Genomic DNA, 121,896 nt, shown 5'->3' with positions numbered 1-121,896 from the left:
TTTAAGAGCAGTTGGAGGCCACGGAAGGAGTGCTGTATGGCATTGAAGCTCGTTTGGAGGTTTGATAGCACAGTGTCCAATGACCATCGGGTACTTGGTCACCTCCCTAACCAAGGCCATTCTCCCCCGATAGCTTAGTTTGGCCGGGCAGCCAGCTCCAGGAAGAGCCTTGGTGGTTCCAAACTTCTTCCATTTAAGAATAATGGAGGCCACTGTGCTCTTGGGGACCTTCAAAGCTGCAGAATTTGATTGGTAACCTTCCCCAAATCTGTGCATCAACACAATCCTGTCTCGGAGCTCTACGGACAAATCCTTCGACCTCATGAATTGGTTTTTACTTTGACATGCACTGTCAACTGTGGGAACTTATATAGTATCTTTCCAAATCATGTCCAATCAATTGAATTTACAACAGGTAGATTTCAATCAAGTTGTAGAAATCTCAAGGATGATCAAAGGCAAACAGGATGCACCTGAGCTCAATTTCAAGTCTCATAGCAAAGGGTCTGAATACTTACGTAAATATAGTATGTTTTAAAAAAAAGTTTTTATAAATGTGCAAACATTTATAAAAACCTGTTTTTGCTTTGTCATCAAGTATTGTGTGTAAATTGATTTAATCAATCTTCGAATAAGGCTGTAATGTAACAAAATGTGGAAAAAGGGGAATCTGAATACTTTCCGAATGCACTTTTCACTAGAATGCCCAATCAGGTTCATATAATCTCAGACATAAATTATAGCAGTTTAAGACCATCCATTGAACATATTATATGCCAGTGAAACTGAATTACATGCACTTGGAAATGGTATAATTCTGATGGAGGTGCATATGTTTGCATATGTTTTCATCTTGTGAAGGCTGTCTGAATTCTGGCAAAGAGTATGTTCTTTTATCTCAGCATGTCGACAGATTCTCCCTTCTCACAGTTTTTGTGTTTGCTTCGAAATGTTGATACTGGGAACTGTTATCAGAAGAAACTGTGTAACCCAGCGTTTATAGCAGCTAGGAAATACATTGCCATTAATTGGAAGGTTGGTTATCACTAGATTTGTTTTCTTACAAGATTAAGGGTATTGGGGGTATACCTTTCATAAGGTCTGGATGCCTATATGGAATACTGTACGAGTCTGTATGATAACATGCCCATGTCAGGGGAGATACTTATTTAGGCAATCCCTAGTTGCTGGGTCTACGCGGTCCTGGTCATGGGGGTCTGCCATCCTGGGGGTTGTCACTCTGGCCTTGGCCTAACACATCCAAAACCAATAATGAAATGTTTCACTAAGATCCTAAAGCTGAGTGGGGTGTATTGGGGCGCTACAGGGCCATGAACTCCTAGGGGCAGGACGGGGTGACCCAGCTATTTTCTGTGCAAGTAAAAATAGCTCTACAGTACTATTAGGCCCATGATATGAATTATATGGAGGGTGTACTGTTTCTGTGTGTTAATGTGTAGGTGTGTGTGTACTCATTCAACTTTTGTTTTCCAAACCTTTCCCTTGAGACAACAAAAAAAGAAAATGGGAAGGAAGTAGTGTTGGGGGGGTTGACTTCTTGTCCAGACTGGTAGGGGTTGGGCGTACAGGCGGTTTGTGCTAGCTGGGCGGTCTGGCTGAAATTTGATATAGAGGATGTCTTTATAAAGACAATCAAAAGTGATGTCTTTGTACTTTATTTGTAGGAGCTGTTCATTTGTTAGGCTGTGGGATAAAAGTGCAACACAACATTGCTTATTGAATTATCATTGACGTAGTTCAGTCTTACGGAAAAATAATCTATCATCTCTTTCCTAGCTTGATGACTCTGGGCATTTTTGCTTACTTTGTTATTGTTTTAAATAGAGACGGTTAGAATGACCATGGGTCAATTGCAGGAAATGTTTAAGATAACCCCAAAAATGGGAGGACCCCAAACCCCCCACCAAGTTATGTTCCCTCCACTTCTAAAACCAAAGTTCTGCCCGTGTATCAGTATCAATGCAATTTCAATGTACATTTCCATAAGAGTTGAAAAGAAACACAGTACTGTAGGAATACTCTCACGCTGCAAGTCAGGCCTAGTTTATATTTTTTTTGCCCTTTTTCCCCAGAATTTCGTGGTATTCAATTAGTTACTGTAGTTACAGTCTTGTCTCATCGCTGCAACTCCCCTATGGACTCGGGAGAGGTGAAGGTCGAGAGCCATGTGTCCTCCTAAACACAACCCTGCCATGCCGCACTGCTTCTTGACACACTGCTCGCTTAACCAGCCGCACCAACATGTCAGAGGAAACACTGTCCAACTGATGACCAGCGTCAGCTTGCAGGCACCCGGCCCGCCACAAGGGGTCGCTAGAACACAATGAGACAAGGACATCCCTGTCGGCCAAACCCTCAACAGAACCCGGATGACCCTGGAGCAATTGTGTGCCACCTCATGGTTCTCCCGGTCATGGCCGGCGGCTGTGACACAGCCTGGGATCAAATCCGAGGCTGTAGTGATGCCTCAGCACCGCAATGCAGTGCCTTAGACCGCTGTGCCACTCAGGAGGCCTAGTCAGGCCTAATTTATGTAACTTCAATGGACATACAACTTCACCTTTATATTTTAAATTCTACATTTTGATGGGAGATCTAGTACAGTAACAGTAATTTCTACATTACATAAATAAAAGCAGCAGTGTACGCAAAGTGTTACAGTAGACACCCTACCAACTAGGACTAAACACCTCCCTCTGCAAATGGATCCTGGACTTCCAGGTGTTAAGGGTAGGCAACAACACATCTGTCACCAGTGGCGATTTTAGCATGTAAATCTTGGTGGGGCAGGCCTGCAAAGTCACTACACAACACTAAACAATACATGAATTGCACTATACCGGTGACAAACGTTGCCCACCAACTGTTAGGACCTACATAAAGCTGTCCCAACATCTTACCACTGCTACACCTGGTTATCAGCGGAGTCTTGTTTGGCAGCGAAACAGTTCTTTCAGCCTCATTTACTGCCTTTAAAAAAAAACATAGCTGATGTGGCTGACTTGCATAAACAAATGTGGTTTCTGCTGACAATTGAAATGTACGAACTATGGCATAAGTGGACGACAAGCGGATAGGAGGCAATACAACATTTTGATTAAGACATTAATTGTTGTTTAGCACTTTTGAAATGTACAGCGGCAAAATTCAGAACATAGGCCATTCTTACAGTGTTCTCCCAGTACACCAAGTCAGAACCATAGGATAAATAAAGGGGGCACATAAGCAGACAATGAAATCTCTTACTATATCCGATGATTACATTTCTCTAAAACAGGTTATAGGCTACAAGTACACCACCAAGTCAGATTAGTAGGCAAAATTAAGAGGGGTAAATAGACCAAATTATTAGGGTGAGGCAAATGGGCTACTAACATCTTACTACACAACATACACTTAGTATTAATTTCTTAGCTACAGTACACATCTCCCTGGCATATTACATCATTTATGCAGCAGCATACAATACATTTTTGGACTCACCTTGTTGTGCTGTGCTCACTTGAACAGGAAGGCGGTCCTTTGAGGGCAAATTGTGTCAAAGTCTGGAATTCTCTGGATTTCATGGTGTTTTCAAAACAACTGGGAACTCAGTTGAATCATGATGACGTCATTGATCTTCAGGTCATAGCTCTAGAAAGAGACCGGATTTACAATTCCGGGTTTGAATACCGTTCAAAATATATTTTCCCCAGTCAGCTTGTTTATTCCCGACTTCAGTGAGTGAGTTCGAGACAACTGGGAAGTCAAGTTAAGTTGTTTTGAGCGGGGCACAAATCATGCTTCATTGAGAGCATGGCTAACATTGAATGTTGATTATTTTAAACTTGGAAAAGGGCCCCTTAACTCCAGATTTGGGACCTCACAATAGCAGGCTAGTGATTGCTTTGCAATGCTTGCAGTTAGCCACGGTCACTGATTCCTTCCAAACCCCTCGTTGTTGAATTTGCGATTTCCAACTTGTGTAATGTTTATACCCAATGGTTGATGAGCACCAATACGTTTTCTCTTCTATATTTTCTCTTCATATGACAAGGATTAAAAAGGATTTGCCAGTAGATTGTCGACTTGATTCATGATGACTGCTAGCTAAGATTTTGAAAATATGATGTTGACATGATCAGTCCAAATCAAATATACTGTAAATATGTGGTTTTCAACGTAATTTAATCTATGGCCAATGACCTTGAGCCTTCTTGGATGTGCACTTCTAATGTAACTATTGCAGCACCCAAGGGGGTAGAATTTACCCTGCCCATGAGTGACAGAACACTGAGCCAATCACGACACAACGCTCCATATTTTCTGCTGGCTTGCCCCACCACCACAGAAAGCACTGAGCTAGGCTTAAACATCTGCATTTTGGAGCTGCCTTACTCAAGAAAACAAAGAGACCATCTTTGTATGCGGCTTTATTAACTTAATGAGCTATATATATATATAATTATTTTTTTTTACATTGTTTGCAAACGAATGTGACACAGATTAATGCCAAAATAACATGCAAGCCCCTGTGGGCTCTGCCCCACCTGCCTGAATGACGGGTCGCCACTGTCTGTCACGCTGATCCTCAACACTGGGGCCCCTCAGAGATGCGTGCTTAGTCCCCTCCTGTACTCCCTGTTCACCCACGACTGCGTGGCCAAGCACACCTCCAACACCACCCTTAAGTTAGCTGATGAGACAATAGTGGTAGGCCTGATCACCGACAACGATGAGACAGCCTATAGGGAGGAGGTCAGAGACCTGGCAGTGTGATGCCAGGACAACAGCCTCTCCCTCAATGTGAGCAAGACAAAGGAGCTGATCATGGACTATAAGAACATCAACGGGGCTGAAGTGGAGCGGGTCGAGAGTTTCAAGTTCCTTGGTTTCCACATCACCAACAAACCATCATGGTCCAAACACACCAAGACAGTTGCGGGCATGACACCTATTCCCCCCTCAGGAGACTGAAAAGATTTGTCATGGGTTCCCAGATCCTCAAAAAGTTATTCAGCTCCACCATCGAGATCATTCTGACTGGTTGTCTCACCGCCTGGTATGGCAACAGCTCGGCATCTGACCGCAAGGCGCTACAGAGGGTAGTGCGTACAGCCCAGTGCATCACTGGGGCCAAGCTTCCTGACATCCAGGACTTATATACTAGGCAGTGTCAGAGGAAGGTCCAAGAAATTGCCAAAGACTCCAGCCACCCAAGTCACAGACTGTTCTCTCTACTACTGCACAGCAAGCAGTACCAGAGCGCCAAATCTATGACCAAAACGCTCATTAACTGCTTCTACCCCTAAGCCATAAAGCTGCTGAACAATTAATCAAATTGCCACCCGGACAATTTACATTTGGGAGAGGGTTGTTGTGTCGTCAGTGCACAGACATCTTGTTCCTACAGGAGCGTGTAATCATCGTCACCTATCGCAACAGATACTATAGGTCCAACTAACAGACAGGTCTACTCCAAGCCAATGGAAATGCATACGTAAGGGCCAGGATATGAACCCGGGTCTACCATGGGAGAAACCAACGTCTTGACCATTAGACCAAGAGGAATTTCCCTAATGGCCTGAGGGTCGACACCGACTCCGAAGTCGCAGGCGGGGCTACCCATCACGTGACCATGAACGATTCATGTCCACTACACATACAGTAATTGACATTGATGGACAGCCAGAAGCAAGTAGCCGAACAGATCGGTAACTTCTGAAGTCATCTTGTGTCACTCCTGAAGTGTAATACGGTCAACCATCTTAGCCAAAAATACTGCATACTCGCCTGAGCAATGTCTTTGTACAAAACATCAAATTCGAATAGAGGGATTTAACAACATAAATCATATTTGGTTTCATGGCAGTTCTACAGCCTGCTTCTGAGGTATTTCCTGATCCTGTCCTTTTTGTATTGAATAACAGTAAGTGACTGAGATCGTGTGTTGCCATAGACACTCATGCACTGTGATGCAGAGCACTGAAACCCATTAAAGGAAACAGAAGCCTATAATTCCATTAAAAAGCTAAAAGGTCATGGATCATTTATGTGATACTGTAGGTTAGGAAATGGACATGTCCTTTTCCCCCCTGAGTCTGTGTGTGTGTCTGGAATGCATGTTTTTCCTTAGGAAGGCTTAAATGTTCTGGGTCTCGGGTAGCTAGCTAATGAAAGGATTCATATGAAAGAGCTGGTCCCAGACTCCAAGTGGACCATCATTTCCCATGCTGCTGTTTAGCTAAGGAGTACAGTACACAACAGTACTTTAGCCTTCACCCGTTCACCGCCCCAATGCCAAAATATGATTTAAAGACTGGCTTGGAAGGCGCCACACAGACTGAGACTACAGTAATTAAAGAAGAGGTCAAATACATACAACTATAAATTGAATGTTATTATTACACAATCGTCTGATAGAAAAAATGTAATGCAAACTTGGAATCCTTGGTATTGTTTTGCGGGGAAAAAAGAGACGGGGTAGAGGGGGGGGCGGGGTAGATAGAGGAGGAGGCATAGCCAGAAAGAGGAGGCGAAGACAAGAGGGGGAGAGATGGAGAGAGAGAGAGAATAGGGAGGAGGGAAAGTGCAGAAGAGGGAATTAAAATGAAATCGAATGAAAAGTGGTGTTTGGAAGGTGGAGCTGCTGATGAGATTAGAATGAGCTGGTCACCGAAACAAAGAGACAGCACCAGGGAGCTAGGGCTCAGTAGTGGCTCAGCTCTGTCTGACCAGAGCCTCCTGCCACACAGATGTCAGGGAATAATGGGCTTTGCATGCATGAACCCAACAGCCCAAATCCTGCAGTGGGAAGACCGTTTCTACGCCCACAAAATTCACACAAGAATACACACAATAACATAGAGGGAAGTTTCTCAATCTTAAAATCACATGCCTCTTCAGTTAAAAATGCCATCGTTCACCAAATCTTAGTTTGATTCAGATTCCCCTTAAGACTGCATTTCCACTTTCCCAGAATGAAACTCCATTGAGATTAACCTGAATCTCTGAGAACTGCTAATAAGGCATTTCTACAGCATCTCAGTGGGTAAAACTGAACTCAGTATTGAATTAAATAGGGATGTGGTGTTCTTCTGTGGGTAAATTAAACACTGCTTTCCATCAAGCACAAATCTGCAATATTCTTTGATTTATCCATGATAGTAATCATCTCCAGCTGTGTTTGCCGTTTAAGGACAACTACTGTACTTTAAAATGTCATAGAGCTTAGTGTTTGCCTCTGTTGGTGGAAAATTATTTTTTGGGGGTAGAGGTTCATCCAACAATGCAGTTTCTCCTCTGGAAAAATGTGTAATGTACCCCAAAATGATTATTAGGTACTAGCAATAAACATCACTTGTAGCCCAACTGATGCAGCAAAGTGCAAATAAATAGGCTGAAGCATGGGGTTGCCTATTGGGCTAATCATTAGTCAGATCCCAAATGTTCTTTTAATTATTTATTATCCTATTGATGAATTTTACATTGCATATAAACAGTGAGGGTAACTCACCAAACAGGGTAAGACTGCCTGTACTTCTGTACAGAAATCACTTAATGTCAACATTCTTCTCCCCCTCCCCACAACACAGTCCCTAGTGTCACTACTCTTACTCAAATAAAAACAATCTTACTCGTCATTTTTTAAGTCTCTTCCCAAATATTGCCGTTTTACCCCAAGTTACCTACAACTGACCCATGTTACATTTAGCCCCTCCCCCCTCTTCATTCACGGTGAATTGTGGAGCAGTAACGTGACATTGATGGACAGACAGAAACAAGTAGCCTAACAGATCGGTTACTTCTTAAGTCATCTTGTGCTATAAACTCTGGGTTTAAAATGGTGCTGTTCGCACATATTTTAGGAGTTGAGAAATAAATAAAGTAGGTTGTGGAAAGTTGGGATTCCCCCTCTAACAAAAGGCCAATATAACTGCTTGTCATAATGCATGTTTCCCTCCCCATGAGACACTTGAATGCTCCACAAGAGGAATAGTTCACTCCCACAAAACAAGTTATGTAAATAGGTGAACTATTCCAGTGGTAATCAAAGTTGGGGTCGCGACCCCTACTGGGGTCTGCAGTGGGGTCGCCAAATAAATTTTTGTAACCAAAAAAAAAATAAGAGTACAGATTATTATATGGGACAATAAAATATTTGAGAAAGATAATCTAAAACAATACTATTGAGTAAATGTATGGCTTTATTTTCTTAAATGAACCAATATATTTAGCATTCAATTCATTACTTTATTTATGTAAAAAAAAAAAATCTATATTTACAGTTTAAAGGTTGTGTCATTAGATTTGAGACGGGCTTGTGAGAATTGGCGGGAAGAAATATGGGGAAAATGGGGTTCTCGCTGAATTTGTTTTTGAAGACAACTGTGGTAATTTGTTACTCGTTTTGTTTTCAGAGGGGGAAAAATGTGGACTGCTCTAGCATCTTCAAAGTGTGCTTCGGCAGAAATATTTTTCCAAGTTACATATTTATTTGCCGTGACTAATGATTTTGCCGTGGCGCAACTATGTTGTAAGGAATATCCGCTTGGAAGCCATAGGAACTGTACAACCACACTTTGGCTCTGCTCTCTGGATACTTGGTTCTCTGCTGTTTGCCACCAATGGTTAAAGACCACAGCTTGAAAATAAAAAATAAAAAAAATCACATGACTTTTTGAAACTGTATTCCAAGACCAGTCAGGCAGGCTTCTCTATAACAAAGCACAATTGCACAAGCTTCCTACAGCACTAAAAATAAGACGCCACACACACAACAGATAAAACACCAAATTACAAGCTTGCATATTTATTGCACTACTTCTAAAATTGCCAAAGTAAAGTACATGGGATACTGTAAGTTAAGCGCATCGTTATAATCATTTTTCCAAAGCTGGCATACTGTATATATATATTTTTTCAACCTTAGTGGTAAATACTGAATACCTCACGCAACACATCCTGCCTACGCTATTCACTTTGCTATGTACAAAACCGCATTCATATTAAGTAGTCTATGTCGAAAGAATTGCAAGAGGATATATATATATTTTTTTTTCCACAAAACAAAAACCACAATGACGAAAAGAGAGCACGCAATTAACAAGACCAGAACATGCTGGTTCAATAGGTCCCAATATCGAGGGAGAATGGAAGACAAAAGAAAACTAGTGGGCTTTCAAGTTGGTTATTATTATATTAATTAGAATATTTAACAATATAAAAAAGGGAAGCAAAAACAAAACTGCAAATACCGACACAACTTTGATGTTTTAAATCTCTAGCTAGGGTGGCAGATAGCCTAGTGGTTAAGAGCATTGGGCCAGTAACTGAAAGGTTGCTGGTTTGAATCCCCGAGACAACTGGTAGAAAAATCTGTCAATGTGCCCTTGAGCAAGGCCCTTAACCATTGTTGTCAATTTTTTTTTGCTAAAATGTTTTAAAAACTTTGGGGTTTTAGTTGTTTAATATAAAGGTTCAGTCAACAATTCATTTACTAAATAATTCAAAGACAATGAAAAATATATATATTTTTAAAACGGAGATCACTTTATAATACATGTGTGCCCTGAAAATGGTTTTCTAAAACAAGATTATATGCATCATGTGATTCCAGACTCATGTTAACTAACATTATATAATCACACATGACTCACTATAGCATTAAGTCATATCCAGCTGGTGAAGAAAAGTTGAAACCCTGAACCCAAACCCTAACAGGCTGGGCCTTGACACACATTAAAGTGTGTGTGTTCATTTTATAATTTAACTATCAAGTTCTCTCAAGTGCCATTTTCTAAAAATAACCTTTACCTTTCAGTGTTTACTTATGCTAACCAACTTGAAGCGGATATCTGACATTAACATTCTGTGGCGTCTTCTATACGTGACAATTTCATTACTCACAAGTGTGCAAAAATCGCTTAGGAGATCTGTTAAACAAACACGTTAGGGGAAAAATGCACTCTTGGTTTCAAGATTGTCTGTCAATCAGAACATAAACAAAAAAAATGTAAACATTCTCTAAAAAAAAAGTGACTTGTGCTGGGTACTACTGGATACAACGTATCCCTTTGATTGCACATCTCAGTTTTAAAGGGTAACTAGTGTTAACGATTGCAGTTTTGTGATTGCTCCGATCAACATGGTGTATCCTCATAAATATTCTCACCTAACCCCCCCCCCCCCTTTAGTAAAACATTACCATGAAAGAAGTTGATATTTTCCTTAAGTCCAATGAGAAAGCCGCACAGAAAACGACAAGGGAAAAAAAACAAAGCCAATCCAGACCGAGTTACAACAACCAGACGTCAAAGAACCAACCCCTTCCTTTAATCAGAACATGAAAGTAAAAAATAAAAACCCATCTCAGCTACCTTTCCAAGGAGCAGATTAAAGTCCAAAATAGCACCAATCATCAGTGTCTCAGTTCCGTGGCAGCATCTCACTCACTTACCACAAGGAAACAATGCATTTCTACTATAGCTACTTCTATACATCACAGCGTACATGACGGTGTCTACACATGGTTTTATACTAGTTTGCAACGTAAACATTCGAAACTTAAAATACTACATAAAAAATAAAACAAAAACATTTCAAAACAAAAAAAAGAATGAACTACCAAGCATTTAGTAATCTAAAATGGAAAAAAAGGGGGGGGGGACTCTTAGCCTCAGTAAATACTTTAGTGTATGTAAGTATTTGAGTTTTGAGAATGAGCAGAGGATTTTTGAGAGCTGAAGGTTGTGAATCACCTGAAGAGCTGAAGGATTAGGACTATTAGAGGTAAAATACCGAACCCGATGTTTGAATGGTTATGCGTCGAGGTGGAACCACTCCCTTTCAAGATTTAAACTCTGAATTGTTTCGAAAAAGACTCTTAAAAAAACAATGTTACCGTTAGTCTACACCTGTAGTTCATGAAGCATGTCACAAATAAACATTTGATTAGATTTTTTTAAGTGTGTTTGTACAGACAATGATATAAGTAGTCTAGGCCTAACTACACACGGTGTTAAGCAGAGATCAATGCTGATGAGTGTGTGAGGTGAACAGAGCAGATAGAACTGAATGAGTGTTAAAACATGCGTGGAGGATCCAGCAGCTGTTTCAACGGTGTTCTGTGGAAAAGTGGATGACATGCTGCTGTCTGTCAGTTACTGTACTTAGCCCTCCCAAAAAAAGGGGCCACCGGTAGAGTTTGAAAACGCAGATGTTGGGCCTCTGCTCGCCTGGTTCCAAATCGGTTTGTGCCATCTTGCCGATGTCACGGAAGACGGCACAAACAGATCTCGGAACCAGGCTAGGTCTCAGATGTAGGAGACTCTGCTCAAGTCGGCCAGGTATCGGTGTTATTACATTCCTGAGTCTTTTCCTCTCCTTCCCGAAATACAAAACATATCATCAAGGCTTAGAGTCCCTTACAGGCTACTGTATATCGAACATGTTAATAAATCACAGATAAGAGAGAGAAGGTATGAAACTTCAGAGTCATCATGATCTCATCTATACCCCCACACACCAACAAAAAAAATAAAAAATATTAAACTAAAATATACAGATTTCATTTTTCCATTTGCTCTTTAGGGTGACAGTGTGGTGTTTCTTCCAGGAAGGAAGGGAAGGAATGGTGAGCCGTTTCGTTGCTGATCCCCTTTTGTCTGACTGGCAGTGACTTGCAGTCTTCTCTAAGAAAGGCAAATGTTAATTCAATGTTTTAGACATGATATATTGACTGCACATGTGAATACTGTATGTTGAGACTTGCCAAAAGACATATTCAAGAAGCATCTGTAAATGCAGCTAAAATGTAAGTAGAGATTTGGAGTCAGACAACACAATACTAAGAAACCTTAACCATAATTTAGCCTAGAGCAGGTTTCTCAGCATGTACAGTTAAAGTTGGAATTTTACATACACCAAATACATTTAAAAACTCAGTTTTTCACAATTCCTGACATTTAATCATAGTAAAAAAATACCGTTATAGGTCAGTTAGGCTCACCACTTTATTTTAAGAATGTGAAATGTCAGAATAAAAGGAGAGAATTATTTATTTCAGCTTTAATTTCTTTCATCACATTCCCAGGGGGTCAGAAGTTCACATCCAAATACTAATTGATTGTTAGCATTGCCTTTAACGTGTCAGGTAGCCTTCCACAAGCTTCCCACAATAAGTTGGGTGAATTTTGGCCCATTCCTCCTGACAGAGCTGGTGTAACTGAGTCAGCTTTGTAGGCCTCCTTGCTCGCACACGCTTTTTCTGTTCTAGCCACACATTTTCTTTAGGATTAAGGTCAGGGCTTTGTGTTGGCCACTCCAATACCTTGACTTTGTTGTTCTTAAGGCATTTTGCCACAACTTTGGAAGTATGCTTGGGGTTATTGTCCATTTGTAAGACCCATTTGCGACCAAGCTTTAACTTCCTGACTGATGTCTTGAGATGTTGCTACAATATATCCACATAATTTTCCTGCTTCATGATGCCATCTATTTTGTGAAGTACACCAGTCCCTCCTGCAGCAAAGCACCCCCACAAGATGATGCTGCCACCCCCGTGCTTCACGGTTGGGATGGTGTTCTTCGACTTACAAGCCTCCCCCTTTTCTTCCAAACATAACAATGGTCATTATGGCCGACCCGTTCTATTTTTGTTTCATCAGACCAGAGGACATTTCTCCAAAAAGTACAATCTTTGTACCCATTTGCAGTTGCAAACCGTAGTTTGGCTTTTTTATGGCGGTTTTGGAGCAGTGGCTTCTTCCTTGCTGAGCGGCTTTTCAGGTTATGTCGATATAGGACTCGTTTTACTGCGGATTTAGATACTTTTGTACCCGTTTCCTCCAGCATCTTCACAAGGTCCATTGCTGTTGTTCTGGGATTGATTTGCACATTTGGCACCAAAGTTCATCTCGAGGAGACTGAATGCATCTCCTTCCTGAGCGGTCTGACGGCTGCGTGGTCCCATGTGTTTATACCTGCATACTATTGTACAGATGAAGGTGGTACCTTCAGGCGTTTGGAAATTGCTCCCAAGGATGAACCAGACTTGTGGAGGTCTACATTTTTTTCCCCTGAGGTCTTGGCTGATTTCTTTTGATTTTCCCATGATGCACTGAGTTTGAAGGTAGGCCTTGAAATACATCCACAGGTACACCTCCAATTGACTCGAATGATGTCAATTAGCAAATCAGAAGCTTCTAAAGCCAACACTTAATTTTTTGGAATTTTCCAAAGTAGTTTGAAGGCACAGTCAACTTAGTGTATGTAAACACCTAACCAACTGGAATTGTGATAGTGTGAATACATAAGTGATATATACGTGAAATAATCTGTCTGTAAACAATTGTTGGAAAAATTGCTTGTGTCATGCACAATGTGGATGTCCTAACCGATAGGCAAAAATATACTTTGTTAAGACATTTGTGGAGTGGTTGAAAAACAAGTTAATGGACTACAACCTAAGTGTATGTAAACTTCCGACTTCAACTGTATGTCAGCAGCTATTATTAGCTTATGACATCTTTACAGACCAATAAACACTACAGTAGCCCTGCACTGTCATTCATTCATTAAGGGACTTGGCTGTCTGACATAATTATGACGCCGAAGTTCTTACCTCAGAGGATTCATCATAGCCTGTGTTCATTTCAGTTTGAGGGTTAAGGTGATACCTAAGACCAAGAGAGACAAGCATGAAATACAACTGTTTGATGAATAACAGGAGTTAGTCTGTATTACAGTACAGAAAGTAGGCCAGGCCACCTGTTTAAAGCATAAAGACTGTCCTTTCCACTTCCCTGACTGCAGCTTGAAACGCATCCAGGACGCACCAGTCAAACGAGGTCAAATTTACCCCCAGCGTCAGTCCACCGTACTGAGCCTGACTCAAACCCACTTGACCCCTACAGGCAGCTTTGAGCTAGCAGAGACTTACAGGATACAGACAGTGTCCTGCTTGAGACACTGCCCTACAGAGTCTGTAGACACAGCTCCAGCCCATTGACCTATAAGCCCAGTCCTGCTCCACTAGCACAACAGCCGAGAAGAAGGGAGGTTAGCCTAGCCAGATATTGTAGCAAGCTGAGCAGCCTAGAAGGATCTTAGAAGTATATAGACAGGAACAGCTCTTTTGCTCCAGTCCTGTACTACATCACGGGAGGGAGGGAGGGAGAGAGGGAGGGAGGGAGGGAGGGAGGGAGGGAGGGAGGTAGCCTAGCGAGCAGCCTTGCAGGGTCAGTGCTGCATCAGAGCCTGGGATTTACATTAGCCAGAGCACTGTTCAATGCTGAGCAGCAGTGACAATACTGTACCGGCTAAAGCTGTGATTGGAATACAGCTGACGGTATACTGCTGCTGCACACTCTGATTGGATAAGGGAAGGCACACTGGTATCATTACAGCATCTACATTGGTGCTGGTTTAGTGTGATGCTGTGATTTGGTTATAGGTTCCTTCCGCAATTGGTTAGATTAGGAAATGATGTGACCGTTATAAAACTTGGCATGGATTATTTAAGATATGGCCAATACTCCTCCCTTTAGACACAGATACTTTTCTCAATGTTATAATGTGTGATTAAACATAGCTACATAACCTGCAACATATATCAAAGCAATATCCTAATAGCTATGTGACAAAATGCATATTTTAAATATGAAAATCAGCTTGGTTGGAATGTGTAATTTAGCAGGGCTGCATCAAATCTTACCTTGATTATCTGCCAAATCACCTTTGCTACTGCATGCATAGCCTGGCAGCTGGGCAAGTGTGTGACTCTAAGAGATTTAACAAAAATATTTAAAAAATAATGCATTTTTCCTTTTAAATGAGCCCGGGCGGATTGGCTATCTTTAGTTGGGTTGGCTGGTGAAAATTGAGGAAAAAAAATAAAGATTGAAAAAGATTGCATGGCCGGTGATCCTTGGGCGTATTTAGATTTTTGAGCAATTTCTCTGTTATGCTAATCGATAAACAGTTGGCTTGTGCTTGAAAGATTGTTTATGAGACTTGTGCTAAATTTTCTATAATGCCTGCTACAAAAAGTTGGTTATTAGTAGTGGATGTGCATGGTTCTGGTTACATTTGTAACAAAAAGCGCATTTTCATAGACAGAAAAAGCAGGTTAAACAATGTTTTTATAAAATAAATAATTTGTGAGTTTTACGTTTGAAGGCTTATATTTAACCTAGCTGTAATTTTACACGCCCTGAATTATAACTGGATTATTCCCAACTGTTTGATATGCAGTGTATTGACCTTTACTTGTGCAACAATGCTTAGACAGAAAGTTAATCGCCCCCAAAAGCACGTAGATAAGACTCGAAGGCCATATCGCCCAGCCCTACATAGGGCTATAGGTCTAATTGGTAGTAGCCTACAACTGCAACGTTTATTTTAGGACATTAAATGTACTGCTGGATGAATACATGGCTACTAGCAGTGGGTATTATATTTAGAGTTAGAAATCTATTGAGAGAAATGTCAACGTGTTCCTACTTCATATTCATCATCTCCAGCACATCACCCAACATCTCTATGTTTTGTAGTAAAAAGGAGAGAGGAAATACGTTTCCCAATGACATCATCAGTGTGTATCATGTGATTTTAACCAATGAGTCGGCATTGCCTACTAATTGTCTGGTATTTGGCTGATGTCACCCGAAACACTTTTCTTCCTCTATCCTTTTTATGTTGGGGAGGTGCTGGAGATGATGAATAGGAAGGTGAACATTTTTGCTAATTTCCTTTTATGTCGACAAGACAGGCAGGGTTTCTGTTAGTTAAATATGGAGCCAGACATTTGACCCGCAGCATTTTAATTCACTTGGCATTTGAGAAATGCATTGGGTGCGTAAACTGATTAAGGTATCCACCCACTGTGCTCAGAATGATAGAAACCACATTTAGATTATGGTTATTCATATGAACATGCAAGTCGAGGTTGTAACGATGTGTGGTACTTCTTACCAAATTCTGATGCCAATTTAAGATTTTTTAATAACTGTCCACATTTACTTTTCCCCCAGCCAACAAGAAGAGTAATCAACAGCAAAATCACTAGCCTATGTCGATCTACTTTCCACCATATTAGACAAGTTGACCTATTATATTGGTCAGTTTATCGCGAAAGAACTAGACTATTCCAAACAGACGTTGGGACAGCTGTGGGACGATAGATCCCAAATTCATACAACCAGTAGGCCTAGACAATATACAACAAACATGAAAATAATGAGTCTGATGCAACAGATCAAAACGTTAAACTTAAAATGTTTAACTCATTTCTTCATATTATAAGCGCAGCAGGAAAACACCTTTGTTAAATGCGCACCACACTTGCAAGCGGTTTTATGTTGACAGGGATGAAAATATCTGTTAAGACATTTAGAAAGTGGGGAGATCTAATATACAAAAACTAGCATGGGTTGCTATATGACTAGGATTGTGCCTTTGGCTACTGGACAATGAAAGAAAGTTTATATAAAATAATTGCCTCCATGGATATGGTCTGATTTTGGCTAGGCTACTTTGAAACAAGGTAAGACATGCCTCATAATATGTAGTAAAATGTTCAGGTTTCAAACAATTAAGTATATGTTTTCAAAATGCATACTGCCTCCAGCTCATTGCAAAGTGGTGTGTGAGTCGCTGATGAAGCCTGCCTTTTGTTGCTTATGCATTCGCTGTTTGGGATGCTGTTGCAGATTTTTCGCTTAAAGGCTCTGTACGCATGTGATAAATAAGATACATAATGAATATACTGTATATACACACACACACAACAATTTAATTCCACTAAATTATGCAAATTAACCCATTGACCGATAAGCATTACCAGTCAAATGTATTTCCATCGACTGGTATTTCCATCAATGAATAGGCTAAAAAGTATTATTTTGCTATGGAATTGTTTCTTCTCCAGGGACAATTGGCCGGCGCCAATTTTATTTTGCGTATTTTCTATTTATTTATTTTAATCTGCCAAACGCCGCCTATTACCAGTTAACAAAACCCTGAGACTGAGAACAAGAAAAAGCAGTGTGTGATGAGACAGACAACACACCAGGGTGACAAACAAAATGGCCAGAACAGAGTTACAGTCACAGCGCTAAGCTGTATCTCTAGTAGTGTGTTTACATTTATTTTAAACATGAGCTGGTTGAATGAAAACGAGGACCACGTCTCGCCAGTCACTGGTACCGAAATGGTTGAGAAACGCGGCACTGTAGTGCCGATGTTGTGTCAGCACTAATGTCTGTGCCTAAGTAGGGTGTGTATGGGGCTTGAGTTGGCAGCGCGCACAGTGATGTGGATAAAATGTCAGGGCCGAATTCTTGTCCCAGTCTGCTACTCAGGGCACTGCAGATATAATTTTTTTTAAAGTGTAATTCATGCATGCAGTCAATGACAGTCAGTGTACATAAAATAAGCCGCATCTCAATGCACAGTAATGTGCCATGCAGTCAGAGCTTATCAAATGTATTTGTGCAGCAAGCAGACAAAGCATGACTCCATCCGTCTTTGTGTCTAAATATAGATCCACGCAATCCCCGAATTAGCAGCTGCCTAGATACCAAATGAAAATAGCAATGCTGCTGCGTAAACGTAACACATGCTGGATTCTATGGGTTGAAAGCATCATATAAAGACCTCATATTAAACTCTGGACATCGAAGCCAGTTTCATTGCTTATTTATCTCCACCACCAATCAGGTGGGCGCAATTCATTAGCAGATAGAACAGAAAACCATCAGGCTCCGAAACTCGTAGGACAAGAGAGGAATAACCCTGGTCTAAAGGATAGTTTGCATCAAGCAAATTGCAGTGGTATTACTAGCCTCTCAAAACACAGGGGTTACTATAGTGTAGCTAATGTTAGCTTGCTAGTTTAGCACACCGTCTACGGCTGATAGCGGTCGCTCGCGCTGTATGACAGTGCAGCACAAATTCCATGCCAGTTTGGCAACTCGCTAGTTAACCCACATAGTTAGAGTCGCTAACTAACATAGAACAGACCATTATAATTCGATGTCGCTACTTACGGACTGAACCCCGATCCGCTAGCAAATTCTCGTTCGCTAGCCAGCTAGCGGGGTCTGGGCTAGCTCGCGCTGCTGAAGTTCCAATTTTACTGCAACCGTGCTGCATTCGCGTAGGTATAAAATCACATGCAAACTTGCGGGGAGAGAACCCCATACAAGCCTACCTTAACCAGACTGCCACAGTCTTTAATTAGCCACCTAAATATATTGTATAAAAATTAGCTAATCCTGACGGTTGAGTGCCCGGGGCTAGGCCCCCCATTACAGCCAGACAGCCTGTCCGCGGTAACTCAAGGTCCCCCTCTGTCTAGGAGCCAGTTTCTCCAATCAGAGCGAAGGCTAGCGGAGCCAACCTCTAAACATTGAGGGGATTCAATTATTTGGCCCGTGTTACTCCGGTGGGAGGAGTTTGCGATGGGTGAAAAGTGATTGCATTCGTTATGGAACTGGGCTTCCTCCCGGGCTTAAGCCATAGTTACACGTGGTCTGTAGTTGTAAGGACATGTGGATGTACTGCCAAACTCTCTAAAACAACGTTGCAGGCGGCTTATGGTAGAGAAAGGAACATTCAATTCTCTGGCAACAGCTCTGGTGGACATTCCTGCAGTCAGCATGCCAATTGCACACTCCCTCTAAACTTAAGACATCGGTGGCATTGTCCTGTGTGACAAAACTGCACATTTTAAAGTGGCCTTGTATTGTCCCCAGCACAAGGTTTACCTGTGTAATGATCATGCTGTTTAATCAGCTTCTTGATATGTCACACCTGTTAGGTGGATGGATTATCTTGGCAAAGGAGAAAGGCTCACTAACAGGGATGTATGCAACTTTGTGCACAAGAACAATATGCTTTTTATTTACTTTCACTGCTATGCGGATGACACACAGCTGTACATTTCAATGAAACATGGTGAAGCCCCAAAATTGCCCTCGCTAGAAGCATGTGTTTCAGACATAAGGAAGTGGATGGCTGCAAACTTTCTACTATTAAACTCGGACAAAACAGAGATGCTTGTTCTAGGTCCCAAGAAACAAAGAGATATTCTGTTGAATCTGACAATTAATCTTAATGGTTGTACAGTCGTCTCAAATAAAACTGTGAAGGACCTCGGCGTTACTCTGGACCCTGATCTCTCTTTTGAAGAACATATCAAGACCATTTCGAGGACAGCTTTTTCCATCTACGTAACATTGCAAAAATCAGAAACTTTCTGTCCAAAAATGATGCAGAAAAATTAATCCATGCTTTTGTCACTTCTAGGTTAGACTACTGCAATGCTCTATTTTCCGGCTACCCGGATAAAGCACTAAATAAACTTCAGTTAGTGCTAAATACGGCTGCTAGAATCCTGACTAGAACCAAAAAATTTGATCATATTACTCCAGTGCTAGCCTCTCTACACTGGCTTCCTGTCAAAGCAAGGGCTGATTTCAAGGTTTTACTGCTAACCTACAAAGCATTACATGGGCTTGCTCCTACCTACCTCTCTGATTTGGTCCTGCCGTACATACCTACACGTACGCTACGGTCACAAGACGCAGGCCTCCTAATTGTCCCTAGAATTTCTAAGCAAACAGCTGGAGGCAGGGCTTTCTCCTATAGAGCTCCATTTTTATGGAACGGTCTGCCTACCCATGTCAGAGACGCAAACTCGGTCTCAACCTTTAAGTCTTTACTGAAGACTCATCTCTTCAGTGGGTCATATGATTGAGTGTAGTCTGGCCCAGGAGTGGGAAGGTGAACGGAAAGGCTCTGGAGCAACGAACCGCCCTTGCTGTCTCTGCCTGGCCGGTTCCCCTCTTTCCACTGGGATTCTCTGCCTCTAACCCTGTTACGGGGCTGAGTCACTGGCTTGCTGGGGCTCTCTCGTGCCGTCCCTGGGGGGTGCGTCACCTGGGTGGGTTGATTCACTGTTGTGGTCGGCCTGTCTGGGTTGCCCCCCCCTTGGGTTGTACCGTGGCGGAGATCTTTGTGGGCTATACTCGGCCTTGTCTCAGGATGGTAAGTTGGTGGTTGAAGATATCCCTCTAGTGGTGTGGGGGCTGTGCTTTGGCAAAGTGGGTGGGGTTATATCCTTCCTGTTTGGCCCTGTCCGGGGTGTCCTCGGATGGGGCCACAGTGTCTCCTGACCCCTCCTGTCTCAGCCTCCAGTATTTATGCTGCAGTAGTTTATGTGTCGGGGGCTAGGGTCAGTTTGTTATATCTGGAGTACTTCTCCTGTCCTATTCGGTGTCCTGTGTGAATCTAAGTGTGCGTTCTCTAATTCTCTCCTTCTCTCTTTCTTTCTCTCTCTCGGAGGACCTGAGCCCTAGGACCATGCCCCAGGACTACCTGACATGATGACTCCTTGCTGTCCCCAGTCCACCTGGCCATGCTGCTGCTCCAGTTTCAACTGGCCTGGGCCCTAGGACCATGTCCCAGGACTACCTGACATGAGGACTCCTTGCTGTCCCCAGTCCACCTGGCCATGCTCCTGCTCCAGTTTCAACTGTTCTGCCTTACTATTATTCAACCATGCTGGTCATTTATGAACATTTGAACATCTTGGCCACGTTCTGTTATAATCTCCACCCGGCACAGCCAAAAGAGGACTGGCCACCCCACATATGCTCTCTCTAATTCTCTCTTTCTTTCTCTCTCTCGGAGGACCTGAGCCCTAGGACAGTGCCCCAGGACTACCTGACATGATGGCTCCTTGCTGTCCCCATTCCACCTGACTGCTGCTGCTCCAGTTTCAACTGTTCTGCCTTATTATTATTCGACCATGCTGGTCATTTATGAACATTTGAACATCTTGGTCATGTTCTGTTATAATCTCTACCCGGCACAGCCAGAAGAGGACTGGCCACCCCACATAGCCCGGTTCCTCTCTAGGTTTCTTCCTAGGTTTTGGCCTTTCTAGGGAGTTTTTCCTAGCCACCGTGCTTTTACACCTGCATTGTTTGCTGTTTGGGGTTTTAGGCTGGGTTTCTGTACAGCACTTTGAGATATCAGCTGATGTACGAAGGGCTATATAAATAAATTTGATTTGATTTGATTTGATTTATGTGTATGGACATTTTCTGGGATCATTTCATTTTAGCTCATGAAACATGGGACCAACACTTTACATGTTGGGTTTATATTTTTGTTCAGTGTATTTTATGGAAAAGTGGTGCATGTTTCTGAACAATACAATGCACCATGCTGCCTTGCTGACAACATGACCGAGTGGCACAGAATACTCTTCGATTTGAGAAGGGCACTCCAGGAGTCGCTCGCTCCTCCCTCACTGCTTTTGGCCGTTATGCCACAGGCCATAGACCGGTGCACCGCGGTTCAGTTTAATCGAACTCACTCAGTAGGTGCAACTCGATCTCGTTTGCAGCACATATGATACCTGCATGCAATGGGTGGTGGCTGCAGATAACACTGATCTGGTTTCCCTTAAACATCCACTATCAGAGGAAGCTCTACGACTTCTTACATGCAGGATAATGCAGTAGTTTGGGGGTGCAGGGGGAAAAAAAATGCCTGCACTGAAGAGGTCTATATTTGTCTCCTAATACAGGGCTAGTAAAGGCCCATTGCACTACTTTTGTTAATGCATTTAAACTAAAACGTATTTGAGTGTTTACCGGCATTTGTAACTTCAGTCTAATAATTATCTGTACAAAAGTTAATCTGGTAATACTTGTGGAATTAAAAAATACATGCTTGATATGTTTTCCAGTTTCTTGAAATACTTTGCTAATGCACTTATTTCTATGTGAACTTAAATCGTCTCTTCATTCCTTTTTAGTTGACACTTATCCAGAGTATCTTACATTAGGGAGTGCATACATTTTCATAGTACTGGTCCCCTGTGGGAATCAAACATACTTTTCTCTCGTGTTATTTGATCAAGACAAATATGACATTTTAAGTGGATGTTTTGTGTCTTTGCCCATTACTTTGCACCTTTTGATGTAATTGTTTTGAGGACAGGGTTTTGTACTTTCTGGATTCCATTAGAATGGCAATCAAAGAAAAACAACCAACTCATACTATTCCAACTACTGAATCCTGCAAATTATACAACTACCATTCCTGCCAAAGCAGAGATTATGGTATTATTTTTTTGCCTGTGCTACTGACGTCTATATTGTTCCGTTAATACTAGTAAAGGCTCACAGTACAACTTTAATTTCAATTTTTGTATTTTTTTCTCTTCTGATTTTTCAGAGGGTGCCACAGCACCCTCAGCTTTCTGCTGCTATGGGATACATAATTTCCATATTCCCTATATTTGGACTTAATTGGCTCCTGGGTGGGTGTAATGGACACAATTTGCCATTTTACAATTGCTTGTTCATAATCAGAGACAGTGATGAGTTTATACTGTCTAAAATCATTGATTGGCAAGTGATGCACAGTAGAAGAGGTTGGTGGGAGGAGCTATAAGAGGACAAACTCATTGTAATGGCTGGATTGGAATCAATGGAATGGTACCAAACAGATGGAAACAACACATTTCACTCTGTTCCATTGATTCCATTCCAGCCATAACAATGAGCCCGTCCTCCTATATCTCCTCCCACCAGCCTTTTCTGATGCAATGTTTTCATTTTTTTTTTTTATCTAGGCAGGATGGAAACGGTTGGAAACCCCCTGATTAATTCAATAGCAGTCTATAAAAGTGAATGGCCCTATCCGTCTTCAATATGGACCAACAGAAGGCGGGGCACTGCCTGTGAGAGGGTGGAATATTTATGTAGTGAGGTCACCTAGCAACCCCTACGATCTCCCTGCCTCTCTATGCTGCTTTGGGAATGAAACATCTGCACGTTCCTCCCCCATCCCCCTTATGCACACACAGCAACAAAAATATGTTTCCATTGCACTTTAAAGGCTTTTGAGATGTGCTCTCTTGATTTCTGTTGAGCCTAACTAAGATATCTGAACAATGTGTTTTTTAATAACTTTGTTACAGATTTCTTATGTTGCCATAAGGTTCTGCTGCATAGCTGGTCTGCAAAAAACAGTCATAATTGTGCAGCTAGACTGCCTCCTGCTGGTCAACTGACAGAAGACCAATGTCAAAACAGAGCACTACATTCTCACTTTCAAGTCGGCTTCGGCAAAGCCACCTCTCCCTATGAGCTGAGCGTAGGGCCCCTTGGCCGCTAGGGGACCCAGACCAAAAAACCTCAGGAACCCAGTCAGGTTCTTAAAGTACTGCTGAGAATTAGAAAAGTAGAAAACACAAGGTGCAATTAAAAAATGTGGTAGTACATAACCATAAGCAGTTTCCCACTTGTCAGTCACTCAATTAGCCCATGTCAGCTAACACTTCTTAAATTGGTAGGTAATCATAACAAAATTATCATCCAGACCGCAGGGCATATGCTCAGGGGGACTTAACTCCCCATCGATTATTATCCACTCTCACACTGATATCATATGAATTTGGCATAAATCAAGGGCACCTGAGTGGCGCAGCGATCTAAGGCACTGCATCTCAGTGCTAGAGGCGTCACTACAGACCCTGGTTCGATCCTGGGCTGTATCACAACCAGCTGTGATCGGGCGTCCCATAAGTCGCCGCACAATTGGCCCAGCGTCGTCCGGGTTAGGGGAGGGTTTGGCCGGGGTAGGCCATCATTGTAAAATAACAATTTGTTCTTAACTGAAAAATTACCCACTGCCAAGTGGAGGCACTAAAACCTTTTTTCCTTCAAGGTGGGCAGCTAAATCTCACTTAAGGCCCTTAAAAAGGCGACAAGGCCTACTTATCAAATGTTATTTTCTCATCTGTTATCGCAACACAAGAAACAAAGTAGACGTTAACGTATAAAACTTTATTCACATATTTTACATGAGCTACAGAACAGCTATGTTAGTTTGAACCAACAGTGGCTGCAGAACATAATCAATAATTGAGAACTGAAATTGGACTCATGATCTGTGCACTGTTTCTGTGAGTTTGTCACTGTACATGGATTAAACTAGATGATTCTGTTCCAGCGCCATTTGAAATTATATTTCCTGTATCTTCAGGGAGCATGAAATAAAGAGACATTGCTGTGCTGTCCCTCAAGCTGCAAAGCTGGGTCTTGTTCATGCATGAAGAGTGAAAAACCAAAGTAAATGTTAAGGATACATACCCCTCCAATATATCAGATCTAAATTATAATAAACATATATACACACAATGCTCATGTTTAGACAATGGCTACCTATGTAAACAATATTTCAAATAAGAACACAAATTTGAATGTGAAAGTCCCTGTAGTAGAGTGAGTTGACACTGATTTCAAGTATTCTCCTTCTTGCAGATAGAGGGAAATTATCATGAATGTCTGGCTTGTTGTGGTTTGAAAAAATGTAAACCAAATAAATATAAATATGTTATTAGAATGAATAGATTACTCAATAGGCTAGATGATATGATAGGGGTAAAATAGCCAAATAAACGTAATCATTCAATATAGGAAAGTAGCTTAAAGGCGTGCCAGTTTGGTCCCCCCCAAAATTTGAAGAGGAATTATCCCTAGTTTGGTTTCACTGTTGCCATCTTGTGGCCAAATCTGTTCGCTGCAAGCATGAAACCTTGTTCGCATAAACACAAGCAAGCAGAAACATAATTTCAGTGGTAAATACAAAAACATGTTTTCTTAAGTATTTAACATTTTGTTCTCCAGTTTGATTCAAACAAAGAGTCAGAGTGCCTTTTTGATCTCCTTTCCCTTCCTCCGTCTCTCATCCCTCATTCTCCTCGACCTCGGTGAAGATGTCACTGAAGAAGTACTGGGACACGTTGATGGGTTCCTCGTCTGCTGAACCGCTGTCCACACAGGGAGACGCACTGGGCTGGGCGGCTGGCACCTGAGAGGACTGGTGGAGAGAGATGGGGAGGGGGAGAGAGAGGGACAGGATATAATACAAGATCATACCCACAACAGTAGGTTTTTTGCAAAGTTCATAGGTAAAATACTGTATCACCAGATGTTGTCCATCTCTTTACCTCAGTAGCTGTAGTACACAGGGAAGTACTGGGCTCTGGGTTTGAGTGTAAGGCCAGGGCATCAGAGGGTTTTTCCTGAGTCACCCTGGTGGAAAAATCTGGCTTAGTGGTGGTTCTGGTGGCTCTAGTGGGGGTGGTGGTGTAATGCATTATGGAAGGTGAAGGCATGGTTCTGGTTGTGGTGGAAGGTTCAGGAGCAGCCCGTTTCCCCCCTGGGCGGGTGGTGTTGACCTGGGGCCTCCGAGCGGCTGCTCTGGTACCTCGGGGGGGAACAGCTACAGGGGAGGCGTTCTTATTGGACATGAAAGACAGGAATCCTCTGGGTCTCCTACCAGGCCTGTAGGGGGAAGGAACATACAAAAGATTTAAAATCAATAATTATTAACACTCCTAATCAATCGAATCAATGGAAGACAATCGAATGTGTCCTGTCAATTAACTATAATACAACAGCAGGTCCTTTGAGCTACTAACGACTTAATCTTTAATTGAGGAGTTCATAACTAATAGATAGAGAGTGACAGGTATAAGAACGAATGCATTTCAGACAAATCACCTGCTCAAGGGGCCACTCATAGCCAGCGGTGTAATTTGACGGGCAGCCTGAGACTCCGCCCCTGAACTATTGTCCTCCCCTCCAGTCGGCGTGTGCTCGGTCTCTGTACGATCGAAACAGCCCACACTCCCCTGCTGTGATGCAGTTCCCGTGACGGTGGGGCCTGGCTGGGCCAGGGGACTGGAGGCAGTGAGGTGGTAAGTGTCTAGGGTGGTAGTGGTCAAAGAGGGTGTCTGGTCTGGGGTAATGGGTGACACAGCCTCCTTGGCAGGGGCCGAACAACTGGTCTGTTCCCTTACTGCAGTGTTAGGTCTCACCTGCAGTTTGTCTACTTCGCACAAGCAGAGACAGAATTATATTAGGAGAATTTTACACAATAAAATGGATGGACGGATGAATGAACGGAATCGAATGAATGAACGAACAAACAGACGATGGAGAGTAAGTGTTCTACACATTGTATGAGATGCACTACGGTGTACTCTGTGCCCACCTCTCCTGGCTCTCTCTGGCGCTTTCCTCTTCTTAGGAGGATGCGTGTCCTCACTCACCGCATCAGCCATGGAGTCTTCTGAGGGTTTGGCCGAGGCACACACACCTACTGGACCCGCCGTGGAGCCAGACTCCACTTCCTTGATACTGGTGTATGAGGGTTGAGGAAGGACCTCATCCACTGACATAGGCTCAGGGACTTCACAAAGGACACCAGCATTCCCTTTCTCCAAACCACCTCCGGGGGCAACAATATCACTGCTGAAGGAGAGGAGAAGGATATGTAAGGTGAAGGGACAGAGTGCACAAAAGAGGGACGAAAGAGAGAAAGAATGAGGGGGAGAGAGGAGATTTTCTCATTTGGGAGAAAAATTGCATTTGGGGGGGTGGGGACTGAGTGGAAAAGGGGTTAGTGATGACTGACAGGCACTAACCTCTGCTGCAGTTGAGTGCCTGCGTCTGGTAGAAAAAGGAAAGGCTCAGAGAGGGTCTGGGATGTGCAGCCACTCTCCTCCCCTGCGGGGAGCACTGGGATTTCAGTCAGGGAGAGGATGAATATAGGCTCATCCGGGTCTGACTGGGTCTGGTCCAACGGAGCAGTCGACACAGACGTTTCTGAGTGCTGTATGAAGACAGCATCACATTGTTGCGAGAAAAAGCTTCCCTCCGTAAAGACAGACATATCGCCCTGTGAATATAAACGTCGGACACACACAGATGAGACGCATATCTTAGGAGCACATTTCTACACGCAACCAGACATCTTCGGGTAGGAATACAATGAATTACCTGGGTAGAATCAATAACGTCAGTAAGAGAGATGACTTGGTGAATCTGTTCCATTTCCTCCTATGAATACAAACAAACACCACACACACAGATCAGAGACTTTAAAAACACACTGGGGTAATGCAACCGGCTAAACCAATAGCTGACATTTATAATAGCCTTACCTGGGTCGTGTCGATGATGTCACAAAGGGGGGAGACTTGGTGGATCTGTTGTATTTCCATGGGAACCTCATCAGCTTCCTCTGGTGTCTGGACTTCAGTGCTTGGCCTGCTTTCTGGTACCTGGACTGCAGAGCGCGTAGCGGCTCTGGCGGTGAGACCCAAGTTGGGTTTGGGTTTAGGTAAACGGGCCCTCCTGGTTGGGGGACCTGTCTGTTTGGGCTGTTCCGAGTCTGATGTCGCTGACTGGGACCCTCCAGCACTGAAGGAAGATGAACTATTTTCCTTAGGGCCATCGTGACCTTTCACCTCTTCTGATGACCTCAGAGGTGACTCTGGGACTATGGGTCTGAGTGTAACTGGACCTGGCTGCTCAAGGCTTGAGGTGGGCTGTGGTTGTGAGAGTATGGTGGTATTCTGTGTGGATTGTTGTTTTGAGAGTGTGTTTGTGCTGGAATTTAGTGTGGGCTGGGGTGGTTCTGACTGTGTGGTGGTATTCAATGCAGGCTGTGGTTTTGAATGCACTCCTCTGGTTCTCTGAATGGGCTGTGGTTCTGAGAGTGTGGTGGTAGTCTGTGGTGGTTCTGACAGTGTGGTGGTAGTCTGTGGTGGTTCTGACAGTGTAGTGGTAGTCTGTGGTGGTTCTGACAGTGTAGTGGTCGTCTGTTTGGGTTGTGTGGTCCTGGCAGCCCGTCCCAGATTGGGTTTGACCTTAGGGAAGTGGCTCCTCCTGCTCTGTGAGGTTGTCTGTTGCTCTGAGCTCTCTGACACTTCAGAACCTGATTCCACCTGAGAGACGTGTCCAATATCAGTCCCCTCCCTCTGTCTGAGAGGCCCCTCTATGGGTGGATGAGGGATGACTTGGTGAATCTGTTGTATTTCCTCCTATGAATAAAATCATACACACCCTTTACAAACACACTGTGGTAATGCAACTGCAACACAATCAGACATCTTTGTTAAACACATTAATTTGTAAATAGCACTTAGGCTAAACCAATAGCTGATATTTATAATAGCCTTACCTGGGTCGTATCGATGATGTCACAAAGGGGGAAGACTTGGTGGATCTGTTGTATTTCAATGGGAACCTCATCAGCTTCCTCTGGTGTCTGGACTTCAGGGCTTGGCCTGCTTTCTGGTACCTGGACTGCAGAGCGTGTAGCGGCTTTGGCGGTGCAACCCAAGTTGGGTTTGGGTTTAGGTAAACGGGCCCTACGGGTTAGAGGACCTGTCTGTTTGGGCTGGTCTGAGTCTGATGTCCCTGACTGGGACCCTCCAACACTGAGGGAAGAGGAAGTATTTCCCTTACGGCCATCGTGACCTTTTACCTCTTCTGATGACGTCAGAGGGGACTCTGGGACTATGGGTCTGAGTGTAACTGGACCTGGCTGCTCAAGGCTTGAGGTGGGCTGTGGTTGTGAGAGTATGGTGGTATTCTGTGTGGATTGTTGTTTTGAGAGTGTGTTTGTGGTGGAATTTAGTGTGGGCTGGGGTGGTTCTGACTGTGTGGTGGTATTCAATGTAGGCTGTGGTTTTGAATGCGCTACTCTGGTTCTCTGACTGGGCTGTGGTCCTGAGTGTGGGATAATATTTGTGGTGGGCTGGTGCTTGGAGTGTGTGGTGGTGGTTTGTGATTTTGAGTGTGTGGTAGTTCTCTGTTTGGGCTGCGTTTCTGACTCTGTGTTAATACTCTCAGTAGGCAGTGGTGGCTCTATGGTGATAATCATGGAAGGCTGTGGTTCTGAGGTTGTGGTGATATTCAGCATAGGCTCAAGTGGTGGTTCTGACAGTGTGGTGGTAGTCTGTGGTGGTTCTGACAGTGTGGTGGTAGTCTGTGGTGGTTCTGACAGTGTGGTGGTAGTCTGTGGTGGTTCTGACAGTGTGGTGGTAGTCTGTTTGGGTTGTGTGGTCCTGGCAGCCCGTCCCAGATTGGGTTTGACCTTAGGGAAGTGGCTCCTCCTGCTCTGTGAGGTTGTCTGTTGCTCTGAGCTCTCTGACACTTCAGAACCTGATTCCACCTGAGAGGCGTGTCCAATATCAGTCCCCTCCCTCTGTCTGAGAGGCCCCTCTATGGGTGGATGAGGGATGACTTGGTGAATCTGTTGCATTTCCTCCTATGAATAAAATCACACACACACACACACACACACACACACACACACACGTAATTCAACTGTAACACAAATCAGACATATTTGTTGGAACACATTAAATTATAAATAGCATTTAGGCTAAACCAATAGCTGATATTTATAAAAGCCTTACCTGGGTCGTATCGATGATGTCAGAAAGGGGGACGACTTGGTGGATCTGCTGTATTTCCATGGGAACCTCATCAGCTTCCTCTGGTGTCTGGACTTTAGGGCAGGGTCCAGTATCTAGTCTCTGGACCTCAGATTTGGGTCTGGAAGCCACATCTGGCGCCTGGACTGCAGAGCATGTTGCGGCTTTGGCGGTGCAACCCAAGTTGGGTTTGGGTTTAGGTAAACGGGCCCTGCGGGTTGGGGGACCTGTCTGTTTGGGCTGGTCTGAGTCTGATGTCCCTGACTGGGACCCTCCAGCACTGAGGGAAGAGGAAGTATTTCCCTTACGGCCATCGTGACCTTTCACCTCTTCTGATGACGTCAGAGGTGACTCTGGGACTATGGGTCTGAGTGTAACTGGACCTGGCTGCTCAAGGCTTGAGGTGGGCTGTGGTTGTGAGAGTATGGTGGTACTCTGTGTGGATTGTTGTTTTGAGAGTGTGTTTGTGGTGGAATTTAGTGTGGGCTGGGGTGGTTCTGACTGTGTGGTGGTATTCAATGTAGGCTGTGGTTTTGAATGTGCTACTCTGGTTCTCTGAATGGGCTGTGGTTCTGACAGTGTGGTGGTAGTCTGTGGTGGTTCTGACAGTGTAGTGGTCGTCTGTTTGGGTTGTGTGGTCCTGGCAGCCCGTCCCAGATTGGGTTTGACCTTAGGGAAGTGGCTCCTCCTGCTCTGTGAGGTTGTCTGTTGCTCTGAGCTCTCTGACACTTCAGAACCTGATTCCACCTGAGAGGCGTGTCCAATATCAGTCCCCTCCCTCTGTCTGAGAGGCCCCTCTATGGGTGGATGAGGGATGACTTGGTGAATCTGTTGTATTTCCTCCTATGAATAAAATCACACACACACACACACACACACGTAATGCAACTGCAACACAATTAGACATATTTGTTGGAACACATTCAATTATAAATAGCATTTAGGCTAAACCAATAGATGATATTTATAATAGCCTTACCTGGGTCGTATCGATGATGTCAGAAAGGGGGACGACTTGGTGGATCTGTTGTATTTCCATGGGAACCTCATCAGCTTCCTCTGGTGTCTGGACTTCAGTGCTTGGCCTGCTTTCTGGTACCTGGACTGCAGAGCGTGTATCGACATTGGCGGTGAGACCCAAGTTGGGTTTGGGTTTAGGTAAACGGGCCCTACGGGTTAGAGGACCTGTCTGTTTGGGCTGGTCTGAGTCTGATGTCCCTGACTGGGACCCTCCAGCACTGAGGGAAGAGGAAGTATTTCCCTTACGGCCATCGTGACCATTTACCTCTTCTGATGACGTCAGAGGGGACTCTGGGACTATGGGTCTGAGTGTAACTGGACCTGGCTGCTCAAGGCTTGAGGTGGGCTGTGGTTGTGAGAGTATGGTGGTACTCTGTGTGGATTGTTGTTTTGAGAATGTGTTTGTGGTGGAATTTAGTGTGGGCTGGGGTGGTTCTGACTGTGTGGTGGTATTCAATGTAGGCTGTGGTTTTGAATGCGCTACTCTGGTTCTCTGACTGGGCTGTGGTCCTGAGTGTGGGATAATATTTGTGGTGGGCTGGTGCTTGGAGTGTGTGGTGGTGGTTTGTGATTTTGAGTGTGTGGTAGTTCTCTGTTTGGGCTGCGTTTCTGACTCTGTGTTAATACTCTCAGTAGGCAGTGGTGGCTCTATGGTGATAATCATGGAAGGCTGTGGTTCTGAGGTTGTGGTGATATTCAGCATAGGCTCAAGTGGTGGTTCTGACAGTGTGGTGGTAGTCTGTGGTGGTTCTGACAGTGTGGTGGTAGTCTGTGGTGGTTCTGACAGTGTGGTGGTAGTCTGTTTGGGTTGTGTGGTCCTGGCAGCCCGTCCCAGGTTGGGTTTGACCTTAGGGAAGTGGCTCCTCCTGTTCTGTGAGGTTGTCTGTTGCTCTGAGCCCTCTGACACTTCAGAACCTGATTCCATCTTGGAGGCGTGTCCAATATCAGTCCCCTCCATCTGTCTGAGAGGCCCCTCTATGGGTGGAGTTTCTAGATCGGGCGTATCACTGCTCTGAGGCAATGGGACAGATGCCGTTGATGTGGTGACTCGGATAGAGGCCGTTGTTGTCAAGGTGACTGGAGGAGAGGATGTTGTCGTGGTGACTGAGGCTGTTGCCGTGGTAATTATGACACAGGCTGTTATTTTGGAGCCTGGGATAGAGGCTGTTGTCGTGGTGACAGGAACAGAGGCTGTTGTTGACGAGGCAACAGGTACAGAATCCTCAGCGATTCGTGATGCCTCAGTGACCCTAAGATATTCAGAAGGAATGGTGCTAGTTTGTGATTGGTCAGTGGGCTGTGGTGTCATCTGGTACAGTTGGTCCTCATTGGAACGTTCTTCCGTGATGATATCATCTGCTCCGGCAGTGAAGGCCTCAGCCGCCTGAGACAGGTGGGTGAGGTTGCCGATGGCCAGAAGGGTTCTAGCTGCCTCGTTGTAGCTCTCCTCAGATACTGGAACACAGAGTGGAGAGGAGAAGAGAAACAGTTGAACATTCAATAGTTAGTGGTGTGAGGGAGAGCGTTTATATTTTGTATAGATTTTTTTACTTAAGAGGATACAATAGATATCAGCTCTTGAAAGGACCAACCTACCTTCCATGTTATCTGGAGACAGGAAGTCTATCACATCCTAGAACGAAGAAAACAAAAACGTTAGTCCTCATAACATAGACAGAATCTGGAGCAAAACAGCAGCTGTGCTTGACCCAATTGGATGCTTTGACCCAGTGATTTCAATTTAACACCAAGAACTTCTGAAAGGTGCTATATACTGAATCTCAAATATGAAACTATAACCAGATTTCTATCCAACCATTTAATATGGATGAATTGCCTGACACATGAAAAAAGTCACGAACGGACTGATGGAAACCATAAATGCTGGTACAATTTCAGAAATGTTGAGAATTTGTTAGTTCGACATCTTTTAGTGTCTGGAAAATGTATTATGTGAGAAATGGCGGTGAGAACCGCCTTAATGCGCAAATAATAATATAATAACCATCAGAACGTAGTAAACTTGAGTCACGCGATGATGTGTGGTCCTCCCACTACCAAGCATGCAGTTTATTAGGCTACAGATGAAATAAACTTCACAGGGTGGTGAAAGTGCAGTGATGAGTTTGATGCTCCTTTCCCATAAATATCAAGGGACTTATTCTGGTGACATGATGATCGATGCTTGGCTGCCGTTTTGACAAATAAAAATCCCCTAAAATCCCATAATGTTGGGAGGCGACCCACACTGTATCTGCGAGCTGTTGGTATATAACTCTTTTTTTTTTGTTTGCGATGAACCATCAGTAGAGTTGAAAAGGCGATGTAAACCCATTTTACTTGTTCCCCCCGGGCACTTGGGAATTTAACCGTAAAAAGTTATTTTTATGTGCACTCCGTCATCACACACAGCCTTTTATCCGCAATAAGTCTGTTTGATTGAAACATCTCTGGTAGGAAAATGCTTATATATTTTTTTAATGCAGATTTGAGAATTTTCACCTGAAAATCTGTCACTAATTGGATGGAAACCTAGCTATTGATGACAAAATGTTGATCAAAAACATGGATGAAGGAGGGATGGTAGACAGACAGGACAGGGCACATGATGACTTACTACTAACAGGTCCAACTGATGTTCACAGGGCACTGTGCCCATTTCACCAGCGTGTGCCCGCTCGCATGACGAGTCAGGGCAGAATGCATCATGGGAAATACCCAGGACATCAGGCACGTTGACAGAGATATCGAGCTGTGAGCGGGGGAGAGGATGACAGGATGGAAGGGAGGTTACAGGATAGAAAAACCATGCATGATAAATAAATGAATAAAAAGACATACACCGGGTCGGTTGTGCTGGGTTTTCCGACGTGTAGGACAACTAAAGCGGTTTTGTGAATAGCAAGTCGGAGAGTGAATTAAATGGGTAAACCAATGAGATGCAACTGTGACTGGATAAAATAATAATAAAATAACCTAAAAGTAAATACAAATAGATCCATTATGTAGGATCTAGATCACCGGGGACAGTAGAATAACCTTTTTCAAAGCATTGAGCTAACACATTCCATAGTGGCTCAGATTTGTTCTTTACACATGGACCCTTCCAGCAACTATGGTGCAATTATGGTGGAGCAATTAAAGGGGATGTGTAACCAGGCCAGTGCATTACAGCTAAGCTCAGTAGTGTGTAAATGGTAAGTGTGTCACCCCTTTTACCTCCTCCATGGTCTCCTCAACCTCTGTGGCGACAGGTTGTGGCGAGCGAAGGCTCATGGGAATGAACGCAGGTGCCTGATTCTCCTCCTCTGGGCTTGTGGGATTGTGGGTGTCCTCCTCGGCCTGCGCCTCCTCTCTCCATGCTACTTCTTCCTCATCTTCATCCTCATCTTCAGACTGGGACGCCCTAAGGGTGACCAGCTTGGATTTCCTAGCCGCTGATTGGCCCATCCTACCTGGCAGGGCTGGGCCAGGTTTGATTTTGGCCCTCCTGGTAGCTGGTTTGGATTTGGGCATGGTGGAGGGGGATCCGTCTGAGGCGGGAGTAGGGGCAGAGTCTGAGGGCGAGTCCCCATCCTCCTTTGCAGGGTAATTCAAGAGCTGTGTCTTTTTGGGTATTCTGCCATACCTGAAATACATTAACATAGTTAGTTTTACTGCCATCTGTGGCTGTGACCCTCTTCAGTTATGTAGGATCAGTGTGCGTGTGTACCTGGTGGGTTTGATGGGTTTATCACTGGCTTCTTCCTCCTCTTCCTCAGATGAAGAGAGTTTACCAGCTTTCTTCTTCTCCTTTTGACTGACTGAAGGGGAAGCATCTTTATCTACCTGAAAGTAAGTTACAGTAGAGGTTGGACCACACAGACACTCAACTACTTTTCAGCTACTGAGGTTCAGACAACAGTCTTAGGGTTTATAGAATGTTACAAACATTTACGATTAAATTTGTCACAGGACAAAGACCTACCTGTTCTTCAGACAGCCCTTCTTCAGTGTTCTCCTCCTCTGTAGGTGTGGCCCCATCTTTAACGTTAGGCTTGGTATTGGGCTCGGGGCCCCTCTGGCCCCACTTCCTACCCAGGTTAGGAAGAGGTCTCTGGGATCGGCCACGGGACAACTGGGCTGGTTTGATCACCACAGGTCCCATGGCTGCTTCCACAGGCTCTTCTGCCTGCTTTGAACTAATAAAAAATGCATCATAATTATTAAATCTACAAGATGTAATCTTTTGGGCGACTTGACCAAATTCACATAGAAATGCGAGTTATAGATCTGTCATGCTCATTGAAAGCAAGTCCAAGAAGCGGCAGATCTGTTCTATGTACATTATTTCTATGCTTCCCGTTCTTAAATTATTATTTTTTTTTGTCTTTTACTTTCGGTTTTGTACACCAGCTTCAAAACAGCTGTAAATACAATATTTGGTTATTTAAAAAATATTTCACAGGGGTTTAGATGGCATAATGATTCTCTACAAAAACTGAAATTAGGCAAACTAATAGACTTTTAGCAAAATGGAAAAGCGATATCTGCATACTGCGCCTTTAAAAAGGGACATTTATAAAAATGTTCAACTTCATAATCAACATCTCCAGCACCACCCCAACATCAACATATGTGAAAATGGCACATTTCTATGTATTGTTAGATACAGGAAGATAAGTCTTTCCAGTGACGACGACGTCGGTGTGCATCATGATATTTTAACCCATTGTGAGTAGGCATTGCCTACTAATTGGTTGAGGATGTCATTAGAAACACTTCTCTTTCTTTATATTTTTCCACACAAAACATAGAAACACTATTTTCATAGAGGACTCTCCATGACCAAAAGTATATGGACACCTGTTTGTCGAACATCCAAAATCATGGGCATTAATATGGAGTTGGTCCCCCCCTTTGCTGCTATAACTGTCTCCACTCTTCTGGGAAGGCTTTCCACTAGATGTTGGACCATTGCTGCGGGGACTTGCTTCCATTCATCCACAAGATCATTAGTGAGGTCGGGCTCTGATGTTGGGCGATTAGGCCTGACTCGCAGTCAGCGTTCCAATTCATCCCAAAGGTGTTCAATGGGGTTGAGGTCAGGGCCTTGTGCAGGCGGTTCCACTGCTTCAGAGACCAACGGCGGAGAGCTTTACACCACTTCTTGAAGCTCCCGACGAGCAATTCTTGTGCTGACATTGCTTCCAGAGGCAGTTTGGAACTCGGTAGTGTTGCAACCAAGGACAGACGATTTTTACGCGCTTCAGGGGTCCCGTTCTGTGAGCTTGTCGCCTACCACTATGCGGCTGAGCCACTGTTGCTCCTAAACGTTTCCACTTCACAATAACAGCACTTACAGTTGACCGGGACAGCTCTAGCAGGGCATACATTTGACAAACTGACATGTTGGAACGGTGGCATCCTATGACGGTGCCACATTGAAAGTCACTGAGCCCTTCAGTAAGGCCATTTAACTGCTAATGTTTGTCTATGGAGATTGCATGGCTGTGTGCTCCATTTTACACCTGTCAGCAACTGGTGTGGCTGAAATAGCCGAAATCACTCATTTGAAAGGGTGTCCACATAATATGTATAGTGTATGTTGATGTTGGGGTGGTGCTGGAGATGATGAATATGAAGTCTAAAAATTATTTCAGCACTTGACACTTTTTCTCTTAATGTAAAGAACAAAATAGTTGACATTTACAAACTGCAAGTGTTACCTCTCTGGAGGCCCTGCCTCAGAATCTTCAGGTACACCAGCCTCTTCTGAGGAAGCAGAGGAAACAACGGCAGTAAGTAAGATAAATAATGAGTTACTAGATTTGGTATATTTTCACTTTGTTATATGGCTACTGTGAAAAGCACCACTGAAGTCGTGGAAGTTCTACCGAACCTTGATCACTTGTTATTAGGTCAATCTTCTTTTTCTTTCCATCCTTTGCTTCTTCAGGAGAGGACTCTCCTCCACCATCCCTACTTTTGCGTTTTCTCTTAGGGGTGGGAGCGGAAGAAAGCGTGGTCCCTTCGTTAGAGACGTTCTCGTTTTCCTTCTCTCCCTCCACCTCCTCTGTGTCCATCTCCGCGTCTAACCCCTCCTCCTCCACATCGCTCAGCTGCTTCGCTGCTTTCTTTTCTGATGGACAGTGAGAGCAGAGATATTGAGACTCATACAGGGAGCAAGGACGGATAATGCGTGGGCTGAAGACATTACTACCTTTTAACTATGAATAATGTTCAAGAAATCACAACAATTTCACCAGATTACATAGGTGAGAGATGCCATACTGAGAATTTCAGGCATTGACTTTGTGGTGGAACTCCCGACATGACCAAATAGGTAGTAAACAAGGAAATGTATCTTAGTTACCTTTCTGTTTGATTTTTTTCTTGATCCTTATCTTCTCTGTGGGGGACTTGTTATTTTTGTTCCTCTTTGCCTCTGCAGCCAAGATCTTCTCCAGGAGACTAGTGAAGAACTCATGGTCCAGCCTGCGTTTCTCCTCTAAATCAAATCACATTTTTGTTGGTTAGACACACATATATAGCAGATGTTATTGCGGCTGTAGCGAAATGCTTGCGTTCCTAGCTCCAACAGTGCAGTCAGAACAGAGAAAAGACCAAGATGAATTGGATTCCCGAATCACGTCTATAACGGTAAATTCCTTCTGAAGAATTTTTCAAAACTTACTGAAGGCCTTGTCTATCCTCCAGCTGTTTGCTCTCTCCTCTTTCTTGAACTTGTTCTGAAAGACAAGAAACAGGAGAAAAAATTACAAACCGGCAGTAACACAACCTAGTGCAGTTGTATAGTGCTACAGCCCCAATCTACAGTATTTAGGGTTGGGCGGTACCCAGACCTTCATATCTTCATTACCATCCTTCTCATCCTGGGTTTTATGGTATTAGCAAATTAGTACACAATAGGGTGCCAAAAACACACAAAAGAAAAGCCCATTGGGCATCCATTACCAGAATGCTAACAAAATGAGTGCAAGTAATGGCGAATTTCCATGGAGGCTGCGAGCTAAATATGCAAACGAGCGCAAATGAAGTCGATTTCACCCCATGCTTCCTGAAGCACCTCCCACAAGATGATTGGCTTGATGGGCACGTCTTAAGTCCTTGTTAGCGGCCGTGACGGTGGCACTGGATTATCCTCAAAGCGGGCAAAGAAGGTGTTGAGTTTGTCTGGAAACGTGATGTCGGTGTCTGTGACGTGGCTGGTTTTCTTTTTGTAGTCCGTTATTTCCTGTAGACCCTGCCACATACGTCTTGTGTCTGAGCCATTGAATTGTGACTCCACCTTGTCCCTGTACTGGCAATTCTCTTGTTTTAATTGCCTTGTGGAGGGAATAGCTACCGTCTATATTCAGTCATATTCCCAGACCTCTTTCCATGGTTAAATGCGGTGGTTTGTGCATTCAGTTTTGTGCGACTGCCGCCATCCATCCACGGTTTCTGGTTAGGGTAGGTTTTAATAGTCACAGTGGGTACATCATCTCCAATGCACTTCTTTATAAACGCACTCACCAAGTCAGCGTATAGGACGATGTTGTTCTCTGAGGCTGACCGAAACATATTCCAGTCCACGTGATAAAAACAATCTTGAAGCGTTGTTTCCGATTGGTCGGACCAGCATTGAATGGTTCTCGTCACTGGTACATGCTGTTTGAGTTTCTGCCTATAAAACGGTAGGAGCAAGATGGGGTCGTGGTAGGATTTGTCGAAGAGAGGGGCTTTGTATGCATCACGGAAGTTAGAGTAGCAGTGGTCGAGGGTATAAAAAAATGAGGCCTCAGGATGTATGGTTTCCAGTTTGTATATAGTCCAGTAGTGTGTGTGTGTGTGTATGTGTATGTGTATGTATGTATGTATATATATATATGAGATGTGAGATGTTAGTACATTACATTTGATATATATATATATAGCCCTGTGCCTTTACAATTCAGGTTATGTGACATGAACAACCAAAACACAGGGCCTTACTTATGGGGCTAAATCAGGAATAACACTATAATAAATTACACAGCTAAGACTATCAGTGATACCTTGATCTCAGTGCGACCGCGGTGAGGGAACAGCTGTCCAATCATGGAGAAGTCTGTTCCCACCATACTGATGGCCAGGAAGAACATGTCCGTCTCTGAAGAAACAGCACAAAGACTTTGTTATAGTAGTTTTGGTTTCAACATGCACAAACATAGGTTAAACGAAGGTATAACTGATGATTAAGTAAATATTGGGATAGAGTAGAGTTCTATTGGACCCATGTAGTGGTTGTCAGACAGACCTTTGTTGGACCAGGGCTTGACGTGTGTCCCCTTCCTGAAGCTTGAGTAGGTGGTTGTGGAGCCACGCTCAAAGATGGGGTCTCTATCATCAGCTGGGTTGGGCCCTTTCTGCCTCAAGACCTCCACCGTCAAACTGGGACACACACACACAGGGAGAAAGTTAAGTAACATCCAAACATAACAAGATTGGGGTGAAGTCCAATTCAGTCAAATCAGTGAGTCAATTCAGGAAGTAAATCAAAAAATTGCTTTTCAATTAGGAAACAGAGACGTCGCTGACCTCTCCTCATCGATGATCAGAGAGCCGTCTTCTGCCACCTTCACCCGCGGGACCATCACCCCATCGTCATCCTCATCTTCATCTACATCTTCATCTCCCTGGCTGGCTATCTCAGCTGGGGCCTCCGGTGTTGGGGGTCTTTCAGGTGACCTGTACAAGACAAAGATGATAATTTCACAGCTCACTTGGTTGTTACATTGTGAGATGATATTTCACACACCTTATTGCCTGCCTAATATATATTTTCTAGAAATGTAAAATAAACTTGAACATGATACGGTCTTACTCTTCTCTTGGTGGGGTGAGTGGGAGGACAGTCTCATTCTCCCTCTGTTCCTCTACCAGATAAGACCTGGAAGGAAAACACAACACAGGGAACTTACGCCTCAGAAAAACCTTTAAAATAGAACATAGATTTACACTGACTGTGCCCAACAAATACCCCCCCAAGAATCACACCCACTGAAGGTGTAAGCTTACGTCATGGGGTTGGTATCAGGCAGGTAGTAGATGAGATCTCTCATGGTCATTTTAGAGGGATCTAGTGTGTATTCGCTCACACACACCTTGGCTTTGCTCCGTTTCTGCACGTTCAAAACATCACAATGTTAAAATTCAGTGGCATGACATGCATCTAAACAATGACAGTAAACACTGTGCTCTGTTGTCATCTAGCAGCTTCTCTTGGTGACAGCAACAACTGGTTTAACTGAAGAACCTCTGCTATCTAAACACAATCAGTGTGAGTGTATGAGATATGCTAATTCATTGCAGTTCTTGGTATCTTCAAACATTGACAGTGCCTAGAGAAGCATTTAACATAATAATCCTACATTCTGTGCAGATTGTGTGTTTTCAAACATGCATAATGATGTTAGCTTCACAAGATTACATTATCCAGCCTAAAACAGATTGACGTGATCTTAAGCACATACAAATGAATAACATTGTACGAATTGGAATTTGTAAAATACTAATTAATTTTAAAAAATAAAATCAGGACATAACAGAGTAAATGGATGATGTTGAATACAGTTGTGCACAATTACTGGGGATCTGTTTTGGCTCGTGAGCGCTACTTTCAAAATTACTGGGTGAAATTATACAAAACCTTTCTAGCATCACTTTATTCTTTGAACTAAAGATCACCAGTGAGACTAAAACCAATCTCACCTTTTCCTTGTTCATCTCCTGTCTCAGCAGCTCTCTGAGCTTCCGGGCCTTAGCCAGCCTCTGTAGGTCTGTTGGGTCATTCAGGAACCTGCTAAGCCTGGACTTCCCTGGTGCCAGCCCGGTGAGCCCACCAGACACAGACCTGGCGACCAGAGTCTTAGCTCGCTCTGATACTGAGATACCCTCTTTGTCTGGAAGGGAGGACGATGGGACCATCTCTAATGGAGTGGATGGAACTTTAATGATTGGTGTTTTTTTCAGGAGATCTGATTGGATGCTGCCTTCGCCTGGTGCCTGCGGGGTCTGTTGTGACGAGGATGAGTTCTCCACTGCCACATTCCCCAGAGAGGTTGTTGTAGGGCCTGGGGAAGCTGGGGACAGTGGCCTGGGTTTGGGCTGTCCTTTGGCCTGCCTACTACCTCCAGAGGGCCTCCGCCTTGGGGATCTCATGCCCTGTGGGGGTCCAGAATCTGGCTGGCTGGGGGCCTCAGGGGTTGGAGCTGGAGTCTCAGTGCCCGCTTTCACAGGGGACTTGGGGGTCCTGGGGGAGGAGCGGGTGAGGGCTGGGGTGGCGGCCACCCGGGGTTTGGCAAGGTTTGGCATGACAGAGAACCGCTTCCTCCTTTGAAGACCGGCAGAGGGGGTGCTGCTGGAAGCCTCGCCATTTGGGTCTTTTCCATCCCTATACCAAAGACAAAAGGGTCAGAGACAATGCAGACAATCAGCTAATACGTGAGCAACACTGAACCACAGTCAATGGATGGTTGTTGGGGCAAAACCAAGTTTAAACCTAGTCTGATTAATATGTATATACAGCCTGAAGCCAATGGCTGCAAAATTGTGTAAATGTTTCTTATGAGCCAGAATGTATAATACATTTACATTTAAACTTACTCTTCAGGTGGTCTGTGCGGTTTGGCTTTTAGCCGCTTGAAATGTGAGACAAATCTCTACAGGAAAGTATTATTTACTGTGACAATAAATGATATATTCTGAATCAGGGGAGGATGGAAAACAATCCAGACCTTTTTTGTGTGACTTTTTCATTTATTTCTATTTTTTTCTTCAGATTTCCATTTTTAATTTGTAATTATTTTTAAAATTAAGGTGTGGATTGTTCTACAATATAACATTTTCATTGCCATGGCATGCTTAGTTCAAAGCTATTGACGAAATTAAAAAAGATCCAATACAAAACAACCTTTACCTTGGTGCCAAATCATATACCTACTTGGCTCGCTAAAAAACAAAATCTGGTAAACAACACTTTCCTGTGGATATTTTGTCTCAGATTTTTAGCAAATGAAGGACAAACCGCACAGACAACCGGTATACTAAGTTAAAATGTATTTTTATTAAACATTTACACGATTTTGCAGGCATTAGCTTCAGGCTGCATATACAAATGAAGTGAATTACAGCCTAATTCATCAGACTAGTTTAAACCATGTGTACGACCCATGTTACCTTGAGTAGTTTTCAATTCTACAACAAAATGTGAAATCCTACAAGAGATTATAAACCTCCAGAACAGTCACTACCAGCCACACCTCTGCATTTACACATTTAGCTGTAAAAATGACTATATAATACATTTGATTCAATTATGGATGTTGAATAAGGCAGCCCCCTGCACTTCTCTGATTCAGAGGGGTTGAATTAAATGCAGAAGACACATTTCAGTTGAAGGCATTCTGTTGTACAACTGACTAGGTATCCCCCTTTCCCCATTGATCGATTGGCACTCACTCTCTGGGTGTGGTGGACTCTGTGGAGGCTTCTAGCACTGCAGTTGTGGTGGTGTCCTTCACGCACTGGCCCCCTGCCTGGGGAAGGTCCTCGGAGACTGCAGCTTGAGCCTCCTGGGAAGGTGGAGTGTCCTGGGAGGAGGCTGGGGCTGGCCCTCTGCCTGCTGGCCTGACGTTCGGACGTACACTGATCCTGGATCTGCGAAGCATTCTGTCCTACTGCAGAGAGGCTGTGACACGGATGATGACATTAGCTATAAGAAACATATCAGAGCTCAGGGTTGCTAGCAAGCGAACTTTTATATATTTGGCAAATGACCATCAATGGCTTGTGTATAAGCTAGTTAGCTACTAAATGCATCTATTGACTGCAGGAAGTCTGCTCAGCTGCTAAATGTCACTCACTGGCTCACTTATCTTCTGACTCAGCTAGCTAACGTCAGCTACGTGTCAGTCACATACCACAGCTGACTACCACGGGTAAGTCAGCTAGGGAAATACACCAGAAAACGTAAAGTGAGATAGAGTAAATACAATTTCAGCTCACTATATTTTGTTAGCTAGCATGTCTTACATAGTAGTAACGACGAATGAGCATTATTAGCGTGCTAAAAGTTGTAAACTTGCTAACAGTTAGCTAGCAGTCGTTCTTTAGACGTCTAGGAAAGTAATGTAAGCAATGTAATACTGCCACTTCTCCAAATACGTATCGTAATCCATAAAAATACAAACCTCGTATTTAATGGTCAGCTTTTCGATATATATTCCATATGGTCGACGTTTTAATCCAAGTCTAGCACAATGCACACACACGAGTCCACCATGATGTTTTCGATGACGTCAAAGTGTCATTCGTGAAAGGGATTGTGGGAATAGTAGTTTAAGTGATTGAAAGGCCAAAAGTTGTTAGAACAGCAACTCGTGTTAGTGTTATTTCTACATTGCGAAATTTAAAGGGACCGGTCCAGAATATTATTTGAATGCATACTAGCTAGCAGTACTTTATTTAGAACATGATTTTAAAGTAGGTATATCAAACACATAAGTCATCACATCATAGGGCAGGAACCTTGAGTCAAATTCACCCACTTTAATTTTTCTTAATCAGGGGCACTAAACAAACTCAAAAAGTACAATGTGACTTAACACATGAATATGTATTAAAAAGTCAAATCATTTAAATATCAGCGATTCTGGCAACAGCAAAAAAAAAAAAAGAGTCACACAACCCATTGTATGATCAAAGTGCAAATAGTTTGGGTAAAAGTAACCTAGGATTGTGTTACATTTAACCAGGTGCTTTAGTCTGCACTCATTACCAAAGTATCTATAGGCTTATTTGGATAAGGCAAGTATGTATTAGCAACCAAAATTGCATATGAATGAATTCAGCCTTTTCTCAGTTTTAGATTCCGAAGTCCCAGGTCCACAACTCAGTAACTGTTGGTAAATGTTACTTCATAGGTTGACTGAAACATTGCACCCCACACAAGTACATGTCTATGAAAACTGGTTTGAGTGGCCTATACATAGACACGTATGAATGTTGCCCACTTTAAGCAGCCTAAGGTGAGTAGTCTAGGGATACAGTCAAACCCCTTAACATTTCCCAGATATATTTTATTTTACCTTTAACTAGGAAAGTCAGTTAAGAACAAATTCTTATTTTCAATGACGGCCTAGGAACAGTGGGTTAACTGCCTGTTCAGGGGCAGAACGACAGCTCTAGTCCAACGCTCTAACCACTAGGCTACGCTGCCGCCCCAGAATAATAAGACACAAAGACCAATGAAAGAAGTGTGTTTAATTAGACAGTATTTGTAAGGCCTTCCCTTCCATCCATGTTCCTCCCTGTCGGGAATAATTTCATTAGAATACTTTTCATTCAGTGGCACTGAAAAGCTAAGTGAGCTGGGAACAGAAACAAACTACTACTACCAGCGATTGGGCAAGACATATTAAAGTCCTCCGGGCTCATTCATCACCTGATTTACTTAAAGGCACAGACCAACTAATTGAGTTGGCTTATGAGGAAGTTTGCACCCATCTTTTAAAAATAAAATAAAAAACACACAAAACCTATTTTGCTGAAAATCTTTATTTTTCCCCTTATAAGTGTATACAAATGTGGGATATTGTTTTTCCATCAGGAAAAGTTAAACATTTCTGGAGTGCATCTTTAAAGTGAAGGTGGTTTGGGGGAAGCTAAGGAGTTAGTGTGCATTGGGGCAGGGGCTAAAAGACGCAATCGTGTAGATTGTCTGGCGCTCGTTGTAGCAGCTGGTTCTGAAGATCTTATTTGGTCGTAGAGCCTTGCTGCTTATTATCTGGAACTGATGGGCAGGATGTCACTTAGGCAAAGGGGTTTCCAAAGGGGTCTCCGAAGGGATCCGAGATGCCAGTGGTCTGGGCAACAGGAGTGTTCTGTCGGAAAAACAGTGATACAAAGCAGTACGTTATAGTCAATTGCTTGCCGTTTGATAGGATTCATTGCGATTACGAGTCTGTTTCCGTACCATTGCTAGGAGTGGTGCTCCAAAGGCATTAGGAGTTGCAGTGCCAAATGCATCATCAAATAGGCTCTGGTTGAGACCTGTTGCTGGAGCCAGGCCTGGGGCTGGATTTGGGGCAAAGGCATCCAGGAGCCCTGGAACAGGGGCCGCTGCAGAAGACATGGGAGCAGCTTGCCGTGGGGCTGGTTTGGATGAGTCTAAAGACAGACAGGAAAGAAACGGGAGAAGAATCAGGTGGATCAAAAATAAATTTCAGATACAATACCAGTCAAAAGTTGACACAATTCAAGGGTTTCTATTTTTACATTGTAGGATAATAGTGTAGACATCAAAACTATGAAATAACACATTTGGAATCATGTAGTGTTCAAACTATATTTGAAATTCTTCAAAGTAGCCACCCTTTTCCTTGATGACAGCTTTGCACACTCTTGGCATTCTCTAAACCAGCTTCATGAGGTAGTCATCTGGAATTCATTTCAATTAACAGGTGTGCCTTGTTTTTTTCCTTCTTAATGCATTTGAGCCAATCAGTTGGTAGGGGTGGTAAACCGAATATGGACTTGGTCTTTTACCAAATAGGGCTATATTATGGCAAGAACAGATCAAATAAGAAAAGAGAAACGACAGGCAATCATTACTTGAAGACATGAAGGTCAGTCAATCTGGAAAATGTCAAGACCTTTAAAAGTTCCTTCAAGTGCAGTCGCAAAAACCATCAAGCACAGGAAAGGAAGACTGTTACCTCTGCTACAGAGGATAAGTTCATTATATAGTTAACAGCTACAGAAATTGCAGCCCCAAAATACTTCAGAGTTCAAGTAACAGCCACATTTCAATAACTGTTCAGAGGTGATTGTGTGAATGGTCTAATTGCTGCAAAGAAACTACTAAAGGACACCAATAAGAGGACTTGCTTGGGCCAAGAAACACGAGCAATGGACATTAGACGTGGAAATCGGTCCTTTGGTCTAATGACCAACCTCAATGTCTTTGTGAGACAGAGTAGGTGAACGGATGATCGCCATATGTGTGGTTCCCACCATGAAGCATGGAGGTGTGATGGTGCTTTGCTGGTGGTTTATTTATTCAGCAGCAAGACGCCATCCCATCCGTTTTGCACTTAGTGGGACCATTTGTTTTCAACAGGACAATGACCCAACACACCTCCAGGCTGTAAGGGCTATTTGACTAAGAAGAAGCGTGATGGAGTGCTGCATCAGATGACCTAGCCTACACAAATCACCCAACCTCAACCCAATTTGGATGGTTTGGACCACAGAGTGAAGGAAAAGCAGCCAACAAGTGCTCAGCAAGGGAAGGGAACTCCTTCAAGACTGTTGGAAAAGCATTGCGGGTGAAGCTGGTCAAGAGAATGCCAAGTGTGCAAAGCTGTCATCAAGGCAAAGGGTGGCTACTTTGAAGAACCTTAAATACATTTAATACTTTTGGTTACTACATGATTCCATATGTGTTTCATTGTTTGTGTTCAAGATTATTCTACAATGTAGCAAATAGTCAAAAATAAATTTTAAAAAACCTTGAATGAGTAGGTGTACAAACTTGACTGTTCCTGTACATCAAAAAACATCCTGTAACCCAAGCCATAGACTTCACTGTGCTACCGTCCAGGAAAACGGTACCGGACCATGTTATTTTTTACACATTAAGGTCTACACCCATTGTATTCGGCGCATGTGACAGATTTTTTATTTAACTTGATATTTGCTGGGGCTAGATGATAAATAGGTATTGGGGTAATCTCCTACAGATTTGATAGGATTTTGAAATTCCAAAACAACCATTACCATTGGCAACCGCTGAAATCTGACTCTGAATTTCAAAGTCGTCGTGATCCGCAACCTCCTGGAGCATGCCCACTTTGCTGGAGAAGTACTGGGCAAATGCGCCATCCCCATTAGTGCTGGGGGCGGCTCCAGGAGCTTGCTCCCCCTTCCTGGCCGGGATGGCTGGAGGTTTGGCAATCTGGAAGTCCTTGAACATGTCCTTCCCACTCTTCTTCTCCTTCTCCCCTCCCAGGGGGTCCAGAGCCGTGAAGGCACTGGGTTCTACCTTGGCTGGGGCCTCCTTGATTGGGGGCCGGGGTGGTGGCCGGGGTGGACCTTGTGGCATACCCTGTGGAGGGCCTCCCATCATGGCATAAGGGCCGGGTTGGAAGGGGTTAGCCATGGGGGGCTGGCCCCAGCCAGGTGCAACCATGGGCCCTGCAGGAGCAGGCTGTCCCCAAGGCTGGGTGACCGGCTGGGCCCCATACGGGGATGGAGCCTGCTGGCCCCAGGGGGGCGGGGGTATAGGAAGGGCACCGAAGGCAGATGGCTGGGGGAAGGTGGTCTGGGGGTTGTGGAGTGTTACCCCTCCTGGCATGGTGAACATGGAAGGTCCTGGTGCTGGGACTCCCCACGGTGATGTGGCTGTGCCATGAATGGTGACTGAAGGGGGACCCAACTGCAATGCTCCTGGAGGACAGAGGAAGACCAGGGGAGAGAAGAGGGTAAGGTGACCTTTTCATTTAGGTATAATAGGTAGACTGAATAGAACTTAACGCCATCTAGTTTGCCTCAAATGCAGCATAGCTAAAGGATGATTTGCGCCAATGCCGATTTAAGCTAGCCAATCATTTCCCTTCAACACAACATGGGTTCTCACTATTTGGAGCCAATGACGCTACTAGTCTTACCCAGAGCTGCTATGGGAGAGGTGGTGGTCGGACTGTTGAAGAGGTCATCAGAGGCAGATGAGCATTCAGGCTGACTGAGAGCAGCATATGGGTCGGTCCCAAACAGGTCATTGGCAGGAGGAGACTGGTGGTCAAACCGCAGATAAGGAAACCAAATTTACTACAGGGATATTGAACAATTGACTATCCATCGAGGGCCAGTGATCAAGGGAAAATTGTAGTGAGCACTGAATTAATGGCAAGGTTTATATGGATGATAATGCGGTTGAAAAACTATCACTTATATACTGTATTCACATTAATATGAACCTTTAAAAATTTTTAAAAAAAACATCCCTAACAATACTTAAAAAGACAAACACCAACACTTACCTCCACACCTCACTGAAGCATGAATGTTAAGACAAGGAACATATAAATAGATAGCAACAGGAGATAAACAGTGGTTACAGTCAAGCAGAGAGGTTGTTAATCTCCAGGGACAAGCAGGTTAGAGAAGCCATGTGAGCACCACTACATGCAGTTACATTAGAAACCCACACCAGTTCCAGTTGTATCCCCAGAGACAAAAACACCAACCCTGACATCCTTGTACCAAAACCATGTTGGTAAAGACAAAAACAGTGCAATGCTACCTGTTGGCCTGTAGGAATAGAATATGCCAGCATGGTATCCCAGTGCTGTGAAAGGGGGTTGTTGTTAGAAGACCAATTATGGTTTGGGGAGGTGGTGTGCAGACAGACTCATTCTCAGACATGCAGCAACAGCATAGGACCTCTATGGAGCTTCACCTTGGCACTCCTCCGACCTCGTCCAGCCTTAGTGCTCTGTGGAGGGGGGCTTATCACAACCGAACCATCCTTGCTAGGACCCACAGGGGCAGGGAGTTGTGGATCGAACATCACGTCTTTACAAAGGAGAGGACTTTTCCCAGAAACGTCAAGAAAGGGGTTCTGTGGTGAGTGCACAGATCCCAAACCATTCTGGACAGGAACCCTGCTCTCTTCTGTCATCACTCCCCCTAGTGGCCACTGGCCATTACTAAGAGCCAGGATCATGTTCCTATTGGACAACCCGCTCAACTGCTGACCGAAGTTGTCAGAGTCTTCTGTAAGACCAACTCCGCTCCCGATTGGCCTACCCAAGAAGTTAACAGAGCTTTCTTGGATGTGATTGGTGGAGGGGGCTGAGATCAGAGAATGGGGGGGTGCTGATTGGGCAAGGGGGTCATTGCCAAAAGGGTCCGTGTCTGGGGTTGGAAAGAAGCCAAACGTGGAGGAGAAGGGGTTCTCTGTCTGGGGGGCGCCCCAAGGGTGAGGTGTACAGGAGGTGAAGGGATTTCCCTTTATACAGTTCTGATTGCTGTCAACCTCGGCTGACAGATCCAGCAATAGAATATCACTAGTATCCTGGTTATCAAGGGAGGGAACGAGAGGGAGAGAGAAAAAAATAAAAATCTGTTGCGCTGAAAGAGAGAAGCAACTGTTAACACAGCTAAATGAATAACAAATGACATGACATGAGAAGACGGTTTGATTGATAAAGCAACAGTGGTGATCGCTAAACAAACATTTAAAAACAGGATTCAGAAACTCAACTGTAGGAATGTGCTTTGTCAAGGCACCCGCCTTTGTGTCCGAGGGATTACAAGCATTATTCAGAATGTGTTGCCATTTAAGATATAGCCAGGATTTGACCTTTGTAATCAATCAAAACTACCTCAAGTTAATAAACATACTTATTACAGACCTTTACAGAGTTGAGTTTGAGAGCCCTGTATGACATAAGATGGTTTGATTGGTTTTAAGGGGTGAAGTTAGGAAGTTAAGCTATGGTTTTGGGCGAAAGACTGGCATACATCCACAAGGCAGAACAAAACATCTATGGCCAAGGGTAAGACTGAGCTAGCTAGCACCTGAGAGGAACTTTACCAGAGCTTGTGTAGTCAAAGCCACCTGATTATAACATTGGGGGAAAATATCCTTGTTTGGAATAGGAAAGGGTGCAAAAAGCATCCAATATTTAAAATAAAATACCAGCAAGGTCATTTGTTGTCCGTTTTAGTCCAAAACGTTTACTTTGAAGACACGCATGGCATATAACAATTGCCAACCATTGGCCCTATCCATGTGTAAAGTCTGTTAAAAGCATTTTCCCCAGCTCTAGCACTTAGGACTTTTCACATGAGTATATTCCCAGAAAAAAATATATATATTCCCATAATAATGTGTGCACATCCAGTGAACACAACAGCAGGCTAACTTACTGTAGGAGAGTGGATGTCTGGGGGGGTGGACATATCACCAAATAAATCCAGCTGTTGCACCTCCTAAACAAAAACATATCCATTTTAAGCATCTTAAAAATACTGGATGTACCATAAAATGAGACTCAACAGCACATCTAGTAGTAGACACTTGTGCCTGGGGAATACTCTTCTGCATCCACTTTGCACTCCTTTACATGTATGACTCCAATATCTTAAAACACTTACTTTGGCAGCGCCAGCCTGGCCATCGATACTGAGCAAGGCATCACCACCATTCTGTAAATAAACACAGCAGTAGGACGTCAAGGATGCAGTACGTTGCAGATGAAGCTTATAGTTAGCCAACATACACAGGCACTTACCTCAACTACCGCATTATTACTCCCACCCTGAAAAGATCATGCAAGAAGAGAAGCATGGTGAATATTCCCATTGGAGGAATGTAATATGTTCTCCATTTACTTATTGGAAGCGATGAGTCATCTCATCGGTATTGCAATGAAAGCATGGTTTGTGGTGCAGGACGAATGAAGCACTAGGGGGCAGTGTTAACTACAAACTTCAGTCACATGACCAAAAATGTTTGGAAACAGGGCTGTACTACCAGAACATAGAAAAACATTTAACAGAAATGTATTTGTATGGCATACCCTAATGAACAACCCCACAATAGTCATTTACCTTCTGTGAAGCCTCGGACTTCTTCACGTTGAAGATGACCTGGAATAGATCCTTTAGGTCAATGACCAGGGGCTCTGCCTATATGGAGAAGAGATGAATGGAAAAACAGTCAGACAATCAACTACTTGCAACAAGCGAACAATCTACAAGTGTCCCCATGAGTCTTACCTGCTGGCCAGTCTTTATGGCGAAGAACTGGTGCTGTCCCTCTGCCCCACACACGTAGCCGAAGGCCCTGTTATCCGTTACGTCTCTGGCGATGAACGAGATCTTATTCACTATGTGCTCGTGTTCTATCACCTGAGAGGGAGAGGAGAGAACAGATTTTAAAAACAGTCAGTCTTCAATAAGTTAATAATATAAACACTTGCATTTAGGCCAACATGGAACCTATTCGACTGAGATCATGTCCTGTCTTTACCTTGTGAAAATGTCTCTACAATTCTCCATTATAGGAATTGTAAAGGTTGGTAGTAAAGTTGATACTCCCCAGGCACTGAGACATGATTTAGAGAGAGGGATGAACTGTGGATTAGAAAGTCAAAACTGTTCTCACCCCTGTTTTCTCATCAATGATCTTGATGCCTGACATGGATATGTTGACCCAGATCCTTTGCTTGTGTTTGCCCTGGGACCGAGAAGCTATTGCCATGCCCTGCAAAGACAACACCACAACACAATGACAGCTCACCACCATATGCACACCCAGAGAGAAATTACCATAGAAAACAGACTAACAAAAATCATATTCAATTTGCTCTTCACTAACGTGTACTGTAGCATCTGCATCCTAATATCTAGTACCTTGAGTTTCATCATGGAGTCCTGGCTCATCTTGTCCCCTCGGGCCTCTGGAACATAGTCGATACCGATCAGCTTGGCCTTGTACCGCACACCATCACCCTGGAACCTTGACAGCAGGTACTCATCAGTCTTCTCTGGAGCTGGGCAAAGGGAAGGAGAGAAAAGTGAATCATTAGAGCGATTGTCACTTTGTCTGGTTGAGAATGCCATTTATAATTCATGACGTAGCCTCAACCGTCACACCACAAGACACATGGAAAGCAAGATGTAAAACTAGACCAAAGGTAAAGTCTGACGACTCAGAAAAAAAGTATGTTCTGCCCATAACACCAAATCCCTTACGTGGGGTAAGAGGGAGAGGCTCCTTGCATATATTACCTTTCTTCTTCTCTTTCTTAAAGGGGGTCTTGGCTGGTGCTGTGGATGGTGTGGTGGGAGGGCTGGTTGTGGAGGCGGGGGTGCTGGAGGGGGCATCCGGGACCACGGGTGCAACGCTCTCCATTTCAGTAGACATGGTGGGGTAGGGGCTAGCCTTACTGGAGTCAGGACAGGTAAACCAAATCAGACGGCAGCTCCTTGTTCAGGCCAGGGGGTCGACTCAGCAAAGAGACTCAGTACTAGCACATGCTCCGATATGTGCCTGTAGGAGGGAGGGGGAGAGCGAGAAATATAATGCAACTACTCTGATGTTAAAGCAACTGTCCAGTGAAAATGTTACTAAAAAAAAAAAGTTTAATATTCTGTTAACTCGTACCCAAACAATGTTGTTGACTCGTATGGTCAAAGCATAAAATTAAAATCAGTTGAATCGCATTAATATTGTTGAAAGGCATATGGCCACAGCATTCCGACACAGGAAACTTATTTTTAACATATTAAAGCGGCAATATTCACACAGAAGTGAGTCATAGATCTGCCACTCATTGAAAGTGTGTCTAAGAAGTGGTAGCTCTGTTCTATGTGCGCTATTTCTATGCTTCCCATTCTAACATTTAGTTTTGAAGTCTTTTACACCAGCTTCAAAATACTAGATTTTCAGTCATGGCAAATATATTTCAGTGGTTTAGATGGTACAATGATCCTCTACAAAATACTTGCTTGTTTTGTCCCAAACTGAAAAAAGGCAAACTAGAATTTGAGCAACCGGGAAATGGCAGGGCGATTTCTGCATAGTGCATCTTTAATTTGTTTTAAATTCAGAAAGAAAAGTATCACTCACTACTAATTATAGGTCATATTTCATAGAAATCAGGAAACACTGGACAATTACTTTAAGCTTTTGGAAAATGTGTATAAAGTATGAAATTAAATTTCACATAACATAAACATTTGTGATAAAAGAATAATAGAAGACATCACAGCTCCAAACATTTTAAAGATTAACAGCTTCCGCTACCTGAAATTGTCCCCTAAAAGGTTGTGAGCATCGTAAAAAGTAATATCCCTATAATGATCCACAATGAGGAGCCATGACCCAGTACCTCATTCTTACTAACCACCCATCATATTGAAGCCTTGCTGTAACCCATTGATAGCCATGCATGTAGGGATGGGAGGTGATTCAACTCTGTGGGGTCTTTAATTAAGACAATGTGTGCGAGAAAGGAACACCAGCGCAACTAGCCAGTGACACACACTTCCTCTTTCGAACAGTGCGTCCTGTCAGTCATGTGATTCACATAGGGCAGAGGCCCTGTCCAGTCCAACTCTAGGCTGTCATAAAGATCTTAGGGTGAGAGGCTGGGTGTTCAAATTAAAGCTGTTCCATGTAACCTACAGTGGCTTTAGAAAGTACTCAACCCCCTTGGCATTCTTCCCATTTTGTTACCTTAACCTAGAATTAAAATATGTCTTTTTTTGGGGGGGGGGGGTTAATTTGATTTACACAACATGCCTATCACTTTGAAGAAGCAAATGTCTTATTTCAAGAAATAAGACAATACATAAAACTACTCACGCCACCAAAATCAACACTTTGTAGTGCCACCTTTCTCAGCAATTACAGCTGCTAGTCTCTTGAGGTGTCTAAGCTTGGCACATCTAGCAACTGGGATTTTTGCCCATTCAAGGCAAAACTGCTCCAGCTCCTTCAAGTTGGATGGCTTACGCTGGTGTATAGCAATCTTTAAGTCATACCACAGATTCTCAATTGGATTGAGGTCTGGGATTTGACTAGGCCATTCCAAGGCATTTAAATATTTCCCCTTAAACCACTCGTGTTGTTCTAGCAGTATGCTTAGTCATTGTCCTGCTGGAAGGTGAACCTCCATCCCAGTCTCAAATATCTGGAAGACTGAAACAGGCTTCCCTCAAGAAATTGCCTGTATTTAGCACCATCCATCATTCCTTCAATTCTAACAAGTTTCCCAGTCCCTGCCGATTAAAAATATCCCCAAAGCATGATGCTGCCACTACGCTTCACTGTGGGGATGGAATTCCCGGGGTGATGAGGTGTTGGGGTTTGCACCAGACAGTTTTCATTGATGGCCAAAAATCGCAATTTTAGTCTCATCTGACCAGAGTACCTTCTTCCCCATGTTTAAACAGTCTCCCACATGCCTTTTGGCGAACACCAAACGTGTTTGCTTATTTTTTTCTGGCCACTCTTCCATAAAACCCAGCTCTGTGGAGTGTACAGTTTAAAGTGGTCCTATGGACAGATACGCCAATTTCCACTGGAGCTTTGCGGCTCCTTCAGGGTTCTGATTAATGCCCTCCTTGCCTGGTCCATGAGTTATGGTGGGCGGCACTGTCAACGAAGGTTGAAAGTCATGAGTCCTCCGATACACAACCCAACCAGCCGTACTGCTTCTTAACACAGCGCGCATCCAACCCGGAAGCCTTGCCGCACCAATGTGTCGGAGGGTACACCGTGCACCTGGCAACCTTGGTTAGCACGCACTGCGCCAGGCCCGCCACAGGAGTCGCTGGTGCGCAATGAGACAAGGACATCCTTACCGACCAAGCCCTACCTAACCCGGACGACGCTAGGCCAAATCCTTGCTCTATGCACGCACCACTTTTACATTCATTTTTTTAACTTGTTTTGTAAAATTTCACTTCAACAACTTGGACTATTGTGTGCATGTCCATTACATGAAATTTAAATAAAAATCCATTTAAATTACAGGTTGTAACGCAAAAAAAAAGGAAAAACACCAAGGGGGATGAACACTTTTGCAAGGCACTGTAAGTCAGGAAACAATGCTAGAGTATAATCCATTGTGATTAACATTGCTCCTCTTTCAGTGTAGTGAAGACAGTAAGAGGCAGAGTGAGCCATGGAATACCAAGATATTATGTTAAAGGAACACTCAGCCGTTCTGGTTTTAGAGAACGTTGTGACAGCTTCTTAGGAAGTCACACTCAGCTTGGGTCACCCTATCTGAGGCTAAAAGACAGCTGGATATCACCACACTGTCCATCTGTGTGCAACGTGGTCCTCTGGTTATGGTAGGAGACAACATTTGCTATTAACAACTATAGCCACAGTTCATTATTACTAACACTATCACAGCTGTAACTAGGCCCTTCATGACACAGACAGAAACAGAGCACAGACAGAGTAGCCTACAGTAAAATATAAAGTCAGTGGCCGACCAGTACTGTAAACTGCAAGAGGAGACTTGACTGCCAACACAGAGCTCTGGAACCATCAACACTCACAGCTGGATTAGGGAACAAAATGGCTTCTTTCTGAGAGAGAACAAGAGAAACACTACAACAGCACATTATAAAAACCACCATAGGTTGATTTCAGCAGCTAAACGCTAAGCATTTATTTTCCATATGACACATACCTTCAGGGGCACTTGCAGATGCTGCGTAGATCACCGCACTACTGGAAATTTGCCTTGACTGACTATGGTGAGAGCAAAGGTTGGGAGTGAACAAAGGTTGAGCTATTAAATGAAGTTAATCTTACGCTACCTGGTTGGTGTTTTAAAACTGGCCATACGCTCCAGTAATCTCATAACACACAGGACATCATGACAGTAGAGCGTGCAATCCACCCTCAGCAGCTGTAGTCTAAAACCTTAAATGGGTGAGAAGACTACAGTGCAAAGGATTGACAATGTATAGTAATGTCCAAGAATGTGACTGAGGCGTGATCGAGAACATAGGCCTGCTAAACTCTATTTCTATAAAATAGAGTGTAACTCAGGAATAATGAGATTTACAAGGTCAAGAACCAATGTTGCCTCAATCTTTCAGCACTGAGCAAATTTCAGGTCTGCGGAGCACAAACTTCCAGCTATAACTTTTGCCAATTAGGCTACTTCATCACAATGTAGGCCTACCAGAGTGGCCTATTATCAAAACAATGGAGAAAATGCATCCCATAACATTTTTACATGGAAATATCTGTTCTATCATTCAGCCTCCAGTAGAAGAAGCCAATGTGTGGTGTTAAAGCCCGTCTCAAAATACAACACTGCCCCTTTAACACAAACAATAAATGCTCTTTACTAGACTTGCTTTTCAAAGATGCCTAGAAATGTACACGTTTTGTGCTCTTTTAGGAAGCAATCGCTCCCCTATTGCTGACGACAAATGATCTAAAAGTTGGTGAATAACTCCCAACTAAAAGGATATGTGAACAAAATGATCACACGTGGCTACATGCCAGTCTCGCTTGGATCTCAAAACAAGCATCATTGGAATTTAAACCTAATTGTCTGTAAGTCACTCTGGATAAGAGAGTCTGCTAAATGACTAAAATGTAAATGTTATGCCGCACAGGTCTGTGTAGAGTACGTGCGGAGTTGTGCGTGTCAGTGCAATAGTATCCTACTCCGATGTTGTTCGGCCTACAACAAATTATCTTGCATAGTTACTTTTGGTATGTTGCAATGAAAGTGGCTATTGATTTGATCACAATTGCCACAGTGAAGGGAAACGTTGATCACTTTCTAGAGTTTCCCCTGTTGACGCTAGAAAGTTAAGTGAAATTCAATCTGGTGCTTTTCTCCATGGGCTGACATTTCTTCTGCGCGGCAGTCTCGGGCTACTGCTCGCCCGCTTACTAGCAGGAGCTTAGAGAGAACATTTCCAAGAACCTCATGTATGACACAGCTCCAGCTGAATTCCCGCCACTCTACATAGAGGCCTCTTGTAGTCCTCTCAGGGTCAGTCTGGGGGGGGTTACTCAAAAACAAACAGTCCACTTCCTGAAAACAAGTACAAAGCTGACAGTCCACAAGCTCTTGTAAAACTAGTGCACAGTGACTGCTGAAGAGTAGTTAACATTAACTTGACTCGTCAGGTAAATTCCCCTCTGATGACTAATAAACACATTAACATTTAAACTACAGTGGGAGACTGGAAGCCGTTTAAACAATAGTCAAGGCAGCCCCTTAAGTACCCTTTTTCACACTACTGTGCCAACCTGAACATTTTCACATAGTCCTGAACAGGACAGTTCCAGCCACTACAGGGGATGCACATAACCAGCCCAGTACACATTTGTTTGGTGAAAAGCCTTAGATGAAATGATTATATAATGACTGTCCTCAGTCCCAGTTGTCCTCAAGCGATTGGACTAGTCCATATTTTATTAAGATGAGAAATAAGCTCTTGGGGACATTTAGTGCATCAGGCCTGTATGTCAATATCACCTTTAACCATCTAAATCAGTGATATAATAACACTTACAAAACTGCCATTGGAGAAGTATGCAGCTCTTCTAAACCAAACTAATTTCAGCATGTAAAAGTCAGATGAGATGCTTCGCAGAGCTACAGTGGCAAATGTTGATCTAACATCTTGCAAATCAAGTTCATAATTGCACGCACACTCAAAACCACAGGCAAATCTCACTCTGCCAGCAATCATGTGCATTATATGGCTTGAATCACAAGAGCAACAGCACTAAGACAATAAAACGTTCATGCATTGGTTTCTGCTATGAGAGCAGATTCTTTGTCGACCTTGAACACACCAAAGTGCATTCAAGGTCTACAGAAATGACTAGAACAGTTTCCCAGTAATCATATGATAGCTGGAGACAGGGTTTGATTGCATCCCACACGTAACCTTGGGGCCTATCGGTCACCGAGTAAATGGTCTCACGCTTTACATGTGTGTTTACAGGGCCTCTATCACAGAGGAAACAGTCATGTTCCTAATAGCCAATAAATTATCAGATAACAAAAGCAGAGAGGGTTTCCTTTCCAAACCAAATGACTGACTAGATAACCAATCAGATCCCAGATAGCACCACGTGACTGATTGGGTCATCTGTGGATCACAACACACCAGTGTTTGTGTGTGTCAAGTCAAAATCCCAAGTAAATGGGCAAGAGGGTTATTGGGATACTGTCAGCCAGGGTTGACAGGCTGACCTACCTTTCAGGTGGTGGTTACATTTAGGCACATGATGCTGGCTGCTCAGTAACTACCATGGACTGACAGTCCCAGTGACTTTGCCCTAATAAGAGGCCATGTCAGCAACTTCAGAGAAAAAAAGCTAATTAAAACAACTTCCCAATGTCAGCATGACTAACGAACCTGACAGTAACTGCAGGAAGAGACTGCCCCTAATCTAAGGACAGACAAAAACCATTGGCATCTCCTGAGCGAATACTCAATGCCACAGCTTTAAAACGGTGAGAGAAGGACTAGCCAGCAGCATGGCTATTTGTAATTAGGCATTTTAAACCAGCCAGGGGACAAACTTTCCAAACACTGGATGGTTAAGCTACATCAAGAACACCTACCATCTTTTGGATTCTTCAACTATTTAGGCTGAAGCCATACACTTTTTTTTTTTAATAAAAGATTTACACTAAGTCAACAGAATGGCTGCAAAAAGGGAGAGAGATGTCCCAATCCTGGGCGTTGTGTTGCTTCATTAGAAGGAAAAGTGAAGTTCTATTCAGCACATCTGGAGGAGATCAGGGCATGAATCAGACACTCAATAGGATGGTGAAATACCACAACTGCAGCCTAGACCCACTGTGGATACAGAGTGGCCGAAGCTACAAAGACTACATTCCGACACCGCCAGGCAGCTGTCTACTAGGGATACTAACAAATGCTGTTAGTATATGACTAATGAGCTATGGCATTTCATATACACGCAAATATCCAGTTATGAAAAGGATAAATATGGTTGCGCAATGCAAAGAGACCATGATAACCCATTTTGGTAGGCCCATGAAGACGGCCTTGTTTAACAGATAAACATCTAAGGTCCCAAAAACATGATTTTAGCGTAGTTTAAATATAATACTCAACAAGTTGTCCCGGAAAAGAAAAAAATCTGTTACTCAGCTGAAGTATCTTTTCAGAAAGCTAAAATAGCGACCTCCCACAATTACCTAGCACTAAACCATTACCTTAGCGACGTGTGCATAGCGCGCACAGCTGGATCTAATGGAAAAATCATGGGGGCTTCTTGAATGTTTGATCCAGCATGTAAAATATCATTCCAAATGTATGCATTTCTATTTTAAAGTTAAGCACTCCGTGACAGCGAAACACAAATAGCCTTCCCTGCCTGTGAATTTGTGGATGCGAAAGAATGTGGATGTCACGTACCGTTAACAAGCGCTCCAGACAGAATTCTTCATATTCGAGGTTTCTCTTCCAGTGTTCTGAATGTTATTCAAAAGCTATCGAGACCGGTCGACACGTCTCCTATCCTCTATGAAGGTTGAATCAAACACCGCTTTTTCAGAGATGTGTTGGAATCAGATGTTTTCCGCTAAGAAGTGCCCCAGAACGCGCCGCTATGTGGTGAATTGGTGACTCCCCTACCTCCCAATTTAACCCCTAGCACGCCAGAACGTCAGGAGGCACGTTGCGCCTGTATAGGCCGCACAACTACACCAATCAATGATGAGACCAATAGGATGATTGCCATGTAACCATTATTTCATGCATCATAACCTGCAGTCCGACGGGTTTAGGGTCATGAAATATTGTGTGGATGAAGGGCATTTGGGTGGCGGGCGGGTTGAACAAAGATAAAACAACACATTAGAAAAACATACATGTATCATACATGTATCATTCTTGTGTCATTTATATTGATACCCTAAAATAATGAAATAAAACTAAATGTAGCCTTTCTGGCATTAGTGCATAAGCATACATTTTAGGGCCTTACTGTATGTGCGCCAAATATGCCAAACACCAAATGTTTGTGGGAATGGGGAGAAAAAGTTCATGTTGGAGGCAATAACGACAATGTCAGAGTTTAAGTTGATAAGAGAAAAGCTGAAAAATGGAGAGTTAAAAATAAAGAGAAGAGAGGGCCAGAAAATTAAAGTTTGAGAAAGATTTGGTTCAAATGCGCCTATGGCACTTCAACCGTAGCCTACTATGCAGATTAGTTCAATGGAAACTGACATCTGGACACTGACTGTACGTCTATAACCTCGAACATAGCTTTAATGTTAAGTCCATCACAATTAAGCATTTCTTGCATTAAATTGATACACCAAATGTAGGCAAAATGTTGACTCGGGAACAGGAGGAGAGAAATTTGATGTATTTATTTCAGCATCTTGAGAGAATGCTAATGCAAAGTTATATGCCATATGTAGAGGTGTTATCTTTATCAGCATCATTAGTTGATAGTAAGTTAATACAACCACATAAAATATGTATCCAAGCCCAACTGAAATCTTATCAGAAACATGTTGGGTCGTTCTCACAGCTTTCTATGTCCTTACAACCGGTCAAACTGATGTCATTTGGACATTTTGCAATGAAAATCTTTCCCGTTTTTTTTTTAACTTAAATTAAGCTATTACGTTTTCTCCCCGGTCCCCAAATGGCTTTGCTCCGCGAAAGAAGCAGAGACGACAGAACAAACTTGACCTATTTGAACTCCACTGAAGCAAGGGTTTGTTTAGGATTCTAGGGAAACATATAATGACAGAAGAGAAGCTGCGTGTATCTTATTATAGACGAGTTGATTAACAAATAGCCTACGAAAATGTTGGAAATTATAAGCAGAAACATATCTAAATCAGTTTTTTTTAAATATCCTGCACCCCCTGTCAAAAAAATCCTTGTAGCCTACAGCACATTTTCAATTTTAGTTGCATGTATCACTATGCTCTTACAACTCACATCAAACATACTTTCAACCTGCTTTTGCCTTTTGCGTTATAAAAATATGTGGTCCATGTTACTTAGCTATGAGATCTATGTAGCCTAAGCCTATAGGAACATCATCCGATATTTCCTGATGTTCTTTGCAGATTAAAAAATAAATATTGTGCCCACTGCACTTCCCTAGGTTTGTTTGACCTACATTTAGTAGGCTTATAGTAGGCTAAAGACAAACATTGTAAATGCAATTTACAGTAAGATAACATATTTCAGTAATACATGCTGCTTAGAGTCAAATTTGTCAAAACCTCCATCAGACGAAAAAGAAGAGGACGACAAAAGTATTTCCTTTTCAACCTTGCACCTATTGTTCACAATGGGTATGATGACAGTAGAATGTGTTAGTGGATGTGTCCATACTTGCATACTTTCATGCATTTGTGCTTCCACATGTGTGTTTACATGCATGTGTATGCGCTAGTGGTCAGCTGTTTGTTAACCAACAGTGCTGTTAAGAAAAATAAGAGTTAAGAAAACATTTACAAAAAAAAAGAAAGAAAAGAGCAACAATAAAATAACAATAAGGAAACTATATACTAGTCAATGTGCGATACAGATTAATCAGGTAATTGGAGTAATATGTACATGTAGGTAGGGGTAAAGTGACTATGCATAGATAATAAACAGGAGTAGCAGCAGTGTAAGAAAAGGGGGGTTTAATGCAAATAGTCTGGTTAGCCATTTGATTAGCTGTTCAGCAGTCATGGCTTGGGTGTAAAAGAAGCCTTTTGGACCTAGACTTGGCGCTCTGGTGCCACTTGTTGTGTGGTAGCAGAGAGAACAGGCTATGACTAGGGTGGCTGGATTCTTTGGAAATGATTAGGGCCTTACTCTGACACCGCCTGGTATACAGGCCTGGTATAGTGGCAGGAAGCTTGGCCCCCGTGATGTACTGGGCAGTACGCATCAACCTCTGTAGCCCTTGCGGTTGGAGGCCCAGCAGTTGCCGTACCAGGTGGTGATGCAACCAGTTAGGATGCTTTCGATGGTGCAGCTGTAGAACCTTTTGAGGATCTAAGGGCCCATGCCAAATCTTTTCAGTCTCCTGAGGGGGAATAGGCATTGTCGTGCCCTCTTCACTACCGTGTTGGTGTGCTTTGTACCATGTTAGTTTGTTGGTGATGTGGACACCAAGGAACTTGAAGCTCTCAACCTGCTCCACTGCAGCTCAGTCTATGAGAATGGGGGTGGGCTCCGCTCTCCTTTTCCTGTAGTCCACAATCACCTTCTTTGTCTTTATCACGTTGAGGGAGAGGTTGTTGTCCTGACACCACACGGTCAGGTCTCTGACCTCCTCCCTGTAGGCTGTTTCATCGTTGTCGGTGATCAGGCCTACCACTGTTGTGTCATCTGCAAGCTTAATGATGCTGTTGGAGTCGTGATTGGCCTCACAGTCACGGGTGAACAGAAAGTACAGGAGGGGACTAAGCACGCTCCCCTGAGGGGCCCCCATGTTGAGGATCAGCATATCAGATGTGTTGTTGCCTACACTTACCACCTAGAGCAGCTGTCAAGAAGTCCAGAGGGAGGTGTTTAGTCTCAGGGTCCTTAGCTTATTGATAAGATTTGAGGGCACTATGGTTTTGAACGCTGAGCTGTAGTCAATGAACAGCCTTCTCGCGTAGGTGTTTGTTTAATCCAGATGGGAAAGGGCAGTGTGGATTGCAGTAGAGATTGCATCATCTGTGGATCTGTTGGGGCGGTATGCATTTGGAGTGGGTCTAGGGTTTCTGGGATAATGGTGTTGATGTGAGCCATGACCAGCCTTTCAAAGCACTTCATGGCTACAGATGTGAGTGCTACAGGTCGGTAGTCATTTAGGCAGGTTACCTTGGTGTTCTTGTGCACAGGGCCTATGGTGGTCTCCTCAAAACATGTAGGTATTACAGACTCGGCCAGGGGCAGATTGAAAATGTAAGTGCAGACACTTGCCAGTTGGTCAGAGCTTTCTTGGAGTACACCTCCTGGGAATCCATCTGGCCCTGCGGATTTGTGAATGTTGACAAGTACTTATTAGGGCTGCAATCCCGATAACGGGATCGATATGGCAACAGCCAGTGAAAGTGCAGGGCGCCAAATTCAAAGCAACACAAATCTCATAATTAAAATCCCTCAAGCATACAAGTAATTTACACCATTTTAAAGATACAATTATTGTTAATCCAGCCACAGTGTCTGATTTGAAAAAGGCTTTACAGCGAAAGCACCACAAACGATTGTATCAGGTCACCACCAAGCCACAGAAAAACACAGCCATTTTTCCAGCCAAAGACAGGAGTCACAAAAAGCACAAATGGAGATAAAATTAATCTCTAACCTTTGATGACCTTCAACAGATGACACTCAAAGGACTTCATGTTACACAATACATGTATGTTCTGTTTGATAAAGTTTATATACAAAAAATCTGAGTATACATTGGCGCGTTATGTTCAGTAGTTCCAAAAACATCCAGTGATTTTGCATAGCCACATCAATTTACAGAAATACTCATTATAAATGTTGATGAAAATACAAGTGTTACACATGGAATTATAGATATACTTAACCTGTTGCGGCGAGCAATCCCGTATCCGGGATCGTAATTATAGCCTCAAGCTCATTACCATAACGCAACGTTAACTATTCATGAAAATCGCAAATGAAATGAAATAAATATATTGGCTCTCAAGCTTAGCCTTTTGTTAACAACACTGTCATCTCAGATTTTCAAAATATGTTTTTCAACCATAGCAAAACAAGCATTTGTGTAAGAGTATTGATAGCTAGCATAGCATTAAGCCTAGCATTCAGCAGGCAACATTTTCACAAAAACAAGAAAAGCATTCAAATAAAATCATTTACCTTTGAAGAACTTCGGATGTTTTCAATGAGGAGACTCTCAGTTAGATAGCAAATGTTCAGTTTTTCCAAAAATATTATTTGTGTAGGAGAAATCGCTCCGACTGCAAACTCTCCTTCCAGACTTTGTTCATCACGTTTGGCTGAGAAAACCCCCCGAAAATTCAGTCATCAAACTTTTATCTCCCTCACCATCTCTACCTGTACATGCCCACGCCAAACTTTTTTCCAAATTAACTCCATAATATCGACAGAAACATGGCAAACGTTGTTTAGAATCAATCCTCAAGGTGTTTTTCACATATCTATTCGATGATAAGTCATTTGTGGCAGTTTTGTTTCTCCTCTGAATCACATGGGAAAATACATGCAGCTGGATTACGCACCAATTTCGACGGAGGACACCAGGCGGACACCTGGTAAATGTAGTCTCTTATGGTCAATCTTCCAATATGCCTACAAATACGTCACAATGCTGCAGACACCTTGGGGAAATGACAGAAAGAGTAGGCTCGTTCCTGGCGCATTCACAGCCATATAAGGAGACATTGGAACACAGCGCCTCAAAAATCTGGCTCACTTCCTGTTTGAAGTTTCATCTTGGTTACGCCTGTAGCATTAGTTCTGTGGCACTCACAGACAATATCTTTGCAGTTTTGGAAACGTCAGAGTGTTTTCTTTCCAAAGCTGTCAATTATATGCATAGTCGAGCATCTTTTCGTGACAAAATATCTTGTTTAAAATGGGAACGTTTTTTATCCATAAATTAAAAGAGCGCCCCCTATATCCAAGAAGTTAATGCAACTGCTGTGTCAGATTTCAAAAAAGCTTTCGGGGAAAAGCAAACCATGCAATAATCTGGGAACGGCGCTCAGAAAACATTTATATATATCTGCCATGTTGGATTCAACAGAAGTTAGAAATAAAATTATACATATTCACTTACCTTTGATGATCTTCATCAGAATGCACTCCCAGGAATCATAGTTCCACAATAAATGTTTGATTTGTTTGATAATGTTCATCATTTATGTCCAAATAGCTACTTTTGTTAGCGCGTTTGGTAAACAAATCAAAACTCACGAAGCGTGTTCACTAGTTGCAGATGAAATGTCAAAACGTTCCGTTACAGTCCTTTAGAAACATTTCAAACGATGTATGGAATCAATCTTTAGGATGTTTTTAACATGAATCATCAATAAGGTTTCAACCGGAGAATTCCTTTGTCTTCAGAAAAGCAAAGGAACACAGCTCCCTCTCATGTGAAATGCGAATGACCAGCCTGTGGCACTCTGCCAGACACCTGACTCATTCCCCTCTCATTCGGCTCCACCTCACAGTAGAAGCCTCAAACAAGTTTCTAAAGAAGGTTGACATCTGGTGGAAGCCTTAGGAAGTGCAACTTTACCAATATCCCACTGTGTATTCGATAGGGGCTGAGTTGAAAATTGACCAACCTCAGATTTCCCACTTCCTGTTTGGATTTTTCTTCGGTTTTTGCCTGCCATATGAGTTCTGTTATACTCACAGACATCATTCAAACAGTTTTAGAAACTTCAGAGTGTTTTCTATCCAATACTACTAATAATATGCATATATTAGCAACTGGGACTGAGGAGCAGGCAGTTTACTCTGGGCATTTCGGGGCACCTTTTCATCCAAGCTACTCAATACTGCCCCTGTAGCCATAAGAAGTTAGAAGTTCTTGCTCACATTGGCTACGGTGAGTGTGTTCCACACAGTCGTTAGGAACAGCTGGTGCTCTCATGCATGCTTCAGTGTTGCTTGCCTCGAAGTACGCAAAGAAGTAATTTAGCTCGTCTGGTAGGCTTGTGTCACTTGGCAGCTCGCGGCTTGCTTCCCTTTGTAGTAGGTAATAGTTTGCAAGCCCTGCCACATCTGAAAAGCGTCGGAGCCGGTGTAGTATGATTCAATCTTAGTCCTGTATTGATGCTTTGATGGTTTGATGGTTCGTCGGAAGGCATAGCTGGATTTCTTTTAAGCGTCCGGGTTTGAGTCCCAGTCCTTGAAAGCGGAAGTTGTACTCTTTAGGTCAGTGCGGATGTTGCCTGTAATTTACGGCTTCTGGTGTGGGTATGTACATACGGTTACTATCATCGATGCACTTATTTATGAAGCCGGTAACTGATGTGGTGTACTCCTCAATGCCATCGGATGAATCCTGGAACACATTCCAGTCTGTACTAGCATAACAGTCCTGTATCTTAGCATCCGCGTCATCTGACCTCTTCCATATTGAGCGAGTCACTGGTATTTCCTGCTTAAGTTGTTGCGTGTAAGCAGGAATCAGGAGGATAGAATATGGTCAGATTTGCCAAATGGAGGGTGAGGGAGAGCTTGGTATGTGTCTCTGTGTGTGGAGTAAAGCTGGTCTAGAGTTTTTCCCCTCTGGTTGCACATGTAATATGCTGGTAGAAATTAGGTCAAACGGATTTAAGTTTCCCTGCATTAAAGTCCCCGGGCCACTAGGAATGCCGCCTCTGGATGATACTTTTCTTGTTTGCTTATGGCCTTATACAGCTCGTTGAGTGCAGTCTTTGTGCCAGCATCGGTTTGTGGTGCTTAATAGAAAGCTATTAAAAATATAAATGAAAACTTTTGGTAAATAGTGTGGTCTACAGCTTATCATGAGATACTCTAACTCAGGCGAGAAAAACCTTGAGACTTCCTTTATATTAGATTTCGCACACCAGCTGTTATTGACAAATAGACACAGACCGCCACCCCTTGTCTTACCAGAGGCAGCTGTTCTGTCTTGCCAACGCACATAAAACCCAGCCAACTGTATATTATCCATGTCGTCGTTCGGCCACGACTCAGTGAAACATAAGATATTACAGTTTTTAATGTCCCGTTGGTAGAATTGTCTCGAACAGAGGTCATCCAGTCTATTCTCCAATGATTGTATGTTGGCCAATAAGGCGGATGGTAGAGGCGAGCTACCCACTCAGCGACAAATTCTCACAGGGCACCCGGCCTGCGTCCCCTGCATCAGCATCTTTTCTTCCTGCAAATGATGGGGATTTGGACTCAGGTATCTGCAGTAAATCCTTCGCATCCGACTGATTAAAGAAAAAGTCTTTGCCCAGTTTGAGGTCAGTAATCGCTGTTCTGATATCCAGAAGCTATTTCAGTCACAAGAGACGGTGGCAGAAACATTATGTACAAAATAATTTACAAACAACGTGGAAAAACACACAAAATTAGTTAGGAGCCCGTTAAAAGGCAGCCTTCTCCTCCAGCTCCATTTTGGCTCCCTACTAACTTGAGACATCAGTGGCATTGACTCTAAAATTGCACATTTGGCCAGTGGCCTGCTTATGGAACATTTTTGTGGAAAAAAAATTTAACTCATGAAACCAACACTTTACATGTTGCTTTTATAATTTTGTTTTGTGTGTTTCTCTTTCATCTCTGCTTCTTTCTTGGAGCAGAGACGGATAAGTACCAGGGATAAAATGCAATAACTCAAAAGAAACGGGAATGATTTTCAGTGCAAAATGTCATCAGTTTGATCATCTGTAAGTAAATAGAAAGCTGTGAAAACGACCCAATGTGATTCTGATAAGATTTCTTTTGGGCTTGGATGCATATTTTATGTTATGAAATAGCCTACTTTCAGCATTTATGATACTAATTAAGATAGTACCTCAAGCTACAGATGGTATCTAACTGTGTATTAGCATTGCCATGTGTGCTCCCTCCCTGGCCTCTAGGTCACCAGGCTGCTCGTTATGGCGCATACCTGTCACCATCGTTACGCGCACCTGCGCGTCATCAGACTCACCTGGACTCCATCACCTCCCTGATTATCTTCCCAATATATGTCACTTCCTTTGGTACCTTCCCCAGGCATTATTGTTTCTGTTCCAGTGTATTATATGTGCGTTGTTTGTGTTGCGTTGTTTTGTATTTAGTTGTGTTTACTTATTATAACAGTCACTCCCTGAACTTGCTTCCCGACTCTTGGCACACTCGTTACAAGCATTATTTCAAGACGCTGAAGAAAATAAACCATGTTTCTCCACTCCTGTTCCTAAATAGTTGAAAGTTGCTAATTAGCTAAACTGCTAAAGTTGTCCATGACGAAATTTGAACTCACAACCAAATATTTTCCAAACATTACTTTTCTGGACCTCCCTTCTCTTTATTTTCAACTCTCCCCTTCGCAGTTTTTATCTCATTGAATTGAACTCCGTCATTGTCCTTCTTGCCTCCTTGGATCTATGTTCACTTTTTTTGCACGTTCCCAAAAGCATTTGGCGATTGGCGTGTAGGCTTTTAGGCACTCATACAGTTAGGCCCTACATTTTAGGCCTACCTGCTGATGCTAGATAGCCTCAAATAATGAATGAAAAAACTCAATGTAGCCTATAGGTATAAATTCCACAATAATTATATAATTATGATAGGCTACATTTATGGATTTTTAAGGTATTATTTCTTTATTCAACCCGCCACTAGTGATCCGCTGGTTGACTCATAACCCGCGGTCTCTGCGGATATATAACCTCTGTGACTGCGGGTTATGAGTCAACATGTGATGCGCATGTCCAGATTAGCCTCAGGGGACAGAGCTGTGCAGAGCAGGGGAGACAATAAGACAGAGAAAAGCCTTCCTTCCTGGCTAGGTTTCCTGTGTAGTTCTGCTGACAGAGGGTGTTATTTAGGAGGAGAAAGGGAGAAGAGCCTCTCTGAACCAGATCATTGACAAGCCAAGGAAGAACATATTTTCCTTTTTTCCTGTCACCTCTGGAATGCATAGCCAGTCGTTGCATCCCAAATGGCACCCTATTCCCTATAGTGCACTACTTTGGGCCAGAATCCTATTGGCCCGGGTCAAAAGTGTTCTGGTCAAGATTTGTGCACTATAAAGGGAATATGGTGCCATTTTGGACGCAGCCAATCAGGCTCAGTGAAGTGGATCAGCCCGTTTCTGCTATGTTAACCCATCACATATGATACAGGGGTACTGCATTAAATGATGTGCAGCTTATAAAGGCTTCGTAAACACTATTTAAATGTGTCACAAATCATAAAGGGTTCATAAATGTAGCATAACTGTGTGACATAACCACTAATGTCAAATGTGATAAACTTATGCTTTATAAAGCGTGGCATAAGCACCACCTATTAAAGGCTTTATAAATCATATTAAATGGAGGGTTCAAAAAGCATTTACAACCTTGTCCTGAATCTTGGTAGAGCATTGCAATGCCAGGATAGTGGGTTCGATTCCCGGGACCACCAATACGCAAACATTTATGCACACATGGCTTTAAGTTGCTTTGGATAAGTGTATGCAAAATTGTATATATGATATTACTCTAAAACTTTTCTAGGATGGCCTGACCTCTTTCCCTGTTGGTTGCATAGCCTATATTAAACCTGACCTCAACAAAATACATTTGTAGGGCCTTTTAAAATCTGTTTATATTTTTGGCCCAATTTAGTTTTTTGCCCAAATTCAGTTGTTTTCTCGATTTAGTTTTTCCAGGTTTCGCTTCCCCACCAGGCTTTTCTGTTTTTCCTACTTTTTAATAGAAAAACAAAATAATTTGATTTTTGTGTTCACAAAAATACTTTAACCACATCAGGGGATGACATTTAATGTCTGGGAAAAATCGAAGAAACTTTTATTTGTGAGTGTAGTTGCCCTTTAATTTAGTGTGCATGCCCTGCACTGTTGTTTGGTTGGTGGTGTTTCTGTAAGCACAGTAAAGTGCGCATGTGATGAGTTCGCAAAATCAAAAGGCCACTTTTTTTAATTGTAATATTAATTTGTTTGTAGTAGTTAAGTGTTGAGTTAGATTACATAATTACCCCAATTTTTATTTCAAATAATTTTAGTGAGTTCTCAGCATTTACTAGCTCGCGGGCTCCGCTAAATATAAATCTCCCTGGATACAGCCCCTTCTAATAGTCATGTCATGAGATTTGTAAATGAAAGAGGAATTTTATCATTTGAGTTTCCCATCTCCCCATTTAGAGTATTTCTGGCACAGCACAGAAATGATCTTATCCAGATGGTGTGACAAAGGAATTTCCTAACAGACCTGCTAACTTTCTTTGTTGTTACTTTTAAGGTTGGAATCAACATGCAGAACCTCCATGAGGAAGAGAGGCAAGAACGATTCATCTGCCAGCTCAGGGACAAGCTACACTATTAACAGCCCTGCGTAATGTTCAATGTAACTGCATTGATGTACTTAAAAAAAAATATATTGTATTTGTAATGTTAAAAAAATGAGAAAAAAATGGAAATGTACAGTACCAGTCAAAAGTTTGGACACACCTACTCATTCAAGGGTTTTTCTTTATTTTGACTATTGTAACGGTTTTCTTTAGGTGAAGTAGAGGCGGACCAAAATACAGCGTGGTTGTTATTCATTGTACTTTAATAAAGAAACTGTACACGAATAAACTAACAAAACAACAAACGTGCGAAAACCTAAAACAGTCCTATCTGGTGCAAAACACAGAGACAGGAACAATCACCCACAAACACACAGTGAAACCCAGGCTACCTAAATATGGTTCCCAATCAGAAACAATGACTAACACCTGCCTCTGATTGAGAACCATATCAGGCCAGACATAGAAATAGACAAACAAGACATCATAGTTTGCCCACTCAGATCACACCCTGACCAACCAAAACATAGAAACATACAAAGCAAACTGTGGTCAGGGTGTGACAACTATTTTCTACATTGTAGAATAATAGTGACAACATAAACTATGAAATAACACATATGGAATCATGTAGTAACCAAACACGTCTTAAACAAATCTAAATATATTTTAGATTCTTCATAGTAGCCACCCTTTGCCTTGATTACAGCTTTGCACACTTTTTTCCGACAGTCTTGAAGGAGTTCCCACATATGCTGAGCAGTTGTTAGCTGCTTTTCCTTCGCTCCGTCGGCCATCTCATCCCAAACCATCTCAATATGGTTGAGGTTGGGTGATTGTGGAGGCCAGGTCATCAGATGCAGCCCTCCATCACTTTCCTTCTTGGTGAAATAGCCTTTACACACTTGGAGGTGTTTTGGGTCCTTGTCCTGTTGAAAAACAAATGATAGTCCCACTAAGCACAAACCAGATGGTATGGTGTATCGCTGCAGAATGCTGTGGTAGCCATACTGGTTAAGTGTGTCTTGAATTCTAAATAAATCACAGACAGTGTCACCAGCAAAGCACCCTCACACCTCCTCCTCCATGCTTCACAGTGGGAACCACACATGAAGACATCATCCTTTCACCTACTCTGCGTCTCACAAAGACATGGTGGATGGAACCAAACATCTGAAATTTGGACTCATCAGACCAAAGGACAGATTTCCACCAATCTAATGTCCATTGCTTGTGTTTCTTTGCCCAAGCAAGTCTCTTTTTATTTTTAGTAGTTCTTTAGTAGTGGTTTCTTTTCAGCAATTTGACCACAAAAGCCTGGGGCGGCAGGGTAGCCTAGTGGTTAGAGCGTTGGACTAGTCACCAAAAGGATACAAGTTCAAATCCCCAAGCTGACAAGTTTCAAATCTGTCATTCTGCTCCTGAACAGGCAGTTAACCCACTGTTCCTAGGCCATCATTGAAAATTACATTTTTTTCTTAACTGACTTGCCAAGTTAAATGAAGGTAAAAAAATGTAATTCGCAGTGTCCTCCGAACAGTTGATGTTGAGATGTGTCTGTTACTTGAACTCTGTCAAGCATTTATTTGGGCTGCAATTTCTTAGAATTATAACTTTAATTAACTTATCCTCTGCAGCAGAGGTAACTCTGGGTCTTCCTTTCCTGTGGCAGCCCTCATGAGAGCCAGTTTCATCATAGCGATTGATCGTTTTTCAAATCAAAATCAAATTTTATTCATCACATGCGCTGGATACAACAAGTACAACACCTTAAAGTGAAATGCTTAATTACGATCCCCTAACCAACAACGCAGTTAAAAAAAAAGATATGTGTAATAATAAGAAATAAAAGTAACAAGTAATTAAAAGCAGCAGTAAAATAACAATAGCGAGACTATACAGAGGGGGGTATTTGTACAGAGTCAATGTGCGGGGGTACCGGTTAGTTGAGGTAACATGTAGAGTAGGTATGGTTATTAAAGTTACTATGCATAGATGATAACAACAGAGAGTAGCAGCGGTGTAAAAGAGGAGGGGCAATGCAAATAGTCTGGCTAGCCATTTGATTAGATGTTCAGGTTTCTTATAGCTTGGGGGTAGAAGCTGTTTAGAAGCCTCTTGGACCTAGACTTGGCGCACCGGTACCGCTTTCCGTGCGGTAGCAGAGAGAACAGTCTATGACTAAGGTGTCTAGAGTCTTTGACAATTCAGGTCCTTCCTCTGACACCACCTGGTGTAGAGATCCTGGATGGCAGGAAGCTTGGCCCCAGTGAAGTACTGGGCCGTACGCACTACCCTCTCTAGTGCCTTGCGGTCGGAGGCCGAGCAGTTGCCATACCAGGCAGTGATGCAACCAGATGCTCACGATGGGGCTGCTGTAGAAACCTTTGACGATCTGATGACCCATGCCAAATCGTTTCAGTATCCTGAGGGGGAATAGGCATTGTCATGCCATCTTCACGACTGTCTTGGTGTGCTTGGACCATATTAGTTTGTTGGTGATGTGGACACCAAGGAACTTGAAGCTCTCAACTTGCTCCACTACAGCCCAGTCGATGAGAATGGGAGTGTGCTCGGTCCTCTTTTTCCTGTAGTCCACAATCACCTACTTTGTCTTGATCACGTTGAGGGAGAGGTTGTTGTCCTGGCACCACATGGCCAGGTCTCTGACCTCCTCCCTATAGGCTGTCTCATCATTGTCAGTGATCAGGCCTACCACTGTTGTGTCATCGGCAAACTTAATGATGGTGTTGGAGTTGTGCCTGGCCGTGCAGTCATGAGTGACAGGGAGTACAGAAGGGGACTGAGCACTCACCCCTGAGGGGCTCCTGTGTTGAGGATCAGCGTGGTGGATGTGTTGTTACCTACCCTTACCACCTGGGGGCGGCCCATCAGGAAGTCCAGGATCCAGTTGCAGAGGGAGGTGTTTTAGTCCCAGGGTCCTTAGCTTGTTGATGAGCTTTGAGGGAACTACGGTGTTGAATGCTGAGCTGTAGTCAATGAATAGTATTCTCACATAGGTATTCCTTTTGTCCAGGTGGGAAAGGGCAGTGTGGAGTGCATCATCTGTGAATCTGTTTGGGCGGTATGCAAATTGGAATGGGTTTTTGGGATAATGGTGTTGATGTGAGCCATGACCCGCCTTTCAAAACAACTTCATGGCTACAGACGTGAGTGCTATGGGTGGGGCGGTAGTCATTTAGGCAGGTTACCTTAATGTTCTTGGGAACAGGGACCATGGTGGTCTGCTTAAAACATGTTGGTATTACAGACTCGGACAGGGAGAGGTTGAAAATGTCAGTGAAGACACTTGCCAGTTGGTCAGCGCATGCTCGCAGTACACGTCCTGGTAATCCGTCTGACCCTGCGGCCTTATGAATGTTGACCTATTTAAAGGTCTTACTCACATCGGCTGCGGAGAGTGTGATCACACAGTTTCCAGAACAGCTGGTGCTCTCATGCATTTTTCAGTATTATTTGTCTCGAAGCGAGCATAGAAGTAGTTTAGCTCGTCTGGTAGGCTTGCGTCACTGGGCAGCTCTCTCTCCCTTTGTGGTCTGTAATGGTTTGCAAGCCCTGCCACATCCGACCCTGCCATTTAGTCCTGTATTGACGCTTTGCCTGTTTGATGGTTCGTCGGAGGGAATTGTGGGATTTCTTATAAGCTTCCGGGTTAGAGTCTTGCTCCTTGAAAGCGGCAGCTCTAGCCTTAAGCTCAGTGCGGATGTTGCATGTAATCCATAGCTTCTGGTGGGGGTATGTACGTACGGTCACCGTGGTGACGACGTCAACAATGTACTTATTGATGAAGCCAATGACTGATGTGGTGTTCTCCTCAATGCCATCGGAGGAATCCAGAGCTTTTTTCCCCTCTGGTTGCACATTTAACATGCTGATAGAAATTTGGTAAGACAGATTTAAGTTTCCCTGCATTAAAGTATTTAAAGAGCGCCATCTCTGGTTGAACGTTTTCCTGTTTGCTTATTGTGGAATACAGCTCATTCAGTGCGGTCTTAGTGCCAGTATTAGTCTGTGGTGGTATGTAGACAACTACAAAAATACAGATGAAAACTCTCTAGGTAGATAGCGTAGTCTACAGCTTATCATGAGATACTCTACCTCAGGCGAGCAAAACCTTGAGACTTCCTTAAATATCATGCACCAGCTGTTATTTACAAAAATACATAGACCACCGCCCCTTGTTTTACCAGGCGATGCTGTTCTATCCTGCCGATTCAACGTATAACCTGCCAGCTCTATGTTGATAATGTCGTCGTTCAGCCACGACTCCGTGAAGCATAAGATATTAAAGTTTTGAATGTCCCGGTGGTATTTTAATCTTCCATGTGGGTCATCAATTTTATTTTCCAAAGATTGCACCTTTGCTAACAGAATGGAAGGTAGTAAGGGTTTATTTGATCGCCTACGAATTCTCAGAAGGCAGCCCAGCCTCCGGGCCCTTTTCCCCCGCCTTCTCTTCACGCAAATGACAGGGATCAAGGCCTGTTCCCTGGTAAGCAGCATATCATTCACGTCGGGGCTCGTCGGACTCGTTAAAGGGAAAAAAAGGATTCTGCCAATCCGTGGTGAGTTATTTTCAGTCATAAGAGACGGTAGCAGCAACATTATGTACAAAATAAGTAAAAAAATAAGTTACAAACAACGCAAAGAAACAAACAAAAAAATACAATTTGTTAGGAATATGTAAAACTTCTTCTTTGTTCTCCTGCGCCATCTTGCGACTGCACTTGAAGAAACTTTGAAAGTTCTTGAAATGTTCCGTATTGACTGACCTTAATGTCTGTTCTTGCCATAATATGGACTTGGTCTTTTGTAAACCACCCAGTGGAGGCTCCTCAGAGGAGGAAGGGGAGGACCAAAAAAGTTATCATTTTTCAAATGAAATCAAATATTATTGGTCACAAACACATGGTTAGCAGATGTTAATGTGAGTGTAGCGAAATGCTTGTGCTTCTAGTTCCGACAGTGCACTAATATCTAACATGTAATCTAACAAATTCACAACAACTACCTTATACACACAAATGTAATGGGATGGAATAAGAATATTTGCATATAAATATATGTATGCGCGATGGCCGTGCGGCATAGGCAAGATTCAATAGATGGTATATATTACAGTATATACATATGAGTTGAGTAATGTAGAATATGTAAACATTATTAAAGTGCCATTATATAAAGTGACTAGTGATACCTTTATTAAAGTGTCCAGTGATTTGAGTCTATTTTGGCAGGAGCCTCTCTATGTTAGTGATGGCTGTTTAACAGTTTGATGGCCTTGAGATAGAAGCTGTTTTTCAGTCTCTTTCTCCCAGCTTTGATGCACCTGTACTGACATCACCTTCTGGATGATAGCGGGGTGAACAGGCAGTGGCTCGGGTGGTTGTTTTCCTTGATGATCTTTTTGGCCTTCCTGTGACATTGGGTGGTGTAGGTGTCCTGGAGGGCAGGTAGATTGCCCCCGGTGATGCGTTATGCAGACCGCACTACCCTCTGAAGAGCCTTGCAGTTGAGGGCGGTGCAGTTGCCGTACCAGGCGGTGATACAGCCCGACAGGATGCTCTCGATTGTGCATCGTTAAAGGTTTGTGAGGGTTTTAGGTGACAAGCCAAATTTCTTCGGCCTCTTGATGTTGAAGAGGCACTGTTGCGCCTTCTTCACCACGCTGTCAGTGTGGGTGGACCATTTCAGTTTGTCCGTGATGTGTACGCCGAGGAACTTAAAACTTTCCACCTTCTCCACTTCTGTCCTGTCGATGTGGATAAGGGGGTGCTCCCTCTGCTGTTTCCTGAAGTCCACGATCATCTCCTTTGTTTGGGTTTAGATAAAACTATGTTAAATATATTCATGTCACCAAATATTGATTAAATTACACTTTTTTACAATGAAGGTCAACAGTAACTTCAACAGCACTGTCTGGGGTAGCACCATGGTGCAGCCGGAGGACAGCTAGCTTCCGTCCTCCTCTGGCTACATTGACTTGACTACTAAACCTAGGAGGCTCGTAGGCCTCACCCCCTTCCATAGACATTCATGGTAATTATGACCACTTCCGGAGAACATCCTCCAACCAATCAAAGCTTTTGCAGTATGAACTGACATGTTGTCCAACCAATCAGAGCATTTGGACCAGAGAATGAACCTATTGTTGTGTTGGGATTGTGCCACAGAACATTTTGGGGGTTCTATTGTTGAGAACCTTGGTGACATTGTTGGATAGACATGACAAATAAAAAGTGATAAATCAGTTGTAAAAAGGATTTATATGGGCTTTGATGGGACCAGTTTTTCCTAATCAAGTTTTAAAATATATATATTTTTAATTAAATATATTATTCAATTCAAATGTGTTTGTTTTTTCAAATTACAGGAGACTGTTTGTTGTTTCCTTGATTTCATAACTTAATTTTTGTGTCCAGTTAGTGCAATTTATTTCAATGTACCTTGCTAACTTCAGTAGCGAGCTAGCTACCAGCGCGAGGGTCCAGTTTTCTGTGTCAGAAGGGCCAACGCAGAAGAAAAAGTTGTGGACACGGTGTACACGGAAAAGGTGCGTATTAAAAGCAAGGGTCGACTTCTACCTGAGATCAGTTTCATGGAGAAGGATGAAAAGGTGAGAGCGTTCAGTACCACCTGACGTCAAAAGTATAGCTGGTTAACGGGGAGCTTTTCATCAAGCCGCCTGTATTGCTGGCCTGCTGGTCTGCGTTTTTGGGCATGCAATCATTTGCTTTTAGAGGACACGACGAGATGGAAAGTTCCGCCGACAAGCGCAACAACAAGCAGCTTGCAGCGGTAATTGCACGTTACGATGCTTTACTTGCTTAACATACCGAACTTTCGACTGTCTTTTATGGGATGTCGAAAAGAATTCCGAATGATGTGATTGCTTCCATCGCATCATCCATTAAACGATTATCGAGAGAGTTTGACGCAGCGTGCGCTCAAATTGGCTTTCCACTTTCCTCCGGTATTTATTTAGCAAAGATAATAACACATAATCACTCCGGGCAGACACAAGCAAAAACGAATTATATAAATGTTGTAGCAGCCTAGGCTACACCTAAACATTAGAAATCTGACATGCTGTATGGGATGAAAACGAGACTATTTTTCAGTCTCATCAAACTGTAGTCTACTATTAAGAGCAGCTGCATACAGCCTATGCGCCCTGTCAATCTGGTCAGGATAAACTAATTGGTAACGTTATGTATTTATTATAGTCCATTTGTGTGTCAGGAGAAAATGTAATTGTGATCAAATTGAGTTTATATTCAAAATTGGGCTGGCTAGGATGCCTATACGTTTTTAATCCATAATGCTTAACTGGAATTAATGAATCAACATAATAGTGATGACGGTTGTGAGCAAATGTTTTGTAAGGCCTACAGTTGCTTAGGCCTGCATGATGAAAACATGCATAAAGCAAGCTCAGCCCTGTGAGTTATATTGTCTATCAGTTGTTTTCTATGTGTCTAGGTAGAGGAAATCCCCCTCCTAATCTAGACTAAATATAATTTATATGAACAAATTTAAGGTAGCTGCAGTTTGACAGGGTTTTCACCCCCACTGGTCCAGGAGTTTGTTTCAGGAGTTAAAAAAAAAAACTTGATTAGGAAAAACTGATGTCATCATAGCCCATATAAAACCCCTTTACAACTGATTAATCACTGTACCTTATAGGGTCCAGAGTTTTCCTATTTAGGTTATCATATAAGGGACAATTTTCCCCACCGCTCTGGGACCTATGGTGCCACCAGTCTGCTTGCAGTTATCAGTTGTCATTAGGCATGTGAATGATCAGGGCTTTATTCAGGAACGTTTCTTGGGTTACTTTGATGTGTCAAGTGGACGAGATGCGCAGTCTGTGTTTGACTTCATAGTTGTCCAAACCTACGATGGTGCAGCTGTAATGGAATGTATCTGCTATTTGACTACTCCACTCCACTACCTTTGTCAACTTTCTCCTGACATGAACTGAAGCCACATCTCATATGCCCAACTCATCCACTGGCACATTGGATGTTTCCCCTCCTAGCACTGTGAGTACCCCTATACATTTTTTGTCATTACTGTATGTAGAGTCAATCACAAACACAATCACATTATTACACATCAATTATTTTACTCCTTGCTTGGACTAACTCATTCTTAGCTCTTTTGTCTAACTGTGTAGTCTGTTGTGTTATTGTTTTTTGTGTTCCCTGTCAAATCCTATCCTGCACTGGTCAAGCCTCTGAACAACTCAACTCATGCCTCATACCCTCATTCAATCACTGCTGTGATCCCTTTCCAACACTGTAAGTAGCCCTCTCATGTTTTCATTAAATGCTTTAGGTTAAAATAATAATTGGTCTTTGATGATTTTTGAAACACACCTTGTCATCTCTGTGCGTTACGCACCTATACCGTGGGTCATCCTCCTCAATTTTCAAGTCACCAGCCTCCACTGATACCACCCCTACCTTGTCACAACACAACTGATAGGCTCAAACGCATTAACATGGAAAGAAATTCCACAGATTAACTTTTAACAAGGCACACCTGTTAATTGAAATGCATTCCAGGTGACTACCTCATGAAGCTGGTTGAGAGAATGCCAAGAGTGTGCAAAGCTGTCATTAAGGCAAACGGTGGCTTTTTGAAGAATCTCAAATATAACTATTTAAAAAATGCAGACTTTTCTGGTTACTACATGAATCCATATGTGTTACTTCACAATTCTGATGTCTTCACTTTTATTCTACAATGTAGAAAACAGCAAAAATAAACAAATACCCTGGCAATGAGTAGGTACTTTTGACTGGTACTGTATGTGTTATAAATGACCAAAGGGGTCTGACTTTAAAGTGTCACGTGATACAGTCTTTATCGATGTGTCATGAATGACCGAAGGTGTCTCACTTCAAATGAAGTATTACAGGACACTACATAAGGTGTCAATGAATAGGTTATTCATGTTCTGATGATTTATGAAAGACAGCCACAAAGTCGTAATCATGGCAAAATTCTGCGCATTTCAACGATTTCTCTTCTTAACATATGAATTTTAAACCTAACCCTAACTAATGAAGGACAAGGTTGATGCATATGGGCGGAAGTGTCTGGGAACGCGATTAGGTTGAATGCGACTAACATGACTTTACTTCAGATCGTGGGCCACCCTTTACTAAAGTACATGTTTATATCATATTTGACACAAGTGGCTTATGTGACATTTGACATCACACAGTTATGTCACATGTATGAACCCTTTATAAAGCATGACATATGGTCATAGATGCTTTGTAACACATTAATACAAGTATTTATGAAGGCATTAGGAAGGCTTTATAAATAATTTAATGCGGGACCGATACAGGTTTGGGAGGACTGACCTCAGCAATAGATAAAAAAATCTTTATAAAACAGACTTGGAAGCATGTGTGCGCTTGTGTACACGTAGGGTATTCTCATTGTAGACACAAAACAATGCCCCGTGACATTTGTCAATCATTGATGACTCAATTTTTTTAAAAAGGCACCCACACATCTGAGCTGACTTGGTGCAGGTGCATGGTAACAGTTGAATGAGATGAGGGAAAAAAAGAAGAAACCCGCACACTGCTCTTGCTACAGTAGCATCAGTGCTCTTTATTAAGTTACATGTATCGGCCTCGAGGTCTTCGTTAGAGCTTTTTATTTTCTCTCAAAGTCATCCTTCTGCTTCCACTATGGCTCTGTTTCAATGACACAGGTGTCAGGAAAAATGGTTGTTTCATATTTCAGTAGAATATGAATCACTTCCTTTCTATTTAGTTGAGTGCAACACCCAATAACAAAATCACTTGCCTATTGGGACACTTCTGACCGCAAAAAAAAGTGTCCCAACTTCCCTGTCTAGTCCCTAGGGTCATCATGGTCACGACAGAGATTGCAGATATATACAGAGTTGCTGAGATACAGAGTGGAATCCACATCATGTGATGAGTAACACTTCCATTTCATCTTTTCATACCAAAGGTACACTATATATAGAAGAGTATGTGGAGTATCTCCAGTATCTGGAGCGGTGTAAAGCCTGCCTTCATTGGTCTCTGGAGATGTGGAAACACATTCTCTGGAGTGATGAATCACGCTTCACCATCTGGCAGTCAGGCTAGGCCCCTTAGTTCCAGTGAAGGGAAATCTTAACGCCACATCATACAATGACAGTTTGGAAGCTTCTGTGTTACCAACTTGGTGGCAACAGTTTCAGCATGACAATGCCCCGGTGCACAAAGTCACCTCGGCAGGTGGTTAGACTGTTGGGCCAGTAACTAAAAGGTTGCTAGATCGAATCCCTGAGCTGACAAGGTAAAAAAAAAAAATCTGCCCCTGAACAAGGCAGTTAACCCAATACTCCTAGGCTGTCTTTGTAAATAAGAACTGACTTGCCTAGTTAAATAAAGGTTCAAAAACAAAATGTAAAAACATAGAACATCTTTGGGATGACTTGGAACCCCAACTGCGAGTCGGGCCTAATCGCCCAACATCAGTGCCCGACCTCCCTAATGCTCTTGTGGCTGAATGGAAGCAAGTCCCCTCAGCAATGTTCCAACATCTAGTGGAAAGCCTTCCCAGCAAAGAAGAGGCTGTTGTAGCAGCAAAGGGGGGACCAACTCCATGTTAATCCCCATTTTTGAATATGATGTTCGACTAGCAGGTGTCCACATACTTTTGGTCATGTAGTGTATTCATGTAGTGTACTAGCCAATTGCCCTGTCCACAGCAGAGCAGCTGACTCATATATACCACCGGAAGGCTTGAGTCCCTGAGAGGAACAATGTGAGGAGTGAATCCTGGCATCACGTCTGGCCACCTGACCATAGCGTCAGTCTGGACCCAAAGTAACCAATCAGACCACATTTTGGACCCAAAAGAACCAATCAGACAACAGCCTGGACCCAAAGGAACCAATAAGACCACCTTCTGGACCAAAGGGAACCAATCAGACCAATCCGACCGCAGCCTGGACCCAAAGGAGACAATTAGCTCCTCTCCGAGTCCATAATTAAGGGAGTCTTCTTCCTTTGGCCTTCTTTCGCTCAGTGTTCTGTGCCAGGGGAGTTTCTCCTGAATGTTGACTTTGATTCCTGGACTGGTCTATTGTCTGAATGGGTCCCTTGGTCCTTATGGAAGACAAACAGAATGTAAAACAGCATAGTAAAACATTTGACTATATCTATTGTTATTCTTTCTGAACCGGTTATTATTTTCTCACTTTCTTACTTCTTTTGAGTAGTGATTTTTCTACATACATACGTCAGTGCTCAAACTCTGTCCTCCCCCTCAAAAACAGGAAGTCTTTCTAGTGAAGAGAAACATTGACCAAGCAGCACCTTGCCTCCCCTCTGGCTTCCTGAGAATGCTGGGAGGAAACTGGCCGCAGGGGCAGAGTGGGAGAAAAACTGTGACTTCAGCACATATTTCTGCCTCTCAGGCAGGACCTGAGACACCACACACACACATATGCATTCACAGCACGCACGCACGCACGTACACATGCACACACACAGTGCCCATGCATGTATAGTACGGCATACACACACACGTGAGCGCGCGACCTGGCCAGATGCCCTCTGGACTACCTCTCTCTCTGCCAGTCGTTTATCACGGCCCAGGGAAGAGAGAAAGAGGGGAGAGAGCAGGCCCCAGATTGACTGGATTTTATTTTATTTTTTTGGGGGGGGGGGGTTGACTTGTGTTTTGTTTAAAGAGTTGAGAGCAACTCGCTGCTAACTCAGCATAAATTGCTGGCAGCTTGGGCTGGGAGTTTTCATGTTTTTATTTCTGTTTTTTTTTTCTCAGATCTGGAGAAATTAGGTTGGGAACACTAGGTACACACTCACACAGTACCACAGACATATAGAACATGAGTACAGCACATACAACACATTGATTATACACATAGCAATACTAACCATAAATATGTGACCAACATTTCTTCAACATGTGACTCTTTAAATAATCCACCTTCAAATCAATATTGATCAAATCAAATCACAACTTTTGTCACCTACGCTGAATACAACTGGTGTAGGCTTTACCATGAAATGTTTGCCTACGAGCCCTTCCCAACGGTGCAGAGTTTAAAAAATAAGAATAAAAAGAAAAATAGTAACACAAGGAATAAAATACACAAGAATGAAGCTATATACATGGAGTAGCAATACCAGATCAATGTGCAGAGGTACGAGGTATTTGAGATATGAACATGAAGGCAGGGTAAAGTGACTAGGCATCAGGATAGATAATAATAAGAGTAAAATAAAGAATAGCAGCAGCAAAAGATGAGTGATCAAACTAGACTTAAACAGACCCCTTTAGTTTAAAAGAACTTCATCCAATAGCCTACCTTGCTGACTGTCTGAGCTTTTCACTCTCTTGCCCCACATCTCTTGATCTCTCCTCATTTATCTAAACACAGCAAACTCCTGCTTCCTGTTGGAATCACATGACTGCTAGATCATTCCGTGGAACATTGTGAATATTCTGAAATGTTCTTAGAAGCAAACTGTTTTTTGTTCGAGGCTATGTTTTAACATACTGTACATATTGTACTTTTGTCATGTTGCACAATAGGCCCTACTGTGGTTTCCCCATAAATGTTCTAGGATTACAAAAGTGCAGTTTTTATTTTCAGAGTGATTTCAATGTTTTTAACTCAAAAGCCACTTTAATGCATCATGGATTCACATTCACAGTTCCAGATGGATCGAGGCAAAATGCTCTCCTCCGTTTTCAGATGTGTCTAGTGTTGCCATCTTGTGGGCGTTTATTGAAACAACAAGCACTACAGACCCACACATGGGTACTGAACTAAAAATAGTTTAATTGAGAATCTTCCTTTAGAATGCTTTCCCAGAATTCTGTCTGGGAAACTGGCCCAAAATGTTTGGTGGACTGTTATGTCAATAGTTATGTTTCCATCCATTTGGATCAGATCTTCATGCAAATATTCTAAAATATCACAAATAAAATATGTGTGTTTTCCCACCAGTGGTGTTTCAAACAAACGGATTTGTGAATAAAAGTCAGTGATGGGTGACGACATAGTGCACACAAGAAAATGTACCTTTTTGCTTAAGTTTCCAGTTACCGAAAAAAAATCTGAAATTCAATGTGTTTCCATCACATTTTCAACTACTTATAGTTGTCACAAAAACTGTTGCGTTAAATAGAAAATGTGTCTACTCTGGTCTTGACACGTGTGCTCTAGCCAATGGATGGATGATGGAAGTAGAATGGATAAGAGCGAGAATATTTTAACTTGTCAAATGGTAGTCAAGCATCAATCAACATGTCACCAACATAATACCGTTGATATTCATTGGAAAGCAGCATCAAGATCACCTTTCAACACCCTGTGAAGTTCATCATAATTCATTTAATCATCGCGTGACTTCAAGTTTACTTCGATATTATGGTTATTATATAAATATTAAAGGCCTTTCCGCAAGATCCCACCATGTCAAACGAACACATTATATCAAAAAGAAAGGAGGACCAAGGCACTCTTCATATAATTAATTAAGATGCCTTTATTTGTATGGCATGTTCAATAGAAATAAAGTTTTAAAAATCTGATGCGTTTCGGCTGCATGGCCTTGGTCAGGGAGTACAAAGAAATAATACAATGTCCTCTTTTGAACAGCTTTTCCAATTAGCCCTAATTGGAAGAGGGGGAGTGGTTACAAAATTGATTGGACAGACCTAGGAAGCAATACTATACACATTAAAAAGTGAAATACTGTAGCTATGTTATCATAAAAATACAACTCCAAGCTAGAAGTATCAGAACACTTAGAAAGGTAGTTCTAACCTTAAATATGACTGATAGAAGTGTCAAGAATAAGAAAGCAATATATTCCATAGTACACTAGAACACAGCAAAACATGAACAACAACAGTCTAAACAGAGCTGAGGGAAAATGAGCTAAATGTCCACTAGATGACAGCAAATGGACCTATCACGACCCTACAGGAAGGGGGAGAAATCCATATCTTCATTTAAACCAGGATATCTGCTAAATGACTTAAATGTAAATGTAAATGTAAACCAGGATATTTAGTGGCCAGTCGTTTGTAAATCCAAAACCTTTCCCTTTGGTTTAGCTGTTTCAGACGGTCCCCTTTTCTAATAGAGGCCGGAATATGATCAATACCCATAGCTTGTAGGTTGGCAGGGTTGCCATGGTGTAAGGACTTGTAGTGTCTTGCCATGGGGTAGTCTTCATTGCCTACCCGAATGGCGTACTTGTGTTCCGCTAAGCGGTCTTGAAGGCTTCTCTTTGTCCGTCCAATGTAGAACACCTTGCACTGTGGACATTCCAATCTGTAGATGACATGAGTGGTTTTGCAGTTAATGAAATGCTCGACGTAATACTTCATTTTGGAAGCTGTGTCAACAAAATACTTCTTCTGTGCAATATTTCTGCAATGGTTGCACTGGTTACATTTAAAAGAGCCGTTGGGTTTGTGGTTTAGCCAAGTTGTTTGAGAGTCACCAGGAAGATAACTGTGGACTAATTTGTCATTTAGGGTAGGACATCTCTTAAAGCTTATGACTGGTGGCTCAGGAAATACTTGGCATAGTAGTGTATCACTTTGGATGATTCCCAATTATTTTGAATTATTCTTTTAATGTTCTCTGCTTCAGTGCTGTATTTTGTAACAAAATACACTCTCTGATGTATCACGAGGCACTCTCCTTCACAACAAGTTCTCTCTGTCAAGTAATCCAACCCTTATACCGGCATCTTTCAGGACCTGAACGCTGTAGCCCCGATTCAAGAAGATTATTCTCCAATTCAGTAGATTTGACACTGTAGTCTGTTTCCTGATCGCAAATTCTGCGGACTCTTTGGAATTGGCCATATGGAATATTGTCTTCTACGGATATATTATATGTTGGCATTATTCAAATTGTACCGAAACTACCTGTTTCCATCACAGCTGTCCGATATTGTTTTATATGTTATGACTTTACTCGCATAAAAAATATGGATGGAATTATTCAAATTATCTTGCTCTTTTGTCGATAACAATATTATAATGGAGGCTATATATGCGCTGTAGCCAACAGCATGCAGATATAATTGTTGGCTAGAGCGCATGTGCCATTACCAGAGTGGGCACATTTGCTAAATAAATAACGCAACGTTTTTTGTGAAAAAAGAAAACTTCAGTAGTGTTGAAATGCGAATAATTTTTATTTTATTTTATTCGGTACATCGGAATTTAATTTTAATGTGCGCTATGTCGTCACGGACATACTTTTACTACCGAGGTAAAGACAGTTTCAAATTGGAGATCCGACGGATATTCGCGCTTTCAAACCACTTGAGCCACAGACTCCAATGTTGGAAAAATTGAGCACAACATTGCACAGGTCTTATTTTGACGATATGGACATTAATTCCCTTTCCAAAGCTAATAAACGTGGAAATGTGAGCAGCATTTTGTATTCCAAGTTGAATTAGTTAGGGAGTGTAAACAAAGTACAAACTTTTTTTTACATTCAAATTTCAAAAGCTCCTTGGCCATGTGACCCTTTAGTTTGTACATTTTCATCTCACATGGTTTTACATGAATTTTTTCAAATTTAGAATTTCAATAGCTCTTTGGTCATGTGACCTAGTGACTTCAAACAAGGTTCAGAATGTCCCCTAAATGGGCCTACATATTGCACACCCGTTAGTTTGTCCATTTTCATCTCACATGTATTTACATGAATTTTTCAAAATCTCCAAGGAGCTACTGAAATTTTACATTTAGAAAAATCCATGTGGGTCTGTGGGTGTTTATGCCTATAAAGTGCCAACTCAATTCTACCACTGACTAGTCTCTCATGCCCCTATGAATGGGGACACAGGGCAATAGTTTTGAATCTAAACCAGACTTTTTTACTGGAGTACACTATCCCCTAATTGGGGCTCTTTTCTTGGCACACAGTAGCAGTTTACCAGATAAGAAGTCAAGAAGATCAAAAAGTAGATTGTTGTAAGGGTGTATTACATCCTGTGCTGCCCCATTGTCATATCCATTCTGGATTCTGACTGGTAAAATCATAGCTGAGAAATGCCTCTATGTATGTGTTTACATTTTCCGCCAAGACAGAACCGCCAAAGGGGGTGGAGTTGCAATCTACTGCAGAGACAGCCTGCAGAGTTCTGTCATGCTATCCAGGTCTGTGCCCAAACAGTTTGAGCTTCTACTTTTAAAAATCCACCTTTCCAGAAATAAATCTCTCACTGATGCCGCTTGTTACAGATCCCAATCAACCCCCAGCTGTGCCCTGGACACCATATGTGAATTAATTGCCCCCCGTTTATCTTCAGAGTTTGTACTGTTAGGTGACCTACACTGGGATATGCTTAACACCCCAGCTGTCCTACAATCTAAGATAGATGCCCTCAATCTCACTCAAATTATCATGGAACCTACCAGGTACAACCCCAAATCCGTAAACTCGGATATATCATAGATATTTATTATTATTTTTTAAAATTTTACCTTTATTTAACCAGGCAAGTCCGTTAAGAACATATTCTTATTTTCAATGACGGCCTGGGAACAGTGGGTTAACTGCCTGTTCAGGGGCAGAACGACAGATTTGTACCTTGTCAGCTCGGGGGTTTGAACTCGCAACCTTCCGGTTACTAGTCCAACGCTCTAACCACTAGGCTACGCTGCCGCCCCAAAATATCATCCTGACCAACCTGTCCTCTAAATACACCTCTGCTGTCTTCAACCAGGATCTCAGCGATCACTGCCTCATTGCCTGCGTCCGCAATGCGTCCGCGGTCAAACGACCGTCATCCCTGTCAAACTCTCCCTAAAACACTTCAGCGAGCAGGCCTTTCTAATCGACCTGGCCCGGGTATCCTGGAAAGATATTGACCTCATCCCGTCAGTAGAGGATGCCGGGTAATTCTTTAAAAGTGCTTTCCTCGCCATCTTAAATAAGCATGCCCTATTCAAAAAATGTAGAACCAGGAACAGATATAGCCCTTGGTTCACTGCAGACCTGACTGCCCTTGACCAGCACAAAAAACATCCTGTAGCGTACTGCATTAGCATCAAATAGCCCCGCGATATGAAACTTTTCAGGGAAGTTAGGAACCAATATACACAGGCAGTTAGGAAAGCAAAGGCTAGCTTTTTCAAACAGAAATATGCATTCTGTAGAACAAACGCCAGTCCATGGAGAATAAGAGCACCTCCTCCCAGCTGCCCACTGCACTGAGGCTAGGGAACACTGTCACCACCGATAAATCTACGATTATCGAGAATTTCAATAAGCATTTTTCTACGGCTGGCCTTGATTTCCACCTGGCTACCCCTACCCGGTCAACAGCTCTGCACCCTCCACAGCAACTTGCCCAAGCCTCCCCCATTTCTCCTTCAACCAAATCCAGATAGCTGATGTTCTGAAAGAGCTGCAAAATCTGGACCCCTACAAATCACCTGGGTTAGACAATCTGGACCCTCTCTTTCTAAAATTATCCGCCGCAATTATTTCAACATCTATTACTAGCCTGCTCAACCTCTCTTTCTTATCATCTGAGATTCCCAAAGATTGGAAAGCTGCCGCGGTCTTCCCCCTCTTCAAAGGGGAAGACACTCTAGACCCAAACAGTTTCAGACCTATATCTATCCTACCCTGCCTTTCTAAGGTCTTCGAAAGCCAAGTTAACAAACAGATCACCATTTCGAATCCCACCGTACCTTCTCCACTATGCAATCTGGTTTCCGAGCTGGTTATGGGTGCACCTCAGCCACGCTCACGGTCCTAAACGATATCATAATCTCCATCGACAAAAGACAATACTGTGCAGCCGTATCCATCGACCTGACTAAGGCTTTCGACTCTGTCAATCACCGCATTCTTATCGGCAGACTCGACAGCCTTGATTTCTCAAGTTACTGCCTCGCCTGGTTCACCAACTACTTCTCAGATAGAGTTCAGTGTGTCAAATGGGAGGGCCTGTTGTCCGGACCTCTGCCAGTCTCTATGGGTGTGCCACAGGGTTCAATTCTCAGGCCGACTGTTTTCTCTGTATACATCAATGATGTCGCTCTTGCAGCTGGTGATTCTCTGATCCACCTCTACGCAGACGACACCATTTTGTATACTTCTGGCCTTTCTTTGGGCACTGTGTTAACTAACCTCCAGATGAGCTTCAATGCCATACAACTCTCCTTCCGTGGCCTCCAACTGCTCTTAAATGCAAGTAAAACTAAATGCATGCTCTTCAACCGATCGCTGCCCGCATCTGCCCACCCGCCTAGCATCACTACTCTGGACGGGAATTTGTGGACAACTACAAATACCTAGGTGTCTGGTTAGACTGTAAAATCTCCTTCCAGACTCATATTGAGCATTTCCAATCCAAAATTAAATCTAGAATCGGCTTCCTATTTCGCAACAAAGCATCCTTCACTCATGCTGCCAAACATACCCTCGTAAAACTGACTATCCTACCGATCCTTGACTTCGATGATGTCATTTACAAAATAGCCTCCAACACTCTACTCAGCAAATTGGATGCAGTCTATGCAGTGCCATCTGTTTTGTCACCAAAGCACCATATACTATCCACCACTGCGACCTGCATGCTGTTGATGCCTGGCCCTCACTTCATATTCGTCGCCAAACCCACTGGCTCCAGGTCATCTATAAGTCTTTGTGAGGTAAAGCCCCACCTTATCTCAGCTCACTGGTCACCATATCAGCACCCACACATAGCACGCGCTCCAGCAGGTATATTTCACTGGTCATCCCCAAAGTCAATTCCTCCTTTGGCTGCCTTTCCTTCCAGTTCTCTGTTGCCAATGACTGGAACAAATTGCAAAAATCACTGAAGCTGGAGACTCATATCTCCCTCACTATCTTTAAGACGTAGTGACTCAGAGCTTCTAAATGGTGGAAAATAAACTGTAGTTGGAGGAAACATGAGGAAGTAATGACTCAGCGCTTCTATCTTTAAGCATCAGCTATCAGAGCAGCTTACAGACCATTGCACCTGTACATAGCCCATCTGTAAACAGCCCATCCAACTACCTCATCCCCATATTGTTATTTATATATGTTTTTTATTTTTTGCTCCTTTGCACTGCAGTATCTCTACTTGCACTTTCATCTTTTGCACATCTATCTCTCCAGTGTTTATTTGCGAAATTGTAATTATTTTACCTGGTTGATTAAAGGTATGTGGGAATATGTCCATCCTACTTGTAGTTTTGGTATATGGAATATATATGCATATATCATAAATTGCTATTGCAAATAGAAGTATTATGTTCAGCAACTGTCATTTTCGGATATTATTTTGACAAACACACTTTGGTGCTTACAATTAATTCTCTATTGTCATAGATCTGGTGGAAACTGTCATCTGTGATCTTTGTGATATGACTTTCTTTAAGCACAAATGGACAAACTATCACTTAATATTTTTTTCTTCAAGTCTACAAACGCTCTACATTTATTCACTCAGTGATAAGGTTGGACCCTATATGCTACTTTTATTATTGTCCTGTAAATGGTTCAGTGGCTATAATTTAGGCTGTGTAGAATGAAATGACCTCTACTAATAAATTACTACTAGATTATAGTGATAAGGAAAACAGCATACAAATTTGGCTTGTGTATCCATTTGCCTATAACTAATCATAATTACATTTATTTTTACATAAAAAAGAGAATACTTCAAAATGAGAAGATCCTGCCATGGAAAAGATGAGTGGGCGGACATAAAGTGGAAAGGAGGGGATATAACTCACACCATATAGCAGGACACCTTCATCTGTGGGGTCTTTGTAATGCAGCTTTGACAGTTATATTCTCAATAATGAATGGTTAGCTGTTATGTGACAATTACGTCAAAAATGCTATTTTATTTTTTGGTGTAGATGGCCAAGGAAGTTGCACAGAACTTCCCCAACATCCCCTCCCAAACTGATATGGAACCTTCAAAAATACATGGAGATAACTGCGAAAAGAAATGTCTGAGGATATACTAAAAATGTCTGGTATGTAATGACATTTAATTCAAAGTAAATGTCAATTCTTTATTTTTATGTAGCTGTGTGGGACAGCCATATGTTCAGTTCATGTCTATGATTTCAGAGTTCAACAAAGCCAACAACTACTTCATGTGTGCCACTGATAAAGAACCTGGATGTGGCCCAAAGACTGACTGGGTTAGTAACTTTATTTAACATGTTTATAATCTTTTGACAACAGTGACGGCATGTAAGACAATTTATGATATTACACAATGGATGGCTAATTCGTCATTCATCATTACTGCATTGATATTTGATATAATTTATAACGTGCTACATTTAGTTTCGGATTGAATGTTTTGCATGCCAACGGTGGTTCCATGTGCTGTGCCTAGGAATGAAGACAAAGGAGTTCAGCAGAGTAAAGAACTGGAAGTGCAGTCTTTGTTGTTGATAATGTATGCCATTCCCCATCCACACTGAAGAGGCTCTGAAAGGTACATCAACCAGGGATCAAGAGAAAGTTAACACTGTTAAATGTTTCATACTTAATTGAAGTTAAGTGTCTGTTGATGTCACGACTTCCGTCACCGGCTTTCTAGCTGCTACCGATCCACGTTTCTTTTTCCATTTGTCATGTCTTGATTGTACACACCTGGTTCCCATTACATTATTATTATTTCCCTATTTAACCCTCTGGTTCTCATTATGTTTTGTGCTTGATTGTTCCCGGTTCTGTGTTAGTCTGTTGTGTTAGGGTTTGTGATCTCTGCGTGTATTTATTTTTGCAGATTATTTCTCCTGAGTAAAAGTACGTTATTTTACTCAGTTCTGTGTCCTGCGCCTGACTCCGTTCTCACCTCTGCACAGCTAACACATGACAGAATCAAGCACCATTTTAATGGAGTCAGCAGGTGCACCCAGTCCTCCGGTACCAGTAGAAGAACGTGTCCAGCAGCACGCGACGATGCCCCAACATCTTGGCCCAGCCATGGATCGCATGCTGCTCACCCATGGAGCGATGGGGATAAAGGGGGTTTTCCCCACAACCCCATCAACTTCACTCCAACCAACACCACAACCCACACCGCTGTCCACCCCTCCGTCATCTGGACCCAGTGGGATTCGGCTCTCGTCCCCGAGCGCATATGATGGGACGGCTGCCGGGTGCCAGGGGTTCCTGTTCCAGTTGGAGCTCTACCATGGCGACCGTCCACCCGACTCCCTCGGGAAACGAGAGCGTGTCCGCCGTCATCTCCTGTCTGTCAGGGAAAGCACTTGAGTGGGCATAGACTCAGCGTTGGTCCGCTATGAGGATTTCACCCGCCGCTTCCGAGCGGTCTTCGATCATCCACCTGAGGGGAGAGCGGCGGGGGAACGCTTGTTCCATCTCAGACAGGGGATGAGGATCACACAGGAATTCGCACTGGACTTCCTGGCTGCCAGCGCGGGATGGAATGAGAGGGCCCTGAAAGACCATTACCGATTTAGTCTACTTGAGGACGTTCGTCGGGAGCTGGCCTGCAGGGACACCACCCTTACCCTCGACCAGCTGGTGGATTTATCCATCCGGCTGGATAACCTGTTGGCCACCCGCGGACGTCTGGACCGGGGTGCGTCCATTCCATCCCCCAGCACCTCCGATCCTACACTTATGGAGCTGGGAGGTGCTGCTCTAAGGATGACCGGAGGAGGGGGCTGTTTCTTGCACTACCTGTGACTGCAGAGGACACACTGCTGGTCGGTGCTGGAGAGGTTCCCCAGGATGTCGAGGCAGCAGGCAGGGCACTGGTGGATCATCCCAGGTGAGTATGCACCCAACTCACCCAGAGCTTCCTGTTGCGCACATGTGTATATCTATAGAATTTCCTGAGATTTCCCAGCATAAGGCGCTAGTAGATTCAGGCTCAGCTGGGAATTTTATTGACAGGTCGTTTGCTCTTAGATTAGGGATCCCTATTGTTCCTGTTGATATGCGCTTCACTGTACATTCCTTAGATAGCTGTCCTTTAGGGTCGGGCCTGATTAGGGAGGTCACAGCTCCATTATGTATGATAATGCAGGAGGGCCATAAGGAGAGAATTAGTGTCTTCCTGATCAATTCTCCTCCATTTCCTGTGGTGTTGGGGCTTCCCTGGTTGGCTTATCATGACCCCACTATTTTGTGGCAACAGAAGGCTCTCAAGGGATGGTCACGTCAATGTTCAGGGAGATATATAGGTGTTTCCATAGGTGTAACTACGGTGGAGAGTCCAGGTCTCCACCATGCACATCCCCTCTGAATATGCCGATTTAGCACCCCATCGATGGGGGGGGGTTGTGTGATAAATCTCCTGGCAGACGCAGCACTTCCCAGGAGTCAGGTGCATCCTCTGTCACAGGAGAAGACGGCGGCTATGGAAACCTATGTCACCAAATCTCTGGGACAGGGATACATTTTCCTTTATGGTTGATATTAACAACAAAATGAGATATCTGTCTCTCTCACTGTTAAATACTGTGGAAAAATAAAAAACTATGAAAATAGGTACTTAGACCTACCAATTATTGTAGATAAATATTAAAGAAAAGGGTAAACACAACACTGGACTGAACCCCCTAATTGTAAAACTAATATTAATGTACAACAATATAGAAGATACATGACTAGAGGTTATGCAATATGGGTGTATATCCACTGCATGCTTCTTAGGTGTGTATTTGACATGACCAAGGAGCTATTGTAAATTTGAAACTATGAAAAATATACGTGACACCTCATGATTTTACAGTACAAACAAGATTGTGCAATATAGAAGGGTTGTCAGCAGACATTAGGTCACATGACCAAGGAGCTATTGAAATTTTACATGCAAAAATAAGTTAAAAAATCCATTTAAAACCATGTGAGACAAACTAAAGGGTCCGCAATGTGTAGAGCCACTTCGTGGACATTCTGAACCTTGTTTGAAGTCACCAGGTCACATGACCAAGGAGCTATTGAAATTCTACATTTGGAAAAATTAATGTAAAACTATGCGAGATAAAAATGGACAAACTAAAGGGTGTGCAATATAGAAGGGTAGTCATTGGACATTCTGAACCTTGTTTGAAGTCATCAGGTCACATGACCAAGGAGCTATTGAAATTCTACATTGAAAAATTAATGTAAAACCATGTGAGATGAAAATGGACAAACTAAAAGGTGTGCAATGTGTGTCTATGCCATCGGGTTAGCTACATCCAGTTTTGAAAGTGTTTGGAGTAATGGTTAAAGAGCTATTGAAATAAAAAATGTGATTTGTCACTATGTTGACGGTCCCTAACTGCTGTTGGTGGACGTAAGGAAAACCTGAAACTGTCTTTACCTCAGAACTTTACTGTCAATTTGATGGAAACAACACTTGTGGGAAAGTGCGCAAATTATGTTTATACGGATTTTCGAATATTCACATGAAAATATGTCGCCAATTGGATGGATATTTAGTGAATAACACCACAGTGTAACCAGAATGTACAAATAAAGGAACTACTTTAAATATTTGCCCTTCTATTCCCATAAACTCCAATGGTCAGGGGGGTAGCATACCATTTCCCCCAACTCTCTTGCAACAATAGCTTAACTTTGCATATGTTATATGTAGCTAATTGTAATAATGTGTTAATGGATACAGTACATACATTGTATTTCAAGAATATATTCTTAATCCGCAAAAAAAATGAGAAATAGGGGATAGACCAGTAACTCTCTTTACCATGAGTCCACTGATTACACTCTGGGTTGGGTTTTTCAATCAATCAAAATACAAACGCAACACTGAAAGGGCGAACCACCACATTTAACCATGGCAAGGTGACTGGGAACATGGACGTGTACACGCAGACCAGCTATGACCTTCGTAAGGCAATCAAATAGGCAAAACAACAGTACAGGGGACAAAATGGAGGTGCATTTCAACGGCCCAGACAGGAGACGTATGTGGCAGGGACTCCACACAATCACAGATTATAAAGTGAAAGCCAGCCATGTAGCCGACTCCCTCGCCTGGCTCCTGGACAAGCTAAACACCTTCTTCGCCCACTTCAAGGAAAAAAACATTGCGTGTGGTCTCGTTCTCCATGGCTGTCGTGAGTGAATCATTTATGCTCTCAAGGCTGCAGGCCAGACGAGATCCCAAGGCGCATCCTCAGAGCATGTGCAGTCCAGCTGGCTGGAGTGTTCATGGACAATCTCTCTATATCCAACTGTTGTCCCCACTTTTTTCAAGATGTTCACCATTGTTTCTATACCCAAGAAAGCAGGTAACTGAACTAAGTGCGTTGAGGTGCTAGTTAAGGATCATATCACCTCCACCTTACCCAAGCTCATCATTAAGCTCAGGGCCCTGGGTCTGAACCCAACCCTGTACAACTGGGTCCTCGATTTCCTGACTGGCCGACCCCAGGTAGTAAAGGTAGGTAACAACACCCCCGCCACGCTGATCCTCAACAAAAAGCCCCACGGTGCGTGCTCAGCCTCCTCTTGTACTCCCTGTTCACCCATGACTACTTGGCCACACTCATGTCCAACTCAATCATCAAGTTTGCTGATGCACAACAGTGGTTGGCCTGATTACCAACAACGACGAGACGGCCTACAGGGAGGAGGTGAGAACCCTGGCGGAGTGGTGCCAGGAAAATAACCTCTCCCTCAACATGAACTAAATGAAGGAGATGATCGTAGGTTACAGGAGACAGCAGAGAGAGCCCGCCCCCATCCACATCGACGGGGCCACAGTGGATAGGGTCAAAATCTTCAAGTTGCTCAGCGTGCACATCACTGAGGACCTACGACGGTCCCTCCACACCGATAGCATGGTGAAGAAGGAGCAAGAGCGCCTCTTCAACCTCAGCAGGCTGAGTAAATTCGGCGTGGCACTTAAGGCCCTCACAAACTTCTACATATGCTCCATTGAGAGTATTCTGTCGGGCTGTTGTGTTATTAGAATTGCTTTATTTAACCTTTATCTAAATAGGCAAGTCAGTTCAGAATAAATTATTATTTACAATGGCGGCCTATCCCGGCCAAACCCTCCCCTAACCTGGACGACGTTGGGCCAATTGTGCGCCACCCTATGGACTCTTGATCACGCCCGGTTGTGATACAGCCCGGGATCAAACCAGGGTCTGTAGTGACGCCTCTAGCACTGAGATGCCACTGTGCCACTCGGGAGCCAAAATCACCACCTGGTACGGCAACTGGACTGCCCACAACCACAGGGCTCTCCAGAGGGTGGTGCGGTCAGCCCAATGCATCACTTGGGGGCACACTGTCTGCCCTCTAGGACATCTACAGCACCCGGTGTCACAGAAAGGCCAAGAACATCATCAAAGACCTCAGCCACCCGGGCCACAGCCTCTTCACCCCCGCTACCATCTAGAAGGCGGAGACAGTACAGGTGCATCAAAGCTGGGACCGAGAAACTGATAAGCAGCTTCTATCTCCAGGCCATGAGACTTTTAAACAGTCGCTACTAGCCAACCTCTCCCCAGTACCCTGCCCTGAACGTTAGTCACTGTTACTGTTTTACCCACTTTACATGTATATACTGTATTCTAGTCAAGGCTCATCCTATATAACTACTGCTGTACACACATTTTCTATTCATACACTGTCCATACTGTCTATATTTACCATTATATATGCCAAGGGCATGCCTCCCTTGGCACGCTCTCCATGAGTGTTACTACACATTCTTATTGTCTGTTTGAGTATGTGAATGAAAAGTATAAACCTAGTGATATTTGTTCCTGAGATCTGATATTGCCATCTGTTGAAGTCTTGCCATTGCCATCTGTTGAAGCGTTCCTGGAGCTGAAGATAACGTATGGAAATAATTTAGGCCTATGGCGATTTGTGCCTGTCTTGTGACACAGAAAATGAAAATAAATAGTTTTTTGCACCCTGATATTGTTGTCTGATTCCCATGCTCCACTCCTTGATGTAAATAACCTGTTCTGTGCAGCTTAGTCCAGAGGACCTCACCTCACGTATATGTATGTGTGTATATGTGTATATATATATATATATATATATATATATATATAAAAAGGTGCAGTATGGCTAAAGAAATAGTATTTTATGTGTATTTTCCCCCACGTTACACACCCACGGCCATGTCTCACTTTAACACTTCACATCAAATGTTATTTCTCACATGCTTCAGAAACAACAGGTGTCGACTAACAGTGAAATGCTTACTTGCGGGCCCCTCCCAACAATGCAGAGAGATAATAGAAAACTAATAATGAGAAATTAATACACAACGAGTAATGATAACATGGCTATATACACGGGGTACCACTACCGAGTCGATGTGCAGGGGTAAGAGGTAATTGAGGTAGATATGCACATATAGGCAGGGATAAAGTGACTAGGCAACGGGATAGATTAAACAGTAGCAGCAGCGCATGTGTCAAACGAGTCAATGAAGATAGTCCGGGTAGCTATTTAACTATTAGCAGTCTTATGGCTTGGGGGTACAAGCTGCTCAGGGTCTTGTTGGTTCCAGACTTGATACATCGATACCGCTTGCCGTGCGGTAGCAGAGAAAACAGTCTATGACTTGGGTGGCTGGGGTCTTTGTTGATTTTCAGGGCCTTCCTCTGACACCACCTGGTATAGAGGTCCTGGATGGCAGGGAACCTGGCCCCGGTGGTTTACTGGGCCGTACTCATTACCGTTTGTACCGCCTTAGATGCTGAGCAGTTGCCATACCAAGCAATGATGCAGCTAGTCCAGATGCTCTCCACTGTGCAACTATAGACATTTTGGAGGATCTGAGGGCCCATGTCAAATCCTTTCAGCCTCCTTAGCGGGAAGAGGCGTTGTCGTGCCTTCTTCACGACTGTGTTGGTGTGTGGGGACCATGATAATTCCTTAGTGATGTGGACACCGAGGATCTTGAAGCTCTTGACCTGGGGGTGTGCTTGGCCGTCTTGTTTCCTGTAGTCCACGATCACCGCCTTTGTCTTGCTAATTTTGATGAAGTTGGTGTCCTGGCACCACACACTGTGGTGTGCCCACTTGCATAAATATTTAAATACACTCACACAGTCAGGAATCGTGAATTTGCCCAAAGTGTGGAAATGCTGGATACAAGGATAAAGCAGACTAATTCTATACTTTAAAAGTTTTAATAGACAAACAGGTGCAACTGGAGACAGACACGATCCTCAGAGGCTTGCATCAATCTACTCCAGAGTGAAGGACAAACGTCTCGTTATATGCTCATTCCTTATCTGTTCGTTCCCTCAGTTCCAGGCCCATACCATAACAACAGTCAGAGCTGGGTCAGAGTGAACCATAGATTATTCGATCATTTGGACGGGCCTTTAGCTGAGTTACAGCCACCAGCCTCAGGAGAAGGTCTCTCAGGGTGCTAAGTCTTGAGTTATGGTGACATTTAACCTCAGAGGGGGTCATCCAGAGGCCACTAATAGATTTAATGGGCAACTACAATGTTGATCCTGACCACACCCACACACACACACACACAACTATGTGTTACTATACTTGTGAGGATTTTTGGGGACCAGCAATTGATTCCCGTTAAAAAAAACTATTTTCCTTAACCCTAATCCTAATGATAACTCCGGACCCTAAACCTAACCCTAATTTGAAAGCTAATTCTAACGCTAAACCTAAGTCAGAAATAGCCTTTTTAAGGCCGACAAAATGTCCTCACTTGTCTGAATATCTGTTGGTTTACTCTTCTTGTAAGGACTTCTGTTACTCACAAGTATAGTAAAACATGCACACACTCAACACCCACCCTCCTTCCCAGCTTCAATGGCTCTGTCTCCTCAGATGAGTTTGGCAAGGTGCTGGTGGATATGGTGATGACTGCAGTCAGAGGCGGAAAAGTCGAATGGAATAGAACTGAACCGAAACAAACTGAATGTTACAGTAAGTCAGTTTGCTCTCTTCCTGTCTGTCTCAACTGTCAGCCGGAGCCCATCCAGACCCTGATCCCACTGAGCATTCCCAATGCCAACACCAGGAGGCTTAACGTGCAGAGAGCCACTCGGGAGTACGAGGCTGAGTACAGTATGTGCAAGTGTAAAGAGCTCTACGCAAACGGAGCCGAAGGAGATCAGTTTGTGTCGCGTTCCAGAAATTCAGCCGCACAAATGCACAGACCTCCTTTGGCTCTGTTTGCGTAGACCCCTTAAAACCTGACACAACAGGGGCACTCTGGCCCTGCTGGATGGGAAGTGCACAAATGCAGGCCAGGCACAGCCACAGTTATACAACTGAATGCATTCAACTGAAATGTGTCTTCGGCAATTAACCCAACCCCTTTGAATCAAAGAGGTGTGGGGGGCTGCCGTAATCAACAACCACAGCACACAAGGAACAGTGGGTTAACTGCCTTGCTCAGGGGCAGAACGACATTTTTTGTTTTACCTTGTCAGCTCGGGATTCAATCCAGCAACCTTTCGGCTATTGGCCCACCACTCTAACCACTAGGCTACCTGCAGCCCCATTAACACTCCTACACACACATGCACTTTAAACATTGTTTTCTTCTTCAGATAAGGATACTAAAACCCCAGTGGAGTGTTCCTCAGGAGGTGATCTGGTCGTGTTGGGCAGCAGTGAAGGAAAACGTACTAGGATCTGCAGCTGCAACACACAGGGCTTCAACTGGCGCCACCTGCAGGGGAAACACAGTCAGTGAAGACTACTGCTGAACACACGTTTTGATGACGCAGCACAACAAACTGACAAGCGTATTTATGTCGACAAAGTCAGAAAGGAGTTCAAATACATATTTGACACACTTGTTGGCACGCATGCACACGCACTCACGCCACACGCGCACACAAAAATGCCTATTTAATTTTGTGATGCCTATTTAAAATTGTATCGACTCCCATGAAATAGGCCATGAAGTAGGCCTCTTTGTGTTCTACAAAGAAACATTTTTCCAATAAAGTTGGACCTCTTAAGTGCATCAAAACATGATCCAATGACATTACGCACGATACGTTCCTCGTAATCTCAACAACGTGTTCACTGGTGGACTGTGAACTGGAGTAGCCCAGTCTGACTGATCATCTAACAAGAAAAATGAGGCCGTCTTGTGGCTAACAGTGGTTAATATAATTCATACGGTCCTTCGAGACCTTAGGTACAGTATGTTACTGATCATAATGAATATCTTTCAGAACCTCATAATCTTGGGAATTTAGGAAAACGGAGACGGAGACAGCCATATAACATCTTTGAAAGGCTAATGTGTTTTATCCCATTGAAATTAATAAACCAAAACCTATCATTATGGTTTGGCACTCATAATATTATGATCCAAACTTCAGGAAACAAAACTGTATCTAGAACCATAATAGTCTCATATTTAAATATATATATATAAGCAGTTGAATACATTGTTAGAGTCTCCATAAAGAAGTTATGCTCTTTTTTTTCTACTAAGGAAGTGTAACTAACGACACTGGAGGGCCGTACACAGTACATTTAGCGAGAACAAAAAATATGCCATTAAATCTTCTCACCCCCTCGGTATCACAAACAGAAAAAGATAACTAACATTTCAAACTAATTTTCCAAAACCAGAGGAATCTTTCATGTATCCTCCTTTCCAAATATGCATGAAACCATTAAAAGTAATCCGAAACAGTCTTGTTCCCTTATCTAAAACACAGTTCTCTACTGCTGTGTGTCTTTCCACTTTGGCCAACTTCAAATAGTGTTGGGTAAAGTATGTATTAATGGTGTAATAACTCATCTTTAAAAACATGGCCACATTCCAAGCAGCTACGCCAGTGGAAATGAGAAACAGATGGAGCTGAAGCTTCAGAGAGAGATAGCGAGAGAGAGAGAGAGAGAGAGAGAGAGAGAGAAAGGGGGCGGGGGGGGGAATTGAGATCTGGACAGGACATGGAGACTGATGAATGAATGTGCTTGAGATTCCAAATATGGTTTATCTTAACATGGACAGGGGGTAAAGAAGATAGAATAGAGCGATATCAAGACCTCATAAATGACGGTTGCAGTATGTAGTAATCTTTGGCTAACATTAAGTATGCATACAAAGAGAGCTTTCTTTCGATACGAACATATTTGGGCATTACCTCTCACATAGGCATGTTTATCGTTTGGCACAAGTCTGAACTGGTAACAGCAGATAGATTGAGCAAACTAGAACCAGACAGGCCAGGTCAAAAATATTTTCCTGATCCTCTCTGGTCCTCTCCCGCTGGTCTCTGTGTCCTGCTGGATATAGCCTGAATAACGATTTATCTGGGGTTTCACAACCAAAAGGATTGAAAGTGACAATGGATGTTGAGGTGGCAGAACGATAGCATCTCGCCATTGTTTTTACCCTGTGTTCATGACAGTACTGATACACAGACTTATGCTGCGTATGGCCTGCACACACACACACGTATGGTACACACACACACACACACACGCACGCACACACACGCACGCACAGACACGTTCCTTTCACAACCACAGGGTAATAACCCTGTTACTACATAGCACTTCACTGTCAAGGCCATTTTCCCTTTGGTAAAGCCTCTGCTAACAACCACAAATGTCCTGCCCCATTTTGTGACTTTGTGTATATATGCTTCCATCAGAGAGCTGTGAACAAAGCTATTAGCACTGGGCTAATGTTCCTCGATCCTGCTCTCACAATGGGTAGAAGGGACTTGAGATGAACTGTGATATTTGCCTAGCTCAGCTGGCTTGGATTTGCCTGTTTGCTCTCGGATTTAAATTGAGTCATTTACCGTCAACACTGCAGGCATGACTGGAGATCCTTGCGCCTGAGCCAAGCTTGTTAAACAAACAGTGGTGGAGTGGTGGAGAGCGGAGAGAAGGGGAGGATAGAGAAGGGAGAGAGCGAGAGAGAGAGAGAGAGAGAGAGAGAGAGAGAGAGAGAGAGAGAGAGAGAGAGAGAGAGAGAGAGAGAGAGAGAGAGAGACAGAGAGAGAGAGAGAAAGTGAGAAAATGTGGGGGTGTCGAAGTGTCATTCTGCTTAAAAAAGCAATACGAGTGCTGGCTGCCACAGTTGCACAGTAATACCTCAAATGAACTGCAGTCCAGCAGCATACCTTAAAAGTGTGTGTTTATAACACTTTTAAAACACTGGCATGAGATGTCGTAGGCGAGCTTTGCAATGTGATCACTTCTCCATTGCTGTAATGGTTAGGTATGCATGAGACAGAATATGAGGGTGATAAGACTGAGTTGCTTATCTTGTTTCAATAGACTCTCTCTCTCCTTAAAAGCCACATACACTATTGGCATCAGTCATCAACCTTGTTCTCTCTCTCTCTCTTCACTCAAACTCTATTGTTCTTTCCTCTTGTAATTCCATGCCATCTATCTCTCATATCCAGTGGCTCTCCCTTCCTCTCTCTCTCTCTCTCTCTCTCTCTCTCTCTCTCTCCATCGCTTCCCCTCTCAAGGGTCTGACCTACAGTTTGTTTTTCAAAAATAACACCATCGATCCTCCCTCCCTTTATCGCAAAAAAAGAAAGACACAGAGCATAGAGGGAGAGAGAGGGAGGAATGTGTGATGGATGAATACCTAGTCGACAGCAGCTAGGGGGGGTGGCCCCTGGCCCTCAGGATGTCAGGATAATAGAGTAAAGCTTTGAGCCCCCATTCAGCTTAGAGAGACCCTATTCACCGCCGACAGCACCCCAGCCTCGAGCCATTATCTTAGGTTAAAATGTTTTGTTCTCGCCGCTCTCTACAACAAAATGGTTAGCAGAAAATAATGAACCTCTCGCCATCGATAGACTCTCCCAGTTCTCTGTTTACTCATGTTTTTTTTATATCGGTTAATCGTTGAGCACGCAAAAGGGGAAAACGACATTGAAACATTATTTGAAGGAAGAATATAGTTTTGGGAGTTGTTTTTCTATTCTGTTGTTATGCTAAAACATGTTGGTTGTGTTATAATTGGCAATCTGAAAGTTTGAGGTTGGTTTAGTGATGACATGAGTTTGAAGGGAAGGAGAAGTTAAAAACCTTCACTGCAAAACTTTCTTGATTCAATAACGACACACAAAACGACAACATGTATAGCAACAGCAATGTGAAAACAGGTCAAACGACATGACATCTATCTCAACGATTTACTTCAAAATGAAATGGACAATAATAGATGTTTCACAAGAATGACCACGCACTCAAATCCTATTTAGGTGCCCTATGTATCTGCTTGAGGGAAATGTGGTTTCTTATAGGCTGTGTAAAGTCATGTTCCACGTTAGAATAGATTATTTTCATGTTTGTACATTTTTCAAACACCAATTTGCAACTTACAGGATGGTGACAATAGCTAAAAGTAAAATAAATAACGGTCATCTAACTTTCCCAAAAATATTTTCCCAAGATCAAAACTCTTGCGTATTTGAGCTGTATTTAATTAGGCAAGTCAGTTAAGAACAAATTCTTATTTTCAAAGACGGCCTAGGAACAGTGGGTTAACTGCCTTGTTCAGGGGAAGAAGGAGATATTTCTACCTCCTCAGCACAGGGATTCGATCTTGCAACCTTTCGGTTACTAGTCCAACACTCTAACCACTAGGCTACCTGCCGCCCATATAGGGATGTGTCTGATTGTTTCCCAGCTCATTGATCAAACAGCTATAGAACTAAGGCATGAATTCTAAGTTTGCTTTAAAAATGACCCATTGTTGTCTCCTTGGACCTAAACACATAGACCCCCATACTATCAAACCTTCTCCTCTTAGAGAGGTAAAGGGGGGTATATTTCTTTAAGACAAACCCCTGAATGGTGTGAAAGGGGCTCCACTCCCTGGTCCTCTCCTCTAAACTGCTGGACACAGTTGGAGTCTCCCCCCCCCCTGGGGTCAGTGAAGCCATTGATGTTTTAGAGCGCCGCCATGGCAGATTACTGCGCACAGCTGTCCCAGCACCGTGGAAATGAAGTTATGCCCTGTGTCAGCAACGTTTTGTGTTCCTTCCTTCCTCCTCCTCCTCCTCTTACTCTACCCCAAGCCCAAACTCAAAACCTACGCTTCACTCCCCACCCCCTTGGTCCTTTCAAAACTATTGCGTACCTCTATTCGTCTTCTCTGGCCCAGTACGCAGGAGGGAGAGGCAGGAATGAGGAATCAATCAGGGCGCCCCGCTGAGCGCCAACATCCAGAGTTCCAGAGATCCCTGGGTTAGGAGAAGTTACCTGATTGGCCGGGGTGAATATCCCCCTTCTTTATTCGTGTCCAAAATGGCACCCTATTCCCTATCTAGTGCACTACTTTTGACCAGAGCCCTCTCCTATTCCCTATGTGGTGAAAGTAGTGCAGTACATAGGCAATAGGGCGCCATTTGGGACATAGCCTGTGTGTCAGCATCATCATTCAGAGGTCTGAACTCAACATTCAACCTCCGCCCCCCACTCCCTCTACAGACCCCAGTCCGTCACTCCTCAAACTCCATACCCTTCCCCCATACACTTAACCATAAATCAGCCCATCCCCCACTGTAACCCCCCTTTCACCTCTCCTAAAGCTCAGGGTGAACCAGGCAGTGCCCTCCCTAACCCCCCTATAGCCTCCACAGACCTCAGTTGGCCGCTGCGGTGGGGTTTACGTACTCAGTTTGTCTGTGGGTGAGTTTGTTTATTCTCTGGTCAGTCCTGAGAGGTTTAAGTAGTCAAGACTACTGGCAGACACCCCATCCACAAGACGTGGTGTGGTTTAATACAGTCATGACAAGCAAATATGTGTCAATGAAAGAGGAAAAGCAGTGGTAGAAAAAGTACTCAATTGTTATACTTGAGTAAAAGTAAAGATAACAGAACATTTCTCAAGTAAAAGTGAAAGACCCTGTAAAATACTACTTGATTCAAAGTCTAAAAGTATTTGGTTTACATATACTTAAGTATCAAAAGTAAATGTAATTGCTAAAATATACTTAAGTATCAAAAGTAAAAGTGTAAATAATTTAAAATTCATTATATTAAGCAAACAAGACAGCACCATTTTCTTTTTCTTCTTTTTATTTACAGATATCCAAGGGCACGCTCCAACACAGACATAATTTACAAATTAAGCATTTGTATTTAGTGAATCCATCAGATCAGAGGCAATAGGGATGACCAGGGATGTTCTCTTGGTGTGTGAATTGGACCATTTTCCTGTCCTTTTGGGTGTTTGGGAAAATGTATGGCTCAAAAATATATTTTTATTTAGGACCGTAGTGAAGTAAAAGTAATCAAAAATGTAAATAGTAAAGTACAGATACCAAAAAAAAAAAAAAAACGACTTAAATAGTACTTTAAAGTATTTTTACACCACTGAGGAAAAGTTACCCAAGATCTTGCATTTAAACAAATATAATATAGCATGTTTGTACAGTATATTTAGAAGACCTTACACACTTGCTTTATACTTTTAAGTTCAATTTCAAATCAGCATGGTTTCTAAGATGGGCTGACTGTTTATACATATGACTGTTTATACATACTACTAGGAAATCAACCTTCTCTTTGAGAGAAACTTCAATCTTACCTTTCCCACTCTTTTTTTCCCTCTCTCCATCTCGCTTCACATGAGGCACAAGGAAGTCTAACTGGATTAGAGACAGTTTCCCTGTATTCAAAGGCCGGTGAACTCAGAAAGGACTTGACGTGACAGAATCAATGTGGCAGCTTGGAATTTTGAAAACTTTTTGGAAGAGTTTCACAGAGGCTTAAAAGAGAAAGAGTAATTTAATTACTGACCATTGTGGGCAGTTCATTGAGTAGCCTACACATGCTACGAAAACAACATGGAAAATAGTTCAGGGGCCGCAAATGTTATTCTCATATCACAACTTTATAAAACATATAATATGCTCCTTTTCACACACAATCTACATTATTTATCTGATACTTATTTCCTGACTCCAGTTTACATAGATTAAAATGTACCGTTTGTATATGTTACAGTATGTTTGCCTCACCTACAAATGCTATGTCAACTGAGAGAAAGTTCTAGAAGACTTCACAGGGGGAAATGTGGCCAGTATGCTCAGGGGTATGTTAGTCATGATTGTTCCAAGAAGCATCTCAACCATAAGTCATCTCATCGCCTTAAATTGCGTCTAGATTGGAATGTCCACTAATGTAAGACTATTAGTCTGCTTCTGCGTGTGTGTATGAAACATCCGAGTGTGTGTGTGTGTATATATATGCGTACATGCCAATGTGTGTGTGTGTATGCAGGAGTATCAAGCGCTTGTGTGTGTTTGTCTGTGTGTGTAGCAGGGTTACTAGGAGTAGGGGGTTGCAAAAACAGCACTTTGAGTTATGATGAGGCTACTTTAATGAGGTACTGTGTCCCGCAGCGCCGTCCCCCGTCCGGCTCTAGCCTCTCCTCTGTTTCAGCATGATGGGGGGAAAAAAACAACTCGCTTATTTTCCTCCGGTGCCAAAAGTTAATTGAAAACATTTCAGGGGAAAGTATGGTTTTGGGGGCCCCATATGACTCTCATTCCTTCATTATCCCCAGCAATAATAAAGAGGCATTACAATTATTAATGGTTGGAACCCAGGCCTGCTCTCTTAAAGCGGCAGTACCCTCTTTTGTGACGGCTAACAAAGGCCCAGAAATGCATTCGCCACATCACCGTGACAGAGCTGCAGGGTTTCCACAGTTTGCGTATTTTTCTTTTCTATATTCAGTGGGAAGGAAACCGATAGCAATTGAAGCACAATACATCATTGGTTCTATTTAGGACTGCAGTCTATTTGAATGTGCACTCCAGTAACAATCAAAATGCTAAGTGAATCAAAGTGTTGAGCGGTGATAGAGATCAGCTAATTGTTTTTACGTTAGCATCAGTGGCAAATGACTTTGAACCTCGGTATCTGCTCTGCAGCTTAAAAATGTGGTAGCCGTAAAAAGGCTATCATATCACTTAATTGTAGTTCTGATCATAAGCTATTATCCCAAGTGTACGCTTCCCAAGACTGCATTTATAAAGCAGCAATAATAAAACATGTGCCATGTGCTGTACAACTGTTCACAGACCAGTATCAAATAGTTTGTTCACCTGATTTTATAGCATATTTAAATCATTGATTCATGTATGCTGTACCTAATACACGCCTGATCATAAAGACGTTTACTGATGTACATCATAAACATCAGGCCTTATAAAATGTATTATGTTTAATAGCTGACAAATAATAGCTATTAACCTGTAGAAAAAAAACTGTTTGTAAGCACACCTTCAAATAAAGCCAAGTGAGCGTCACCTAACGTTGAGCATGGAGGCATCACATAGAGAAAGAGAGATACAACGTTGACAGAAGTTTCTCAAGTCCTTCCAAGAAGCCTCTATCTGCAGTAGCAGTCTCTCGCTCTCCCCGAGCCCCCCCGAGGAGATGCTGTCAGAGAGAAAGCGAGTGAATGAAGTGCCTGCACATTGTGCCGCTCCACCATTGTGTGTTTTACATTTCCATGACAGTAGTGCCACTCGACTTCTCCTCCATTCACTGGGCCGGAGGGCCCTTGTCCTCCTCTCGAGAGAAACAACATGGCTGCCATCATTGCTCTCAAGTCCCTCTTGTGACAAGAGTTGAAGGAGAGGATGATGTCCCCGCTCTCTTTTTCTGTCTCTCAGTGGTGCCAAACCAAAAGAGAAAACAAATGTGACACACAAATTAAATGGTTTCTTTAGTGGTGGTGGGTGAGGCTACAAGCTTCTCCAAGTAGACCTGGTCTATAACCAGCCATTTAACTTCTGTTCAGGATGATAAATAATAATAGTAATGTTGAAGCGAAAGTGTTAAAAAAATGTAAAAAAACACTTCTACTTTGTTAGACATACATAGCAACGGCCGGTAGCTAACACACACCACACACAGCAACAGCAGTCCAATCAGAGTGCATTTGTAATGGCTACTTAAGTCTCCATTCATCCGGACACAGCTTTCCTTTCGCCCCTCTCCTCTCGGTGTGAAGACTTTAACAAACACACGGGGTGAGGATAAATAAACTGGCGAGGCCCTTCTTGGCTCCATTTGAGCAGCAATCCCCAGGAGATGGGGCTCTTTATTCCTTCTGTTAAAAACAGTCTTCCAGCATTAAACAGTTTATGCCTTCAGCAAACATTGATGTTTACAAGGTCAAGTGTATATCGATCCGACTAAGAGATTTTCATTTGCTCTGGGATTTAGGCGGCATTCAGTAGCTCAGATCAACTGATCGTTCGTAATGAGGGAATTTTGTGATAGTAGAAAGGATTGGTACAGCTGTCCAAAGACTTGAGAGACACGGTACTGAAATAGCCTGCTGCCCAGTGCCCATATGGTCACTTAAGGCAGAGTGAAGAGTGAAACAATCAAGATTCATATGGCACTTTAAAATGGTCAATCCCCTGTTGAAACAATAACAATGCCTACTCCCCGCCACTGCTTCTGTAAAAAGCTGAAGGAATGGGGCTGGAGAAATGTACCCACTCTCATATTCACAGACAGAGCTATGAACGCACGGAGGGATCGTCCATGATATCAAATGTATAGTTTTAACCATGTTTTGAGGCTGTACGGTGCTTCTTTACATTTACTTTGTTCACAAACAGTGGAGTAAAACAAGCTTGTATTTTGGGTGTTGACAGTGGAACTAAGGTCACGAGGCATTTATAAGCTACATTCGTCAAGAATCAAAATGGGTGCATCATTTACAAGTCCAAAAAGGGATGAGGTTAAAACTATTATTTTTGATATCATGGATGGCCAGTCCTTGCGTCCATAGCTCCGTCTATGAATTTGAGAGTCTCTACATTTCTCCAGCCCAGTCCCTCAGCTTTTTACCAAAACAGGTGAGCAGTATGCATTGTTATTGTCTCAACTGCTGATTGCCGCTTTAGAGCAAGACTTAGATTGTCATATTTCCCTATAGTAGTGAAATAACCTGCTGCCCAGTGCCCATACGGCCACATAACACGGAACCCAAACCGGCTGCGCGCATGCGCTATCGTGCATACATTTATTTTGTCCCCCCCTACACGAAACGCGATCACAACATGCAGGTTAAAATATCAAAACAAACTCTGAACCAATGACATTAATTTGGGGACAGGTCGAAAAGCATTAAACATGTATGGCAATATAGCTAGTTAGCTTGCTAGCTAATTTGTCCTATTTAGCTAGCTTGTTGATGCTAGCTAATTTGTCCTGGGATAAACATTGAGTTGTTATTTTACCTGAAATGCACAAGGTCTTCTACTCCGACAATTAATCCACACATAAAACAGCCAACCGAATCATTTCTAGTCATCTCTCCTCCTTCCAGGCCTTTTCATCTTTGAACTTATAATGGTGATTGGAATCTACACTTACCACGAGAACCGGCAAAACATTTTGTCTTTCAATCACCCACGTGGGTATAACCAATGGGAAATGGCACGTGGGTACCTGCTTCTATAAACCAACGAGGAGATGGGAGAGGCAGGACTTTCAGCGTGATCTGTGTCAGAAATAGAAATGACTTCTATTTTAGCCCTTGGCAACGCAGACGTTTGTTGACGCGCGAGCAGTGTGGGTGCAATAATTGAATAACATGGATTTCTAAATGTATTTTGCGACGCTCAAACGTGTCCGGCCTCGTCAGCATGTAAGGAAGAGAGAAGAGTGAAACAATCAAGAGTCATATGGCACTTTAAGCAAGAAGACTTATATTTTCACCTCTGTGGACACAAAAGAATATACAATAGTCACCGTGAAGCACTTCACGTCATTTCTATACAGTGCAAATCTCTTCTTAGCAGTAATAAACAAATATCTCTGGAAACAAAATCAATATCATACAATAAACTGTACAATTTAACTTTACAGATTTTGACATATAAAAAAATAATCTCCCTTAAAACTTTTTGAAAACTTGACATTGATACTGAGTTTAAGGAAATGTGTGTGACAAGTAATGTAGGCTAGTAATGTAGGCTAACCAACCAATCAAACTATTGTCAGGTGCTTGCATCAAATGCATTATCCACTGACTAGAATTGAAATGACATCATAATTACACGTATGCCTATGTCTATTGTCTAGCTCATAAGAAAAGATGAACACTTGATGAGTCTCTCTCCACATTACAACGAAGTGACTACGAAGAGAACGCTTTCAATCCGGCCGTTTTCATTACGGTCTCGAAAACAGCAGCGTAAACAAATCACTTGTCTATCCACATTTTTTGACTATTTTGTGATGATAGGCAAGAGCTGATGAAATGGGTGTATAACATTCTTCAAGGGTTGGTTCAAATATTACATAGCCTAGAGGTGCACAGCGGTCTGGAAATGTATCTATAAACCTTTTGGATTCACCCCCCAAAAATGATACATTTGAAATATATAAGTGTTTACCTAAATTACTGACCCATAGCAGATCAGCACAGAGACAGAGTGAGACAGAGACCAGATGGAATGTTGAGAAGAAGCCCCGTGAAGATAGATAGCAGAGCAAAGGCCATAAAAATCATTCATACACAAAACGTATATGCTAAAGCAGGTGTGCTGGTGTTACAACTTTCAGGAGCTATTATGTCCGTGTCAACATTTCACTGGCCACTCTCTCAAACAACTTTCCCAACAGCTGAATCAACTGGGGTAGGCTGCCCTATCAGATAAGATTCATTAGAACCAAAATGGTGGCCACAGAGGCAGTCCATACAACACCCCGATAGTCGGATCTGGATGAAAAACTTTTGTTTTCCACATATATATAATCCTCCATCTCGTCATAATCATCTTCAGGGTCGTCCTCTGAATCAGACAACCCGCTGCCCGCGTATCTGTCCATAGAGTCAAAGCAAAAGTTTTTCATACTAACTTTGACGTACTCGCATATGGTCCTCTCTGTGCCATCACAAACACAAGTATCAAGTTGTTGGGCTTTGGGTATATTGCGCATGTTGGCAATCACCCTCCTGCAGTCGTCCGAACATCGCTCCCCTCCGAAAAGTTTACGGCAGTGAAACAAATAGTCGCGCATTGCCGAACTGCATTGGGAGTCTCTCTCGCATTGCCGCCGGGCTTCGGTGCAGCCCATGTTACTTGTCCGAGGCAGGCACGGCTCGATGGCGCGTTTGGTGCTCCGGCAGACGGGGTCCGAGGCGCAGTCACAGTCCTCCAGAGACGGGCCGGTCTCGGTTAGATTCAGCTGAATAAGGGACGAGATGCAGTGGCTGGGACACTTCTTCCGATCCCCGTTGATAACAGGCGCACAGGCGTAAAGGTATTGGTCATATGCGTAGTGGCACTCAGACTCTCCATGACACTTCATGATGGCTTGCCAACAGATGAGCCGACGACCATGAGTAGGGGACGCGATGCAGAGACAGCCGAACAGGACAAACGCGCAGCATATATACCACGTTGATCTCCCAGTCCACTTTATAAACCCGGCAAAACTTGCCATTTCGATGTAGACTGATCCAAATAAGACTTCAACATATGGATTTGTGTAGCGGGTATCTAAATTAAATGTGTGTCAAAAAGTAGTCAAACAAATCCATTCCCTCGCATTCAGGCCGCTCCACTGGAGAATGAACGAGGTTCAGCAAATTCTTTGCCGTGATACGCCCAAGGTGTGAAAACCGCACATCGCTTGCAATTTGTTAGATTGTCACTTGATACACTCACAATAAAAAGTTAAAAGGCACAAATTAACTCTCCACTTATCTTCACAACAGTCGCGGCTTCACGAGCTCTTCAACGTCTGCGTCCCATTGCTTTGCCGCACTCACAAATGAAGCGGCAAGGAGAGACGTTTTCGTCGTTTTACCTTTCAGAAATACAAACTCCGCTCTGGGTAAAGTGTTATGGTGTATCCGCTCATGAAGCATGCATTCGGTGCCTTCTTCAGCTTTAAAATGATGTAAAGGAATGAGGAATGCGATGTAAACGATACGCCCCATAGAATAGTTACGACTGTTGAGTGTCTTTCGCGTTCCCCCCACTGGTTCCTCCGCATCCCTTGACAAGTGCCCTATTGGCCAAATTCGTTTTTGGGATTTTCTACTTGGTTCAGGGGCAGTGACGTGAAAGTTGAAACGTGACCAATGAATGAGCAGGGGAAAAATGCATAATACATTTTAATACTATATATATATATATATATATATATATCTTCTGAACTGCTATAACTTCCTATGAGTGTTTTCTTTATTTCATCTCCCAATTCTAGCTATTGTCAATTATTTCCCAGACATTATTCAAACTTTATATATTACATTAATATCATAGGAAACATGAAGATACTGTTTAGGCCGATAGATAATGAAAGAAGACAATAGAGCTAGTATGCCATCCATCACATTTGGCAAATAGCCGAACCTATGGTTCAACTACCAGTGAAACAAAATGGTGAATACTGACCTTTAATCACACAGAATAATGACCAGTCCTTCTGAAGGTGGTGAATCAAATCAAATCAAATTTTATTGGTCACATACACATGGTCAGCAGATGTTATTGCGAGAGTAGCGAAGTGCTTCTAGTTCCCGACAGTGCAGTAACATCGAACAAGTAATCGAACAATTCCACAACAGCTACCTAATACACACAACTCTAAGTAAAGGGATGAAGTAAGAATATATCCATATGAACATATGGATGAGCAATGACCGGTGTCTTTAGAAGAACGGTGTCTTTAGAAACGCTGTGGTTGTGTTGACTAACTCCCCGTAGAGAGAGGCTGGATGTATCCCAAATGGCACCCTCTTTTCGATGAAGTACACTATTTCAGACCAGCGCACTATGGGCCCTGGTCAGAAATAGTGCACGACATACAGAATAGGGTGCCAATTGGGACACAGCCTCTGAGGACAGCTGCTATAACAGATGCTGCTCCTCTTCACCCCTTCCCTTACACCCTCCACGCAACGTAAGTGAGTATTTACACAAGCCTTAAGGGCCTTCCCATGTTACAGCACACGCGTGAATTCCACAAGGCACCACATGGACATGCCAATGAAGACATGACAGCCAGGGAGGACAGGAGGGTGAAGAAAAGAGAAGAGCCAGAGCTGTAAACAGAGCAGTGAAAAAGAGAAGTGTAACCTTCTTTCACTTCACAAAACAAACACCTCAATTATCTTGCGCATATATACTCAGCTGTTCACCTCTTATAGACAGCTCTTCTTTTTATAACATTATGTCCTAGTTGTTGATGGTGCATCAAAAGACCGTACAGGCCAGGGAGGGTGAAAATGATCAACGGGGGGGCACAGTATCAAAGCACATAAACAAACGTGCGGCCAGTGAGTGACTGAGTGGTCAAACCCAGAGCCACTGTGTCTGAGTAGGAGTGAAATGTGATAATTGAGTGATAGGCTAAATGCATCCATAGGTGTTAGCGAATCACCATAAATCACAGAGGCTGTGTCTGAAATGGCACTATTTGAACAAGGCCCAGAAGAAAAAGAAAGTGTGTGTATGGCCGTCTGTTTCCTCTGTCCCCTTCAGCCGTCGCCAGCCGCCTCAGTGCCCCTGTGACCTGTAAGACCCCGTCCCTCCGTCCAGACCAGAGGCCAGGCCAGAAGGCCAGCAGTCAGACAGAACCAGACAGAAACCAGAGGGAACCACTCAGTCACTGTGATACCCCTGACCCCCTGACCCCCTGTCAAATCAATCTGCTCTGACCACAAAGATCTGGCAGCTGTCTGGAGACCCCAGGACCCTCTACCCCAATTACTGAGATTAGAGAGTATTCAAGCCGGGCACAGGCAGAGCAGAATAAGAAATCCCACCCCTGACTCCTCGAGTCTCGCCCCCTCTCTCATACCCCTCGACTCTCATCTTCCTCCTCTCCCCTCTCTGTCTCTCTCTCCCTCTCCCCTCTATATGTCCCTCTCCCCCCCCTGTCTCTCTTTCCCTTTATCTTCTACAAATTACCCCCATATCACCCTAGCAGCCCCAGCCACACCAGCTGGCATACCAGAGCAACAGGCCTGCAGGAGAGTCATCTTACAGTCACATCAAAGACGAGGTCATCTGAAAAACGTGACATCCTCCAACTGGTTGAATCACTCAAGGGTGTCCACTATCCCCTCCAAGAGGGTGACGTCATGCCATATTAGCCTTGAGTGTCTACTTGTAGATAAATTAAATCTTATTCATTTGGCCAAATGGGCATACGGTTTAGCCGGGGGGCAGAAAGCGATTTTACTGCAAGTGCAAGTATTTTCGTTGTTAGTAGGAGTGAGGATGCGAGGTAAGGTTTGGTACACTCCAACGAGATGATTGCGTTCGTTTTCTATTTTAGAAAATAGTTCCAACGACATACCATAGAACCCCCCCAACCAATCATTCTCTCCTCTAATCGAAAGCTGCATGCCTTAAAACAGAGCAGTCATGTCATACACTACATATATACCCAGTTGGTGTGAAAGTGTTGTTTTGGCTGTTTGAGCTCTTGTGTGGCTTACCCCCATCCTGCTGATCAAAGACACAAGACAGAAGGCATGCTGGGGGGGACCCCACTGTACGCTGCAGTTTAACATGAGCAGGTCTGTTCAAGCCAAACAGATGGATGGACCCAAAAGAATACACATGTTTATACACACTTCAATATGAGTGTTATATACATGTTTCACGCCACCTCTGAATCAATGACTTTCTTCGACGTGGTCTCTGGTTAAATGTAATGCACTATGTAAGGGAATATAGGTGCCATTTGAACGTGTGCAATGTCAAACGCAGCCATTGTGATTTATAATCATTCACTCCGACAAAAATGGCTACATTTTCCACATGACTGAAATATTACATTGCACTCATGCACGATCTTCCTTGACTTATGTGAATTTTCTAAAAACGCTCAAGTAAGAAGTCTTCACACGCGGTGTTCCTGACCGCGTTTCACTTTTACGGGAAGAGAGCATAACACATAGCAGAAATCCCATCAGCGTTGGACTGAGGCCAGGCACGAACAAGGCCCGGATTCACTGAAGCCAGTGTGCCTGTGTGTGTGATAGAGCAGGCAGCTGCTTTCTCCCCTCTATGGACCCCTCAATTACTATCTCCAGTACGTTACTGTCTGACATTCTTTCCTCTTATTACCTTACTCTTTTGTTTCAGACTGTTTCATTGGGAGAAAACCTAGGATATTGAGGATAATGTAGTTTCAAGATAATGTATCCCGGGTTCCTTCCTTCAACTGTTAAAAGTTCACTATCCTCCATATTTATACCGTACCGTGTGTTCGGCTCGTTTCTTTGGAAAAACCTTTGAGATTGAGGATAATGTGTGATAATATATGTATCCCTTCTGAACATTATCTCCTTCAACTGTTAAAAGTCCCCTGACTGACTATCCTATCCTTCCCCATTTATTTGGAAGGAGCCTTTCTCCGGTAAGTTCAGCGTCCTGTACATGCGGTTGCTCGTGGCGACTCGTGTATAATAACGATTCCAGAATTGGAATGTGGTTCTCAAGAATAGATGCAGAAATACTCATGCAAAGACAGACATGCTCTTCACTGTGTCTCCACTGCTGTCAGAAGTCATTACATACAAGCGGCCGTGCCAGAATCCCTCACTGAGCTCTGCATTCAAGTTCTTCCAACCCTGGAGAAAGAGGGAGAGAGAGAAAGGGGGGTGAGAGAGAGAGGGGAGGGTGAGGGAGAAAGAGGGGGAGAGAGAGAGAAAGGGGTGACAGAGAGAGAGAGAGAGAGAGAGAGAGAGAGAGAGAGAGAGAGAGAGAGAAAGGGGGGAGAGAGGGAGAGAGAAAGGGGGGAGACAGGGAGAGAGAGAAAGGGGGGAGAGAGAGAGAGAGAGAGAGAGAAAGGGGGAGAGAGGGAGAGAGCGAGTGGAAGGTAGGGAGAGGGGGAAGAAGGCCAATATTAAAAAGTTGCCAAATGTTTTCTTCCCTGCTTTTATTTAAGCTCTTTCCTTCGTTGCTAATGGAAACTGCAATAAAAAAAAATCTCGATCTGGCTGATTTCAATTTCCTCCTTTAAAAAAAAGCGTAATCATTAACATTGATAATGATGACATTAGTATAAGGGTGTCTTTGTAAAAATCAGAACATTTAAATGAATCAATGACTTATGATTTCTTGTTCAGACATGTGGCTTTGATTGTACTTTAGGGGGAGAGAGAAGAGAGGGAGACAGAAAGAGAGAGAGAGAGATAGATGGGGAGGGAGAGAGGGAAAAGGAGAAAGAATGAAGGAGAGAGGTATAGGGAGGATAACAGGGAGACAGATAGAGCAAGAAATAGGGTGGGAGAGAGACAGACAGGGGGACACAGAGAGGGGGAAACAGAGGCAGGGAGGGGAAAACAGAGATTGAGAGGGGGAAACAGAGACTGAGAGGGGAAAACAGAGACCGAGAGGGGGAAACAGAGACCGAGAGGGGGAAACAGAGACTGAGAGGGGTAACAGAGGCAGGGAGGGGGTAACAGAGGCAGGGAGGGGGAAACAGAGGCAGGGAGGGGGAAACAGAGAGCGAGAGGGGGAAACAGAGACTGAGAGGGGAAAACAGAGACAGAGAGGGGGAAACAGAGATCGAGGGGGAAACAGAGGCAGGGAGGGGAAAACAGAGACCGAGAGGGGGAAACAGAGGCAGGGAGGGGAAAACAGAGACCGAGAGGGGGAAACAGAGGCAGGGAGGGGGAAACAGAGACCGAGATGTGGAAACAGAGACTGAGAGGGGAAAACAGAGACCGAGAGGGGGAAACAGAGACCGAGAGGGGGAAACAGAGACCGAGAGGGGGAAACAGAGACAGAGAGGGGGAAACAGAGACCGAGAGGGGGAAACAGAGACCGAGAGGGGGAAACAGAGACCGAGAGGGGGAAACAGAGACCGAGAGGGGGAAACAGAGGCAGGGAAGGGGAAACAGAGGCAGGGAGGGGGAAACAGAGGCAGGAGGGGGAAACAGAGACCGAGAGGGGGAAACAGAGACCGAGAGGGGGAAACAGAGACCGAGAGGGGGAAACAGAGACCGAGAGGGGGAAACAGAGACCGAGAGGGGGAAACAGAGACCGAGAGGGGGAAACAGAGACCGAGAGGGGGAAACAGAGACCGAGAGGGGGAAACAGAGACCGAGAGGGGGAAACAGAGACCGAGAGGGGGAAACAGAGACCGAGAGGGGGAAACAGAGACCGAGAGGGGGAAACAGAGACCGAGAGGGGGAAACAGAGACCGAGAGGGGAAAACAGAGAGGGGGAAACAGATACCGAGAGGGGGAAACAGAGACCGAGAGAGGGGGAAACAGAGACCGAGAGGGGGAAACAGAGAGGGGGAAACAGAGACCGAGGGGGAAACAGAGACCGAGAGGGGGAAACAGAGACTGAGAGGGGGAAACAGAGACCGAGAGGGGGAAACAGAGAACGAGAGGGGGAAACAGAGACCGAGAGGGGGAAACAGAGACCGAGAGGGGGAAACAGAGACTGAGAGGGGGAAACAGAGACTGAGAGGGGGAAACAGAGAGGGGGAAACAGAGGCAGGGAGGGGGAAACAGAGACCGAGAGGGGGAAACAGAGACAGGGAGGGGGAAACAGAACCCGAGAGGGGGAAACAGAGACGGGGGGAGAAACAGAAGCTGAGAGTGGGAAACAGAGGCCGAGAGGGGGAAACAGAGAAAGAGAGGGCGAAACAGAGACAGAGAGGGAGAAAGAGAGGATAGTGAAAGGTATAAGGAGGGAGAGAGAGAGAGAACGACAAAGTGAAAGAGAGAGGTAGAGTATAGGCTAGAGAGGGACTGTGTGTGAGACGGTAAGCCGACATTTTAAGTCAGAGAGAGTAACAGCTTTTCTCCTGGCTCAAGGTGCAGGCCAGGTATGATGTCATATCTCCTTTCTCTCCACAGGCCCAGGAGGGACCAGGGTCCTGGACAGCATCCTTGGCTTCTCTCCCCCCCCCCCCCACACACACACACACACACACACACACACACACACACGCACGAACACACAAAACACACACTCCTGGTCCCTCCCGGACTCTGTGCTCTTATCGTTGGGCTCAGGAGATTGTTCCGGGCCAGGCCGGCACCACATGTTCGCACACTGAGTGGATCCCTCAGGCGAGTGAGGAGAGGAAGCACCGGTCTGGGACAGAGAGAGAGTGAGTCAGGCTTTGAACCTCACAACAGAACAGAGCTAGCTGCTATGTAAGTTCACACACCGGTCAGAGCCAACAACAGCTCTATAGCCAGGAGCATCAACATGTGGAACCACCACAACTTCTACAGAGAGGTTTCACTGTGGTAGCAACCTTTAGTGTGTTTGTTAACTGCTTTGCCTCAGAGTATACCATGTAAGGATACCCTCCTGGTTCGGAAACACCAAAGTAGCTCATTTTATTATATTCTATTCTCACGGTGCGTTCTGAAGCTAAACAGATTACAAACTACCTCAGCCCAACTAGTCATTTATTTTCAACCCCACTCATCTTGGTTTCCTGTAAACAAAGCGTACATGGGCCAAGGTCTCATTGTCTCTAACGGAATTAACCAGAAGAGATCAGCACGCACCCCTGGAGACAGAGGCACTGAGAGGGAGATGGAAGGGCTTTTGGAAAAACAATAACTATGAAAATCATCACATTATCATTCTGGAAGGACCCTTCCCAGCAGGAAACCAGAGGGGCTGTGGAACAGGTTGGAGACAGAGGAAAGTTGAGCTCCAGAGCCAGACATGCAGTATAGAGAGAGCCAGGCAGCCAGGCCCTGCTTTAGCCATTACCTAGCGCCTCGATAGGAGGAGACGGGGGAGGGGATGGGAGACGGGGAGAGATGGGGGAGGTTGAAGGTTGGAGACTTATGGTATGTGCAGTGAATTGTGGTTTTAACCTTTTACTGCAGTGGGCTAAATCAGGGTCACACAGAGTGATTCCTGGTAGTCTTAAACAAATCTACTTTGAAACAAAAGTATACACCTCACACACATGGATTCGGGCTTACAAAAAGAAGACACCTGTACCATGTCAGATATAGAGATGAAATGTATTACATTTTGAGTTTGCACCTCAATATTACACTTTATATACACATCACAGAAGACTGAAATATAACAAAACTGTTTGACATAGAAACACCAGATTTTCATGTTAAAAAAAAATATTAATAGCATTCCCCATGAGGCCAAAGAGGGTGCGCTTTTGGTCATTGACTGCGGGAAAGGGCTACAGCAAGAATGAAAACACAGAGGTAGACTCGGATGACATGACAATCACCTGCTCGTGAAAAGAAAGTAAGAATCTGTCTGTCAGCTGAATTTACATTTCAATTTTAGTGCATTTCAGCTGAGACAGGGAGGACATGACATGCTTATGACAGGCTATAACCTGCCATGCTGATGAAGTACAACAGGTCAGCTATAGTACCACTGTATATCAGGCTGACAATGCATCAAAAGCAAGTAACCCACTAAGACCTACCCTGTAACTGCATATGTCTACTTTGGGTCTCTGTGAGGCCCTGTTAGAGGCTAGAGGCCTTTTCCTTTTCAACACACAAGGACAACAACCAGACAGAATACCCCGGAGGCTAGACCTAGTTCTTAGAGTATTAATTCACAGGAAGGTCTCCATTTCAAGAGAAAAATACATGGGGGCGGGGGGGAGAAAGGCGTAAGTGAAAGACTTGGGGAGAAAGAGGGAGGGAGGGAGGGAGGGAGAGGGGTTTAAGAGAAAGACATGAGGGAGAGAGAGAGGGACGAAGGGAGAGGGGATTAAGAGAAAGACATGAGAGAGAGAGAAAGAGTGAGGAAGCGAGAAGGGAGGCTCAAGGTTTTTTTTGGGGAAATGTGACCTTCCCTCCCTCTCCTTGTCTGAGATCTCGTATCTCACTGTCAGGAAATACCTGTCCAGGACAAGATGGGCTGACAGGACTCTGACACAGAGGTACCATTGTTCCTCCTGTGAGGGCCATCGAGGGCAACGTGAAAGGGGGGAAGTCACAGCCCACGACACAGGACCAAACAGTACCCTACTGACCAAATCTGAGCCAGAGAAGAAGGAGTCGCACTCAACACCCACACTGTACATTAAATGACTGTGACTCATTCAGTCATTGAGGACAGTAAAGAACAAGTTTAAAATCCCAAGTGGCTGGTAAGGGCTATTGTGTGGACTGAGGAGAAGTCAGCAGCCAAAAGGGATCTATAAAGAAAGATTGGAAATCCTCAAGCAGCACCGGAGTCATTTGTAATCGCACAGAACCTTGATCAGTGCTACTGTATTCTCAACGAGCATACACACAGTCAGTGATCACACACTCTCCTTTTCACTGTGGCACACTGGCTCTTCAGATGAGGGTGTAATGACTGTTTATGCTAACCACATGGTTTAGACTTAGCGAGCGCTGAGGATGCTGCCAGAGGATATGGGTTTGGATGTCAAAGACCACTGCACCGCATACCCCGCTGTCTGTCTGAGTAGCTAGCTAGTCATCCTATGGATACTTTGGTTCATACAAACGACAGACACATGAGAAGCACATACACTAAAACGGGAGGTAAATCACTGTCAAGGTGGTGGATTTGTTTTAGCAGCCATTAATGAGACTGTTTCTCTATTAGAGGTCCTTGGAAACTATATTTGGGCGTCAAATCATGTTTAAATCTGTTATTTGACATCAGTTGAGCTCTTTTAATTCTGGTCATTCTGATAAACCACAGAGACTTTCTTAGCCTGCTCATTTGTTAAGATAGATTCTGTCAGGGCTTGGCAGTGGAGGCCAGGGTGTGACTGTATTGAGGGTGGGACCATTAGTCCATCTGGCTATGTTTGTGAGAGGTCATTGCACACACACACATGGCAACATGATATGGGCGAGTTTCACATCCACCACGCGCACACGCGCACACACACACACACACACACACACACACACACACACACACACACACACACACACACACACACACACACACACACACACACACACACACACACACACACACACACACACACACACACACACACACACACACACACACACACACACACACACACACACACGATGCAGGGGTCATGAAATATTGTGTGGATGAAGGGCGGATGAGTGGCGGGCAGGTTGGATAAAGAGAAAACAATACCTCATAAAAATACATAAATGTATCATTCTTGTGCAATTTATACCTATAAGCTGCATTGTGGTTTTCCTTTCATTTTTTTAGGCTGTCTGGCATTAGTGCACAAGCCGAAGCTTTAGGGCCAAATAGCCTATATGCCAATCGCTAAGTTAATGTCCACGGAGGCAAAAAGGACCATGTTGGAGTTTCATTCAATAGGAGTTGAAAATAAAGATTTAGGCTTGGATGCATAGTAGGCCACAGTTCCCTTGACGTGCCACAGGCCTAATTGTAGTCCACATCTTGTGACTGTCAAATTTGTATAGCACCTCACAATCATCACACATAATATCATCTATCATCTATCTGCTATCATCCTCTTTTACCACAATCTTTCCCAAATATTAATTTTCTGGCCCTCCCTTCTCTTTATTTTCAACTATCCATGTCGCATCTTTTCTATTATTGAATTAAACTATAGATATATATATTTATATTTGAGATTCTTCAAATCGCCACCCTTTGCCTTGATGACAGCTTTGCACACTCTTGTCCTTCTCTCAACCAGCTACATGAGCTACATGAGGAATGCATTGCAATTAACAGGTGTGCTGATTCAGAGGAGTTGGGTTAAATGCGGAAGACACATTTCAGTTGAATACATTCAGATGGACAACTGACTAGGTACCCCCCTTTCCCTTTTTAAAAGTTAATATGTGGAATTTATTTCCTTCTTAATGCGTTTCAGCCAGTCAGTTGTGTTGTGACAAGGTAGGGGGGATATACAGAAGATAGCCCTATTTGGTAAAAGACCTAGTCCATATTATGGCAAGAACAACTCAAATAAGCAAAGAGAAACGACAGTCCATCATTACTTTAAGACATGGTCAGTCAATATGGAAAATTTCAAGAACTTATATTTGAGATTCTTTAAATAGCCACACTTTGCCTTGATGACAGCTTTGCACACGCTTGGTATTCTCTCAACCAGCTTTACCTGGAATGCATTCAATAGCCTTGAAGGTGTTCCCATAAATGCAGAGCACTTGTTGGCTGCTTTTCCTTCACTCTGAGGTCCGATTCATCCAAACCATCTCAATTTGGTTGAGGTTGGGGGATTGTGAAGGACAGGTCATCTGATGCAGCCCTCCATCTCTCTCCTTCTTGGTAAAACAGCCCTTACCCAGCCTGGAGGTGTGTTGGGTCATTGTCCTGTTGAAAAACAAATGGTAGTCCCACTAAGCCCAAACCATGGGATGGTGTATCGCTGCAGAATGCTGTGATAGCCATGCTGGTTAAGTGTACCTTGAATTCTAAATAAGTCACAGACAGTGTCACCAGCAAAGCACCCCCACACCATAACACTTCCTCCTCTATGCTTTACGATGTAAAATACACATGCGGAGACCATCCGTACTCCCACACCCCGTCTCTCAAAGACACGGTTGTTGGACCCAAAAATCTCTAGACCAAATGACAAATTTCCACTGGTCTAATGTCCATTGTTGGTGTTTCTTGGCCCAAGCAAGTCTCTTCTTCTTATTGGTGTTCTTTAGTAGTGTTTACTCTGCAGCAATTTGACCATGAAGGCCTGATTCACACAATCCCTGAACAGTTGACGTTGAGATGTCTCTTACTTGAACTCTGTGAAGCATTTATTTGGGCTGCAATTTGTGAGGCTGGTAACTCAAATGAACTTATCTTCTGCAGCAGAGGTGACGCTGGATCCTCCATTCCTGTGGCGTTCCTCATGAGAGCCAGTTTCATCATAGCTCTTGATGGTTTTTGCGACTGCACTTGAAGAAAAGTTCTTCATGTTCCATATTGTCTGACCATGTCTTAAATTAATGATGGACTGTCGTTTCTCTTTGCTTATTTGAGTTGTTCTTGCCATAATATAGACTAGGCATTTTACCAAGTAGGGCTATTATCTGTATACCCACTACTTTGTCACAACACAACTGATTGGCTCAAACACATTAAGGAAAGAAATTCCACATATTAACTTTTAACAAGGCATACCTGTTAATTGCAATACATTCCAGGTGACTACCTCATGAAGCTGGTTGAGAGAATGCCAAGAGTGCGCAAAGCTGTCGTCAAGGCAAAGGGTGGCGATTTGAAGAATCTCAAATATAAAATATATTTTGATTTGTTTAACATTTTTTGGTTACTATACATGATTCCATATGTGTTATTTCTCTGCTACTTCTCTGATAAGTTCAGTGTGTCAAATCGGAGGGTCTGCTGTCCGGACCTCTGGCAGTCTCTATGGGGGTGCCACAGGGTTCAATTCTTGGACCGACTCTCTTCTCTGTATACATCAATGAGGTCGCTCTTGCTGCTGGTGAGTCTCTGATCCACCTCTACGCAGACGACACCATTCTGTATACTTCCGGCCCTTCTTTGGACACTGTGTTAACAACCCTCCAGGCAAGCTTCAATGCCATACAACTCTCCTTCCATGGCCTCCAATTGCTCTTAAATACAAGTAAAACTAAATGCATGCTCTTCAATCGATCGCTATCTGCACCTACCCGCCTGTCCAACATCACTACTCTGGACGGCTCTGACTTAGAGTACGTGGACAACTACAAATACTTAGGTGTCTGGTTAGACTGTAAACTCTCCTTCCAGACCCATATCAAACATCTCCAATCCAAAGTTAAATCTAGAATTGGCTTCCTATTTCGCAACAAAGCATCCTTCACTCAAACATACCCTTGTAAAACTGACCATCCTACCAATCCTCGACTTTGGCGATGTCATTTACAAAATAGCCTCCAATACCCTACTCAACAAATTAGATGCAGTCTATCACAGTGCAATCCGTTTTGTCACCAAAGCCCCATATACTACCCACCATTGCGACCTGTACGCTCTCGTTG

At 43.3% G+C, this 121,896-nt stretch overlaps 3 protein-coding genes and 3 long non-coding RNA genes across 16 annotated transcripts; 2 read left to right on the top strand and 4 right to left on the bottom strand.

Moving 5' to 3' along the window:
- Window positions 1-8,784: 8,784 nt before the first annotated feature.
- Window positions 8,785-18,398, bottom strand: LOC118387876 (uncharacterized). The gene is made up of 3 exons (XR_004826464.2): window positions 18,051-18,398; window positions 13,625-13,679; window positions 8,785-11,693 (listed from the first exon to the last, which is right to left on the bottom strand). It is a non-coding gene; the product is annotated as an uncharacterized LOC118387876 (long non-coding RNA).
- LOC127931859 (uncharacterized) lies at window positions 16,231-21,751 on the top strand. Its single transcript, XR_008143346.1, has 2 exons — window positions 16,231-16,546; window positions 20,350-21,751. It is a non-coding gene; the product is annotated as an uncharacterized LOC127931859 (long non-coding RNA).
- A 2,104-nt stretch (window positions 21,752-23,855) lies between these two features.
- On the bottom strand, window positions 23,856-42,703 carry LOC118387874 (mediator of DNA damage checkpoint protein 1-like). Of its 8 annotated transcripts, none has more exons than XM_052525933.1 (27): window positions 42,556-42,703; window positions 41,825-42,053; window positions 40,076-40,757; window positions 39,383-39,486; window positions 39,189-39,254; window positions 38,903-39,052; window positions 38,622-38,755; window positions 38,380-38,474; window positions 37,017-37,071; window positions 36,696-36,830; window positions 36,222-36,461; window positions 36,049-36,094; window positions 34,308-34,521; window positions 34,053-34,168; window positions 33,560-33,968; window positions 32,958-33,092; window positions 31,937-31,973; window positions 30,300-31,795; window positions 29,303-30,163; window positions 28,060-29,151; window positions 27,038-27,919; window positions 26,874-26,933; window positions 26,519-26,772; window positions 26,086-26,345; window positions 25,593-25,923; window positions 25,037-25,373; window positions 23,856-24,906 (listed from the first exon to the last, which is right to left on the bottom strand). In XM_052525933.1, exons 2-27 carry the CDS (start codon window positions 42,031-42,033, stop codon window positions 24,772-24,774), a joined length of 8,535 nt encoding a protein of 2,844 aa, XP_052381893.1. In that variant the 5' UTR covers window positions 42,034-42,053; window positions 42,556-42,703; the 3' UTR covers window positions 23,856-24,771. The 8 variants fall into 8 exon arrangements, with proteins under 8 accessions (XP_052381893.1, XP_052381895.1, XP_052381896.1 ...); XM_052525935.1 differs by having other exon boundaries at window positions 25,593-25,920; XM_052525936.1 differs by having other exon boundaries at window positions 26,086-26,342.
- Window positions 42,704-43,903: 1,200 nt separating this feature from the next.
- Window positions 43,904-58,570, bottom strand: LOC118387873 (disabled homolog 2-like). Of its 3 annotated transcripts, none has more exons than XM_035776671.2 (14): window positions 58,331-58,570; window positions 51,167-51,428; window positions 50,789-50,928; window positions 50,541-50,639; window positions 50,153-50,284; window positions 49,985-50,062; window positions 49,666-49,692; window positions 49,529-49,579; window positions 49,301-49,363; window positions 47,826-48,443; window positions 47,035-47,158; window positions 46,145-46,813; window positions 44,340-44,533; window positions 43,904-44,247 (listed from the first exon to the last, which is right to left on the bottom strand). In XM_035776671.2, the coding sequence occupies exons 2-14, from the start codon at window positions 51,300-51,302 to the stop codon at window positions 44,176-44,178; spliced, it is 2,403 nt and encodes an 800-aa protein (XP_035632564.1). In that variant the 5' UTR covers window positions 51,303-51,428; window positions 58,331-58,570; the 3' UTR covers window positions 43,904-44,175. The 3 variants fall into 3 exon arrangements, with proteins under 3 accessions (XP_035632564.1, XP_035632565.1, XP_035632566.1); XM_035776672.2 differs by lacking the exon at window positions 58,331-58,570 and adding an exon at window positions 54,589-54,693; XM_035776673.2 differs by lacking the exon at window positions 47,826-48,443 and having other exon boundaries at window positions 58,331-58,569.
- A 16,151-nt stretch (window positions 58,571-74,721) lies between these two features.
- On the top strand, window positions 74,722-94,905 carry LOC118387872 (uncharacterized). Of its 2 annotated transcripts, none has more exons than XR_004826462.2 (6): window positions 74,722-76,977; window positions 77,169-77,235; window positions 88,874-88,993; window positions 89,091-89,164; window positions 89,365-89,466; window positions 89,761-94,905. It is a non-coding gene; the product is annotated as an uncharacterized LOC118387872 (long non-coding RNA). The 2 variants fall into 2 exon arrangements; XR_004826463.2 differs by having other exon boundaries at window positions 74,724-76,977; window positions 89,840-94,905.
- A 12,736-nt stretch (window positions 94,906-107,641) lies between these two features.
- LOC118387871 (growth arrest-specific protein 1-like) lies at window positions 107,642-109,989 on the bottom strand. The gene has a single exon (XM_035776670.2). The coding sequence runs from the start codon at window positions 109,404-109,406 to the stop codon at window positions 108,609-108,611; it is 798 nt and encodes a 265-aa protein (XP_035632563.1). The 5' UTR covers window positions 109,407-109,989; the 3' UTR covers window positions 107,642-108,608.
- Between the last annotated feature and the right edge of the window lie 11,907 nt (window positions 109,990-121,896).

The sequence above is a fragment of the Oncorhynchus keta genome, chromosome 9 (assembly GCF_023373465.1).
Source record: "Oncorhynchus keta strain PuntledgeMale-10-30-2019 chromosome 9, Oket_V2, whole genome shotgun sequence".
Classification (NCBI taxonomy): Eukaryota; Metazoa; Chordata; class Actinopteri; order Salmoniformes; family Salmonidae; genus Oncorhynchus; species Oncorhynchus keta.
The sequence above is the reverse complement of the archived record's forward strand: the minus strand, read 5'-3'. Positions and strand labels throughout refer to the sequence as shown.

Bases quoted from the DNA above. Each gene is read 5' to 3' on its own strand.
- LOC118387874 (XM_052525933.1), bottom strand. From the start codon at position 42,033: ATGCTTCGCAGATCCAGGATCAGTGTACGTCCGAACGTCAGGCCAGCA. The intron at 38,475-38,621 runs GTCTGTCTGACA...CTGTTTCTTCAG, and splicing joins CAAGCCCTGGTCCAACAAAG to AGACGGACATGTTCTTCCTG. The intron at 33,093-33,559 runs GTAAAAGGGGTG...CCCCGCTCACAG, and splicing joins TTGAGGAGACCATGGAGGAG to CTCGATATCTCTGTCAACGT.
- LOC118387873 (XM_035776671.2), bottom strand. From the start codon at position 51,302: ATGTCTACTGAAATGGAGAGCGTTGCACCCGTGGTCCCGGATGCCCCC. The intron at 50,640-50,788 runs GTACTAGATATT...TTGTCTTTGCAG, and splicing joins ACTCCATGATGAAACTCAAG to GGCATGGCAATAGCTTCTCG. The intron at 47,159-47,825 runs GTGAAGCTCCAT...TTTGACCACCAG, and splicing joins GAGGTCGGAGGAGTGCCAAG to TCTCCTCCTGCCAATGACCT.
- LOC118387871 (XM_035776670.2), bottom strand. From the start codon at position 109,406: ATGGCAAGTTTTGCCGGGTTTATAAAGTGGACTGGGAGATCAACGTGG.